General features: G+C 40.0%; 7 protein-coding genes across 11 annotated transcripts; 5 read left to right on the plus strand and 2 right to left on the minus strand.

The window, feature by feature from the left end:
• Positions 1-3,269: 3,269 nt before the first annotated feature.
• Positions 3,270-17,016, plus strand: si:ch211-119o8.4 (somatostatin receptor type 5). Its single transcript, XM_051953218.1, has 2 exons — positions 3,270-7,088; positions 8,350-17,016. The coding sequence occupies exons 1-2, from the start codon at positions 6,682-6,684 to the stop codon at positions 9,074-9,076; spliced, it is 1,134 nt and encodes a 377-aa protein (XP_051809178.1). The 5' UTR covers positions 3,270-6,681; the 3' UTR covers positions 9,077-17,016.
• A 200-nt stretch (positions 17,017-17,216) lies between these two features.
• rem2 (RAS (RAD and GEM)-like GTP binding 2) lies at positions 17,217-48,012 on the plus strand. The gene is made up of 5 exons (XM_022205119.2): positions 17,217-17,833; positions 20,739-21,075; positions 24,375-24,448; positions 35,200-35,377; positions 46,420-48,012. Exons 1-5 carry the CDS (start codon positions 17,822-17,824, stop codon positions 46,746-46,748), a joined length of 930 nt encoding a protein of 309 aa, XP_022060811.1. The 5' UTR covers positions 17,217-17,821; the 3' UTR covers positions 46,749-48,012.
• An 8,865-nt stretch (positions 48,013-56,877) lies between these two features.
• On the minus strand, positions 56,878-70,105 carry LOC110958533 (nucleolar protein 9). The gene is made up of 12 exons (XM_022205117.2): positions 70,025-70,105; positions 69,157-69,446; positions 68,127-68,363; positions 67,830-68,042; positions 64,603-64,710; positions 60,245-60,386; positions 59,961-60,153; positions 59,735-59,875; positions 59,481-59,600; positions 59,125-59,337; positions 58,906-59,011; positions 56,878-57,102 (listed from the first exon to the last, which is right to left on the minus strand). Exons 2-12 carry the CDS (start codon positions 69,383-69,385, stop codon positions 56,948-56,950), a joined length of 1,857 nt encoding a protein of 618 aa, XP_022060809.2. The 5' UTR covers positions 69,386-69,446; positions 70,025-70,105; the 3' UTR covers positions 56,878-56,947.
• On the plus strand, positions 70,106-102,870 carry tgm1l1 (transglutaminase 1 like 1). Of its 4 annotated transcripts, XM_051953490.1 has the most exons (17): positions 70,106-70,310; positions 70,694-70,754; positions 70,843-71,833; positions 72,904-72,995; positions 84,978-85,240; positions 85,329-85,520; positions 90,489-90,740; positions 95,398-95,516; positions 96,558-96,665; positions 96,828-97,005; positions 97,612-97,750; positions 98,835-99,027; positions 99,392-99,545; positions 99,834-100,118; positions 101,231-101,391; positions 101,516-101,652; positions 101,747-102,870. In XM_051953490.1, exons 5-17 carry the CDS (start codon positions 84,979-84,981, stop codon positions 101,889-101,891), a joined length of 2,325 nt encoding a protein of 774 aa, XP_051809450.1. In that variant the 5' UTR covers positions 70,106-70,310; positions 70,694-70,754; positions 70,843-71,833; positions 72,904-72,995; position 84,978; the 3' UTR covers positions 101,892-102,870. The 4 variants fall into 4 exon arrangements, with proteins under 4 accessions (XP_051809450.1, XP_051809449.1, XP_051809448.1 ...); XM_051953489.1 differs by having other exon boundaries at positions 70,106-70,324; positions 70,843-72,995; XM_051953488.1 differs by having other exon boundaries at positions 70,843-72,995.
• Positions 102,871-108,038: 5,168 nt separating this feature from the next.
• abhd4 (abhydrolase domain containing 4, N-acyl phospholipase B) lies at positions 108,039-114,118 on the minus strand. Its single transcript, XM_022205114.2, has 8 exons — positions 113,931-114,118; positions 112,850-112,935; positions 112,641-112,745; positions 112,226-112,514; positions 110,257-110,444; positions 110,062-110,173; positions 109,782-109,968; positions 108,039-108,615 (listed from the first exon to the last, which is right to left on the minus strand). The coding sequence occupies exons 1-8, from the start codon at positions 114,035-114,037 to the stop codon at positions 108,526-108,528; spliced, it is 1,164 nt and encodes a 387-aa protein (XP_022060806.1). The 5' UTR covers positions 114,038-114,118; the 3' UTR covers positions 108,039-108,525.
• Positions 114,119-114,449: 331 nt separating this feature from the next.
• On the plus strand, positions 114,450-118,530 carry dad1 (defender against cell death 1). The gene is made up of 3 exons (XM_022205115.2): positions 114,450-114,767; positions 117,416-117,589; positions 118,317-118,530. The coding sequence occupies exons 1-2, from the start codon at positions 114,557-114,559 to the stop codon at positions 117,544-117,546; spliced, it is 342 nt and encodes a 113-aa protein (XP_022060807.1). The 5' UTR covers positions 114,450-114,556; the 3' UTR covers positions 117,547-117,589; positions 118,317-118,530.
• Positions 118,531-125,489: 6,959 nt separating this feature from the next.
• pigr (polymeric immunoglobulin receptor) lies at positions 125,490-129,504 on the plus strand. 2 transcript variants are annotated; one of them, XM_022205110.2, is made up of 8 exons: positions 125,490-125,654; positions 126,258-126,587; positions 126,678-126,759; positions 126,966-127,189; positions 128,387-128,483; positions 128,562-128,650; positions 128,969-129,018; positions 129,117-129,504. In XM_022205110.2, the coding sequence occupies exons 1-8, from the start codon at positions 125,606-125,608 to the stop codon at positions 129,192-129,194; spliced, it is 999 nt and encodes a 332-aa protein (XP_022060802.1). In that variant the 5' UTR covers positions 125,490-125,605; the 3' UTR covers positions 129,195-129,504. The 2 variants fall into 2 exon arrangements, with proteins under 2 accessions (XP_022060802.1, XP_022060803.1); XM_022205111.2 differs by having other exon boundaries at positions 128,390-128,483.
• Positions 129,505-144,179: the final 14,675 nt, after the last annotated feature.

A 144,179-nucleotide genomic window follows, 5' to 3' on the forward strand; every position in this document is an offset into this window, starting at 1 on the left:
CAGCTCCCGTAAAGAGAAGCCAAAACCTCTCAATTGCTCCCAGGTGGCTGGCTGTTAGTTTAGGGAGAAGCAGAGCATGAATTTTAAACGTCACTGTCGCAGTTGATCGTGGTTATTTAACTGAGGGAAGCCAAAATCGAGATTGAGATTAAAATTAGATTAATTGTGCAGAGTGAGCAATAAAAAGTTACCAGCTCGACATCAGCAAGGTAAAGGTAACCTGAGGAGTTTGTCACTGCTAGTAGTACTGTGAAGCAGCTAATGGAGCAGCTAATTGAGCTAACTGGGTGGCTCCCAATGGCAACAAAGCTCCATCAATATAATGATCTATAAAAGTTGACAGGATGGAGGCATTATTGCTCTTTTTGTCACAATGTTTTTAATTTTTCAGCTAGAAAACTTTGGTTTATGTGTTTGCTACTGATTTTCATGAATGTTTTACTCACTGAGTTTAGGATCCAGTCTCTATGATACAGTATACAATAGAAATGAGCACACCCCTGTGCAATATCACTAAAATGTCAAATGATTCCAACTTGTGTTACCTCAGTTGAACCGTGTAGTATTTGTTCTGTCTTTCTTTAGAAACTCTGGTGTGACTTGGCAGTGTGCTTTGGATCAAGATCATGCTGGAATATTCTTTTACTGACAGTCTTCTGCAGACTGGGAGCCAGCCTTCAGATAGTATTTTGGTATAGCCACAGGATTGAACAAAAGTAAAAATGTCATCGCACTCCCACCTCCGTGCTTCACTGTCAGGACTATTCATTCACTGTGGGAGCCCTGGACAGGTTCTTATCCACCATGCTGGACCCCATTAAGCCAAAAAATGTCTTTCTTTTATCTGACCAAAGAATATGTTGCCAATATTCATCAAGGTTCTCGCCATGTTCTTTAGTAAAGTTATTCATGATGTCCATAGACATACATAGGTCCAAAACTGAGAGCATTCTGGTATTCACTGGTCATTTTATAACCATGTTTGTGCACTTTGATTGGAACAAGCTCTTAATTTTGTTCCAGTAATCACAGGTTCTCCTACTTTTATTATTGCTTTTAATATTTTCAGTATAATCTTTCTAATTTTTTGATGGTTCATAAGAGAATACTCTAACTTGTCAGCCTAGAAATAATACCATTTTCATGAACTCATACCATTTCAAAACACTTGACATTTGATGATATTGCACAGGGGTGTACTCACTTCCGTGGTGTACTGAACGTCTGTACAGGATTGGCACCAAGAAATGCATATTGCTGCATTAGCTAGTAACTAAACTAGTAAACATGTACATAATTCAGGAGACGCATTAGGATGTGCATTCATCATGTTTGTTCAAGCACAGGGATGGACATGATGCATTTTGGTGTCTAACACTGAATATGAATATAGCAGAGAAATTCCCCAGGGTTCCTTTAACATGAATACGTTAGCATTTAGGTCACAGCAGTGTTGGGATCTGGCTCTGTGAGTTAGTGTTGTTGGGACTTGCCTGCACTGATTTGCTCCCATCAGTGAAACTAGGCGCCGACATGGCAAAAACCTGGGTCACAGTCGATCTTCCGAATGCCTTCCAAAGGTGCTGGGTGAAGTTGATGTCAGGGATCAGTTATTTTCATGCTAAAACAAGACAGAACCTCAGCCAAACTGTGCAGATTGTACTGTCTATAATTTTCTTTCTGCTGTTATTGCAAGAGGAAGCCAAACCTAAATCATGAAATACACAGAGGTGACACTGAATGTGTTCATTATCTCATTGATTTAGGCAGCGGATCACTTGTTTAATACTTTTGCTCATTATCCTGACACCTTATGGGAGAGTGTTAAAATGCGAGTGTGTGTGTTCTTGTACTTGCTACATGGTGAGTACCATTTTCTGCATTTAACTATCAAAGTGAGGACATTTTGGCCGGTCCTCACTTTGAAACAGCCATGTTTGAGGGTGAAGACTTGTTTTTAGAGAACAGGTATGAATTGAGGTTTGGTTAGGGTTAGGGTAAGGATTAAGTTTAGGCAATCAGTTGTGATGGTTAAGGTTAGGGTAAGGCTCTAGGAAATGCATTACGCCTATGGATGTCCTCACTAAGATAGAAGTACAAATGTGTGTGTTTGTAGGTGTGTGTGTGTGTGTGTGTGTGTGTGTGTGTGTGTGTGTGTGTGTGTGTGTGTGTGTGTGTGTGTGTGTGTGTGTGTGTGTGTGTGTGTGTGTGTGTGTGTGTGTGTGTGTGTGTGTGTGCATGGCTAAAGGACAGCATGGGAAGTCAAGAGGTGGGAGTGGATGTAGGGACTAACGCAGGTGTGTGCCCTCACTTTCTGCTCTTTATACAGCACATCAGCCGATGCTGAGCGGAGGGCTTTTTCCCAGGAGCAGGTCACCGTTCACAGTAAGTGAGGCGCATACATTTAACATCCTCTTTGTGTTTCCCTCTGGCTCTGACCCGCTTTTCAGAACTCTGCATTTTCTTTTAAGTTCCACCTTCAATCCACACCTGGGTCAGAGAGTCGCTGCACTAAATTCTTGGTTTCTCCTTTGACCCACTTGGGGTTTGACTTTGCTGAGGTACTCTGCTAGTATTTTCTGATATTTACATTACAATTACCACTGTGTCTACAATAGTTTAAAGGGGAACTTCGGTTTTTTTCAACCACTCACATGTATGAAATGACATATGAAAACAGACCCCAGGTTGAAAAAAAAACAAAGTTCCCCTTTAAGGGTCAGTGTGTTCAGTCACTAACTTCCCAATTATTGCTCTAGCAGTGTAGCACTATATTTATTTAATTTGCATTTAAATGCTATTTGTGATTGGTATTGGACCACATCTAAGAGTACCAATAAATCAAATATAGTGCTTTTGGAATTCAATTTCATGCTTTTTATGAATAAAACCGTTGGTGCTGAAAGGATAATTAGATTACCTGGTCCACAAAGAACATTGTGCCTCTAAACATTTGCATAATATACAGAGGGATTTGTTCTGTGCTATTGTTACACCAAAATATTTCAGCTTCTCATCTTGCAGAAGCTCCTAAAAATCTCGATCCATATTCCCACAGAATAGCATCATACAGCAACACCAATCATACATACTATAACATAAAAAAGGATATATTTTTTATTTCAGTTTCATAACCAAGCTGTTCTGCATATCATTTACACAATGATTACAATCAGTATACTGCAGTTGTAAGCTGTGTTTCCCTTTGCTTTCTGAAATAGGAATTGTTGAATTAGAAAAAAGTTATGTGTAACAACATAATTTGATAATATTTTGTAATAGTTTTTTGTAGCTTGAGGTGGTTTTTGACTTTTTTCAGAACAAGTTAATGCACATACTGAGAGATGGAAACACCTTTTGTGAATAAGTTCTGACTTGGCTAACATTTAACTCACTTGACTGATGAGCTGTTTCTGCTTCTTTTGTTGTCTTAATCTCCGGAAGGCATGAAACATGACTAATACTAGCTGAGGATCAAGAATAATTCTAATTTTTTTGACTGAAAACAATTTCTGAAGACATCTCTTCATTTTCTCTTGCAGATTAACAAAGTTTTGTTTCTTCTTCAACTTTGAAGATAGATAGACGACGACACGATGTGGCCTAGTTTATTCATTTGTTTTGTTTCAAATTTGCTTGGCATCTATGTGAAACAAAGCTATATCAACTAATGTTACAATAGTTGTGGCGGTAATAGTGACATGAGTGAATAGCTTCTTAGCCTAGCTACTGAGCTTAGCAGGTACTATAATGGTCTTCTGGACTTAAAAGCGGACATCTTTGAGGAGGGCAACCCAGATTATCACGGTTTTTCTAGTCCAGGAGCATGTCAAACTACAGTGGCTGGAAGTCTGCCCACAGCTAACAACCTGGTTTATTGAAGCAGTGCGGAGATGCTGTGAAGTGAGAAGAAAGTCAGATCAGTCCACATAAAAATGCCCAAAACAGTAAACAGTTCCACTGCACATTCTTACCCATGTTTTGCTTTTTCCTCTGAAATCCTACTGCCTGGATTGATTGATTTTCATGCTACAGATGAATGTAAATCAATACTGTGACCGAGGAGTGAAAGTGGTTTCACTGAAAATAGCCTGGAGCCAGTCACAATTTCAAAATCAGTTCAGCCTGAGGTCAATGTGTCTAAAATTAAACCCAATTAGTTTAGCCTTGTGTTGCGTATTTCTCTGTACTTCCCATCACTTCTCTGTTCTTGGTTGTCTCTCATCTGTTATGTTGCATTCTTTCCTTTTTATCCCCTTCCCACTATTCCTGCTTTTCACTCTACGTTTGGTTGCTGGTGCACTAATAAAACCACAGGGGCAAGAAAAATATAAATAATGCTATAATGTGTGAAGTAAAATTTAGTAAGGCTAGAAGCAGAGCACTAATTTATGACTGTATTCAGCATAAACAGTTTCTAGCGAGCGCTGACTGTGTTCAAAAACACCAACTAAGCTGGCTCGCTTGACCTTTTTGCTTTGCGTGTAAAGCTCACATTATCACCCACCCCCAAAGATGAAATTTGGACAGGGATGTTAAGTTTGAGTGAGATCCTGCTTGAAAGGGACAGATGGATGAAGGAATGAACAAACGTTTGTTCATTTGTTCGTCCATCTGTCCCTCACACACATATTATCATGGACACAGTTGATCAGATTATGACAGAAGTGGGAGTAATGATGCATCCCACCACCACATTCTGGCATTTTTTAGATTACATTGACAATGTCACAATTAATGGTTAAAGAGCATATCTGTGGAGCTGCTGAGAAACAGACACAGTTTTCATTAAAATGAGTATTGTGCTTTGCTAAACTTGCAACTGTTTCCTAAAAGTAGGACCAGAAAAACCACCAGAAACCACGTGGGCAGTGTTTAACTAGACTGCTATGCACCATAAAACATCAAATTTGAGACTTTGAGTCTTTGTATAACCTTTAATTTCTGCATTTTTAGACACTTTACACACAATTTATTTCATTTTTGCCTGTAGTTATGGAGTCTGAAAATGATTCTGGAACCACTGGATTTAGATTACTTATCTAACGTACATATTTCACCCTCTTTACACAATGTCACACCTGTTTTAATATCTGCTAATGCTAATGGAACCACATACTGCAGCTGCTCTTTACTTGAAGCATTCACTGGTGACACCTGTGTTTTACTGTGGAGAGGGTACACAGACATTTCCGCTCATTTGCTTTCTTTTAGAGACTGAGATTATCATACACCTGCACATTATGTAGCTACAGAGCTGATTCACCTAGCTTGGCAAAAACACTGGAAGATTTGGGAGCTGGCTAACCAGCTAGCCTGTTCAAAGATGAATAATAAACCAACAAACACCCTCCAGCTGGGCGATCAGAGGACATTTTTAATATTTCCATATCGGTATTTAATCATGCTGAGGTAAAGTGGTCTCGTTTTACACAGTCACAGTTTTAATCATGTAAGGTAACAAATCCAGGAATATCACATTTACCTTCCCAAACAGTGTGTAATATTGAGCAACTGGGTTACTATTATTTGTCTTGTGTCTGAGAATATGAATTACCAGAGTTTGACACATCCTGATTATGATCAAAACTGGGATCAGTCTAATAACTGGAATGGTGAGTAACTGAGTAAGAAATTGCACAATTGATGCCAGTCAAGAATTTTATTCAGAGAAGACTCCTAGCTCCCAGTGTGTTTAAAGAGCTTTTAATTTAATCTGTCTTCAAAGTGTTGTGGTTTTCTTCAGGATGCACCGGTGGGGCAAAGGAGAAAAGCTGAATCGATTCACGAGGTCACCCTCTGCTCAAATATATTGTTGTATTCCTGTTTATGTGTCTGGTGTTGAAAGATCGAGGCAAATGTTTGTTTTTTTGCTCATATCCTGATGTAAAATCGATTATTCAGAGAGCCTTTTCCAAATGTCACTGTGTATATATCCGAGTCATCTCCTTAACAGTGAGTAAGTGGCTTGTTTACTTGTGGGGATAAGAGGTTTGTTTACTTGCACAGTTCCACTCTGGACAACTGCCTGCTCTTTACCGAAGACCGCACTTTTTTTTTTTTTTTTATGTCTCCTTTCCACAACTAGTTTTTAGTGTGTTGTTTATGCCCCTGGGAACAAATAAGCCTCCTTCCTCTGTCTGTGCGATGCGTCTGTCTGTGCCAGTCGAGGTGAGCTGTCGTGATGCAGGAGACCTGCTGATGTCACTCTGAGTGTTTGTTGCTTAAGTCTCCTGAGAGACAGACCATCTCGAATGAATCATCAGGCTTGACAGTCACTGGAAGGGCCTGGTGAGCTCCGAATTGCAAGTGAATCAGAGGTAACTATTATAGACATGAATAAAACATAGGAGGAGGTAGCTGATTATTTAAATGAGCTTTCAAAATCATCATTACTCTGCGTGCCTCTCTAAATTCCTGATTTTGCCTACCTTGTGCTCACAGTTGTTGGCAGTTCTTCACCTCTAAATATCCTTTTCCTCATTACTCCTTTGCTTTTTCATCATCTCTGTCCTGTCTCATCTCATTTGTAATTTTTCACACTGTTCCTTGGCCTTTCCAATCTCAACCTGTTTCAGAATCTTCGTGCTCCATCTCCTCTTTCGTTCCTCTATTTGTTCAGCTGTCCTTCTCGTGACTTTTGCCACAGTGATATCTTGTTCTGTCAGATTTGCTGCAGCCATGCCCGCCATCGTCAACCTCCTCTTCAACGTGGTCTCCACCAACACCACCATCTCCTTCACCGTGGTGCTGCCGATGGTCAGCCTGGTCTCTCTCCTGGTGGGGGTCGGAGGTCACCTCCTGCTGTGGCTGGTGCTGGTGAGGAACCCCCGCAGTCGCTCCAAGCCGAGCTCCGTCCTCCTCCTCAACCTCAGCCTGGCCGACCTGGGCGCCCTGCTCACGCTGCCATGTGTGCTTCTGAGCGCTAGTTTCCAGAACTGGCAGCTCGGCGGTGCGACCTGCGTCCTCCTGGGATTCATGACTTCAGTGACGGTGGGAGTGGAGATCTTCAGCCTGGCGGCGCTGTCGGTGTTGAGGTATCGCATCGTTGCACCACGGACAAGGCCACCTACTACTCTGACACAAGTGTGAGTATCATCTTGCAAGTGGAGGTGGGTTTGTGAAAGTAAAAAAACCTTTATGTAATTAGATGATTTTTTTTTAAAATTATTATCATTAGACAATCCAGGTAAAATCCCTTAGAGTGTTAATGCCCCTGCAAGGGATATCTTTTTTATATTGCCTCTAGACCTCTAATCAAACTCATTTGAGTTCAGGGGTCACATTCAGCCCAATTTGATCACAAGTTGGCCGGAACAGTAAAATCAGAAGATAATAACCTATAAATCACCATAACTCCAAATTTTCCTTTGTTTTAGTGCAGAAAAGATACGTTCTGAAAAATTTCACATTTAAGAAATTAGAACTAGAAGTTTGTGCTGGGTTGAGTTTCAGTTCAACCGCTGGGTCAGTGTTGGGTGGGTGGAATGAGTAGGCAAAATGTGATCTAAATTTCGTTTTCTCATTTAGACTTTCTGTGGAAATGTGCCCGCAGCTCAAAATTTATGGCTGCATGGACAGTCTGCATAGCAACTATGCTACAAGGGCAAAAGTGCAAATGTTTGGCAGTAGTGTGCATGCACAGAATACTTACTGCACAAAGAGTCCTCCAAGCCAAATCTCACAAACTAGAAAAGAAGTAAAATAACAAAACGACTATGCATCTGTCGTGTGGATCCACATGGAATTAGAATCAAAGCTTTACACTCTCTGATAAACCAGCCTCAACATCAAGTTCAACTGAAAATAAGCAACAAGGACGTGAAATGTTGCTTCACATCTCCTGCATTCATTCATTTTTACTTAAGAAAACTTTTATTTCTTTCATGAGAGCACCTAAAAGCTCCACAAACGTCTGGCACAAATGGTATGAAGAATGTATGTGGGCAACATGGTGGAGCTAAACACTCTGATATTTCACTCTGGAAGTAGTGGAGAACAATACAGAGCTAAAAGGAGAGCGTCTATTGGAATTGTACTCATTGGGTGATAAGACACAACCTCAGATGGATGCTGATGTTTCTCTGAGTGTGCTAGATGATGTGAAAATATTTCATTATTTTTGTTGCTCACATGTTAGTAGTATTTTTAGATTTAGTGATTGATTCTGCTAAAGTAAAGGCGCCTTCAGATGCATATAGACACTGGAAATTAGCCATATGCTACAAATTCAACATAAACACAAGTCTTATGAATCTGGAGTTGAGTTGATGTCAATCTTTCCCAGCAGACTTGTGTATATAGTCTTACACCATAAATAAACATATTCTCTGACTCCTTTTCCCACAGGTTATATGTTGTTGTAGCCATTTGGCTGGTCTCATTAACCATGGCGTTACCAAAGGTCACCTACGTCCACTTTGATGGCGGTTGCACATGGTCAGTCGGCCAAGATGAGTGGTTGTTCTTCCTGGTTCCTGCCTTCCTTGTTTACTACGTGGCCCCTCTCCTCTGCATCGCCATCAACTGTGGCCTGATCATCTCCCACCTCCACCGCTGCAGGGGAACACTGGCTGCGGACAGACGCAACAAGAAAGCTACCGCCCTGCTCATTGGTTCAACACTGGTTTTTGCAGTTAGCTGGTTGCCGTACTATGCGGTCGAGTTTGTCAATGTCATGTCTCCTTATATTAGCTCAGCAGCTTCTCCCATTAACAGATTTGGAGGTAAGCTGCCTTCTACTTCCTCTCCATTGTATTCGTCAGCCACCACGCCGGAGTCAAGCAAGCAAACACCAACGAGTGTGTCCCTGCTGTGGGAAGTGGCATCCTTGACGGCCATTTTGTTGGTGTGTCTAGCACCGTGCTGGAACCCACCACTGTACTTCCTGTTGTCACGTCCGGCTGTGCGTCAGCTCCGGGCTCTTCTGCCTTCTTTCCTTCAAGAGCATTTGGGTAAAAAACCAGCACAGCGCTGGCAGATCGCTCCTGCTCCTCCCCCCCAACACCTGCCAATCGCTCAACCTCCAGCAGAGTCACTTACTCACCAAACCCCGACACACAGACTGACTCAGTAAAGATTCACACAGCTGTGCTCACTCATACGCTCCCATGAGATTACTGTTCATATTTACCTTCCCAAGAAACACTGTAAATATATGATTCACGACATGGCTCGCATTACATGCTATCATGGTTGTTTAGATGCTTCTGTGGTCATAGTCGCATCCTTTTTGCTCTTGTAATGCATATAAAGAGGCTCCTGGCAACAGTGTGAGAAGCTCTCAAATAGATGGCAGTGTATCATAAACAGAATGTGCTGTGTGCCATAAAAAACACAAGATTTAGATTCCTCATCCCAGTGCCAGAGCCACAAAGCAACTTACTGTTCTGGCAATGAGGAGCTTGCAGAGGAGGAGAGCTGGAAAACTGATATGATTAAAAAGAAAATGTTACAGCCACATAAAGCAGTTTCTGTTTATATCTCTTCGTCATATACAAATTCAGGTCAGTGAACTTAAAGAAATGTGTTTAAGAGCTCCCACATGGGACCTCAACTTGCAGTCTTAACAGCCTTTTTCAGGGACTGAAGGACATCTGGTGAGCCCACACTGACTGACATAACATCCAAGCAAATATAAAGCAAAATCTCAGTGGAGTTTCTAAATAGGTATTTAAAAAAGCATCTGATAAGTATGACGTATAGGATGTGCACATTATGAGAAGAGCTGTGCTGTGTTTTTGGAAGCGGCCACAGGACATCATCTGGTAGATTAAGAAAAGAAAATGCAATCCCATCACCCCACTGCTAAGCTGTCTGACAGAGCAAAAACACAGGGGACACAGTGTGCCATGCCTGGAAAGCTCCCTGTAAAGCTCAGTAGCAGCATTGTCTAAATTCAATGTCATCTCTATAACCTTATGAAAAGACGCCTCCTTGACTTATGAGAACCTTTAACGGAAGCTGACTTGTTTTTGTTCTGAACTTGAATGCAGAGAAGTGCTTATTTAACAGGGATTTGACACAAAGGATCACATCAGAGGATGAATGCGTGGAAAAAATTACATCTTAACAAGTGGAGCCCATCTGCATCCGGAGTGGTTTAATATCACAATGTAAAGGGCATGTCGAGTACTTGCCATGGTCAGGGGCTTTGTTTGACAAATTGGCTGAGGGAGAGTAATTGGATTTTTTTTTGTTGTCAGGCCATTCAGTTTGAGATATGTAGAGCAGTGGTGTGACTTCATTTGGAAGTTGGAATCAGTTGAGCTGCCCTGAAATATTATATAATGGGGGTGTTTTGCAGCCAAGAAAAGAATAATGGAGAGGGATGAATTAATATTTGAATGTGAAAAGCAACAGGACAACATTTGGGGGTTTTGTTAATTTGCCCTTTTGTGGAGCATTAGCGGAGAAGAGCATTATCGCCCCCATATTTGTCTGCTACATTTGAAGCTACACCAGCTAGGTGAGCATACAGATTAGAAACGGTAAAACAAAAGGGTCTGCACTGTCTGAAGGTAATAAATCCACTTACCAGCACCTCTTATAATTAAGATCTCATATCTATTTGAGTCCATATAAAAGCCAGTGTTATATTATTGACAGGTTGTGATTTTATGGGCTTACGTGTGACCCTGCTAGCTACTCCTTTTTCCTTTACCTGTTCTGAATGATTAGCAGAAATGATCTTTTTTAACAACCAGATACATCCCAGTGAGGTTTACAATCTCCTACTGAAGGAAATCCTGAGCAGGATGAAGTTTTAGACAGGACAATACAATATTGAACCCACAAAACAATCAATAGTAAAAACCTAAACTCCCTCTCCAGTAGTTGATTGAATCATCTTTGTGTTATCAAAGTTACATCTGTAGGTTTTTTTCCAGTGGAAATAATCCTCTCATGCCTTGAAATGGCTTAAATGTAATTCTACATCCTGCCTTTCTCACCACTCACGGCAGTCCAAGCACCAACTCAGTTACAACCCAGCTTAAAGACTGTGTAAATACTTTACAAAACATAATAGCTAGTTGTAATATTATAGTCATTCAACCATGCATTTTCAAACCAGAATCCAATTTTGAAGAACAGTAATAGTTGACAGGATTGGTCCTTTAGGTTTGTTCCATCTGAAACCTGGTGGTTAGCACTTTCGTCTTGCAGCAAGAAGATCCCCGGTTCAAATCCCGGCCTGGGATCTTTCTGCATGGAGTTTGCATGTTCTCCCTGTGCATGCGTGGGTTTTCTCCGGGCACTCCGGCTTCCTCCCACAGTCCAAAAATATGCTGAGGTGAATTGATCACTCTAAATTGTCCGAAGGTGTGAATGTGAGTGTGATTGTTTGTCTATATATGTAGCCCTGTGACAGACTGGTGACCTGTCTAGGGTGTCCCCTGCCTTTGCCCGAGTCAGCTGGGATAGGCTCTAGCACCCCCCGCGACCCTAGTGAGGATAAAGCGGTGTATAGAGAATGGATGGATGGATGGACGTGTACACTGCAATTTCAAAGTGGAAACACCAGCAAACTGGCATTGATTGAGTATCTCACTGATGGTATACCTTCCAAGATAGAAAAACACCACATGGACATGTTACCAAGGTTTAGAACTTCTTCATCAGCTCAAATGTTGTGTCATGTTTTTTATAGGCTCCACTTTTTCACTTCAGTTGAGACACTGCCCTAAAACCTTCTACCAACTACACACGAGTGCAATCAAATAGAATTTTCCTCAGTAATATTCATTTATAACACTTGTCACTGGATGAGTAAAAATAATTCAGTTCCAGGTGTCTCATTATCTCAATCTGCAGGTGGCAGACGTGTGATGATGATAAACACGTATAATATCTCAGCTCCTGCGGGTGTCCTCACCAGTCCGGTCATAAATCCTGCCTTGGTTACCTCTTGACCTTCTGACATCGCCCCGATTGGAAGGCTGAATCTTCAAATAGCAGACCACAGCGTTGCCGTTAGCGGGGACCAGGCATTTGTTGTCGATACCGTCTTGGTGGCTAATGAAAGCACTTATCTCTGTCATCTGTCTGCGCTGTGATCCTCTCATGCAGCGTGAGGCACTAGCGAGCCCTGATGCCCTGATGAGACTTAATTAAGTCTGCAGATTAGCGAAAGCTTAAAATATAAGTCAGGCTCAGTGGGCCCACAGAGAGGATCGTTGCCATTTCCATTCAGAGCGTTTATTGAAGCCCAGACGTGTCTGGAGGCCTGATGTACTCCTAATAAACACTGTGAGCCCAAACGGTGAGGAAAATGGGCCCCAAAGTGAAGCTGATAAGATTAATAATCGGGATTCGGGAGATAGTTATTAGAAGAGAAGGGACTTCTCATTGTCTGGAAGGGTGTTTAGAAGAGGTACTGATTCTGTGTGTGACAGTAAGACCGCACACTAAATACCTAATGGCCTTAAAAGCATGTCAGGTCATTGAGCACTGTTTAAATCCCACAGGGGGGTGCTGTTAAATGCAAAGTTGTGGTCACATAGTTATTCACAAATCTGCCTTTAGCCAGGACATTCACATAGCATGACTGATGCTCTGCAATACACCTGCAACCATACGAACTGAAAATAATGGAAAGAAGTTTTAGAGCACGTTTATTATGAATTCATTCATTTGACACCAACTTTGTTGTTTTGTCAGAAACAAATTCAATGCACTTCAAAGGAAAAAAAACAACTAGAGTTTCTTTGTTGCTTTTGTTTTGAATGGCTTTGAATAAAGTGAATTAATTTTATGTTTGCGTCAATGAGATAAACTAAACCACTGAACTCGTCATTTGTAAATTTGGGGATTTTTACATGCTTGCTGGTGTGTTGCAGCATTATGTTTCCTTTCATCATTGCTCTTGTACATTTAAACACATTTACACTGTAACTATCCCTGTGCTATGAAGCAGATTTTGGCTTTATCGAGTTAACTTCAGGTCTGACTTTCACTTCTTACCAGTGCATATCACCACGGCAGCTCATGCTGAAATCCTAACCTGCTCTGGTTTAACATTGAATGTATCATCGCCTTCTGACCAATCAGTTCTCCTAGAAAAATGTCATCAGCATTCCTCAAAGATTGCATAGATGAAGAGCGATATATCCCAAAACTAGAAACTGATTAAAACACTAAAGCCTTACATCCTATATGTTGACCTCATAATATTTGCATTGAGCCTACTAATCAGTTTGAATGATGTTTTTATAATTGTTTTTTGCTTGTTCCCAACAACTCCAAGGTTACAGCTGAAAGAATGAAGCTGTCTGACTCGCCATAAGAGCGAGACTGAATGTGAGATCACTGAATTCATGCTCCACGTGACCAGGAAATATGTTTTATATTTAATACTTGATTATTTAAACATTAAACAATTGGTCTTTTTTGTGAGTAGCATAAAAGGACTGCATTTGTAATCTTGTGATGCATAATAATAAGTTAAATAATAAATCCATGCCTCTGAAGGTTGCAAAGATAAAAGACTTCCGATTTGCATCACCGACTGTTTGAGTTTGAGTTCTTGTATGTTGAGCACAGAAGTGGCAATCTGGAGAAAAAAGATGGAGCAGAAAGTTCTTTTTTTTCTTTTCTGCTTTATCATATACTGGAGGAAAGGGAACTAACCCAACATTTACTATTAACATATTATCTTCCCTCGCTAAAGCTCCACTTGCAAAGTCCACCATATTCTCAAAAATCCAACCGATACGCAGTGAATCTTGGGATTGGTTGGGCCGAAAATGTTATAAACACAACACTGACATAATATTACACTTTAAGTCAGTATGGAAAACCTGTTTGCAACTTTATACATCTAGCAACTATAGAGCAATATTATCATTCTTGTGTTGTGTTTCTGGCCACTTGATGGATTTAGGTACAATATTGTCTTTCTGCTTTTCCTTCAGTTTGGTCTCCACCAAGGTGTGGCCCCTCAGCGGCTAAATGTACTGAAGAGGTCCAAAAAATCTTTCTTTTTTTTAAAGCAGGTACTGTATATCCTGGAAAGCCTGACCAGGATGAAGTTTCAGACAGGACAACATAATATTGAACACGCAAAACAATCAATAGTAAAAACCTAAAATCTCTCTCTAGTAGTTGATTAAATCATCTTTGTGATATCAAAGTTACATCTATAGAATTTCTTTCAGTGGAAATATTGCTCTCATGCCTTGAAATGTTAAAACTCCACATCTTTGCTTTGCGTCTTTCTTTGTTTCCATATTTCTCACCACTCATTTCAGTCCAAGCACACCAACTCACCTTTAAGACAGCTTCAAGACTGGAAAAATACTTAACATAATAGTACGTTGTAATATTAGAATAATTGGATCCTTCTTCTGCATTTAAAGGTACCTTCAAAGTATGACCACCTTTGTCACCCCGCTGTAACGCCTTTCACACAGAATGCTGCTACAGCTCTGAAACTCGGTCTTTTCAGCGCCACAAGAGAAACTAACCTACGTGGCTAAATGAAGCATCTTCGTTGTTAAGGTGTTCGCTTCAATCTGAGAGCTTGTTTCTGCTCGACAAGTTGTGGTGACGTAGTTCTGAAAACTCTACCTCTTTTGGTCTGAGTTTTGTGACTCCCCTCAGGCAGTGTGCTGAAGCCAGCAATACAAATCCTGTTTTCAATTGTGGGTTTTTGAAATAGCAAGAGAAGGATTTGCCTGAAGCTGATACATGAGTGTTAGTTGAGCTGGAGCGTTTTCTGTCTGAAAATATAAAATTAGGCTCTTTAAATAGTGTTTTGTCTCCTCTCAGGGAATACTTGCTTTTAGCTACTTAATAATCCACTTCTGTACGTTTAGCTAGATGCTAACCCTTTTCAATCTGCCATGTGATTAAAAGGCAACTCACTGAACACACACTGTTAGAAAAAAAGTTTTTACGATTAAATTCATGTTTTTCTGTTCATTATGGTGATGTCTTTACAAATTCCATAGTAATTTATTATGGAAACAGTTACTTCTTAATAAAAAATGACTGGATATCACTAAAATGTCAAGTAAATAACGTCAGAATTTCATAATAAAATGGAAAATGCAAAATAACAAATTGCATCTGTGTCCAAGAAATCACTTTCAACTAAGTTTCCCATTACAAAAACACCTCTGAAGTAAATGTATTAATTCCAGATCACAGTTTTACGACAATATTTTTATAAATAACTTTACATTTCAATTTTACTCAAATTGTATATATAATATTTGAGAAGAATCTCTCTTAAAATGCCATGTGGTGTTTGGTTATAGGCGGCCATGTTGATTTTCAGCCTGAAAACAGCAACAATGTCAACAATGACACCTCCCAACTATGTTCCAAAAAGTTCTGCAATTATATCTTGACCCGATAGCAAATATCCACACTGCAGCTGCCTGAGAGCTGGAATAATGCCAGGGAACCAGGCTTCTTGACATTACTGCCAAGTGTTCGCTGCTACTGGCCTGAAAGTTGGAACTCCAATCTTCCTCTCACTGGAAGCGAGGAATGAGTGGAGCACTTTCATTCAGGCTGGATTCATTTTAAATTCAGGAGAATAAATATGATTCAGGTCAGCTTCCAAATGGCAATGAGACCAGACATCAACGTCTGCATGCTTAACACAGGATGTCACAGAGTAATAATGGGGATTTTTAACATGCATGGCAGGAGGCAAAAGACTTACTGATGAGGACTTTTGAATGAGAATGAAAAGGGGAGATATGAAGAGTTAGCATCAGAAGGCATTAAAGTGAGCCGTGTTTAATGAGAGCGCAGACATAACCTTGACTTGGAGGCTGACATCATTATAAACGTTAAGACTTGATTTAAAAGCAGCTGCAACAACATGCTTGTTTGTTTTTATGTATCTGAGGAGCTTTAGCGACCTTCAGTCTGGAATCCTTACACAACCCTATAAAATGTTTTTTCTTCTATATACCGCTTTCAGTGTCCTCTGCGGCTCATTGCAGTCACTGCGAGCGGTAAACTTGGATTGACACGTGACCGAAAAAAGGCTCAACTCAGGGACAGAATGTGACAGTCAGACATGACGTGTAATGCTGATTGTGTTTCTCATGTTTGACAGATGTGACATGAGACTGAGGTATTGTCAGACCAAGAGGGGGTTTGGAAATAAATCGAAGCAATGAATTTTCCAGTGAGGTAAATTTACAGTCACAATGTGTTCCGTTGGCATTGGAACTCCCCTCCCTGGAAACTACTCTGCAGGGAAGGATGGAGGGAGGTTATTGCTTTTCAATTCAAGGTTACCTGCTATTGTTTTTGCTGGGGGGATTTAGCATGTGGTCCTGTGATTGACTGGTGACCTGTCCAGGGTGCTCACCGCCTCTCACCCGGTGTCACCGGGGGATAAGCTTTAGGTCTTGGACTGTAGGAGGAAGTCATGTTGGCACAGGAGGAAAAATACAATCCACACAGAATGGCCTCAGTCAATCAGCAAGTTTAAACCTACACTGTAGAAAATCTTTAGTTTTCATAGTAATTTTTGAAGAGTTTGCCAGTTTTGTTACATTATACATAATAAATAAGTAAATTTTTTTGGGGAAAGAAATGATAAATTGGGTGTTACCCATTAACCCTGTAAAACTCACAGTTGCAGAAATACATCAGTTCAATTTAAATATATATATATATATATATATATGTTTGTGTGTGTGTATGTATATGTGTATGTATGTATGTATATATATATATATATATATGTTTTGTAAGGGTAACCCTAACCCTTGTAAAAGTCCCGCAATTATATATGGAGCCATACAATTTTACTAAATTTAAATCAGTCAGAAGGTCTTTTTTAGATCATTTTAGAGTTTCTACAGATGTTTAATCTTTTTTATTCTACTTATGTTTTCTGGCACCCCTTCTTTTACAGTGTAGGTTCATCTGTGAGGCATCCATTACATCAATACCACCTCTCGGTCCACACAATAAACTTCCCGTCATGTGTAAAATTGATGCAATGCTCCTTTAAATCCTAAATAAACTCATCAGCTGATCTCCTTCTCTGCAAATAGGGCGAAAACATCGTTTTTTCTATCATTTTGAAAGCTGCTTCACATTATTTGTCTAAGGTGGAGTCCTCACTGTTAAACCTCTTTTCTCTGTGCAAACATTCATTGTCTCTCTGCCTCCCTCTGGCGGCCACAAGGACGGCTGCTCCAGCCTCCATCCAGGATGAAACGCACTGGAGAGAAGTCCAAACCTGGTGTTTAACCAAAGGCGCGATTGGAGGAACCTGCGCGTCTGGTTTGATATTTATACTGGAGAGGAAGGAGGTTCAGGGCTTCACCTCCTTCTCCTCATCCCTCCCTTCCTCCACCTCCAATCCAACCCACTGGAAGATCACTCCATCCTACTCGGTCAAGGACGCGCCCCCAACACACACTTAGCAGAGAGAGAGAGGGAGGGGGATGCAGGTATTAACTGGAGGTGGGGAAGGAGGCGCAGTGACTGCTGGCCGCTGGGACTCCAAAGGGACAGGAGAGGATGTGTGGTGGTGCCGATAGCTTCCTTCTTCCTCTGAGAAGTCGCCTGATATTCCAAGCGGAGGTTCAGCCTGTCCATCCACATCCATCCTACTACTACTACTAGCACCAGTTTTTCGCCTCTCCTTCCCAGTGGGCAGAAAAAGGGGGATTTTTACGCGCCGGAGTGGGGGAGAACAACAACATGTCAAATAGATCGTGGTGCGTCTCTTTTGTGCGCCGTGCGTTGCCGCCTTTGTGAGAGTGATGCCTGGTCTGCAGCCAGCACAGATGACTTGAAGCACACAGCACTTGTTCCACAAAGAGAAGATTCATTGATAACCATGGCTGACCAGGTAAGGCGACTGATATTTTCCACCTCCAGTCTGTGCGCTCTGCACAATAGCCGAGGCAGACCAAACACACCTGGTAGGCTCTGATCTTTTTTTTTTCTGCTGCACACTTTGGTTTCTCCCAGTTACACTGTCTACATGTGGCAATCCAATGTAGAATATGAAGCATTTGTTGCTCCCTAATGGTTTTTTAGTTGTTAATCTCATTATCGCATGGACTTCCAGTGCGCCTCAGCTACTTTTACGCATTTTTTATGTGCTTTGTAACATTTTTAATCCCTATTTGTTAGATTATCTGTCATAATTTCTGACCCCCAATAGGTGTGACATGGTTCAAGCTTTGCTGCTGGGCATCCTTGTGAATGATTAGCCAGCTGGTCGCTTCTTGGATCTCTCATTTATCTCCATGTAATTCCACAGACACTGTTTGGAGTGAAAAGTCCAGCAGACGGAGCTCAGAGTTAGCAGCCTGCAGAGGCTGAAGCAGCAGGAGTGTCACTGTGTAAATGGGGTTGTAAAGATGAAAGAATGAAAACACTGCCTGTAGTATGAATTTTGTATTGTGCGCTGTTGTTTGGCCCAGTTTCTCCACAGCCTGGCGGGAGAAGCAGATTAACCCCTGACACACAGCTCAGCCTGCGGTCACAGGCTGCGGGCTCTGCGTGTGCAGCTCTTCTGAGCGCGGCGCACAATAAATGCAGCCTAATTGATTTGTTCGTTCAATTAACCTAATACCTGACTGAGGTGTGCGTGGGTGCGCGTGTGATAGAGTGTGTGTAACCAGCTACACAACTGTCACCAGCAGCCACACCTTGATTACCCATTAGCAACAACAACAGTACTACTGTACACAAACAGATCAGCCTACACAACATGTTATATGCTCCTAACCTTTACTATTGTATACTATGCAACTTTACACTACACAACAGGGTATTGTGACATTGTATATAACAGTAAACTCTAATATTGCACTGCTATATACTGTATTATACTATACTATACCATATCAATGTATATATATTGTATAAAACACTACACTGTTATATATCATACAGTAGTATACACGACACATTGTTATTTTGCCTACCAACCTATACTACTATACTATACTATACATACTAGATATACTACTTACTTGTATCACACCTTACTATATATAGACTAAATGACAATAAACTGCATTATATTGTGTAGTATACATAACACACTTTTATATAGCCTACTTTACTATAATACTATATTATGCTATGCTATGCTATGCTATGCTATACAACAACATGCTACACATGATAATGCTATATATTAGCCTGTATTCTGCTATACCATACACAATAATACACTGCACAACATGACATGGGTATATACTATATTAGACAGTAGTATACACAACACACTGTTATACATTCTACTAACCAGTACTATACTAACCAGTACTATACTATACTATACTATACTATACTATACTATACTATACTACATGATGCAATAACCTGTTTTATATCCTGTGTCATATGCCATATACAGTAATACATTACACAACAGTGCACTGTAATATGGTCTACTAACCTATACTGTACATGCTATAACACTGTATTCTGCTATACATTATGCAGTATATAATGTATGAGGCAGTAAACACCTCACTAAACTTTACTCTGCTTTTTATTCTGCACTACATTTACATTTAATGCTATGAAGCGCACTATACAATACAATGCTGTGCAATACATATATTTCTCTACTATTATTCGACTGCATATTTACAGTATGTAATGCTGCTAATGCTATGCTAAGTTAAGGAGGCAGAATTTAAAGGAAGCTGTGAAAGCTCAAACTCATACAACTCTTCATGAAGCAAAGGTCCCAGTTCATTAAGTACACCGGTGCAATCTAACAATGTAATCCAATCCGGTATGACATCGCCGGGGTAAACTAACCTAGTTTTTGATGACAGCCTCTGAATAAGAGGTGTGCAGCTCAGTGTAATTTGTGAGACTTTCCTCGATGGTGGTGCTGAACTGGATTATATTATATTCTAGTGTGCTGCAGTTATTGTGTCAATCCCCTTTAATTAAGTGCCAGTACTGTACTTAGCTGTGCCACAGGCAGACACCGAGTCACAGATGCCCAGCGGTGCTGCTGAAGCTAGATTAATTGCTGTATTAATATTGATGAGGGTCGTCCATGGTTGACCTGCTGAGGCTGCAGAACACACACACACACACACTATCACACACTTGCACACCAGGCTTACCCACGCTCACAGTTTTTACAGCTAAATTATTGTTCTGGGGGGAAAAAAACCTCAGCAGATATTCCCCTTTAGAAACAACTCAGGATTTAGATCAAGGCTTTATGTTTTTGACCTATATTCATGTGAAGTCATGCTGATGTACACAACATACAGAGTGGAGCCACCTGACTACACTTATTACACACGGTCATTCCACACAGATGGAGTCTTTTTCCCCTGTCCCTTGTGTTTCCTTCTCTATATAAATACCTCATCTTCTTTTTCTCTGGTCTCCACCTCAACCAGATGTCGTTCTGCATCTTTTTATACTATATTCTGTCTCTTCCTGTATCTTCCTCACATCCCCACCTTCCTCCAGTCTGCATCCTTATCAGCATATTTCTCACTGCCATTCATTTGTCTCACCTTCATTGTTAACACCTCCCACTTCTTTACACACAGTGGAATCACCTTTCCCCTCACTCTCCAGCGATAATGCCGACTAGAAAAGGCAGCGTTACAGGTAGATCTGCAGCCTGTTTGGAACTTTAAAACGATTTCAAAGCCAGGAATAAAACAGCCGCCAGCAGCTCCATGTGTCGTCACGCCTTGTGGCCCTTTTCTAGACTTACACATAAGTCTCTCTTTTTATCCGTCTCAATTTCATTCCAGTACAGTATGTTTCTCACCACGGCGCCCCCCCTGCGGCGAGGGAGCACGCCCCTGCCTGTCAAGCACCAGCTGCGACGGGAAGAGGCCGTATCCGAGGACTGTGATTGGATCCCGGGCCTGGAGGAACCTACCACGTTGCCTATCAGTGACACAGCGGTGCCTGGAGATGAGTCCTTCAGCCAGTCGGCGGTTGCCCAGCCAGCTTACCAAAGCCATGGTGGGGCGCTGAGGATAGTGCTGCTGGGACAGAATGGCGTGGGCAAGTCATCATTGGCCTTATCTCTGGCCGGGCAGTCGGACAGATCCCTCTCTATAGACTCGGAGACGCAAGCATGTGGTAAAGGCCTGGACAGGGATTGATGGAGTGTGTTTTTGTGTGTATGTGCAGCTGTGTTAGGAATGTAAACTTTTTGTCAATGTTGCTTCAAGGCTTCCTTTTACCAGATGAGGTAGCTTGGCATAACTAACAATATCGTATAAAGGTACATGTTCAGTAGATCCAGCAATTTCCAACATCCCATTCACTGTCTATGTGAAACGCACCGCATTGCATGCCAGTCTGGTTGTGGTGTGTTTTGAGCTGCGATCCGGTGCGTCTCCCTGGAGCAGGCCACTCGCATTTGCATAAAGTAGACTAGACTTCTACTTTATGCACATTTGATGCGCCTTGCGGAGGTTCGACGCACCACGAAACTTCAGTCAACTGGTGAACTAAAACGAGGACAGATTTAGCTAGGTTATTTCTAACAGGTTATTTCTCGCCTAAAATGCTTTCAGAAATACTTTTTGCTGAACTGTTTTCGTAATAAAGAGAACAGCTCCCGAGTCGATCCGTTTGTCCAATCAGGCGCTGGCAAGATAGTTTGAGAAGAAGGTCGGCAGGAGTTGAACACTGGCTACTGTCCTCAAGTACATGCCCACCAAGTGCGTAATTTTCAGATGTGATGCGTTTACACGCAGGAAAAATGCATCTAGCGGACACGTAGCATAAGTCTTGACCTTAATATCTAAATTAGACAGTTGAATTTGCATTCATTGTGATACTGCAGGGTCCTGACTGCAATACTTAAACTACTCAGATGAACTTACATAATAAATAATACTATGGGGTCTTAACCTGCTCTGGCTCAACAGCTGTTGTTTTAAATGTGGTGCATAAATAACAGTAACCTGACTTGACTCGACCTTTAGAAAAGCTTATTTCAGAAACTTACTCTGGAGATAAATTTGTGAAAGACCAGTGTATCCTTTCCTCATCCAGCCTGAAAATCAGTTCACCCAAACACAGATTTAGACATTAAAGGTCCCATATTGTGTCCCCTTTCAGCAAGTTAATCAAAGTCTCACAGGTCCTCACAGTTTATTTTTAAGTTATTCGGCTTTATGAAACCAAGTTTACTCGTAAATGGGCTGTTTTGTTCTACAAACCAATGAGCTGCTGCCGTTCCTGCCTCCTTCAGGAAGAAAACTCTGTCAATCTATGTAGTTAGTCAGATGTTATAAAGCCCCTGGGTTGAATTATTACTGGCTTGTAAAGCGAGGAGGCTTTACTGTGAATGTCTTCATATCTTAACAGTTTTTATTTTGCACGTCCAAGTTTACAACAACCACGAAACACAATAAAAATAGATTTTTCACCATTTGGGACCTTTAATGCATTTTTATGGAATCATCCTGGTTATTGCTAATTTGTTGTCTTGGCAACAGTTGAATGAGAAGATTGATAAACATGTAGCATGTTGGATGAGACTGATGGTCAATAAATAGTATGTTACTTTTGCTAGTGCATAAAGGCACAAGCAAAAGGCAAAAACTAGCTAGCTTGACTCTATACAAAGGCTTCGGTACAAAGCCAAAGTTAAGACCAATGATGTTTTCCTAGAGAGGTCTAAAAGTTTCCATTTTTTCCAGGTTTTATGCTTTAGTTATGTATTAAGCAGACAGAAATTAGTCAGACTGCTAGGGACCAATCAACAGCAGTGGTTTCTCCCTGTTTTTAGTGTTAATGCTAAGCTAAGTCAACCAGCTGCTAGCTGTAGATTAATATTTAATAGAAAGCCCTGTGCGCAGCCTGGATCTCCTCAGCTACCCAAAGGGTACATATGGCTATTGACTGTGTCCCTGAGGGTATATTTCTACTCTGGATTCATCTTGCATTATATTTGCTAAAGATGTTCTTGATTTTCTTTTCCCTCTCCTGTGGCCTCTGTCAGTCAGAAGCTCAATCTGTCACACAGCTCACCGGTGATAACCAGCTCTGCTCCTCAAGCCTTCAAGCAGCCGATCGATAAGTCAGTGCCACTAAGAGGCGACTGGTCTCCCTCATGCATAAAGTCAACTCGCCCCTGACTCAGGCCATACAGTATTCATTACTGCCCATGTTGTACACTGGGATTCATGCATCATAAATGGACAAAAAAAAGCACTTTCAACCGGGGAGGCTTGTACATGTTTCCACAATGCTGCTCTCATGCAGGGTGCTAAAATATTCCAGTGAAAATCACAAAGTATGAAAAAAAAAATACTCAACACCTATTTAATTAACATTTTTTGATAGTTTTGAACAGATGCTCCTGCATTGTATCAGCTGTGAGTGAAATAATACCTTACCGAACGATACGCACCTTCGCCAAGTAATTACTAGAAAACACCAGTTACTAGTTAACACCGGGGGATTTGGTGAGCTTATACCTTAAAATAGGTAACACGTTCATCATTGTGACTTTTGCAATCACATCTATGACTAAAACTGGGTTGTAATGACAGGTGGTATAGTTTGCAAGGGTGTGACTCACTTTTCAGTACATGGTTTATTTCTTGATACACCTACAAAGATTTTTTTTAACATATTCAGAAAGGAAATATGCAGTGATTGCACTGGTTAGTTTCTCCTTTTTCAAATGAGAATACATCAAAGAGAAACTCCATTCTCCCAAAAAGAAGATTGTTCTTTCTGCTAGCAAAATCCCATCCTGCAATTAATTGATCGCAGCAACAAGTCAGTCTGTGTTGTCCAAAAACCCATAAAGATGCATCAGATTTGCACAGGATGACACATTTATTATGATGAACTGTAGCATAACAGTCTCGTATGTATTCTCGCCGGTGCACTCCATATCAGTTAATCTGCTGCTGAAAATAGTCCCCCAATAAAGCTACGACTTAGTTCCATTTCACGTAATGCCCAGGAGATTTAAGAAATTAGTTTTAGCTTTTGAAAATGAAATTATATTTTGGTGACCCATTTTTAAAGATTTGCCTCTCAATAAGAATAAATGAGCTCAGAGCTGAGAGCCACGTATCAGGTAGGACTGACAGCTGGGCTAAAACATTTGGTTTTCTTTTCATTTTGACAATAACAAAAATATAGAATACCACCAGCCTTCAAATATGAAAATTTCATAACAAGAAAGTCCTCACAGACACGTCAGCTGGCCCTAAATAACCTCGGTTTATTTAAATTTTTCAGAGTAATCTTCACAGAAATTGATTTGAGGTTTCTGGAGCAGGTCAAGGACAGTTTTGAGACTTGAAATAACTTGTGAAGAATTCCCTTAAGCAAATTTTGTGACTTCACACATCACGTCGGCTGTATGTACTGTGTTGTTTTTGATGCTGGATGCTGTTTTTTTGCAGGTGAGGGCTACGAGTGCACAGTGACGGTGGATGACGAGGACAGCAAAGTCATCATTTTCGACAACTGGAAACAGGTGAGTTAGTGACTGACAGCTTTACACTCGTTTGTCTCGTACAGTTTTAACCCAATCCTTGTCCTTTCTCGCTCTGGTGACCTCCTTCTCTCCACGCCATCGCTCATATCCTCTCGATTTGAAATTGTCTGCCTGTACTTAGGAAATGGAAAAGGCCATTTGTTCAATTTCTGTGATGGGCAAATTATTTGTGTGTATTCGAGCGTAAAGAGAGTTTGTTCGTTCTTTTGCCTTTATTTGTGCACATTTGAGTTCTTGTGTGTGTGCGTGCATCCTACACTGAGGGGAATCCTGCGGGAGCAGCTGTGCTCTCTGTACTTGAGCTTTTTGAAGTTCTCTCATTTGGAAAAGTAGAAATCGCCTTCTTGTTAACTCTATTTGATTCAATTCAGATCTACAGCGAACAAGGAAATTTTGGCGAGGGCTAAAATTGCTGCCGCTGAGCATCATCAGTCAATTGTGCTGAGCAGTGTGAGGAAGTTAACACGACCCCGTGGCCTTGATTTTTGTAGCAGAAGGAAGTTGGGTTACAGCAGGCAGCAGCGGCAAACAGTAACAGCTTGTCAGAAAGCTTCTTGTGACACCGAGGCCATTATGCAAAATCAAAAAGCATGCCGTTATTAATGCCTTAACTAAGGCATATTAATAATGTGATGGAACAGCCGAGACTCTAATTAGTGTGGAGGGTGGATCATCCTATTCTAGACGTCCTCTGGGCTTTCTGAGGCTCTCCCCTTAAGGTTAAATTATTCACATGCAGCTCCATTTGACTCTGAGGAAAGCCTTCTCCCTTTCTCACCCCCAATTTTGTTGCCCTTTCTTCCTGCAGCTGTCATCATCTTCAAATCTCCCCCTGTCCCTTCACTCTCTCTTTTTTTTTTTTGTGCTCGCTCGCCTCATTCCACTGGTTAAATCTAGCTGAGAGTTAATTACATTTGTTATTCTGCGCGTGTTAATACAAGGCAGGGCATTAAGGCTGAAGCAGCAGACGCAGGCCAGCGGGAAGCTTGGAGTGACTCCATGTGTGTGGAGGGAGGGGCGGAGGGGACTGGACAGCGTTCCAATCGGCAATTCATGCTCCGTTTAATGTGCTGTTTTCACGGCAATGCGTGTAGATGAAAGACATATACTTACAAACTGTTACCTCACACAGTGTCACACACAGTCAGGTGCGGCGACAGATCTCATCCAGCTGCCTAACATGTGCCCTGGCCTTGAACTGACACAGTATTAACCGCCAGCACTCGCCGTCCCAAGAGGCCAGGCTTCTGCCCTTGTAGCGAGCACGTTCTTTATGGGGCAACGCAACCTACACCCAAGTTACCATAGCAACATGCACACACACACACACACACACACTCGCACATACAAGGCTGAATTAATCACTCACTCATGTATAAGATCATGCTAGAACAGTCAGCATCCAACACGGTGGCTGCTGGGATCCGTGCGTTCTCTGGCCCGGCCGATCAGCGCCGCAGCATTCCCTTGCAATGCAAACTGCCAGAAAAGATGAAAAACTGCTACATTCACACTCGACGACTGTTCCTTCGAGTGCTTCTTGGTTTGGCTCGGCTGACTGACACACGAAGGCCTAGATGGAGCTGTGATGTTCCCAACTGCACAGCGAGCAGGGAGCGGTGCACAACAAACCGCAAGGAGGGGCTTAGTGTAAGTGTAGAAACTTGTAAATATATGCAGGCTGTGCTGAGAAGGCCTGCATCGGCATGGTCCAACGTGTAAAACACACCAGCACACACATGCACAGAAGGCTGAGAGTCTGCTCAGCCAGACGCTGGGACGTTGTGAGTGTTGTTGACGTCATGGGGATAGGACGGTTTAAATAAGTCATTCCTGGGCCCAAAATAGAAACACTGGCACACTTGGCCTTGACCTAGCCGTCCCATGGCGTCCTGTGTCTTTACACTGACATTGGATTTTGTTGCAGTGCGTCTTAAAACAGCTCCAGCTGGGTTCTGTATGTAGGAGACGAAGTGGACCTCCTTACTTTATAACATTTTTGTCTCAGTGTCTGAATTTATTTCAAGCGGAAATCATTCTTGGAGTTTCCATTATTATTTGATAGTTTGAAATTAAAATATTTATTATGCACAACTGAAAGGTGCAGCCTCAGGCCTGGGAAAATGTAGGCCAGTGATGTGCCTGCACGTGCTTATGAGGATGCAGTGAGGAGAATTCGCTGCTTCCCCTTAAGGAACAGATCGTTTATTATGTTTAAGCAAGTCAGAGAAAAAGTCCAGGATGTAATTTGGGGCAAGATAATTGCTGCTTGACCACATTTCTTTGCTCGATTAGGAAGGCAGAGAAACATCATTTAACTTGCCGGTTCTTGGAACAGAGACAGATTTTGGCATTGAATCATCAGGGAAGGAACTCCCTGGACATTTCACTCTTTCCTGTTTTTGCTGTTCGGCAGTCTTGTGAGAGTCTTTCTGCACTATTTGCAGTTCCTTGTTTCTTGCCCTAATCCACATAAGCTATTATACTCTAGCAGTTTTGTTTATTTTAGTCTCCACTGGGACTCAATACTCCATTTATTTGTGTAAGAAAAACTCTGTGTGAACCAAAATCAAGTAAATGAAAGGCTCAGTTGAAATCTCAGCTCCTGCAGTGTATTTAAGGGGCAAACATGCACCATCACAACCCTATTACAGTTTTAAATTGAGTTTTGAAGATCAGGTGGATTGAAGATTGAACTACTACTAATATCCACTTACAGAAAACATTGATTAAAGAGCCAACTAATAAGTCTTTCTTAGACTAAATCAATGTATTAATTGCTGAAGGATAATATATACACAGTATAGTACAGTAATATCACAAACTTGACTAATACAATATAAAATGAGTCAAAACTCATTCTGTACAACTTTTTGCTGATGCTTCTCTGTTTTTCTACATGTTTTTGTTACTGTCCCTTTATATAGTCTTCTTCTTTTTGGCTCAATTCTGATTTATTTATACCAAGTCTCACTGTTCTTAAGGTGTCAAAGAAGATAATAGCACAAGCTCCAACACAAAACTTGGTTTAAAAGTCATTGTGTAATGATGATATATGTTTAATTAAAGTGACTTTTTAACATTCATGCTTCAGTGTTGACAGGCTTGTGATGTATAAGCAGTCAGAGGGTGCTGCATCAGAGCTCAAATAATATATTTTTAAATCAATTCATTTTTATTGGGGATCGGTTAAAAAAATTAACAATACTGATGAAATGAAATTTGCAGAATATCTGATTTCTAGAAGTAAAGTAATGGCCATATTTCAGAAATGAAACCTTTTTAAAGATGATCTTATAAATTCAGCCAACAGACAAACGATTTTGACAAACTGTCTCATAATAATAAAGTTTTCACTATAAAATGTCAGATAAAACCTGATAACTCTGAGGTTGCAAAATGTTTTTAATAACTATACTCTGTTGTATTCTGCAGGGAAATGCTCTTTTATCCTCCCACTGCCTCCCAGTGGAGGTTAGAGGTCAAACACAGAAGAGCATCCCCGAAATGAGCAGGGATTTAGGGATTTGCTAATGGACAGTTCAGCAGGGCGGAGGCTCCACATGCTGGCATATTAAATCTTGAATCTAGGTCATACGGGGGCACTCCCTTCTACCCCATCCTTTTGTGTACGTGGGGTGTGTGAGGTGGTTGGTAGACAAAGCACGCAACCGTCTGCATGGTGCAGCAGTCTGCATGGCGCTCTATGTCTGTGCTGTGATGTCAGCTGCATTCAGCAGCGATGTGGTCATTCATGGTCATCGGCTTACAGTGTTTATATACGTGTGTGTAGATGTGTGTTTGGTCCATCCAGTGCTAGCCAGATGGCCTCAGTAATATATTTCCTTAGGGAAGCATTGTCTCTTTGCAGCAGCAACTAAGTGAGAGAAAAAGAACAAACCCACCAGCTCAGCATTCTGTACACTAAGCTTCGTCATCCTATTATCAGATTTTGACTTAGCCGTAGAGCAAGGTGCTCTGTGTCGCCTCTTCTTTCTTAACTCCTCCCCCCTCATCCCTCCTTTCTCTGCCTTTTTTCATTCCCTTCATTCATCACCCTTGCATCGTTATTGATTCGCCTGCTCTTTCATTTTGTTCTGACAGCGAGTCAGACAGACAGATAGAACCCCAGCCAAAGAGGCAGATGTGTGCAAAGTGCATGTGTTTGCTTTTGATAAAGCCAAGTGGCAGCACCAGCGTCTATGTATTTATCTGTGCATGCGAGCTCAACCTGTTTGTGCAAGCAGGTGGGGATGTGTTTGACCTTTTGTTTTCCATGTAGAGGCCCTGAGCTGCTTTGCTCATGTATCTTGTTCTGCAAAGCAAATGACTTAGTTGCTAATAGACTGCAGTCGCCCAGGGTCTGCGTTCTGGGCGGTTGGGAGCGTGTTGCATAATGAGGAATGCATACGTGCACACACATGTTCACGCACTCTCTCGAAAAAAGGGCCAAAAGCTGTGTTTTTTTTTGCCTTTTTTCACAACTGGAAGGAATAATAGTTTAGAGTGCTGACAGAGCCACAACATGTTATGCAAATCATGTCTGATAAGTGATTCATTGTCCTCATTGTTAATGGTTGCTGATGTAGCACGTGGCTCCAGCAGGTGAGTGTTTTGTGGAGTGCATGCTAATGTATGTGTGTGCACACTTTAGTATAATATGCATAGTTTTTGCAATAAGCTGGTAAAATAAATGAACAGTCGGATCTGCAAGCTTAATGACGCTCTCATGAAAGTTGTATAAGATGGAAAATGGTATTTGTTGTCTTTTTAGATATGCTTGGGCAAGCAAACACTGGATCCTCTTTGAAACTGTGCCTACAGATAAACCACGAGGAAAATGAGCTTTTAAAATGTATTCAACAACAGTATCAACAGATGTAATATTCATCTGTAGAAAAGCTGAGCACACTCTTGGCTTTTAAAGATAATATTGCCTCCTTTGGCAGAAATAAATTATTTTGCACGACTTTCAACTTTGCTGAAATATTTCACAATTCTTGCAGGCAAAAATTCTCCAGCTGCAAGATGTTTAAGGCTTTTCTCGCATGTACTTTGATGAAACCGTTCGGTAATCCTCTGTTTCTTCTTTTTGGGCCATTCCTTGGTCTTTTTACTGTGTGCTTACAGTCTTCATCCAGCTGAAATGTCCACTGCCAATTCAACTTCAATATGCAGACCAGTGGTTTTACACTATCTTTAAACACTCTTTGATGTGATGCAGAATTCGTAGCTGGATTAATGACGGCATTTCCTCCACCATGCGTCACGGCTGGTTTGAAGTTCTTCTCCTGAAAAGATGTCTTTAATCTGCACCAACCATGTCTGCTGGTACTTTGGCCAAACGACTCTGTTTTCAATTCATCTGCCCAGAGCACATTATTCCAAAAGGTCTGTCCCCATGTTCATTGGCAGACTGTAAGTTTTGATATAATATTCTGTTTGGATAGCAAAGGATTTTTTTTCCTTTCACACCTCCCTCACAAGTCAAATATGTGCAATTTCTTACTGACTGTCGACAGCTCTTTGACACTAACAGTTAGAGAGTTACCTGCAGATACTGTAATGAGATTCTGAGTTGTTTGGAGTCTCTTTTTGCATAAGATATTCTGCTCTTGGACTAAATCTACTGGGGCAGCCAGTAATGGACAGATTGGCAGTCACTTGAAATCTACAGAACATTATTTGCCTTCCAGTGGAATGATTTAGTTGAATAACTTCCCTTAAATCCCTTGCCAGATTTAGAGAAACTTCAACCTTTTTTCTCTGAAGGTCTTAGAGCTCTTTAGATCTTGGAATGACGACACCAAAAACTCCAGTAGCAAAGAGAACAGCAAGGCCTAGATTTTAGAGGTTTAAAAAGGACACTCCACGAGAAGTTTCTTTCTGTTCTCACTGTTAAAAGAAGCGTTTGGTTGTCCAAATATGCAAAAAACAAAGCCAGTGTTTTCCATTAGATGTACTTAATTTTTTATGTGACTGTATATAATCTGCTGTTTTTCCACCCCAGCTTCACTGATAGCTTTAAAAACTTAATTTTCATCTTCTTTGGATCTGGATGTCATATCTGCTACAAGCCATGTGCACAATCTGCTAATCAAAAGTCATGTCTGTATATTGTACTGATAAAAATAGAGAGCTACAATCCTTGTTTTCTGTCAGTCTTTACTGGATGCGTTTTTCTTATCTGTGCCAGAAACAGGAAATGTGGAAAAATTAAGTCTCAGAAAGCCTGATTTGTGAGCCTTTTTCATTATTCAGAACAGGCAGGCCTATCTAATGGGTGATTTCTATTTTTTTTAAACATTGTATCCGTCATGGTGTATAAAGCCCTGAATGATTTCGCTATTTGAGATTGTTCATACAGACTGAAACGTATCCAACTCCGTTCATATTGGTATAAATATATATTGATGTTGCGTTTATGGTCTCAGTAAATCTAAGTTTCATGAAATTGGAGCTATCGGTTAGATAGCTCGCAATGCACGGTCATAAATGATGACCAACAACATGTGACATACAGTGGAGTCATTCCAGGATGTAGCCCAAAGCAAAAACCGCCCGACCAAAAATATGGCTATCATTTATTCATAATTTTAATACAGAGCCAGCATCGTAAGTGTAGCTTTGAATACAAATCAGGTTCCATTATTACAGTTGGGAATTTATAACTCTGCAATCCTAATGTGAGTGTGAGAATCTCAGCCTGAACGTTAAGAAAATTCACACTTAGCAAGCAAATATTCATATATACAGAATGACTGTTGAATATATAATTTTAAAGCCAACAGTATGATTTTGCACTTTAACAGCTTCCGTTTTTTAATCAGGATGTTTGAACTTTTGAAATAACATGCTTTTATACTGATTCAGTCTGCAGCATTTAGAATCCTAATAAAACTCGTTTGGGTTTGTGGGTCTGTCTGTTTGGATTTTGCCAATTTGCAAATGACAGTACAGAAAGTTATAGATTTACGCTTAAACTTACTGTCAAATAGAATAGGCTGCATAGTACAGCTTCTGTTCTACTGGGCAGGATTTCCGCTAAATGTCTGAACAGAAGCCTTCAGATTTTACTTAACTGCTTAGCCCGATGAGTCCTGTGTTATTTTGAGGTTTTCATTAATATTTCCCTAAACGCTCAATGAGTATTGTGTGTATTTGGAGTTTTTGGTGCTGCCTGGCTTTTGTGTTCGCTTGTGCATGGGAGGAGCAGCTATTGACAGATGGCCTGCTCTCCGTGAACAGAGAAGAGCCGCTCAATCGAGAGAAAAAGGCAGTGAGGGAAAGAGAGAGTTGGCAACTGTCCTGAGTTGCACTGCCTCTGTTTGATAGAGAGGCGTATTTACTTGGTCCCAGTTTTCCTCCCGGAGCGCTCCATCACGCTCCTAATCGATGTCCACTCGGCGTTTGTACTTCTTTGCCTACAAAGATTAGTGTCTCCTCCTCTCAGTTACTCTCTGTCTTGTTGTTCTCAATCTTCCTTCCTCCTCATCCGCCGATCAGACGGTGACAGGTGGCCATCGACTCCCTCCATCCCTCCCTCTCCTCTGCTTGTGTTTTCTCCGTCAAACACAATCGAGTGCCAAGGCTCTCCCCATGAATTTCCTGCTCCGGGGTCTGAGCCGATGATTCTTGGCCGGCATGAGACGCTGTGAATTTTTCAGGCGTCTGAAACTCTCTGGAGGGCAGGAATTTACCTCCAGGGCTGTGGATGTAGGGCAAGGGCATCCAGACAATATGCCGTCCAAGGCTAGCAGGCACATTCGGTTATCTGCTCGAAATAACATGTTTTTATATTGATTCAGTCACTAGCGTTTGTGGCTACAGAGTCCTAACACCACACTATTGGGTTTGGCAGGTCTGTAGGTTACGAGTTTTGCCATTTTATAAATAACACAGTAGAAAGTTATAGATTTAAGCTTAAAGCAGCTGTCAAACAAAATTCCCCTCAGTTTACAGAAATGGCAAGAGAAAAATCTCTAAACTGCAAACTGTTACATAAACTTTATTTTGTGGTGCTGCTCCACAAACACTGGGCAGAAAAACAATGGATTTTATTTAAAGATTGCAGTCACAGTTTGTGCTTTGCTTACAGAAAACAGCATTAGACGGTGCTTCTATGTAGGACTTGTAATTTTATAATGCAGTTTCGAGAATGTGACTGGCATTACGCTGTGGAGTCTGGTCTCCGGTTTCTGTCTTTAGGAGAAAAATAGTTTGTATTGATTGTGCCTGTTCAGCTTAAGATAAAATGTCTTTTGTATTAACCTCTTGAGCACAACAGGCAGACTGAAAATCTATCATTACACACTCATGCAAATGTGGGGAAATGCTGCAAAATGAAGGAAATTAAGCGAGGATTGAATTTGATTTAATGCATTGCTAATACAATTCATCGCAACATCAGAAATTGAAGCCCATATTTTTCAGTTTTTCAGTGAGAACAAGGTAATTTTAAAGAGCCCATGTTGAGTTTTTCCCCCCTTTCCTTTAGTGTTTTATCTTTTCTGTGCATGTAGCCCTCCAGGAATAAAGTGACAATACAAAGCTCAAGTCCATCCCAAAGCGAGTTCAATCACTGCTTCTTACCCGCCTGAAACACCTCGTTTTGAGTCCAGACTTTTTTCATTACTTACTTACATCACAATGTTTTGGGGGTTTTTTGTCTGCAAGTCTGCTCAAAAATGACACCAACCAACCATGGTGTCATTACTTAAGCTTCATGCAATTTTTTTCTTCTTTGTGACTGTGACCATCACCTGTCCTCATGGCAAATTAACCTATCATGTTTATTTCAAGTTGTTTCCTATATTATGCCATTGAGGGCTGTGCACACCCAAGTGAAACATAAAACAAACATCACAATGTAACACATTTGCAGAACGCCTGCAAAGATTGACTCTTGAGACACTTCTGCTAAGGCTACATCTGTATATTCACAGATCTGGGGCTAAAGTCAGAATTAATGTTACGTCACTTTTGTCAGGCTGGCCGACCAATAAGAGGAGGCTTGACTGTTCAGTAGAGGGCCTTTAAGGTGGAAGAGCTAAAACACAGCGGTTTTACACAGAGCATAAGCAGAACCACCGAAGCTGTGTACACCATGAGAAAAATAGTGTCTTTTTAAAAAGCATATCCAAATTTTCTGGTAGAACCAAAAAATCTAAATATAAACCTGCTCAGGTGCATAATATGGGCTCTTTAAAGTAGCATTTTTGGGCATACTCTATAAACACACAGACACTTTTTTTTACCATAAAGTTCTTGCAGCTACAAGCTAGCAAACATCTTATCAATAAAAAGCAAGATTTATAGTTATTTGGATTTGTGTATGTAGTTACTTGACAAATATTCACTTTACTATATCTGTGGCTAAATATTTCACCACGTTCTCTAGCTAGTTGCTAGCTTGTCTGTTTGCTGTTGGCTGCTGTTAGTTTACAGGTGCTCTTTTACGGAAAACTGCTACTGTTGCTGAGCACAAGGTCGATAAGAGCAGAATTTATTTATGAATTTATGACTCATAAAATGAAATAATTAGTGACAATATGCTGCAGAACCGGAAGAGGCTGCAAATACTTTTTGTCACTAGAAATGACCCAATTTACATTACACAAAAATAATTAGATTCCCTGTTAATTAAAACACATTGAGTAGCTTTAAAGTGCTGTAATCTTATTTGCTATCTTAGGTTCTGAAAGTGTTCCATCAAGTTCCTAACTTCTTCTTTTTGAAAAACAAAATTTCAGCCTGAAAGACAGACGTGGTGATTTTCTGGGGTTCTTCACCAGGAATGACACATCGCTCACGCTCACATATTGACATATTTTTCAGCGCAGCTTTAATGAATTCCTAATCCTCATGACCACGGGGTAAGACTTCAGTCCAAAATTGCATTGCATTTTTACTCTGCAGTGCACAACCACAGGGAATTCAATTCACTAAACCCTGAACCATATGGTATCTAATATCATTCAACACGTACAACATGGACAAGATATTATTTTGGGGCCGCGACAAATAATTAGGTCAACAAGTGATCAGCTGGGAAGGATTTGGCCACGAGTGCTCCCTGGATACGAACTCCTCAGCCGGCTTCCAGATTTTTGGTTTGATGTTTACTCTTCATTAAGGCTGAAGAGACACACAAGCAAACGTAGGCCTGCCAAAGAGAAAGTACAGAATGAGAAACCTTGCCATGACCTATTTTACACCCGTGATCCACCTTCAGTCCGATCCGATGTGCGGCTGAATGAATCAGGGAGCGAGGAAGGACAAAGATGGTCCCAGGCAGTTACAAGCTGCTGCTTCTGCTACAGCCACTCAGGCTAATTGAGCCTCTGTGACAGGAAACCCCGACGGGATGTTGATGGTCACTGTTAAGAGGGTCAGGAGATTCAAAGTGAAACGTGACTTGTGCACAGTCAAGTTGAGCAAAGCCTCCTCTGCATCCTCTCATGGGACAGTGATAGAATTTGCCTGCTTGGCTCAGATGGCTACGCACTGACATACAAACTTAAGAAGGAGTTTAAAAATGTTGTTCAAGGACAAATTCTCAATTTGCTGATAGCGTGCAAGAGATCTTGTAAGACGTGTTGTATGTAGCTACCCGACATTCCACACCTCCTCAGCTGTCACTAGATCTCTCCTATATGTATGCAAGCTAACCAAGACGCTGTTCTGTATAATGCATGTGTGTATATGTGATGTTTTTTGCAACCCCTCAGGACCTGTCCACTCTGCAGTGCGATGTGTGCATCCTGGTCTTCTCAGTGACTGACAGGCGAAGTTTCCACCGCACCGCCCAGCTCCGCCTCCTTCTCAGGGAGTCCCAGCCACAAACACCAATCATCCTGGTGGGCAACAAGAGTGACCTTGTGCGTTCCCGTGAAATCAGCTCAGAGGGTAGGTAGGAGGAGGGGGGACACCGGTCGGTAATGCAACCTGTCATTCACGCACGCAGCGGCTTGTAGAACCACTGGAGCTTTGAAATGGTCTCCATGCTGAAGCTGTGCACATGGGGATATACTGTAGTATGATGAATAACCGGTATTTCAAGCAGAGTAGTGTCTCTTTTGGCCTTTCCGACACCTCAGTATAAACATACATGCAAGGAGTAGATGAAACACAGCAGTCAGTAGCAGACATTAGCTTGTCCACACAACTACCTTGTTATTTAGCATGGTAATGTACCCCAACATTACCCCAAAAGTCAAGGTAACTTGTTCACACTAGATGTCTGTGTAGGTTCTCATTCATCCAGGTCATGGTTATCCAAAGTTGTTTAAATCAGTCCACTGGGCTTCTTCAGTTCTGAAGAAGCCTCTTGGATGAGAGGTGAAACTTCTTCAAGGAACTTTCTTAAACTCCAGTGGATTGATTTAAACAACTTTTGATTGTTCACACTAGCACTTTAGTTTTATAGATTTTTCCAACCAAAGAGCACAAGACATCTGAAAGTCTGTCCTGTTCTTGATACAGAGCCAAATTCATAACGTCACCAGTTTTTGAAACTCATTGCAATCTCTACCCTTATCAAATACAGATTATGGGACACTTCTGACTTTATCAGTCTTTTTAAATTACGCCATTCTGTCATTCACACATACCGTAGGTCACTTTCATGTCAATATGCCTCACATCTTTGCTCAGACATACTTATCCACAGTGACAGATATGACCACTGTACACATGCGATGTTTGTCGTAGATACAAGATTAGACATGAAGTCCCGCTCACGGCCCTTTACTGCATGTCTGCCAGCCACTCTTCTCCCTCCTTTCTTGTCTATCTAAAACTGCATCTATCACAAAAAGGTGAAAAAAGCCAAACGAATAACTAAAAAAAAAAGATGAGACATGAAGTGATCTATAATGTCTTACAATGCATTAATAATAAACAAAACACTTAATCTAAACTAGTAGCAATCTTTGCCATTAGATCCTGATCAATTCTGTCTCCATGTTGGGGATAATTTATACATTTTTAAGTAATTAAGGAAGTTACTTGTCAGTAAATGTGTGTAACATAACTATCGAAAGACTCCAACAAATAAGTTGGAGCACAAACTGAACTTCAGCTCCCGTTAAGGTTTTTTTCAATACCAGGGTTACATTTGCTATTGGTGAATCTAGTTAATCTGAAGTTCTCTCCTTTCATCGTGGTGAAGATTTATTTTTTGGGCATTTCAGTTTCTAATAGATGTGAAATTGTAGGCTAATGTGAATCAAAAAGGTGTTTTGTGATTTTGGCAGCAAACTGCATCTTCTGCTCTGTGATATTTTTGGAGAGATGCTGGTGCTGAAATGTGGAAAAAGCCATCCCCAAATCACTTCACACATCTCAAAGTACCGTCGCTTGCTTGTCTGTGCCTATCAGACAGAAAGTGAGACAGAAATGTGACCAGGTCCAACTTGGTGAGATTGCCGTCACACAAAATGGGCCTGGGTGCTCATTCAGACATGAAGCCGACATGTTTAGACATTCTCAGATTAACAGCAAGTCTTTTGCATTATTGAGCCTTTTTTTAGTGTCCTTTGTAGGTTTCTGAGAAGAAATCTGAATCAACTGCAGTGCAGAAGTTAGTTTTAGGCAACAATAATGTGTGAGCCCATAAAAAAGTGCAACTTTAATGAAATTTTCAAGTGTAGCTGTGTCATTAAATCACCCAAGCCTTCTTTTTAACATTTTTCCCATTTTTTCCCTGTAATCTTTCATTTGCTCCCTGTTGTCCTGCTGTTATAATTAATTATTATAGCATTGTGAGCCCACCACAAGCGCTCAGCTTTCTCAGTTTTGTCATGCTGTGATGTTTAGCCTTTGAAAGCTTATGATGAATGGTGTTGAAAACAATCACAAAACTATGTTAAATGAACTACAGCTGAACAATTGCAACTCAGCTACATCGCTTTCCACAAAGCTGCGATCATATAGACATATACAGTGTGCTGCACAATGTCCTGTTCATAATGAAATTGCCATGAAGATAGTGGCGGTTTAATTACATAAGAACTAAAGCAACTCCAGCAAGACTTGTTTGAGTTTCTTATAGACGAAGCTCCAGAACTGAAGAGTGCCTACAGATAAGAACATCTTTATAAATTGAAACGAGTCCAGTTGCCTTAATTTTACCACTTTATTAGCCTAATTAGCTAATGTAATCTGTAGGTGCTTGTTCTCATTGTTCTCAACGCTGATGGCTATCTCTGTTTGAAATCAATAACCAGTTGTTTCAGAAATGACAAAGAGTTGCTAATTAAGGCTGTCACTGTGCTGTCAAACTTCACCGCAGTTGACAGGCAGAGTGACAGTAAATAAGGAGGGCAGGGCTTAGCAAGAGGTTAGTTTGCATCTTCCCAGAAACAAGCAGTGAAGAGCAAACTCCACTTTCCGAGTGAATGATGCAAGGAATGAAACGCATCAGACAAATGTGAAAGCACTCTCATGTCTGTTTCTTTTTAATGCCTTCAAAGCAGCTCTCCAAATGGAAATTCTTAAACGGAAAATTTCTCGCAATGACAGACACCTGGTCGATACAATAGATAAAAATGTCTAAATGGCCAAAATGCAAATGTATGATTGTAGGCATCGACGCATTTCTCCTCGAGGACAATAGTAGTATGTTTTGCAGTATTACTCATCTGTTCCTTCTATTTACTCTCGGCTCTATCTTGGCTCCTCTGTCCCTGTTCCTTGCTATTTTACCATGAATCTTCCTCAAGGCCGACATCATCTCCATTAGAAGGGCTCTCGGGGGATCTATCTTTGATCAGCAAAATCAATTTCCTCACTGTTTACAATATCCAGGGATAAATGCTCTGTGGTAAACCCCTTGTGGGAAGAAAATACTGTCATGTGTTGTTGTTGCAAAAGGGATGGAAATGCACTCTGTTTGTAAAAGCTATGCGCCCCCCATAGCTTATATATTTTCCCACGCTGAATCACAGTGTGTGTAATTAGGCTTTCTGGCTGTGATGACTGCATAATGCAGATCTCCAAATTGACCAAATTGAGTGCAAATATAAAACAGAAAATCAATAAATAAATCAAACACAAAATGGATTTGTCATTTATTTCCCTCTTTAGCTCCACATGCAGACATTTATGACTAAAATACAGGAAACTGTCAACATTTATTGGCTTCTGTTTAAAAAAACAAAATGCAGCCTGTTTTGTTCTCCATGATGTACTGTAGCGCTGTTGCTAGCCGATCTAGCTCATTAAAAAAAGTAGGATTTCTAGCTTTGACAGAAAGTCTCAACAAATATAATATGGGTTGACATTCAGTTTGGTTTCTAACAGGATGAATCATGGTGACTTTAGTGATCCATGACCTTTATAGCAACAGCAGCAATTTTTATGTGCAATGTCTCATCAGCTGATGGAAGAACTGCAAAATAATTGTTACCCACAATTATGTGACATTTCACCAATTTAATTAAAAAGTTAAATTGACCCACACAAGAATGACAATTCCATTAGCCTCAGCGGCACTTTGTGCTAATGAGCAAACATTGGCAAGTTTGCAAATCACAAAACTTGGGATCAATTAGCATGTTAGCATTGCCTCGGTGAAAGCCAATTCATGTTTTCTGGGTTAATCAACCGTACATCTGACCAATTCTGCCATCCACCCCAGCTTCAGACAACTTCATGTGCAGCCCAAAACTTACAACCATGCAGACTTTCCACATCGCAAGTGCATGACCTGCACATGTGCCAGGAAAAGAAATGCTGCTCTAAAGAAATGTTTGTTAAAAGGAGAGGATGTGCCTGGAGATTCTCCATAATCCACACCTCTATAATTCAACATTTAAAGAGCTGTAATTAAAGTAGTAGCTGCAGGACTTGGGAGGTGCTTTGATTTGTAAATGCTTTACATTGACAGCACCCAAACACACTGGGAATGTTCTAAAATCTCCAGAAACCCTGTACCAGCTTCCGCCTATTGCAGTCGATACAATTCAGGAAAAAAGATATTAACATGGTGCTGCAGCCCAATCTGCAAGTGCTGCGAGATCTCATAAAAAATACCAAGTATGAATATGAAAGACAAATCAACCGACTGCAAAGACACCAACATGTACCTACCGTAGTGAGAACAAAAGTGTGTGCAGGTCCAGTTTCTGTTTTCAAAGTCTGCATCAGACACTGGACCTGCACACGCTTTTGTTCTCACTACAGTAGGTACATGCTGGTGTCTATGCAGTCGGTTGACTTGTCCAAAAAAAAAGGTTAATTCTAAATTGTCTGTAGGTGTGAATGTGAGAGTGTTTGATGTCTGTCTCTATGTGTAGTCCTGTGATAGACTGGAGACCAGACTGTCCCCTGCCTTTGCCGTAAATCAGCTGGTATAGACTCCAGCCCCCCGTGACCCAAATGAGGATTAATCAGCATATAGATAATGGATGGGTTATTACGACACATAAATTAATCGTCACTTAAAAAATTAAATGGCAAGTTTAATCCATGTGGGCCAAATAATATTAACCTAAATACATCCATACTTTGTGGATGTTTAATAAAAATTACCCTAATGAGGGATTATTTCAGAGGCTGCTTGGGTTTACGTAACGCTGAAGCAAACTTCTGGCAAAACAAATTCACTGAAGAAGAAACACAAAGTTCTGAACTGAATCCATTTAGTGAAGCTTAAAAATTCACTGCAGAGATCAGACCTCGGGCAAGTTGTAATTTTGCTGGACTTTACGGGTGAGTTTGTACGGACTCTGCCTGCCCGAACCACTACCTGAATTTCGTTGATGATTCAAATAGAAACTGTGAGCAGAGTAGGTGTAGCTGAAAGGAAGGAAAGAGCGACAGCCCAGTTTGACCTTGATTTGAATTTGTAAATGCGCTATGTGTGGCTTATGCTAAAAGTGTAAAACTTCTCTCCAATCTGCAATTTCAGTGTGTATTTATTCTGCAGATGTCTATCTACTGACTCCCTCTGTGTCCCTGTGCTCTTGCCGTTTCTTTTTTTTCTTTTGCCTTGTTTTCCAGATGGCACCTCTCTGTTCAGATTATCTCCCTCTTACAGGACCCTGCTGCACTCACTATCTTTATGTATGTTTGTACTCCCCATATGTGCACCACTGGCTGCATGTGAATAAACACATCAAACGCGCTAACAAGCACAGCCCTCATCTCTCCCCATCTCCTCACTGTCAGCGAGGCTGTTTCAAAGCGAGGGCTGTGATAAGAGGGACGAGAAGAGGAGGACTGACAACAGGGAAGGGCGAATGTATGAGAATGGTGCGTGAATGAATGAGGAACCTCGATTTGAGCAGATGTGTGAGACGCATTGTGCCAGTGTGTGGCTTTGAGTGTGTGTGTCGGTGGAGAGTGCAGCTTATTTTGCTGTCCTTGAAAGAACCACTCTAAGTTCTGAGACCCAAAGAATGAGGGCATGTTAGCAAAGGAAGCCTTTATAGCTGGTGTTACGCTGATATGCTGGCTTCACCATGCCGAGTTAATTTCGGTGTTCACAATTACTTTCCAGACATGGAAAACGGACTTCAAAAAATTTGGCCCCTGGACCAAAATGAGTTTGACACCCCTGCACTACGGAAACAGCACAACCATGACCAGAAAAACAGAGAACCCAAAAATGTCTTTTGTGCAGTATAGCAAAGTTATAATGCCATAAATCATAAAACAGAAAAAACTAAAGAAATTTCAGGAATTTCACATTGATGTAACACAGTTTTGTTCCATGACTGTTGGTCTGTCACAGCGGAGACAAACGCGACTTCTCGGTTGCACTGAGGAGGTTATTTTGTTTGTTTTACAGAATTTGGTGCAAAGGCTTTATTTTTGGAGAAATTTTAGGTGAGACGTGTAAAATGATCACACTTCTTGGTTTCGATTTCCTTCACTTTCCCTGTGGAACTGTACATCACATCTGATCCATCACAAAGACTCACACATGTGAAAGTTTGACCAAAATTTTTGTTTTAGCAGTTTCATTATCTGATAGATGGTGTGATTTTGCTGATTTTTTAAATGCCGTGTTTCATATCAAAGCAATAAATTAGCAAGATGTAGTGGTGCTGCTTTATGCTTTTCAAACTATTAGACAAAAATGTACTTGAAAAGTCAAAAACTCAAAATTTTTCATTCCAAACAGAAAGGAAACTTGACATCTTCACAAGCTTTCATCCATCAACTACTATAGCAAGCTGATACGATCATAGTGTTATGACTAAGTTTATTTGGGGGTATTCCTGCCCCCTAGTGGCCAAAATTTACTTAGTGCAGCTTTAATGTTATTTTTAGTACATGTTCATGCTAACAAAGTTTTAAATGATCAGCAGCAACTGGGTCTTTCAAGCAAGTTTTTGAATAATGTTGGTTAACAACACATACAGTTTTTAGTGTATTTCCAAAAAATGGAGAAAAAAAATCATAGATATGTACTTATTTCATTTAGGAAAGCGCATATTAAGAATTAGATTGACCAGCCGTATTAGAAAACTATTAAAATTTGTATAATCTTTATCCAGCTAACTGAAGTGTTTGGGCTAAATCCTAACAATCCTATTAATCCTACATTAATTTTGAATTGTAACTGGCTGTGATAAGATTAATGTTTTATTCAAGGTAGTTGTTTAGGACAAGTCAGGCCTTGCATGTGTTCCCCTCCGGCTTGAAATGACCGAGGTTGAGGCTAAGAGGAAGAACACAGTCAGCGGAGCCACAGTTTGGGATCTAATCTTGTTTGTTTTGCTTTGTTGTGCGATTTAAACAGAGGCAGCAAGTGTAAAATTTGTGCACATTGGCGCCTGCACATTGCTGTCAACTCAAGTCGGGTCACAGCTTTGGTGTTCACTTGATGATACAAGTGGAAGAAAGAGGCAGGGAGGGAGGGGGAGAGGTGAGGAATGAATAATAAGAGATGCCCATAGTCAGCATATTCTCCCTTCATGAGAAAAAAAAACAACAACCCAGAAGCACCGACGTGGTCAGCGATATGGAAATGCTCCATCCCTGTTCCCCGGGCGCCTGACAAGAACGTTCTCATGTTCTCCCCGGACAGACCACATGTATTCTTTCTGATATGTGAGTCTGACAGAGGAAGCTGGCTAGCATCCTCGTTAAAGAACCGGAGGCCTGGCTGAGAGTGCTGAAGCCATAAAGTCTATTTATGGCATGTACAGTGACACTTTTATTCTGCTATCTCTCACCTTCCCTCCTCTTGCTCCATCTCCCTCGCCATCCTCACCACACACAGCGATACACCCGCTGTCAGACCAGGAACATATTTATCATTTGCTCAATATGGCGGTGGTGTGGCCCTGCTCCTCAGGGCTTTGATTAATATGCACTCTGGCTCCGTTTGCTTAGTCGACATTCTTTCTGTCGGTGTCCGACCATCTCCGCCCGTCTCCTTCCTCTCCCGCTGCATGCTCATTTCATCTGCCATCTTGCCTGTCATCTCCTTTCAGCGTCTCATTCTGTGACTCACCGGTTTCTTCCGATTCGTCTTATTGCCTCACGAACTTCGCTTTCTGTCTCCATCTTTCTCCATCATTTGCTTCTTTTCCTCCTGTCAGCACACAGGTGGAGATCGTATTCCTCATCTCCTCTGCTCTTCTTTTTGCTTCGCCCTCCCTCTCCAATTCAATTTCCCAAACACTCTTTTAGCAGGTTATTCAATCAGCTGTCATAGGTATTAGGATAAGTCCTGTTGATCTGGTTTGGGATTTGCCTTGTTTCCTCCCCAGCCTTACCTCACCCACTATTAGGTGACTGTGCGCTGGGTCGACAGCTGCTGTGCGACTAGATTATTACACCCAGATCAAATCTCTACTCCTGTTTTTTATTTATTTATTTTTTAATACCTTTTGTACCACTGCTGTATGTACACTCTGCATCATTCATGCTGTGTAAATACAGCCACACAAAAACCAGACCAACAGGTTACGTTTCAATAATCATAATTCAGAATATTAACAAGGATTTAACTAGATGTAATGAGGCATGGGTATTAAACAGATTTAGCTCCATGACAACAGAGCAAACTCCATGCACTGTTTAAAAAAACACGCGGATGAAAGCTATGACAAATAGAGGACCATGAGATGTGATACCTGACCATATAGGGAGATGTTATTTAACAACCTGGGTCTCTTTTCTACAGATTTTTCAGCAAAAATTGTGATGATTATCTATTAACTTTTGCCAGAGCTTTCAACCACATCCCATGATCTTTTTTAATCTTTTAATCTGTTGTCTTGGAGAGATCTAGGGTAAAATTCAAGTTCCAGAGCCAGCAGCAGTCACCAGATTTATCTTTATGACAAAAAAGCAAAGCTTTAAAAAAACCTTCATTTGAAAACTCCAGAAAAAGTCGTGGACCTTAAATTGAGATTATCAAATCTAATCCTCACGGATAAGATCTCTTTTCCTTTATTTGTTTTTTTTTTTTTTGCAGATAACATAGGTTTATATATGCAGATGTGACATCCCAGCTTGACAACCTGAAAAGTATACTGATGTGAATATTTTAATCTAAAATGCAGCACACATTCACAATCAACAATATATTTATTTTTATGCTCCACTTCGTCTCAGAAAAAGCTGTAATTATTCGCTTTCTTTCATCTGCCATGTTTCTTGTTCAAAAATAAGAGCTAACAGTAATGGGCAATTAATGTAGAAACGACAACCTCTCACTATTGAAGCTTCCAACTACTTATCTCTGTAATTTGCTTTACTTTTGTGCTGTGTTTTGCTCCCATTGAGAGTCGACAATTTGAGTTATCAGTATTTTATTATTACTGTGCTCTCGAAATCATTTTTCAGGACCAATACTCAAAAAAAGAATTATTTATGAAACCCTCGTATCGTTTGTCTGCAACCGTTTCCTGCCGCAGTCACTTGCTGTTATTCAAGTTAATGCTGTATATGTTTTTTTTTTATAGAGTTATTATGAATACCAGTAATAAGCTTTTTAAAAAACCTTTTCAGCACACAGCTGCTCCAATGCTCTCAGTTCCTGGAGTGGAGTAAAAACTGAAATACATTTGGAAGCAAAAATGTTTGAGCTGACGGTGAAGCCGGTTTATTGGAGAACGATCCGTATCTGACCGCTTCCCTTATCATCCAGGCTTGTTTGACCAGAGACCAACAGGCGCTTTTAGCTGAGATACTGAGCCTTGTCAACAAACCGCTCAGTCACCTGTCCTTATCCAGGAGAGTCACATTGAGATCGAAAACCATTTGAGCTGCAGCCAAGAGATTTCAGCTTATGCAATTCAGCTAATGGCAACACTTTAACCCCATCCTGCCATCGCCGTCTCCCTCTGCGCTTTTAGAACCACTTGTGACAAGTCATAAATATGAAAAATACAGAATGTATTACTCGGAGCTGTACAGTCTAGTTAACATTCATTAGTTTTGCTAAAAACATTGAATCTATTTTTTTGTATTATTGAAATAGAGATGAAATTGCCAACATCTATAATACTGAAATCTTGGCAGAAAACTGGATTAAATATACATCTTGCAGCAAAAGCATAAACATCCAGCAGTGTAGGTAGTTTCTGCACTGCTGTATTCAGAAAATGTTTATATTTTTGAGCCAGTAAAACATTTCTGATTCAAGCTCCACTTAAAAGCCTTTTCCAGACCTTTCGGTTGCATCCCACCAGACAGGTTTCCGCTGCAGGAACTTATAGGGCAGGTGCAAAGTTGGGCAAACATTTACAGGAACAGCCTTGTCATTGGACCTTTTAGACCTTGTTTCCACAGGATCTAACAGTTTCGACCACAGTGTGAACTCAGAATGCACCAAATACACCAAAGAAAAATAGTTACTGCACAACAACGTCAGTTCTATGAGGAAATAGAACCATATAGGGTTTGTTTTGATAACTTAAATGATTAAGTATATATTGACGATGGGGATGTTTGAGAGGAGGAGACTGTTATTCAGTGAGAACATCACTAGGGAAGAAGAATGGGCATTGCTGCCTTTTCCAAGTTTAACCAGTCATCATTTGTTTTCTCTGAGATTAACCGATCAGACCTGCACCACTCAGAGGCACTTTTATCTCGACCAAAAGTGGCTCTAAATACAGTTTGACAGGGATGTTTGCACAAAAGTTGGTGATGCCCTGGAGTTGGATCTGTTTACATGCAATGCCAGTAACTAAGCATGATTTCATGCTTTGTAAGGACTTTTCTAGTTTTCAGTTTCGTTAAACGTGGCAGTGGCGCTTTGACAGAACAATCCTAACTCAAGGTCCACTTGGTATTTTCTCCGGGGCGTAACACTATGAGCTTCACCAGTGAATGGAGGTTACTCAGAGGCCAATGCGATGACTAATGAGCAAGCTGAAGAACATGTGATATAAAAGCTCTGGGTAAAGCTAGAAGATGGATGTTTTTCATCAAACTACATTTTCCAAGGTCAAGAAATAACATGATGTTCATTCCTCATAAGAAAAACTGAGTATTATGAAAAAATATTTAGCTTGAAAACCAATCAAGGCCTATGGTGTTGTGGTACCGTCTGTAGTACGTCACAATTCTTTGAGGAAAAGCCTTTCCTCTCTTTATGTCTGTTTCCCTTCCACTGTCGAAGCTTTCGAGCACGATCTCATAGCACAATAAACAGAGAGGAGAGTCACCTCCCTGCATAGTGAGATGCTGCGAACTGACTCAGTTTGTCACAACGTGGTGTGAAAAGAGTGACAAACACTTAAGAGGCTAATGGAGTCTCCCAAACGGCAGCGAGCAAGCTCTTGATGCCGAGGTATTATCTTTTGGTGACAGACATCACACTGCAGCTGGGTCGTTTGCAAGCTGCTTTCGTGATCCGTAAATTTCAAACTGCTGCCTTTAATTGTCGTCTGCAGCTGCCACCGTGTGAAGCCTGAGTTATTTAAAATGAGCTCCATGCCAACACGATACTAAAATAAATGTCACCTCTTTTCCTTCAGAGGCCCAGTCCAGCGCCATGATGTTCGACTGCATCTACCTGGAGCTCTCAGCCTCCTTAGACCACGGCACCAACGAGCTGCTGGAGGCGGCAGTTCGGACTGCAAGGGGAGACTGTGTGGGCCCCGGGTGGACGGACGGAGACCCCGGATCGGGCCGCAGGGAGAGCCTGACGAGTCGGGCCAAGCGCTTCCTGGCTGGGCTGGTACCGAGGTCGTACGGCCGAGACAGGGAGCGGGATCGGGGTCGCTACAGGGAGATGAGCCGCCACCGGGGCAGCAAGATCCTCCGGCAGAAGTCCCGCTCCTGTCACGACCTGAGTGCACTGTGACCCACCTGCACTTACCTACCACACGAGGCAAAGAAACACACTCCATATTAACACAAACACACCAGATTGAAAGATATGGGGGCGGGAAGGGCGGGGGGAGGTGCAGAGAAGTGGAATTGATGGAACACGATGGAGGAGACTCATTCCGGCTGGGAAAATTAGAGGGATGGAAGTGGAGAGAAGCAGCTGTGGCAGAAAAAGGTCACGGCAAGAGGAAAAGATGAATAGATAGACCAGACATCAGCCTGAATCATGGCATTGAATCTGCCAGAGAAACCAATTTTCAGTGAGTGAGGGAGAAAAAAAGCAGAGTAACGGAGGAGGAGGCAGGCTTGATTTGCCGCTCCGGCTTGGGTGAATCAGCGAGCAGTCATTACCTGATGAGAGCAGGAGGGAGAAAATTAGCAGGAGTCTCATCAAGATGCTGATTTGATGCTTAATGTGGCTAAATGAGAAGGAGGTCGGGGTCACAAATAAACACACACCCAAGTAGCACGCACTGATAACGTAGAGAATGATAGCAGTCTAACGTATACCTGTAATAGACCCTGTTTTATAGCATGCAGAGTAGACGATCTAAGACATGACCCTTTAGGTTTTTTAAGCTACATGACCCTGGATTTACTGTACCTCAGTGGCCAATAGCTAATGCACAATCTAGCTGGTGTCTCTAGCATCTCAAAAGCAAGACTATTTATTTATGAAATCGCTCCCTTCTCTGCGCATCTTTGGCCATAGTTTACACACTGCATCTACCGTTTGTGTCCGACTTTGATGATACCACTAATGGGATATGCTCATCTGTGACTTTTATACAAGGTTTAAGCATCAGCACCCAAGCCATATTTTTGCTGAACGCACCTCGAGCGATCAGCACAAAGAACCCTTTACCGTAGGATGTGAAGATAAGGATTAAAAACGGCTATGAAGACGTTAGCAGGGCTGACCACAATGAACTCAGTTGCAGCTGAGTCACTGAACAGTGGGATGCTGCTCTTGAAGCGAAGGACAAACCAGAGAAAACCTAATCTACCTGTGGCTGTTTGATGTTTTCTATTTCCCCCCTTTCTCTTTACTCACTGGCATTCATATGTGTGTTTAGACTGAATTCTGTGGGGGCTGGCCACACAGAGAACGTTCTGGAAACGTTGTTCGGATATCTCGTCAAGTGTGCCGACGTCACTGACACATCCTCACTTGTTTGTCACCGTCTACTGAGCACTCTTGTCTTTACCACTGAGAATAAATATGTTTTTGTTTGACATCCTTTGAGTGTTTTGTCATTTTTTTTGGCGACAGCATTATGAAAATGAGCGTCTCGTTGCCGCAGTTAACCGCGGTGAAGGATAACGTGACAGATGAGTCACAGGTCCTCTGGACAGACTGAGACGGCATCTCAGGACACTCGTCCCATTAGGACCAAGTGGCAACAATATGCAACGTCAACAGTCTGCGGCTGTAACAGAATCGCAGGTTGAAAATAGACTGTATCCCGGGCACCTATGAACCAAGACAAAGCAATCTGAGCTGTCCTGACTTCAAGATGTATAGAACACCTTTCAGAGACGCGATGAATTACCTGCTTAATGATGAGAGTGCAGAATGAGAATGCGTGTTCAGCAGATTCTTTGTCTTAGTCTTCTATAGCAGCGGTTCCAGGCATTATCTTAGCCTGTACCTTGATGGAGAAATTAGTACACCTTTTGTGACAGATACGCTCTACTGTCATTTGTCACTCCTTCATTTCATTTCCCACATTTGTCCACAATTCTTTTATCTTTTGTCATTTGTTACTGTCTGTCAGACCTCCCTCTGACCCTTTGTTGGTGCACCATCGCTCTGACCCACTCTCTGACCATCCCTATAAAATGTGGATTCGTTCTGGGTCGGCTTACCTTCACAGACACACGCTCTGTCTTGGTAAGCCAACCGTATGCCAGAATACCAATAAACACCCCACTGCAGCAAACTTTGCAGGACGAAGAGTGAAACTTCTTCAGCAACCCTCACACTACTTTACAGATTACCTCAAGTAGTAGTACCTGAGTTACTTGGAAATGATTTTGAACTGGATGTTATTTACAGAGTATTACTGTTGTTAATAATTTTCATTTGGATATTGCTACAACTATTTTACAAACACTCGAACTGTAAATATTAATTCAGTTTGGTTAAGTTTGCATGTATACTACTGTTAGACAAACTGAAGCACACTTTTAGTTTTGCTCTTAGCTTATGTAAAATGCATTTATATTACACCAGATATGTCCACATATTTTTGTTTATTTGACATTAGTTAACAAAATAAGTCACCTCAATGCGCTTCACACAGTGTTGTTTCCATAGCTCATGATTTAGCCATTTATTCAATGCTTAAACTATTTTAACCATGTCCATTACTTCTAACGAACTATGTTGGCATTCGCAGTAGTCACTTTTGCCTAACAATTAGAGTTTTAACCACTCGGCTTTTGTTTTATGTAGTATTCTTTACTTTCAGCCAATTGTTTAGACTCAAGCTCTAAATAATTAGAATTTATATAGTACTAATTCCAAATTAAAGTCATTTCAGGGCACTTCACAGGACTGAACTATTTGTTTATCCATGAGAAATAATTTGAGATATTTTCCAATTGTATTCAGTCAACTATTGTACCAATGTCCATTAATTTTAGCTATTGAACTAGATGTCCTTTTTTTTTTTTAGCTATTTTTGAGCTCATCTGTAGCTTTCAGAATTTAACCATGTCCATCACTTCGGGCTTACCATTTCAACACTTTCAGTATTCACTTTTGGCTAACAATTTCAATTTTAAGCATTTAGACAATATTTTAGCTAGATATCCATTTACTTTAAGCATTTGTTTAAGTGCTTATAAACAGCTACCAATTTCAAAACATGAGTCATTAGTTTTAGGTCCGTAATCCGTGTATATTTTGGCAATTGGGTTTTCCGTTCTGAAACGGGTCATGAAAAACAAAAAACGAGTGGTTATTTTATTTTCGTTTTAAAATGCAAAAATTAAAATTGAAATACACGGCGTTTTTCCTTTTCATGATCAAAAAGGGATATATTTTAATAATGCTTTGATTTTCATTTTATATTTACAATAACAAGAAAATAAAATCAGTAAGAGACAGAAACGAAAAAAAGGTCTTTTTTATTTTTTATTTTCTGAGACCGGAAGGGGTCATCAGCAAGTGTGGAGCCAAACAGAGTACGGTACATAGACTGTATATAATTTTTATTCGATAGTTTTCATGGTCATAATGAGAGATCAGGTGGCCGATCTTAAAATAAATCAATATTGAATTTTTTATAGAGCGTTAAAGTTTTGCGAAGCCAGGGGGCGGGGCTACTTGATTGACAGTCCGGTCTGGAATAAAATACACATTAAAGAGGATTTTACTGCTGCAAGCCAACGCCTGAAGAACAAACTAAAGCAACGGAACCAAACCCAGTTCAGTGAAGAGAAGCAGAGGAAATGTTTGACTGCAGACGTAAAGCAGGAAGACACTGAGCTGCTCAGGTGTTCTTGATGACACCAAGCAGCCACCTGGACAGCCAATAGGAACACAGCTTACTGGAAGTCCAGAGAGCTGGCTTAGTGAAGTAAATTTAGTTTAAAGTTGAAGCAGAAGGTTAACAAAGAAAGTTGAAAACCACCTTCTGATACCTGAAATCTCTGGGTTTTCGTACATAGAACGCCTGAACATGTCAAACTGGTTTCACAGTAGAACCATCACTGTAAAAACGTCATAGTATGGTGTGTTGCTCAAAAAAACATTACGATTACTAGGGTCGCTGAGGAGCGACACAAAAACAGGACAAACGCTGGTTTCCAGGGGCTTAGGAGGCTATTTATTTGAAAGAGTAAGTTTACAACAACACAGCATGTGAGCAGAAAAATCACAAATCGTGTCTTTAGTTCAGCTGTAAATAGTTTTTGTCTTTTTTTTATTGACCAAACTTTTCAGGAAGTAGATGAAGAATAATTAAAGCTCTCATGTACTGGAACTGAGGTGCTGCCTGTGCTTTTCTAGTACGATAGGTCAAAAGGTCTACAAAACAGACCACCAGTGCACTGATGCTGGCGAGCAACATTTATTCTGAGAGAAATACGACATGCATTGCACAAGAAGGACTTGGATGGAGCAGCAGAGCAAGCTCATTGTGTCTCTTGTGTGTAAATAAGCTAAAATCAACTTGGCTCCTTTTGAAACAAGTCTGGCCAATTTTAGATGGTCAATCAAATTGTGGAGTGTAAATTAGAGTGGGTGAGCCTTTTGCTTCATACCTGCAGTCTAGTCTAAAAACAAAACACCGTTGGGATCTTTGGGGTATTGCCTTTTTCCTCCAAAGAAAAACACAGCTAAAAATAACAAGTTGTTGGCTGAAATAGCCTAGTTCCAAAAATAATATAATCCACAATGCTTATTTTGGGATCTAACCTCTGAATTAAAGCCAAAAGTTGATCATTTTTGACACAGCTGACATAATTATTTACTGCACAATATGCTCGCACTGATCAGCCCAGCTGGTGATCTATCGGTTTGCCAGAAAAACTTGATAAGCGTGACACCAATTAAAGCATTTTTACTTCACCGGTTTCCAAAATACAGTCTGGCACAAATACCTATGAAGACATCTCTGTCAGCTTCACCTCCTTTCTGCTCCACCCTACTTTTAGCAGGTGTTGAGAAGCGCCTCGGGCTAAAACGCAAGAGCACAGCACCCTCAACCAATCGCATCACATCACATCAGATAGGTGCAGTTTCCAGGTTCTGACGCCGGTACAGTAACTATCTGGAGTGGATACATGGAAGGAGTCTCGAGAGGAAAGCAAGCAAAGAGACAGAGGGGTTGAGGAGAGAGAGAGAAACACAGAGAGAGAGATACGGGGTTGGAGAAATGCTTTGAGGAGTAATGGTTGCTTGGAGACTGTTGTCAAGGAGACGATGAGTCCTAGAGTCCTTTGGCATCTTAAATGTCCTATATTTATGTTGATTTTCAGAAAGAGGAGGTTTTTTGTTTGGTTTTACTCTTCTCATTTCCTCCCGGTAGGTGAACGAGACGTCGATTAACACACAGAGAAAAGGTGACTCTTCAAACTGGAATTTATGCACTGAGTCTGGCAGAATGGAAAATGACACAGAAATGATTTTATCACCCTAAAACAGGTCAGATAACTGTCAGATAATAGCACACGTTTGACAGCTACACAGAAGCCCTCGAGAAAAAAAAAGACGAGGGAACTGAGGACATGATAGAATTTGTTTCTGTGACACCCTATCAGTCTCAAATCGTGACAGATATCCTCCCTCTCTCCGTCTTTCCGTCGCTGACTCATTCTGTGGGCATTTACTGTGATTTTCTGGCAAAATAATACTTCTTGAGAGAAGGAAAGACAGAGGGAGCTTGAAAGACGAAAAGCCACCTACTGTGTGCCACTGAAAGCCTGTCGAACTTACTCCTCACTTTGCACCAAACAAAGACTTTTCAGTGAGCGCTGTGCATAACTGATGAGATGCATATTTTTGCTGAGGTGTGGGTGTAGGCTGGTAAGCAACGAGGTGATGTTGGTGGCTGGGGACGGAGCGGGGCATGTGGCGGCTGCAGAGACGACCACGCACTGGTGTGGCCAGACGCTGAGCGGCAGTGGAAGGAAGCGTCACTGATTCCCTCGGGAATCCATGTGATTTGTTTTCAAGGAGCAATGGCTCGTTGTAGCTAAAAGGTCATTGTTCCTCTGCTTTGTCTCATGAATGCACAGAGTCGATTACACATGCACAGAGCTATAATAACCCAACAACGAAAGGGAGCGAGAATGAGACAGCATAGTCTGAATATCACGCTCTGCATAATTAAAACTGTTTTGGTCAAAACCAGAAGACTACAGTGAAGCATGAGGCCGGCTGATTGTAGCAGCAGATTGAAGAAGAAGAAGAAGGCACAAATCACCCTCATTACGGGCTGATTTCTTCACACAGTGCTCCTCACGTTTCCAGTAATGCGGATTAATAGCAGGTCAAAAGGTGATGGGAAAGCCATGTGTTCTGCAAAATATGGCAAGACTATAACAAGATGCCATTATAAGATTAGTATTGATGTGCTGTGCAGTGCATCGAGTGAAATAAATGTCTTGGGAAAACACAACTGGACCAAGCAGACACCCGAAATTACATTTTTTAAAAGCGATGTTTTAGCAAAGAGTGGGTGTATTTACAGTTCTTGATTTTCTTTTTGATACAGAATGACAATTACATACAGATCAATAGCACTGGAGTTGCATCTGTGCACCGTGTATTTTGTGGTGTTGCATAACTGAAAGGGGCTCTGCTGCTATGCCCAGACTGTGTTCAAGTTCATTTATTCATACAGATTAATGATTGCTGAGGGTCCTCGCATAATCATCAGTGTTGGGAGTAATGCACGGCTGTAATTCCACTGCATTCCCTGCATGTCTTGTGTGCAGAAATGGTCCATTAATAGATAACAGCAGACAAACAGGTGTCGGCTAGTCATCGGTTTATCCTCGTTCTCCACCCTCCATCACTCTCTCCGTGGCTTCTGTGCAGATCTCCAGACACCTGAAAGTCCACTGCTGCCAGGTTCTGTCATACCTCCACCTGTGCACCTCTGGATGCCGGGTTCTCCTCTGGAGGGAGCGCCAGGGGTTCAGTGTCATACTTCACAGTTGTCTACTCTCACGCTGTGTCAAAACAACATTAAAGTAATACTAATTTCAAAGTAGCATGTCTTTCCTTTGAAACTATTTACTTTTATATGCAGTAATTGGTGAAGGAGTTAATCTGTGTTTGAGAGAAGTAACTAATTACTGGTTTTCAGTAACACGCCCACCGTGGACATCAGGAACACCAAGTTCAAGTTAAAATGGGGTGTTGAAACCAGGAGAAATGAATTAATCGTACAGGTAAATTTCAGCTGTAACACAGTAAAATACTGGTGACCACAGCTGCCAGTATTTACTCTAATTATCAGGGAAATTTGCTACAGTGCATACATTTACAGTCAGTTTAACAGGCATGGATGAAGACAGAAAAGTAGTAGTAGTAGTCCTCTATTGTAGCATTCTGGTTAGTGATAAAACCAGTAAATAGATCATTTTTGGGTATCACAAATTTTCATTGGAAACATGCTAACAAAGTGTAATAAAGGAGTAGATTTTCACCAAACTGCATCTTTAAAACACTTTGAAAATTATTATTATATACATCAAACAACCCTCTTTGCTTTTAGAGGTACAGTTGTTTGATCCAAATGGATAAAATGTGTCTAAACACTCACAAACTTCAAAAAGTGCTCAGGCTTTAAAAGAAATGGAACAGCACACACACTGGGTAACGCATCCTGCACTGGATCTGTGAAAAAGGCCCTTTTGATCTTTCTATGAGCATGAACATACTGTGCAAACTTCAAGGCAATCTGGCCTTTGGATTAAGAAAAATATGTGCACAGTTGGCAATTTGGCTTTCTGTTCTGAAAGAGGAAAGATCAGAGGGGTCACCAAAAAACAAGACTCTTCTTCTGGAGACTTCAGCATCTGACAGAGATTTTTCTAAGACTTCAAGCACCGCAAATGAATCTTAATGATGTTTTCTTGGTTGTACCGATTCATTAAATATTGCTCAGTAGCAAACCAACTGATGGTCCAGTCCCAGTCTGGTGATGATTGGTTCTCATTACTGAGTGAAGACAGGAAATAGAGACACTTCTGTGGTTTGATTAAATGGAACACATTAACTCATGCTTTTTGGTGTCTGTATTTTGATGTTAATGCCCTGTACTACAAGATATAATAAGATTAAATGCCTTTATTTCAGTGTTGTAAAAACAACAAAGTATATTTACTCAAATACACTTAATAATAATAATACATTTTATTTGGAAGCGCCTTTCACAACACCCAAGGTCACTTTACAGAGGATAAAAACACAGTAAAATAAATAAAACAAAACAATCAAACAAAAGTAACACAACAGTTAAAAGAAATAATCAAATTACAATGAATATTCGGATTTAAACAGATGAGTTTTGAGTCTTGACTTGAACTGGGGTAAAGAAACGATGTTGTACTTTACTTGAGTACTTGCATGTTTTTCCACTTTATAGTACTTTATACTGCTCTATATTCAGTTGATATGGTGAACTAGTCATTGCTTTGCATACTTAGATTCATGATACAATCTATAATCATCAAAAAGCCCTGCAGTGCCTTACTGTTAGATTATGATCACATTTTATTAATCCCCAAAGGACATTTACAGACTACCTGGCAAATAAACGACATAAAGCAGTTAAAGCACGTTTCCCAGCTGCAACATTAAAATGATAAACATTAACGCAGCAGAAATTATAATCTATTGATATACTACACACTATATTGTAATTTCCCATTCTGCATAACAAGTATTTTAATGTTTGGTACTTTAACTATGTATTTGTTACGTTACTTCTGTGCTTTATTTCCCTCAGTAATAACTAGAATGCAGGACAGCTGCTTGGAATAAACCATTTTCTACACAGTGGTCTTTAATACTTGAACCACAGGGGAAAATTTGGGGTTTTTAGTCAACACTGCAAAAGTAACTTTGTGAAGAAAAAAAATCAATATAAAAATGCTTCTTAATCTCTTAAGACTCAAGCTTTGGTTGGGCTTGCATTTTAGATTTCTTCTAATTATTTGGGATAAGGAGTAATCAATAAATATGATTACTGGATTATTATCCAATATTTAGATACTAGATAATATCTAAAATCTGATGATGTTTATTATGTTTGTATTACATTAATACTAAATGCATATTCATATTATTAGTAATAGTAGTATTATTAACAATATGCTTCTTTCTTTAATGATGTCTCCAGACAGCGCCCTCATAATTATGGCACCCCTGGTTAAGATGTGTTCTTTAGCTTCTAATAAACTCAGTTTTTTCTAAATAATATAGGATCATAATGGAAAAAAAGAGGAAAATCCAACCTTTAATTCAAGTGCATTTAGTCAGTGGAGAAAAAAAAATCACACATTAAGAAGTAATTATTTTACATCAAATCATGTGTGCCACAATTATTAGCACTCCTGATGTTAATATTTTGTACAACCCCCTTTTGCCAACAAAACAGCACCTAATCTTCTTCTATAATACAATTTTCAGTGTGAGAGTATGCTTCTGCAATAAAAATTGAATTTATTTTAAGTCTTTCAACACGTCTTAACCAGGGGGGCCAATAATTATGGAGGATGCTGTATGTGGAGGCCAGGTCCTAGGAACTTAAAAGAGCATTTCAGTGACAGATATTCTTCCACCACTGCTTTACTTCACAAGACAGATGAAAAGCACCAGAACTGGACCCCTGGAGGTAACCTCACAAGGAGGTCCACACATCCAGCCTGCCAGTAGAACAGACAGTGTCGGGGTGTGGTGCTCTTTGTTGTTGTTCCCCCACACTGAAGACAAGTATTGTCTTGCATTGTGGCTTCTCACTCTCCTGTGCTCCTTCTCCACAGAGAGACACCTGCCAAACCAAAGCTTTCCTTCTTCAAATCCATTTATAATCAATGAACGTGTCTCCAAGCCTCCAAGCCTGCGACAAAAGCAGCTCACTGCTGAGCTGCACAACGATTTTCCAAGAGACTGAATTTGTTGTGTTTCCGTTCAGGAATTGCGAGGCAGCATCACGTTCGCTCACAGGAACTGAAGAATTGATTATAGCTTGAAAGACACTCGGATAATTTTCAGACTCCTAAAGATGAGCTCTTTTCTGAAATGTCTAAAATCGAGCACAACTGCTTTTACATATTTGACAGAAGCCTAATTACTGTTAGTTTTAATGCGATTGTTGTTCATTGATACCTAGAGAGGAAAAACACTGAAAATAAGACTCAAATTATCAAATGTAATGTCAGCAGTGAGTTTTGGGTCAATGTTTCAATGACTGTTCTGTTCACACTATTGAGGACTACTCAATAATAGCCACAGCCTCTGAATAAATGCTCCTCCAGTGTCCCCTGCAGGTCAGACTGCTTCTTACATTCAGTAGTAGAAACATCTTCAGAGCTAAATAGTCTTTAGAAAAGCTTAAAATGAGCACACGATTAGGGAATCATTTCAGACCTTTTTTATTCAGTTACAGTGAAAAAAAATCTCTAAAGGATTACACAAATATGTACTTTTCATTCAAGAATGTCACTGAAAAGCTTCCTCTTCTTGGACTCGCCGGTCTGTATTTCCTGCCAGTGGGCTCTTCTGTGTGCAAAGTGAGTGAGGGCGAATTTGGCCCACACATGTCGAGCAAACTGATCCGACCTCAGCTGGCTTTCACTTGGAACTGGAAAAGGAAGAGAGACAGGAATGGAGGAGAGTCATGAATAGGGAAGAGAGGAAGAGGAAATGAGTTTTGTACAAATGTGAGTGAAAGCTTCTGTCAGCAGAGCTTTTCAGACGCTGAATAGAAACATTTCTGGCTCCATCCGTCTGTTAAAGTGACGGAATTCTGTCACACAGTCATAGATCACTTTTATGTTATTGTTCTTCGTGGATCCATTCAGACAAACACACCACAGTGATGAAGAGAGCCATGGTAAACATGGGATTTGACACATTATTTGTCTTCTGTATGACTTTTAAATCTTGACTCCGTATGTGGCAGCTCACCTTTCTAAATTGAAGAATAGCACAGCCTTACTTGCCGTTAGATCCTTTCTCCATGTCAGGGATAAATTATAATTAGTAGCTATTAAGTAAACTCTGAGGAAAGACTCCTACAAACAGTTGGAAGCAACAAACTGAACTCCAACTCCTGTTAACTCCTTGTCAAAACCTGGATTCATTCTGTATAGATGAGTCTGACTACTCTGTAACAGTCTGTCATCACCACTGTTCACTGTTATGTTTACAGACATTTCTGTTTGTAATGAATGTGAAACTGTAAGGCAAGGGGAATGGGAAAAGGTGTTTTGTGATTTTGGTCACAAACGGAGTCTTCTGCTCTGTGATTCTTCGGAAATGTGGAAAAAAACCTTCACTCATTTGATTTACACAACGTGAAGAATATCAAGTTCAAGTTTACTTTATCGTCTCCCATGGGAGAAACAGAACACAATAAAGCAGAACACATACTATTAGGAATGCATAATAAATACATGACATATAAATAAGTTAAGACAAGTTAAAATAATATAAGAACAAACTAAAATACACACATTCCCCCATACATACACCCCCTGTCAAAAGTTTTAGGACACTTTCTCATTCAAATAAAGTAGAACCTGTCCTACAACTTTTGACAGGGGGTGTATCTACCAAATTTGGTACATCAGGCTGAACAAAAAAGTCAGTGACAGCCACATTCCAAACCCAACAGGAAGTGAGCTACTTTGCGTTGAATGTCAGATTTTGCCCATTTTTCAGTTTTTCTAGAGTGAACTCCTCCTAGGGGGAAACTCCAATTCACCTCAAATTTGACCAGTACATACAGGAGGCCTTAATGATCCAAAGTTATTAAAATCTTTTTCCAAAGTCAAAGGGCGTGTCAGTGGCGGCCTGTGGAATTTTGATCCTTCGCCATGAAATTTCAAATGCTGTGTAAATGCCCTGAACATGCTCCAATCTGCCTGAAACTTTACATGTATGATCAGAGTCCTGCCCTGATCACATCCATATGATGAAATACACCCCCTGTCAAACATTGTAGGACAGGTTCTACTTTATTTGAATGAGACAGTGTCCTAAAACTTTTGACAGGGGGTGTACATGTCGCACAACCCCAATTACCTCCCTCTGCTCGCTGCACCTAGTCGCTCAATGACTTTACTGAGACGGGGATAAAAGAGTTTTTAAATGGTTGAGCCTGCACAGCGGGACTGTACCTCCTGCCTGAATTCAACAGCTCGTACTCTGTGAACAGGACATGGGATGAATCAGCAATGTGCGCATATCTGATTTATGAACTTTTGCGTGCTGATCTGGATGCGACCCCCTGCAGCTCAGACTTGTGTCGTATTGAATCGACAGTGATAAGAAACGTTACCAAGTCCAGCCTTGTAAGAGTGAGCTCATTCAGACGTGATCCCAACACAGTGGCATCAGATTAACAGAAAACAGTGAAGTGTCTGAAAGCTGCTAGCAGTACCTAGTTCCTGTGCGATGCTTTGCCTCTGACTGACTGAAGCGCTGTTCCACACAGCTTCAAGCACCCGACTGCCCACCCGGGAACAGGCCATTTGGACGTACTGACCCTGGGAGGACAAGAAACGTGACGAGGCAAGAGAACCGTGATTAATCTTACACGTATGGCATCATTTTTTAAAATTCTGTAAATACAACAAATAAATGAAATGATCACATGTACCTCCAGCCTCCTGAGGATTTTGCCCCTGCCCTTGTCGCTGGATGTGGTGATGAGGGCCTGGAGGACGTGGCTGCCTGCAGGGTCGGAGGCCAGCGTGAGGAGGTCAGCGGGGGTCAGAGTTCGGAGGCTGCTGAGGAGGAGTGAACGCTCCTTGAACTTAGCCAGCGCCTGGACCAGCCGGGAGCCGTGATAACAGATGGAGGTCAGCGGGACCTACAAACAAACAAGAAGACCGGAACACTGACTCAACACCAGCTCAGTGGTATTCAGAGGGTGATTTAAGAGGGCTAATTCAAGAGGACTGCAATTAAAAGCCAGCCACAAATGATTTGGTTCGACTTCCCTCAGCTGTTTACCTCTGTCTGTATGTTGCCCTCTGCTGTTTCAGAGTGGTAGTACACCTCATAGGTGAGCAGGGACATAAAGAGAGGGAGGCAGTTGACGTGTCGGGAGCCAGGCTCGGCGCAGTGGAAAGCCTGGGAGGCGACAAATCAGCAGGGCTTTATCCACCAATCAAGCATAAAGTAGTCGTCGTGCACCATCAATTCCAGGCAGAAAGGAGGAGGAGGTGCTGTACTGATTTAAGACACAACAACTCTTTGAGACTTACACTGAGGAGGCACTGCATCATCTCGTTCTGTCTCTCTTCACTTTCTGCACAGCTTTCTGCCAGCTGGACGATCACACCCATGTGACCCGCAGCCAAGATGGCCTCCACGCCCTGGACCAGCTCGTCAAACAGCCTCAGGAACTGTGGAGAAGAGGAACCATGAAGGGAGTCACAAGCAGCTACAAAGTAATGCATCCCATCTGCTTGACCAAAAGGTGTGACCTACCAGTTTGCATTTGGCTGAGGCTGCGGTGAACCTCTGAATGGGGAAGTTGGCGATGGGATGGAGGGCGAGGTCCACCAGCTGACCCTTGAGGTGGCTCTTGTAGAGGTCACGGAGAAGAGACTTGGGGGACAGCCGAATAATGGTCTCTATGAGGTGACTGGAGGCCTGGTCCTTCAGAAAGACCAGAAGTGGACTGCAGGGAAAAGCAAAAAACAACAAAGCCTTCACGTAACAAACAGTTCAGCGAACTTAAAAATGTATTTCGGAGAACCACTTCCTCTTACCTAACTCCAGGAGCGGCGTTGCGACTCGTCAGATACTCCATGATGCGTTTGAGGAGCTGTTTGCAGAGTTTGGGTCGCTTTCTGTTGCACACAGTCAGCATGGTCTGAAACACTGCGCTAGCGACGGCGTCTGTCACACTCACTAGAAGGAAAGGAGATGCGTTTTGAGATTTCTTGCCAGCTTAAAGGCGCCCTATGGCAAGCAAAATAAAAGCTGTGTGTACATCCAGGGTTTAATACTAAAACACACTCCCTGCATTCCAAAATCACATACATTGTACTTCAAGTACATACTGCAGCTGCCTCAACAAAGTACTGTTGCATGCTGTATGCAAAGAACTGAGACATACTACTTCAACATAATATTGTGTCTTTATAATCCGCCTTTACTGCCATGATGCCAGTTAGTAATGCGGCTTCTATGCCACTGTGATGGGTTAACAGTTAATTTTGCTGAAAATACTGCAACCCAGAAAGGACAGAAGATGTCTGAACCAATCGAGTCGATACATGGAATGCTGCTCTGGCATATAATAGGAGTAATTGGAGTCTCAGTCCAAAAATCCCATTGCTAAGCCCCTTAATGTCCCACAGCATGGTATGAATGGTTGTGAAACTGAGTGAGGAATGATCTCTGGACTGCATTAGAAGTACCGGACAAGTGGTATCTAAGACACCCTTACTTTGGAGTGAGAATAAATATCCGACCTTCCCATAAGTCAGTTAGAACAGAGAAATCCTCTTTGATGAATGTGTAACATCTTCAACAACCAAATAAAAGTGCTGTTGCCTTCTATGGGATCACAGAATCAGTACAGAGCAAGACTGAAGACATCAAAACTGTCAAACAACATGAGTGGAATTATGTAGTAATTATATCAGTTTTACTCAAACCAAAATTAGTTCGAAATGTTTCTTCTTCTCTTAAGCAAACGCCTTTTGCTTTGATAATAACTTTGTACTCTCTCTATTCTGTCAAGCAGCTTCATGAGGTCGACACCTGCAGCTTTACCGTTTTTGAAGGAGGTCCTACATGTGCTTATATTTGTTAGCCAGACTGCACAGGTTCATGAGATGTTGTGGGCAAAGGAACACATTGGTGAGCACCATTGTTTAGGTTCACAGGCTGAAGCAGGACAGTTGGTTGGTGTTGTATTTGTATCGTTGTTTTGCAAAAAACTAATAAAAATATGTTGTCCTGAGGGGGAAAAACACGTTTGGGTGGACTGAGCTCCCTAGAAAGGCTTGAATTAATGGATTACTGTTGTGCTGAAAAACTAGTAACGGTCCCCATGGAGATTAAATCAGGATGTTGGGAATAGCAGTCCCTTGAATTCCGCATCATCATTTCTTCTCTATGCCTCACAGTGGTAATCAGTCACAGAGAATCCACCCTTTCACCTTCTCCAAGGCTCACAAAGACATACCAGCTGGAGCTGAGAAAGTCACATTTTTACTCTCTAAAGTCCAGATTTCCACTAGGGCTGGACACAAATATCCAAATATTTGGTCATTGTGGTGGTATCTAAATATGAATTTTGAGATCGGAACACTTGGATTTCATCTCACTCCCCCCCTTTCGGTTTGTAAACGGAAGACAAAATGCCGAAGACGTAGAAATCCATGCTGATGCTAGTGCTGTCAGAGCTTACTGAACACACTGCCTTTGCTTTCTGGCCCCTTCTCCTTACAGAAATTGCTATTTGGACCAGCCCTAATTTCACTGGTCTAACGTCCATTCCTTGTGTTTCTTGAGCTGAGCAATTTCCTTCAGCTTGGTCTCCCTCAGCAGTGTTCTTTTTTGGCAGCAGTTCAACCATGAAGCCTTGATTCACACAGTCTCCTCTAAACAGTTGATGTTAAGACGTGTTGTGATGTGATTTCTGAGGCTGTGAGCTCTAATGAACTTCTCTGCAGCAGGGGGAACTCTTCATCTTTCTTTCGCAGGGTGGTCCTCATGGGAGGCAGTTTTATCATCGCATTTGATTTTGCTTTTTTTGACTGAACTTGAACAAACTGTCAAAGTTTTTGAAAACTCTCCAGACTGACTGACCTTCACGTCTCAAAGTACTGATGGACTGTCAGTTCTCTTTACTTCGCTGAGGGGTTCCTGCCGTAATGAGCATTCATGCAGAGGTCAAATGGGGCTGTTCGCTGTTTGCCAACACTACTGAATGTCTCAAACACATTTAGAAGGCTGGAAACTCAACTAGTTCACTTGTTAAATATAAAGAAAAGTCTTTGAATGAGCAGGTGTGTCCAAAGTTTTGGCTGATGCTGTGTGTCCTCTAATTTTGTGCGGTGATAATTGGACAGATATTTCAGTTCAGACTGACATTCTTCAAATAATTACTAACCCAAAGCATAAAACTAAAGTTGCACTATAAACCCCATACTTAAAATGTATTTACTCTCTCATTTTAATTGAATTTGTTTCATAATGCTTCGAAAACTTGATTTAATGGCTTTTGCTGTGCCAGATTCCACCACTTCCCCTCAGATTAATGGTCTGCTAAAGCCTATAGTTTAAATCTGGGCTGGCGAAGTTAATAAATGGATAGACTGTGGACAAAATGATGTTTATTTCTGCCAGGAGAGCACTGCTAAAAGGTTTCTCTGCACCATCTGTACTTGCCGCGACTTAATTTATCAACTATTTCATTTTGTTTTAGTATTAAAACTGCAAGGTTGGATTTATCATTTAAATTACAAACACCGTCGAGAGAGCATTTCATTCACAGAAGCTGCTCTCGGGAACTTTCTCTGTGATTCTCTGCTGAGTTCTCACTTTTAAACAGGCTTAAAGAGATTTCAAATTCCTGCAAAAATGTCAGAGCAGTCAGGAGAGCACAAGAGGAGGAAGACACCCCTGACATCTGACAGGAATGAGAACTAGAAAGAAGATGGATAAAGCGAAATCCTGAAATAATGGCACCAAAGCCCCCGTTCAGACAAGCATTCCTTTCAGCTAATCTGACAGCATTTGAATGTGTTGGCTTTAGATCTGAATAAGCACCCTGGTAACTTATCCACAACAGTCACGATGGCAATCTCACTAGAATGGACCTAATGACGTGTCCGTACGGCTTTGAGCACGGCTAAACTCTGAAGTGCATGCAGTCACATGACAGATAGGCACACACATAATATGTACTTTGAGTTCTGTGAAGCAATGTGGGGAAGGCTTTTAACGCATCGCAGCACCAATATTGGAGCAAAAATAGCACAGGGAACTAAAGAGACAGTTTGCTGGCAAAATCACAGAACACATTTCTCATCCTACAACTGCCATGATGACGGACACGAGCCAGGACATCAGATTATGAGACTCATCAATAAAAAATGGAATCTGTATTTTTGACAAATGTTGACTGAGGCAAAGTTTGAGTTTGTTGCTTTCAATTGTTTGTTGTTATTGAGTTTATTTAAGGTGGTAGTCTACCCTAATTTCTTAAACAACTTATTTTGTTATAATTTCTAAACAATGCAACCAATCAACACAAAACTTGGCACAAAGAAAGATGGATTTTGTAGAAGCATTTTACATTTAGCTAAAGTCTGCCACATTTTAGAGTTTCCATGGTAGCAACAGATTTGGCGAGATACAAAAAATCTTGTGGAACAAATATCTTCAGAAGGAAAATAGCTCTCAACACCAAATCTGGTGTGCTGACTCCTTATGTTATTATGTATGTTTTAAGTAGACATCTTTTCCTATTTTTGTATACCTGAATGATAACCATGAAAAGAGTCCTTTTTTTCTATTTGAGGATAAATATTAGATGAAGTAAAAATATGTCTACTTAAAACATACATAGGGTGAAATTTTGGGTGAAATTTTGAATTTCAAAGTATTTCGATGACTGCCCTTTAAAGGGTTAATCTGATTTTAGTATTTTCGGAAATCTCCTTGGTTGTTTTCTTTGCTTGATGCAGGCCAATAATTTGACCCTGCTGAGACAGATTAACATCCTTTCCATGACCACAGCATATGTCTTCCAACATGGTTGTTTAAGAAATGAGAAGCTCCTCACTGCATCAGCTATGGGGGGTTAAAGAGGGTTGAAGAAGTTGTTTCAGCTGAAACATATTCATCACTGCAGTAATTATCCAAAGGAGGTTCTTACCTATTTGCTTAGTTGAATCCAGGTGGCGATTTTTTTTTTTTTTTTTTTTGGCCAGGCAGTGTATTGAGAAATACATTCAAAGTGTCTACATGACAACAGCAATCAATTGAAGACAGAATATAAGCAGCAGCATATATGAACCCCTTTGTGCTGACACTGCCGATAAAAGCTGATCTACATTCAGAAAACTTAGAAGGATGACCTGCTGGGGTTTGACGAGAGATGACTCACGGTTAACGTTGTCCATCAAGGTCTCTGTGAGGTTTTTCAGCTCATACCAAAACGAGGTGGGAATCTCAAAGTCTGTCAGCTGAGGAGCAGCGTTGCGTTCCTTTGTACCTGGTTAAAAACAAGAATATCAAAAGAGAAAAGATGGCATGAATACAGGCTCAAAGTGAACATGCCTCTTGGTGCAGAAGTCCTGACACAGCCGAACAGTAGCAGCACTGACAAACCCGACAGATCAAAGGCTTTATTTCCATCCTGTATTTCTTGAAGAAAATCAGACCACTGTGAAAAAATCCTGAACTTTCAACGGTGAACAGCCACTCAGAATGCTTTATCTCTGCCTGTCTGGTAAGTGTCAGCTACTGGCAATACTGCTCATGGAGTTAATCAAATGTTACAATAGTTAGCAGCCAACTGAATCAATGTGCGTCGAAACTTGTAGTCAGAGCCAAAACTGAGTCAGTTCTGAGCACATAAACAATAAACAGACGTTATGATGGTCATTCATGGATTCGTGACTTTATCTTTGGGTCTACTAGGTACATGTTTGCAAGCTTTATTGTTTAAAAAAACCTTACTTTTCTGTTTATTTCTGAACAGTACATTGCCATTTGTAAGCCCTCCTGAAAACATTCAGATATTTCAGAGCAGGGATGTCAAACTCATTTTGGTCCAGGGGCCGCATACGACCTAATTTCATCTTAAAGGGGCCGGACCAGTAAACTTACAGCATAATTACCGAGAAGTAACAATAAGTCTAAGTTTATGCGACGTTTGAGTGCAAAGGAGAACAAGTATGATAGAAAAATCTTTACATGTAATGAACTGTCCTTTTAAAAATTATATTAGAAACAACCAGAGATTAAAGTTAGTGCTATTTCAACAACACTATGACTCAGTTTAACATTTATTTGTGTGCATTGTGCATCAGAACTGATCATGGTGATTGTACAATGGCACAACATATTTAGTCACAGGTATGTGTAACTTAAAAACATAGTCCTGGAATTTAAAAAAAACATCAAACTTATCAAGATATAGAAATTTTTTGAAGTCCGTTTTCCGCATCTGGAAAGTAATTGTGAACACCTAAATTAACTCTGGATGGTAAAGCCAGTATATATCAGCGTAACGACAGCTATAAAGGCTTCCTTTGCTAACATGCCCTCATTCTGTGGGTCTAAGAACTCAGAGCAGCTTCACTTTGTGTTTTCTCTCTGGTGAAAAACATCTGCTGAGATGTCAGATTCTTCTTTCACTCTTCTACTTTCTGTAGCTTCTGGTCTGCATGCAGGTTTTTCAGCTTGTCCTGATGTTTTGTCTCAAAGTGCCATCTTAGATTCAATTCCTTAATTACAGCCACATTAGCTCCACAAATAAGACACACGGCTTCACCGGCAATGTCAACATACATAAACTCAGCCTCCCATCGCTTTGAAAGGCTCTGTTTTCAGAATCAACTTTTCTTTTCGTCTTTGTTAAGGGCTAGCTTTGACGTTACAACAGGGTTGCAGACAATAACAGACGCCTGACTTAAATGACGCGGAAATGTTCCCAGCTAACCTATCATTCGGCAAGGCAGCTGCACTATGGGATCTGTAGTTTGTGTGTTATCAGTGCTTCATATCGTCGGGCCATTAATAACAATAATAATAAATCAATGTAAAATGATCCTGCGGGCCGTATATAACTGTATTACTTGCCGGATATGGCCCGCAGGCCTTGAGTTTGACATGTGTTTTAGAGCAACTCTAGTGGGGAAATAGTGGTGGACTGCGAGGAAGCTTCTCATTCTTTGTTTGAGGACCAAACCAGCCGCTAGACAGGTGACATGCAAATGTGTTACATGGTGATGTAAACAGAAGTAATAAAAGAAAAGCCTGTACTTCAAACAATGTGTTTCAGGTCGGTAAAGAGCAGAGTTTCTGCAGGAGAGAATAACCCCCCTTTGGCGTGGACTTTGAGTTTTGTAAGTTTGCAGATCCAAATGGCATCCAGTAGTTCCTCAAAGAGAACACTTTGACTCATTTGATTCCCATCTATATGATAATGTAAGGTCTGGACATTAATGACTTATGCCGCGAACTGGTGCTCTATAAATAAAACAGAATTGAACTATGCTGAAAACGTTACATCTCTCTGTTTGAATTTCAGTTTCTTCCTGCTGGTTTTCATTCTCTCTGTGATCTCTACTTTCCTGTCCAAACCTGCGCATTCACTATTTTATGTCACCATGCATCCCTGGCCGCTGTTCATGAAATATGACTTCAAAATGGTCAGTCTGTTTTTGAATACAAAGCAAAGTCCACCTCCTCCCTATTCGTCCATTCTTTTCTAGAATATTCAGACTTTCAACTGAAAGTTGCTTTTACTGGCTCTACTCCATCACCAGTGTCCAAATTTGAGACCATTTTCATCTGAGTCGATGCCAGGGATCAATCCAGATGGGTTTTCCAAGGTCAATAACCAATATGAGCGGCCGATATGCAATAAATGTGATGTTTCAACAGCATGTCATACCAGAAAACCTGTAATTCACAACCAGCCTTCTTCATTAATAAGGATGACTATAAATGAAAATGTAAAATGTAAATAGAAGTGATTAAATTAGGACACTCTCCTCTGTTTATGTAGAATCCACTGAGTTTGTTTTCTGCAGTTATGTCTGTTGTTCTCCTGTTCTCCTAATCTTTCACTGTTCTGTCACTTTTGATAGATAGACTAACGTCCAGATAACGCATTATTAACCACTGTTTTCCAGACTCTGTTTCAGGGTAATCAGTGGCTGCCTTCTAACTTAGCCGCTAGCTGCGAGAAGCTAATTTCCTGGTTTGTAGCAACAGCTTGTTTTTTCTTGCCTCGTTTTTGCAGTCTCTGCTTGAGAGACATTTCTGAGAAAACAGAGTTACTACAGACAGAGAGAGGTGGCTGAATCAGGCCTGAAGTAGCGCGTTTCATTTATCAATAATCAGCCAATTAAAATAACAATACCAATAATGGGGAAAATGCCAAATATCGATAATGGGTCAGGCCGACAATCTGTCTATCCCTAGTCTAAGCTAAAAAAAGCTGCTTCACATCACTGGAATCTAATGCCCAAAAACTGCCTTTATGTTGCTAAATGGGTAAATTCTTTTGCTTCTAATCGATCCCTCCTTATTAAAGTGGAAATAGGCCAAACAACAGTAAGTATGCTGAATTGGAAAACCACTATGTTTCTGTGTGTTCACCTGGACGAGCCTCAGTTCGCGGTGGTCCCAGACAGCCTGCCAGCACATGTAGAAGTGTTCGGACCACGTGCGAGCCGTGAGCGTGTTTGATGAATTCTGCACAGTTGTCTCTCACAATCTGACTTAAAGACAACACCTGGGCCTCCAACGTGCCACAGCTCTCCTCCTCCTCTTCTTCTTCTGTGGTAGCAGATGGATCTTTCTGTGATGATTCTGAAGATTAACAAGACACACAGAGTTAAATCTGAGCAGGGCTTGTTTTGAGTGAAAAGCAAACTAACACTCAGACATACTCACCTGTCCACCTGGATATCTGTCTGACTCCACTCTCCACCACATGACCTCCACACCGGTCACAACAAACCGTCTTAAACTCCGAGCCCGATTCTCCACCCAGTTCCGCCAACACCTCGCCCACCTGGTCGGGGCTGGACAGCGGAAGCAGCCGCTGCAGAGTGATGCTTCCTGTCCGGTCCATCGCCACCAGAGTCGCTTTGCCCTTAACTTCTGTGAGGACATTCTCCACAAACATTTCTGTGGAAGACATTAGGAGAGCATCAACAGAGATGACAGCAGCTGAAGTTCCAAACAGAAGTGTAATGGAGTTGGACACACTTACGCAGCATAACCTGTCTGTTATATTTTAGGTAAATGATGCAATAATTCTGCAATATGTGAAATAATGTCACACCAGTATGTGATGACAAAAAGATGAGGGATGGTTGCATTTGACTCAGCACTATGGAAGCTCATTTAAACTAACATTTTAAATGTGGAAGCTGTCAGCGGAAGCAAAAGTCACCGACTCAAGCATGACTGAAATATGAGACAGTCTAACAACAGCTCATCTTCCCAAACAATGGACTAATGGAAAAGGTAGAGTTCGATATTTTTTTGACACCGATATTGCTATTTTTAGATTGTAAACATTATTTAAATGGAAAATTATGATTATTTTTTGAGCATATAACCCCTAATGGAGCTGTTATCTCCTGGACAGATTTGTGGTCACACTACTTACTGATGCTGGAGCAACCAAATGATAAATGACTCCACATTTTTTGATAAAATAGTTGCTGGTTCATTCTATATCACTGATCTGACTGTTTCAACTCTATTCTAGACTGACATTAACTTCAACCAGACAAATTAGGAGCACAGTTCCCAGTCTTCACCACCAATATGATTTTCTTTTTCTTATCATGCAGTCCAAAAGCCCAGATTTTTGTTCTAATACATATTAAAATGTTCTCCTGAACATTCTCAACTTTTTTTTACTTGCAGTCCTGTCCTCTACTTAGATCTCCAGAAAAACAATTCTTCTCACCTCTTTCTTCATTGTCTTCAAAGCCTTCGCTCAGTCTTTCTCCAACTCTGCGGAAATAGCCCACACTGAGGGCATCCAGGCGCTTCTTGCCTCCATCTCCTTGGCTCTTGTTTCCTTCCTCACCTCCCTTCCTCTTCCTCTCTCCTCTTCCTCCTCCATCTTCACCCTGGTGCTTCCTCTTCTTTCCTCCAGCTTTCTGCAGCTTCCTTTCCTCCGTTTTTGCCAGCATGTTTTGAAGTTTAAAACATGTGAGTCACAGGCAGGATGTGTTGTTCACTTTGATCTTTTGTCTGAAACAGGAATGAGATGCAGATAATCATTCAGATTTTAATTGAATCACTAACCAGCACGTTTTTATCAGCAGTGTAATAAATACTATCAGTGACACTGAAAATAAGAGGTTGAAGTTAGAGAAACCCATACTGCTGTTATTAATACGTTGTAATAAATAAAAAAGGTAACACATATGCACATCCCTTCCTCGTGGTCTTGTTAAACATTAGATGAGCTCAGATTGAAAATTGTATGTACATAAGGGATGTTTATCTGTTTGGTGAGATAGATGCATGCCGAATTTACTTCTGGCAACTAATGACTACGAATATGTCGAAAACCGTGGTCTACAATGTCAATATGGTCCCGACAAGCGATGACAAATTAAATAAGTATATTTCTTACATGAAGTTCGGCTAAAAGACACACATGCTGTAAGTTAAGGAGGCTAACTTCTCATTTTATCTCGATAATTATCGACATAGATAGACGCTGTCTGGCATAGAACAGTTTAATGAGACTTTCAGCATATTTCGCACTATTTATGAATTGATAAACAAGGGAATTACGGATAGCAACAGACTGTTTAACTCACGTGAAATGTGTTCACCAGGCAGAGGCGGTGTGTTGCTGACGCGTCGTGATGACGTCAAATTGATGCGCGCCTTCTCAGAAGTTGATCAGAAACTGGACAGACCGTAGAAAACAGAACATTTGACATAAAATAAAAGTCTCACCTTTCTTTACATGGCTAGCAGGCATAGTCAAGTTCACACCTGGCTCATTTATATCGTCCTGCTGTTTTGTACTGATTGGTTAGCCTGATTTAACTTCGTTTTCTCTTTTACACTCGGACCCAGGCAACCGTGTGGCCAATCCAGGTAAGAACAGGAAGGTAAGAAGAGCAGGTAACAGTGGTAATGGGAAGTTATTTTGGCACGGCTCCTAAAGAAGTACCGTCTCTTTCGGCTCCCAGATGACTCCTGATTTAGTATTATTTGTAGCCTCATATTTTAGTCTAAACTGGCAGATATGAATGATTTGTGCATTGATTAACCCTTAAGCATTCATTGTTTCTATGAGAAGCCTCATAATTGCCTTATTTTGTGCATTTGTTCTGTTAAAAAAGCAGGCATTCTTACTTTTGTTTGATATTTTAATCAAACCTTTTTTTGCACAAAAAACAAATGAACAAAGCACAAACCCACGGAACAGAACCTGAACCAAACTTTGTGTTCAAACAGTATAAATGTCCTCTGTGCAGGTTGGCAATCAGAAAAATCAGATGTCTCAGCTTGGATGGGCTGATACCATTTCTTCTTTTGGTGAGTATATGCCCTATTTTTTGAGAAGATTCTCAGATGGAGCAGAAGTTGCCACAAAATACATTCTATCCTCCATCACCTTCACCAGGTGGGGGAAGACTGGGCCTTGGCCTGCCACCAGCTCAATGGGTCATTTGCTCGTTGGATGAGGGGCTCCTCAAGATATGACCTCACCTCCATTACAGCATCAGCTGTAGGATTTCTTGCTGGCAGCAGCAAGAAATTAGAGTATCTCCATGATATTGAGCTGTGTTTTTACTTGTGATAGCAAAACATTAATTTGCATTGTTGTAAGTGCTGATTACTTTTCACTTCATAGTATTTTGCTTGCCTTGTCTTATTTTTAGTACTTGTCAGGTTAGCTGCTCAACCTACCAAGCTGTTTTTAGTGCTGCAGACTGGTGTCGGCCTCCAGTTGCAGGAGTAGCTGAAGTGGGCAGTTTGGTTTGTGGTGCTATGATTTAAGGCTTGCTGTGGTAGTTTTGGTGTTTTCTGTTGGAAATTCAGTTTATTCTTAGCACTATTCTTAATCTCAGTGCGTTGCCTTGCTGAATGATCCACCAATCCCCTGCAGTAGAACCATGCAATTTTTAATTCTGTATTGGCATTTTGGCCCACTCTCGCTTTGCTTCTTTGATAAAGTTACCTGTTATTTTTATATTGAGAAAAGTCAGATGTCACATGCCTCCTTTTAAATATTTGCCAGTATGCTCTGCTTTGGCTGACCTGTTCAGACGATTGTATTCATTTATTTAAACTCAATTTGCCTGTGATTCTTGTCATTCCCTCCATGCATTTATATGTGCTATTGCATTTTTTTTTTATCAACCTTACCTTCTCTGTCTGATAGTTTGTGCTTTGTCCTTTCTGTCTCTGTACCTCTCTGCAGGTATATCAGGCTCTGAAGCTGCACAAGTCTGATCTGTGGTCACTGGTGTCACCAATCTGTCCAGTGTTTGTGATCTCTTGCTTGTTGTCTGTTTGTTTATCCTTGCTTTCTCTTTTTCTCTCCGTCCTTTATCCTCACCCCAGCAGGTCGAGCCACATATCCACTGTCCCTGAGCGTGGCTTTGCTGAAGGTTTGTTCCTGTTGAAAGAGAGCTCTTCATCCTCACCGTCACATCTATAATGCTCATGTGAAATCTTGGGATCTATTGGATTTTCCATATATAGTTTTGTAGGTCTTAATTTAAAGTTTTAGATTAGTCTGGTAATTTTTTTATAGTGTATATAATACTGTCGGTTCCTAACCTTAATATTTCAGTCAGGTTTATTGTATTAGATAATATTGTAGTGTTGTTGGTGTAATGTTTAAATTGCTTAGGTTAATTCATGTAACTTTGCATTTTATAATATTGAAATTACTCAGTTAAATTCATATAATATTGCAGGGTTTTATCCTGAATACTTAAAGTCGTTGGATAAATTTGCAACGCCAGTCTTACTTCTCTGCTGGAAACCACTTTAACTCAATGTCAGCTGTTTTAACGTGCTGTATAATTAACAGTGACGTGGTTCTGACTGGTTGAATGTGTGAAGTACAGGCTACACAAAAGGGGAAGTTGTTCAAAGCCACTAAATTACAACCAACAATGTCATTCTTGGTTGAAACCAGCAGATGGCAGCATGGTTCCTTCGCTGGTGGAATGATTCATGACTGAGAATCGCCTCTCTGTGGGTGTAGGGATGTAGACTTGAGGCATGTGAATCAGTCAGAAAGAAACAGAAGCTGTAGCATCAACTTTAACACAGATGATTTGTAACTTAATCACAGCTTTTTGACGTCAGAGACCTTATACCTCCCCCACCCACAAGGCAGAAGAACCTTGGTGGGTTCTACTTGCATATTAAGTACAGAATAGACTTTTTTTTTTCAATTCATAAGCCCACTGAAGGCCATCAGCACCTGTTTTATTCATATTTTGAATGAATGAATGCACGATACATTCAAAGAGAAGGAAAAGCTTGCGTTGTAACCTTGCAGAATGAAAACGCTTTATTAAATATTACGTTTTATATAGAGATAGATGGATATATCTGTCTCTTTTGGTTCTATTCTCTCAGGTAGAATAGTTGCATCCTACTGCTATTTTTGTATGTCGAGGCCTTTTTGTATATGCTGTCTTCCTACTTATGTTTGTTTTCACAGCCTGATAGTTTTATTGGTGGAGTCGCACCAGTGGAGGACGACACATTCCTGCTCTTTAGGAAATACAGCAATGTAAAAATACCCCGTTACAGGTAAAAGTCCTGCATGGAAAAAGCCCACTTCAGTAAAAGTACGTAAGCTAATGCTTACGTGCAGTAGTCTGTAGTTAAAAGTATTAAAGTCAAAGTAGTAGCTTGGTGCCTCTGACTGATTCATTCTGTATGACATCATTAGATTATTAAGAATGCAGCATGTTGCTGCATGTGGAGCTATTTTGAACTAATTTATATACAGTTCTATATATACGTCCAGCTTGTTGGGTGTTTAATGGGGAAAATATGAAGCTCTAATACGCAAATCTTTTTTTCAGTTTTTGGGTGTTTTCTTTCATCTTTGTTTTTCAGTGAGACATCTGACCATTTAAAGGTTTACGGAAATTAACTCATGTAAGGAGTTTAGAGAAAACAATCATTTTACAGCTCAGACATCTGGAATGTGATCCAGACGTCACACTGCTTTTTTGTAAAACATCAATAAAGGCTGGAATCCACTGGTTTCATCCTCAACAGAGTGCTGTATTTTATCAGCTCGTTATATTATCGACTACATATAAACGTCATCATAAAAGTAACTGAAAGTGTCGAATAAATGTAGTGGCATAGAAACAATAGTTCCCTCTGAAATGTAGTGGAGGAGCACAAAATGATAATATTCAAATAAAGCGCTAGTTCCTCTAATTTGTGTGTAAGTAAAATACTTGAATAAATGCACTTTGTTATTTTCCACCACTGGATCACATCCAATTCCATTTACAGCTTCTGAAATCAAAGCAACCCCTATGAAAGAGGTCATAGGTGCTTCTCAGTGCAGATTGTCATGACGACATCAATGTGCTTCCATTGAAAAGTGACATCCCCTTGGCAACAGTATGTGTTTGGGCATGCGGTTCAATGAATCAGAGGTGAGGCAACAGGAGATGTCATATTTAATCAGAAATTTGGAAACGCATAATACGTAATAGTTTCCACAGGTAAATGCCTGGAGCAGAAAAGAGTGAAATATTCCTAACAACCATCTGTACACAGTTAACAGTGAGGTGTATCTATGTCAAACTGATTGATTAGATCTACAAAAAGGGGGAGATGGAAGGAAAAAAAGAAGCGGATGATATAAGTTTTCAGCGATGCTATGTGGCTCTGCTGTAGAGGTGACATTGTCAGCTGGTAAGTTTACTAACACGCATAAATATTGAACAATTAAGTGACAGATTGACACAGACTTTTATAGAAGTGTTCATGTTGCCCAGAGGATGAATCCTTAAGACTTTGCTGACCCATTAACTTTTCCTTGAAGCTATCGTTTATGTTTTTTAGTGCAACATCTCGACAGTTATTGTATTTTCTTCAAATGTGGTCCAGACATCCACGTCCGCCAACATCAGGTCCAAGTGTCCTCATGCATAAAGACTGACCCCAGTTGTTCTTTGTGTTTAGTTCTTGGAGCAGTTCCTGAGCAGTTTTTGAGGTGTGTCAGGGCGCGCTGACCTGTTTGAAGGAATGGTATGCGTCAAAGTGACATCCACATGAATGCCAGGACTCCAGCTTTCCCCTCAGAGCATTGCATTGTAACGAGATGATAAACATCATTCTCTTCGCCTGTCAGTGGTTTTAACAGTGTGGCAATTCAGTGTATAAATGCAGACTATTTACCGTCTTTGTTTCTTCCCACTGTACACAGCTGAATCCAGCACCAGTGTCAAGTCTGTGTTATTGCTATAGACTCGAACAATATTACAAATTGCACATTTGCCTGACGTGACATTACAATCTGTACAGTATACAAGAGCAGAGAGGCAGAGCTTCGGAGAAATTGTTTGTTCACCACCAAGGCTCCTGTTGGCTTTGTCTGTTTGTGTTCATCTCCAGAGCAACTGCAGCAGCGCATGAATCAGCCCCCGGCTCTGCAAACTGTGAATGAGCTCTGCAATTGCACCATTGTAAAACACACACAACTCTTGATGTCACAGACTGAACATTGTTATGACTCCTATGAATCAGAGCTGAAGCAAAAATCCGAATGTTTAATCCTTCACTCCCACCACTTGTTCAAATGAACATTTCTTTACGTGAGAGATGATAATAAAACTTCCCTTTTTGCCACAAGCCATAATTCATTTTTGTGAAATAGGGTGGATGGAATGCTTTAACTTCTGATAGTTCAATTGCTTCTGGAAACAAACACTGCATTAGTTATTGACTGGTATTAACAAATCTGGTATTAAAAGATTTGTGCTGGGAAATGTTTCTTCAGTGTGAGATGGGAAGTTACACCCATCTGCTATGGGTAGAGCTAAAGCTTGAAATAAATCTGTGTACCAGCACCTCTATAGCATGCTAACTAGTACATTGTACCTTGTTACTTTAATCTGTGACAAAAAAAAACAAAACGCAAAACAACAGCATAAAAGGATTAAGCATAGCTATTTAATGTAATATTTTTTTTATTTTTGGCTAACTACTTTCCCTGTTTCCAGGCTTTATGTTAAACTTGCTTATTCTAGCCAACAAACAGCGTGTCTGTCTATTAGATTTGAAGTTACATCCAGTAGCTTAGCTTAGCATGAAGATTGGAAGGAGCTAGCCTTTTCATAAGAAACAAATCTTTCTACCAGCACACCGACTGACAAAAAACTAATTAGAAAAAAAAGACTTATGTCCTGCTCTCAGTCTTTATGCTAAGCCAAGCTATTTCTAGTAAGAAGGGAGGGTGTGACAGCTAACCTTTCCAAATGTAATACATTTGTACTTGCTGCTTTTGTACAAAAAAAAAATTAGAAATATAACAACTTGCATTTTTTTTTTGGCCAACAGTTTCCCTATGTTCTTAGTCTTTATGCTAAGCTGGCAATCAGTCAGTCTGTCTATTAAATGTGAAGCTACTATACACTGTATTAGAAAATAATAAAAAATTAAAAACAAAACTGCTGTTCCATTAAATATGAAGCTACAAACAGGAGACGTTAGCCTGACCTACCATTACCACTGTCTGGAAGAATGATAAAACAGCTAACCTTTTCAAATGAAAAAAAAAACATCTTCTCTTGTCTTATTTATGAGAAAAAAAATCTAAACAAAAGTGAATAATAAAAAGTTAAGCTGTGTTTTCGTGGTGACAAATCTTGTTTCATTATTATTTCTTTCTAGCCAACATAATGATTGATAGCTTAGCCTAGCAAGATGGGAGCACGGGGGAACTGGTAGCCTCTCCAAAACAGACAAACAAAAAAATAAATGTAAAAAACAAAAATCCACCTTCTGGCACCACTTCATATTTCTAATTAACAGATTTTAGCTTCTAAGTTAAATTGTACAAAAATGTGGTTTTATTGTGGTGGATCATTTCTGATGAGCTATTTCCCCATCTTCCTAGAAAGTTTAGCTGTTTTTATTGAATGCCTTTTAATTCAATATTAATTTTAAAAAATACCTTAACAAATATGATGATAAAATTAAACAGCCTGTCTCTCCATTGCATAGGAAGTTACAGCTGAAGACTAAATCTTTGCATAAACTCTGAAAACCTGGGGCAAACTGAAAACTAAAAACAGCTGAACCCTGATTTCCTGTTTCTCTAACTGTCTATTTCTACCGATCAAAATTCAAAATGTTCATTAGTTACCCATGTCAGTGAGTATATTATCTTTTAACCTTTGAATGAGATGATATTTCACACAGAAAACCGTGTGGCACTGAATTCCTGATGCATCAGAGGCATACAGAATGTGTATTCATTTTCCCCCCTTTTGTTCATATGGAAGATATAGTATGAGTTCTATGCACAGTGGCTTTGTTGTGCTTGCCCGAGCCTCATAGATAAGCATAAAGGTCAGTGGAACTTGGTCATTATTTAACAGAGACATGTCAATACAGCACGTACCAGAAATATTCTCACTGACACTCCTGCACTCAGAAACAATCCTACTGTACTGTATGTTTGCGGAGATAAAAATCTGCATTCCTACCACTTGTTTTAACACACAATGAACTTCAGCTATTTTTTTCTTACAATATATTTCACTGCTCATTCTTGGTCTAGTTTTTGAAAACCCATAGTGCACTTTTCATCCAAATCCTAATGTGTCTCCTACAGTCAGGAAGTTTCTGTTGGCCCGCTGCTGGCTGTTTGGTTTCCCACGTACAGTGTGAGAGCCAGGACCCGATCCCATCTGTTATAGTCAGATATTCAGCGAACCCGAATCACCTTTATGTTTCCTCTCACGCCCACCGCTCTGCAGAAGCCGCAAACGTTGTCCGTGCCATTTATCATGCCAGCGTCAAGCCAGCAGCATCAACAATAAGACTGGTAAATGGTCTGCATTTTTCAAAATACAAATAGTCCTGACAAAAATCTAATGTATGGCTCTGAGCAACAATTCTCATAAAAAAAATTTTAGCAAATGATACTGTGGCTAAATTTATGAATCAATTCCTCAAGGCTGTCTTATTAATTCATGGGCTTTGTTTCAAAGTAGGCCATTTTCGATGCAGACCTTTGTAATGGTGGGGAAAGTACAGGTGTAAGTAATAACAGCTCTGTTCCTTTATTGTGTAAGCCATTACAGGCTCATTTGAATACCCGACAGCGATTCTTGGTCAGTGATTGAAAACTCAAATGAATTATTGATTCGCAGTAAACCCTGGGACAAAATATGAAACTCATATTCTTCACATAGTCAAAGAGGTGTTTGTGCCTGATGCTACTTTTGGTGGTATCCTTTTTTGTCGCTGCTAGTGTGTTTTCTGTTGATTTTTTTCCAGCCTACTTGTGTTTTCTCCAACTCTGACCCAGACTACTTGACCCCCCCATCCCCTGTTGTGCAGCAGAAGATAATGTGGTATTAAATCCAACACCACCAGAATAAACAATAGTTTCTTCTCCCAGTTTGACAGACTGTGGATTTCAGGCACTCAGGGCATAAAATACACCAGCACATACAAAACAAATGTGGTCGGTAATGTAGTCGGCTCTCGTCATTGTATTTGCATACCATGTTGTATACTACGGGGTTTTTTTAGCCACGCTAGTAACTCTCTTGATGGGAAATTCAGTCCACAGCTTTGCGCTAGACGGAAATATCTCACAAACAACTGGATGGATAGCTGTAAAAAATTGCACAGACAATCATGACCCCCAGAGCATGAGACCTATGACCCAGCTTTTCCTTTAGGCCACAATGAGCACGCATGTTCACTTTCACAGATTTCACTGCAATGAAATGTAGTAAAATTCATGATCTACCAGAGGATGTATCCTCATTCTGGTGATTCCTTTGACTTTTACAGCTTTGGGAGAAATATCTTACAGTAATTACACGGTCTTCAGTCAAATTTTACAAAGTTATTCAGTCCAATGACTTTGGCTATCTTTCAACTTTTCATTTAGTGTGTCCAGTTCTTGGGTTTATGACCTGCAGAACTAGCCCACTTATATTCCTTTCAGCCTATCAGGTGTCCTTTGTGTTTAGTTCTGATTAGCAAAATGTTAACACACTAAACTAAGGTGGTGAACATGGTAAAGATACCCAGTAATCATTAGCACTGTAAACAGTTCAGGATGTTGATATTAGCATTTCACAAAGCACCTCTGTGCTCAGGTACCGCTTCAGAAAGCAGCTGGCGTGGCCGTTGTTGTAGATGTTTCATCTAAATCCCAGCTGCTATTGCATAATCAGTGCTGATTAACAGAGGAAAGCAGGGATTGATACGCATCAAGACTTCAGATTTCCTGGATCATCATCATCACTGATCATATCTGACTTCATTGTGGCCACCTGCCAAACCACAATGTTGTTGGCGCAATTTAGTCATCTAGACGGTTTGCTGTCATTGGTTGTTGGCACTTTGGATTACCTGGAATCTATGAGAAACATCACCTGTCAGACAAAACATTGCATCATCTTTTATTCTTGCTGACTACACATTTTGGACTAAAAGAAACAATACGCAAAACCAAATGTTTTCCAGTAATTTCAAATCTTCCTTCCGTGTTATCAGGTGATTTAATAACGAATTTGAATAAAGATGAATTTTCAACCTTGTTAACACATCCATATGATGTTATTTCTATACTAGAAGACACATCATGAGTGAAATAAGCACTCAACCCAATGATGGTTTCCACCTTGAAACTGCAGTGTACCAATGACAGTTTCAAAAACTCTTACCTAACAAACCTCGGGAATCAATCTCGTCAACTTATCAACAAGTAGGGTGGGACTCTGTTCTTATTCTTCTTCAGAAATGGTTGTGAGTTCATAATGTTTGTTTACTCCAGCTGGATCTCTAATTTGTTCCTTCCTTTCTTTCTTCTAAATATGCTACACAGAGATGAGTCTTTTGGAGTTTAATCAGATCTTAATCTTCAGATAGGGTCTTACTGGGTCATAGATCAGAGTAGGTTTGTAATCAGAGATATTGCTGTCGACTAACCAAGAGAAGGGAACTGAAAAGGGAAGTAAAATGTCTTGTAATGGAAAGGTTCCAGCAATGTTGACAATATGGGGATTTCCAGCATCATCCATTCTGGTCAAACTAGGGTTTTTGGGGTTATTTCGGTCTTACTTGAGTAATTACGTCAGGCTTTATGTTACAAATACATCAGAAGCATTTTGAAATTTCTGTTACACATTACCTCTGACATACTGGTTTTATTGGGTGAGTAGACGTGGAGTCACTTTACAGATCCAATCATGAAGCCCTTCTCTTTCCCCACTCCTCTATCTGCCTGCTTACATTTCAGTAGAAGAAGCAGAATTGAGAATTGCGTAACACACTTTCTCTCCTCACTCTTCCTCTATCCACATGTGTGCGTCGGCGCGCGCGCGCGCTACTCACCATTAATCATACGCATACGTGCGCTCTAGGGCGCAGTGCGCACCCAAACCTCGCTTCTAGTAACGGGACCTTCTGGTGAGAGTGGGGGAACTGTCACAGGGTGGAGCTGGGTGGGCCGAGCTGTGAGGAAGAGGGGTGTGTACCAGCTTAAAGTAGCGTGCAGCACATTCCAGTACCAGGCTTATAAGTGTTCTGATCTAAGAGCGGAGCGATTGGAAAGAAACGAAGAAAGTTTCCAAAAGTTTTAAGAGCTGAGGGATAATTACTCAGGAAGACACAGAGCTTTCACCGCTGATCTGAAGAAGAAGCCACAGGGAGAAAGTAAGATCCTCTTCCACTTTTTTTGTTGTAGGGGAAATGTTAAGTATGAACTTCAAATTGTGCGCTCTTGAGCTAACGGTTTTCTCTGTCTCTACTGCAGCTAAAGTTCTGCAGGATCATTCTGTGAGATGTCAAATGAAAGAAAAATGCGTTGGGCTATAGTACTTTTGCAAAAAGACAATATATTTTGTCTGTGGATCCCCAGTCATCCAGGTGACTGTGATCCAAGAGGCTTCGGTAAAAGCAACTGGACTCCTTTAAGGTGCTGCAAGAATATAAAAGACAACTCCAGTTGCTTATCATAATATATCAAATACTCTACAATCTGCTCTTCTTCCACACATCAGTTTTTTTTATTATGCTTTCAACACCTTCCTATCTCTTATCTTGCATCTCTCTTTGAAGTTTTTTGTTATTACATGCAGCATAAATCCAATTAGTTCCTTCACCTGGTTTGTTTACAAGAAGAAGAAAAAAGCCTCCTCATCCCTCTAAACTCCAAGAAATTGTTTGTTGTTTAAAACATTTTCCATTTTCAGTTAAAAACACACCTAATTAGTTCAGGTATTTCCATGCCTTCAGCCTTATTGGTTGTTGTCCAACCAGCTGCAGCTTTTCCCTCTTCTTCTCTCAGAGAACCAGAGGGTTTGCATTGTGTAGGATTTAAATAATTTCTTGTCTGTTTATTTTGTGTTGGCATTTCAGGGATTTACTGTGAACGTCAATGTTTTTTAAAATGTTATTTACTCATCAATTCATTTTACATGACTCCCGCATCACCAGGCACACAATCCGGGGTCTTTTTAACGCTCGTGTTGTTGTTTGGGAACAGTTGAGTTTGAAAGACTTCCCTGAGGAAAATTTTCTTGCTGAAGATAGTCTTTTCATGAACTCTCGAGACAGCAAGGAGATCTCAATTGAAGATCTTTTTGAGATCACCTCAGTCTGATTTATTGCTCCTAACACCCCCTTAAGAGCAAAATTGAGATAATGTGAGACTGAGATTTTGAGACTTGTAGGAGAAATGTAAGTCATAGATGAGATCTCATCGTCGCATCTCAGTTGCGATAATGACTTTGGGACAAAGGTAAAGCAAAGCTGAGATTAAGATGGAAGGATTGAAATGGAAGAAATAAGAACCAACTGAGAGCAAACTGCAGCCTCATTTATTTAATACAACAAAATTAACAGTGAACTGTAACAATGATAGCTTAACATTCTTTTTATGGAGATAGCTAAAAGACAAAGTCTACGCAATGACACCTGCAACAGTCATCGAATTGAGAGCAACCACTGAACGTGAATGCACGCAAATACCAAGGGAATTGTTTCATGATGTGTGCTCTTCCATCGCTTCGCGTTGTCGGCAGTGTCTGGACCAGAACAGACATCAGTTTGAGAACAGGCATACCAGCCATGCCAACACAAAGTGACGGAAAAGAAGTGCAAAAAGGGCTGCAGAGGGAGAGAGGGCGCCGCACAATGGAGGAAATGATACAATTGAGATAGGCCGAGAGAGAAAAAGATGAAGAACACTTCATTTCAAGCTTGGCTGATGCTTGTATTAGAGCCATTTAAGTTTGTGCATTAAAGCGTGAGGAAAGAGCAAGGCTGCCAAAAAATTAGGCCTGTGGAAATGGCTTTTCATGGTTTTAGGGGGTTGAGAGGATGACTCTAATTGGGCAATTTTTGGCCACCTAGGTGCAGCAGAGAGATAATGGTGCTGTTTTTAAAAAGCCTGTCAAGACACAAATTATTAACAAAACAGCCAGAAAGTCATTTGTTCAGTTGATATATTTGGAAAGACTCCATAACTGCTATGCTTTTTGGCCAGTTATAACCTTTGTGTGTCTTTTATTTTATCGCCCCAAACATTTAGACACTCATTGTCATTGAGTTAGGAGAAAAATGTAGTTAAAGTCTGTCAACAGAAAGTGGTGTCTTCTGTCATGACTTTTATGTTATCTCAACCTGCATGTTCATTCCTCTTTTTTTTTTCAGTGAAGTTAGAGGGCCAGAGAGTGTTTTTTCAGTTTCTAGGCGGAGACCATACAGCAAAAAAAAAAAAAAAAAAAAAAAAAAATGATTTGGTCCATTGTGTCTGTCACAATTATTATGAATGCTTCTGCCAAATATTGGAAGGATTTGGAAACCACTGAAGGGAGGGGAAGGTCCTCTGACCAGCAGATGAACTCAGGAAGTCACAGGGTTGAACAATCAGAAGTGAACAGAATGTCACGCCAACACACACATGGTGCACATTTGCGTTTTTTCTTTCATATGGATTTTGAAGGTTTGATGTGAGGCGCCCTTCGCTCCTTCCCCCCTCTTACTCAGCTGTTGCCCGCTCTCTGAACTCAACCTCATAACTTTGCTATCATTGCCTTTTCCCCTAAATCAATACACTTAACTTGTTTGTTATACGTCCTCAATACAAATATTTAACCTGAAAAATCAATAGTAACGCAGCTACATGAACTGGAGACGTTCACAGCTGTTTATCTACATGAAATATCCAATAACATTTCTGAAATGGCACCTAGAATCACCTGTCCAATCCTACCTTTGTGCGGCTAAAGTATAGCTAAAAATGGCTTTGTAAATTAAAATGCTAAACTGTAACAAAAGATGTGCAGAGATTGTCAAATTTTAGCTCATAACATGAACTAAAAATTATTTATCTTTTTTTTTATTTAAAAGTATATCATAAATGTCAACCTATATGGTGCTTTACTGTCCACAAAAGTAGTGCAATCTTTGAAGGATCAAGACATGCTAACAGAGATAGCATCAGGGTTTTTTTGCGCAAAAGGTATAACATGCTGTTTTTAGAGTGGAAGCATTAGATTTAGCTGCTGTATTTGTGACTGTTTTTATGTAGCAGTCCTTAAAAAAGAACTTTGTTACCCTAAAATCACATTTAGTCACAATATATATAATACTATGCTATAATAATCATGCTAATACCTTTCGCCCCTGCAACTTGCTTACTTTTTGTGTGCAACATGTAGCTTTAGCATTTGTCTTTAGTGTGTATAAGTCACTAGTCAAGACCTTCTCACACAAAGGCCATTTTAAACTTTGAAACTGGAACAGAATTGAAAATATTAAATAAAGAGTTGGAGATGTAACTTTGAACAAACTCACAATGAATCGGAATGATTTTGCTAGCCAGCTTCAACTAATACAATCTACAGTTGATTTGTTTTTTCCTTTATTATGTCTTAATTATACTCTCTTGCAGATGTACACATCTGCAGACACAAGTTGTGCATAGTTGTTTTATTATTTATTATGTATCAGATCTAAACGAGTGCATTTAATTTATCAATAATCCAGTCTATCAAGATGATAGGGATACCAGTCGAGCCCTATCATAGACTAAGTCTTTCCAAAAATGTTTCTGTAAACTTTATTGTTGTTGTGCTACAATGGAAAACCTGACAGGACTAGCAAGAGCTCTAAGGGGATGGGGAATGTTTGTAAAAATTAGAGTAATCGCTCTATAAACCGAGCATCTCATATACACTTAACAACGCTGTATTTCTCCTGACTATGTACATTACTGCAGCTCATTATGGTTCATGGGTGTTTTACAAGAGCTAACAAAACGTCATTGGTCCTTTTAATGGCTGGGTAAATTAGATTTATTTTTGCATGCAGCGCCACAGCCTCATGTGGCTTCTTATGTTTTGATGAGGAGAAGATGCAGATGGTAAGAAGAAAGAGGGGGGTAGGAGTACAGCTCTTCTCTTTCAGCTTTCATTCTGGTAAACACTTTTCCCCAGTGTTATCATTTGGTGTGCGACATTTGACCCTGACTTTGAAATGTTAGGATGTCCAGAAGGATAGCCTTAGCCCCGGTGTTACAAATGATCCAATTCCTCTGTGATTATCGGTGCAGTGTATGAGGGCGGGGATGTGACAGTGTGATAAATGTTCATATAATGGACAGTACTGTCCATTTACACCCACAGTGTATGTGCACATTAAGAGACATCTTAAGCTGCACTGCTCTCTAGCAGCTGGGGTACATAAAGTCTATGGGTGCAGCAGATGGAATCCAGCTGCTTGTAGAAGTCATGTTAGATCACACAGGGAGTGTTTCCCGACAAGGACCACTGGCTAAATACCCCAAATGCTTTGGGAAAACTTGGCCAGTGAGCAAGCTTCAAGTGAGGAATGTGGTAATTGTGGGAAAAAGTGCAAAAAAAGTGTAATTGTGGTTTTATGATGGAGAGATGAAAGTAAAAGAGAACTGCAAAGATGTTTGGTTAATCACACTGTTATGAATACAATGTCTGGGTGGAACGAAATGTACCGTTGTTGCACTCTGCTTCTGCAATGACCTCTAATCATTTACTGCTTGTCTGGTTGTGTCAGCAATTTTCTGATCAAGTGCCAGCTAATTCTCTATCAAAGATTTCAATCTAAACAGTACACAAGAGTCATACTTTCTTGCTGTAACACCACCTGGTACACATATAAACCATATGTGTACTAATAATAATAGTCTAAAGTATGAAAGTTAGAGAATAGTGCCAAATGTCAACATCAATTCCCTGAGCCCAAAGTAGCTTTTTTGTCTGATCAACAGCCCCAAACCCAAACATATTCAGTTGAACTCAATTTAAGACAAATGATAGCAGCACATTCTTACATATAAGAAGTTGGAACTGATTTCTTTTCACATTGTTGCTTAAGAAATTGCTAATCAATTAGTCTACATCAATTATCATCCAGCTGTCATTATTTTACATTATATTTTTACTGTAATTGTCAAGTGACCCTTTGCATTGGTCACATTTTCAACCAAAATTTCAGTCCTGAAAATTACATTTTTTAAAATGTGTCTTCCAGAATGCCAGGCGAGCGATTAACAGTAAGAGGCACGTCCGACATCGGGCGTTTCCCTGGAGCGGCGCCACCCACCAGGGTGGAACTGACCATCCACCATCAGGGCGAGAAGAAGCAAGAGGAGGGAGGCTGTCGACGTTGGTTCAGGAAGATGTGTCCGTGCTGCTGTAAGCGCCAGAACAGCACCTCCTATGATGTTACAGATAAGGTGGAATTTACCAAACCCCCTACCCCGGCCCCGGTCATAATGGAAAAGGAGTCTGATGGTAATTGCTTTTTACATGACAACTCTAAAAGAAAATATGACATTTGGTAGCAGCAGGAAAGTCACATTCTTACGTTTGAAATTCTCAGAAACAAAGCTGTCAGTGTGTTCGGTGGATCTTCTGAGCTCCAAGACGGGTCAGAACCGACAGGAGCATCACACTGACCTGTATCACGGAGATGACCTCATCATCCGCAGAGGACAGACCTTCCAGATGGAGCTGGAGTTGAACAGGCCCTTTAACGCTGACACTGACAAGCTGCATCTGGACATGAAAACAGGTATGAGTCTGATGGACTTTCCAATCAAAATATAAAGAAAAACGTATAATGCAAAATAAAAAAGACGGAGGCCAGTTTTGTCCCACATCCACTGACCAGTTTGCTGTGCAAAAAAATGGGATTTGAACAGAGATTGCTGAGTGGCTGAACCCATGAGAACAAACAGAAAGCATAGTTTGTGCAGAAAGTGTGAAAGAAGTTAAAGCAAGCTAAAAGTAATGAATAAACAGTTGAAATGAAGCTGCTAAAATGATCACAGAAGTGGAGAAATTACATTACAAACAGCAGGTAAATGGTTAGTTGGCAGAAAGTAGGTAAACAGTTACAGTAGTTGGCTAAAACTAACCAGTAAACAACTGAAACAACATGCTGAAAGCAAATGAAAAACGAAGAATCTAGCTAGCTAAAAGTAGGTAGTTAAAATAGCTTAAATCAACAGATGAACATCCAAGATATCAAGATTAAAATATTAACAGCTGTATTAGTTAGCTAAAAGTAGATAAACAGAAAATGTCGCCGTAAGTGGGTAAACAGTTTAAAACGAAGGTAAAAGTAGATAAACTGCTCATATTGCTATTTAAAGGTGGATAAATATTTGAAATAGTTGGCTAAAACCAACCGATAAACAGTTAAAATAGCTAAATTAGCTACAGGTGAAAGTTTAGCCATTGAAACAGGTAAATAAAAGTAAACTAAACTAAACCATTGAAAGAGATTGCTATAAGCAGATAAACATCTTAAATACCAAAGAAAAAGTAGATAAGCAGTTGAAATAGTTGGTTAAAGGTTGACAAACAGTTGAAATAGTTAGCTAAAACCAACAGTTTAACATTTGAAAAAGCTAAATAGTTAAAATAGTTACCGAAAAGTAAACTCAGTTATGATAGCTTGTTGAAGTTTTAGGTTTGGAAACTTAAAAAAAAAAAACTGTTACTATTCTGGTTTTTGAAAACCAACCAACCAACCAACTAAGAATTGGAAGAAATTATAGCACACCCAAATGGCATCAACTCAGCAATCACAAGGTAGCCATGCCATAAAACATACATTGTTGTCTATTTTTCTCTAAATGGGACCTTATTTTACCCAATAAACATCATTCTGTATCGATGAAATGTTGAAACTAGTGACTGAGACCATAAATCCATTAGGAAAATGTTTAATGAGGTAATAAAGTAAGAAGTGGGGTCATTTTCTTACAGACTTCTATAAAATTGGACTCGTTTTTACAACGAAACCTGCTGATATTGATTAGAAAGATTGCAAGTTCAGGTTACCTTCTTATTAACCACGCCTGACGTACGTCAGCTGGGTTACTTCATTCGCTTCGGTATCTGGCTGGGTAAGTATGTATGTGGGTGGGTATGTCCGGTCAGATAACAAGCACTGAATCTTGACAGAAGAAGGTTGAGCCAGCTTAGGTAAGCTTGAATTGCTTTATTTTTGTTTTTGTGTTGGGGGTCGTTGAGTGCTTAGCACTGGAGTTTCAGTTTCTCTCTGCAACAACAGGTGAGGGCAGTTCACGCGGGTCACACCCTCTGTTGATTGCCCAAGTGAAACCAGACAGGGGCGGGATTTCACTATAAGCCTAGCTTATAAGAGAGCAAAATCTGCAACTTCAGTAAACAAGCACTGAATCTTGACAGAAGAAGGTTGAGCCAGCTTAGGTAAGCTTGAATTGCTTTATTTTAGTTTTTGTGTTGGGGGTCGTTGAGTGCTTAGCACTGGAGTTTCAGTTTTTCTCTGCAACAACAGGTGAGGGCAGCTGACGCGGGTCACACCCTCTGTTGATTGCCCAAGTGAAACCAGACAGGAACGGTTTAGCTGGGCGCATTCCAGTGAAGTTTGAAACAGCTGTGACTCTGTCAGGTACTTCACGGCACAGACTGCGCTTGACCGTCAGCGAAAGCGTCAGCCCACATAGTGCGAAGACCACATAGGGTTAAGACCTGCGAGTCTACCTGCGCGAGTCCACCGAGCAAGGACACCGAACACCGGCCACCGCTAAGGTCTGTCTGTCACAGTCTAATGCACAATGTGTCTCACACGCATGCCAGTCATTGTCGGCAACCGGAAAAGACGCGTAGTCCTCCGCAAACGCAATCCACACAACCTGTCCGTTCTCTCTGAAAGTGGTCCCAGCCCACACTCGGTTACCTTTGGTCTTTGGAACTGTCAATCCGCAGTTAATAAGACAGAATTCATCAGTTCACTGATGAAACTCTCAGACATTCAGGTCCTAGCCCTGACTGAGACATGGATCCACCCAGAAAACTCAGCCACACCAGCTGCACTCTTTACGCCCGCTACGCTAAGCCACACCCCTCACTCTACTGGACGAGGATTGGCTGGCAATTCTTCTGCAACTTGATGGCAACACCTTTGACCAATTGCACTTGAAGCACTTTTTGCACTTACTACAGGTTTTTCCTTATGTCTGAATTCTTGCTTGTGTTGTACGTCGCTTTGGATAAAAGTGTCTGCTAAATGAAATTGTAGAATTGTAGAATTGTAGATATCTCTGCAAGTGCTGAAGTCAGGATAATCAAACTTGGCACTGAAGATCAGTCTAAGGTCCCCTGCTCAGTTGTGGAGTTAGAGGTCAGCAGATCAAGTAGGAACGGATATACGTAGGATGATCAAAATTGATACAGAGTATCATGCATGGGCGTGGTTCTGCCCTCTACTGGGGGCTTGTCTAGTTGGCTTCATTTTTCAGATCTGGAAGCTACATTCATCTTTTATATGCAGTCTGTGGTTAAATAATGCAAGAAATGCTGGGAAATTCTGCTCTAGAGCCACATTTTGCAACTCTTTTCTCAGTATTAGTGCTGCTACTCACCATGTGTGAACTTATTATGTGTTTAATCAATAGAGTTCCCCTTTAATGGGGCGGCATGGCTCAGTGGGTAGAGTGGCCGTCTTGCAACCGAAGGGTTGCCGGTTTGATCCTCGCCCCGTCGTGTTCGAGGTGTCCCTGAGCAAGACACCTAACCCCGAATTGCTCCTGATGGGGTTGTGGTTAGCGCCTTGCATGGCAGCTTCCGCCATCAGTGTGTGAATGTGTGTGTGTGTGAATGGGTGAATGTGATGTATCATGTAAAGCGCTTTGGGTACCTTGCAGGTATAGTAAAGCGCTATATAAATACAGACCATTTACCATTTAACCAAAAATATCTGCATGTGAAAACACAAGGAAAACAAAGTTCTGATGGCTCAAAAGCATGGGAAACAGGGTCAAAATACAACACATAGTAGTATGTTTAAATCGAGCAGCAGTCCAACCACAGCTACACCGCAAGTTTTGGATTCCACCCAGCAGCCCACGGTGTTAACAGTCCTCAGACCTCAGGACACCAGACACCTCCCTCTGGTATTTACAGGCCTCATACTACTCACTTGGGAATAAATGGCCATTACATCACCATGCAGGACTGAGTTTGCTGTCACCTGCTGCTGAGATAGTTGTATAGTAGCAGGGAAAGAGAAAAACAAACTGACATTCAACAGACTCTGATTACCATCACTTTTACTGATGCACTTGCAGGAAAAGGATTTTAAGTGGTGCACAAAAAGCAGGGATTTGCATCATTGTAGCTTTCTGAACTGTTATTTTGCTCAACAAGGAAGCTGAATAAATATTTCAAGCCTATTTTAAATAAGGACAAAATTGTTGCGGCAGAAAAGAAGACAGTGTTTTTCATTGATTTCCCATTGAACAAGCACTAAGAGGTGAGAGAGGAAGGGTGGGGAGTGCCGAAAGCAGGCAGATGGAGAACAATGGTTTCACGGTAAACCCATACTCGCTTGAGAAAATGGCAGCCCAGCAGGGTGTCGCAAAGCAAACAGCTCAGAGGAAAGCATCCAATAAGTTTTTAATCTAGCTAGTGGGTTGGAATGAATTCAACACAGCCATTTTTCTTGAAAGGGGCAGTTTGTTTATGTCTTTTAGGTGTTTTTTGTAAAATATCAAGTGACAAAAAGGGATAACGAGGCAGCTTGTCCTAAGAAAATGTGCATGTGCTTTGCTTTCTGCAGGAATGTGTGTGTTGTGCTGTGTTGGAGGTTCTCCACCCTCAGAATTTTGTTTACTCAGAGAAACTATGTACAGCTGGGGAAAGGCTGTGATACATGTGTGGTTAACAGTTCTGTATGGTTGTCATCCACAGGAACTTGAATGATTACTGTGCCTTGAATACGTTTACTTTGTTTCCAACTACATCCAATACAAGCAACGGAGTTTCTCCTTTGATTTTATCCAAACTGTCCGGTCAGATCATGATCAGAAATACAAGAGAAATTAAATGCACTTTGTAAAGCTGCACAACTTGAACTATCACTTACACATAAAGCAAAAAAAACAAAACAAAAAACAATTGTTCAAATTTATGTGTGCACAGAAATGTGTAAGATTATGCACAAATACTGAGATTCCATACACATGCACACTGTTATTTTTCTTTTTTCAAATTAAAGAAAAATGTTGCTAATTTGCCGACAACGAGATTTTTATAGCTTCAATAAATTCATTATTTTTCAAATTCAGTGTTTGCTTATGAATTTAAGGATTGTCTGGTTCACAGCACTACACTTTAACTAAATGCAACTGAGTTAGATGAGAAGAACGATACGATTAAGACATCTAGAGGACTTGTTTGTTTGCAAACTTCATGCTTCTCAGTTTAATTGTATAATCAAGCAACAGATATAAGACTAATACACCTTATTATAGAGCTCTATGTAAGAAAGTCAATATGTGTTTGTTCCAAAATATTTTACTGAGTAGATATCAGCACATAAATTCAGCATCTTGTACAGCTCCACCTAAAAACACGACATGATATATATATTGGAATGCATCAGTCTTTTATTTATGAAAACTTGCTTAGTGTGTCCTTTATTATGACTTTACAAGTCTACCCTGATGTAACACCGAATAATAACTTCATTAACACTCGTCTGGTGTAGGTTCCCTGCCGATGGTGTCCAAAGGCACCCATGCCATCATTCCACTGGTGGAACATCTGGAAGATCTACGCTGGGAGGCCAAGATCGTACAGGAAAACGGCAACAAAGTCAAGCTGTCCGTCAACTCTCCAAGCACCGCTGTGGTCGGGCTGTACGGACTCTCTGTGACAACTTCCTCTCTGAAGGGCGAGGACGCGACAACTCACAACTCCAGCAAGAACATCGTCATGCTCTTCAACCCTTGGTGTGAAGGTAAACTGGCAGCGGGCGGGAAGAGGGATTGCATGGTTGGAGGGCAGGAATGTAGAAGATAGGAAGGAAAGAAGACGAACCATAGGTGATAAGAGAAGAAAAATGAAGGCAGCAGAGATGGGCGGCATTACATAAGATGTCTGGAATGAATTACTATCTGGATTAATATTTGATTGGAGGCAGAATATCTCAAAATGTCAATATTGTTTTGGGAGAAAAACGGTCTGGTGCAGCTCAGGTTCCAGCGAAGACGTTCCTGGAACATAGCTGCTATGTAACAAAGATCATTCTCTCAGTCTGATAGCAAATACTTGTGCAAAACAGATGTCTGTTTAGCCATTTAATCTTTGAGAGGAATCCTGATATAACGTTACACATGAGTGAGACAGGCCAGCTCAGTCCATGGGTGTGTTGCTGTCCGTCAAATAGCTTCAGTGTGACTGTGTGTAACTATGAGCATTATATAACTCCGCTGGCTGTGATTCAAGACTTCTGGCACACTTGGTTAGACCACTTAAGCACTACTTTCAGCCACTCAGACCAAAACAGTTTGTGTTTTGGATGAAACCAACCAACAGCTGCTTTATTTAAGAAATGTTTTTACATACATATTTAATTTGTAGAGTTTCTTTATGCTAGTACTGCATGAGGAAACAAATGCCAACAAGAAATTTAAAAAAAATCTCTATACAACATAGTAAGGGCTTTTAGAAAAAAAGATGCTACAATTACAGAAAACTGAACCAAATGCAGCACACATACAAATTAAATCAAGCTGCAAATAAGTAACATACGCTCTGCAAACAGCACAGACTACAACGAACATCTTTCCAGGGGCACATCAGTGTGATGACATGTTTGCTGTTGCCTCGGAGACCTGGGAATCTCCTGTCAATAGCTGTACCCGTTTAATTAAAATAATCTTTACAAGCATAGTTTAATTTGGCAAAATCATGTCATTAGAACATTTAAATTAACTAACAAACAGAAAACTCACATTTTGGCTCATTATTTCCAACACCAGAAGTCACCATGGCAGCAACTGAAGTGTCCGGGCCATGTCTTTGATTTTTAAAGCCGCAGCTGGAAGAATTTCTACTAGTCTGTGCTGTTTGCAGCATTTCTGTAGTTTGCTTTTCATTTTAATCATGTCTTTTTCTGTTGCATAAAATGTCATTGTCATACTGTCATCTTAACAGAAGTCAGTCATCATTTGATGCCTTATAATCCTCTTAAAGATGTCATTGTCTCAATCATAATGTACCAGTCCCTGAAGTGACTAACATGTTGGCTAACTCTTGTCCATTTAGACACCCAGCAAAGCAAAATAGACATTTCTTTGGAGGAGTGTTTCTGGCAGCCTGTCAAATCTGAGTCCAGAATTCACTCGTTTTAGTTCTGGAGGTTTTACACCGCAATAGAGCTCACACAGACGTCAAATTCAGCCAATTTACTTATTGAATGTCCTAGGTAGGACTAATTTGTCATGAATTCAGAGTAAATTAAATTTTTCTAACTTTACGGCTTCACCCGTCACTCCTACAGAATAATTTGACAGCTTTAAAGTGCATTTTATCTTTGAAAGAGTAGCGATAAAGATTGTAAGAATAACAGCACAGTGCATGCAGAGCTAATAAGGCAGATTTCAGTACTTCTGTGAGCTCATCAGACAGACTGACTCAAGTTTCTGTGAGAAAATAAAAAAATTTACCAGTGTTCAGACGTTTTCACGTAATGCGCTCCACAGTGCTGCAGGAAAACCACTACAAGTTATCCTCCAAGTGCTACTGGTTGCCATGGAAACATGGCTTTTATTTTACTAACTTGCAGTCTGAGACAAGAATTCTGACAGTCTTATCACTGGAAATGCAGCAATTAATCGATTAGTTGTCAACCCTTCTATTAATTGCCATCTAATTTGCTAATCAATCCAAATCTGTCCAAATTCTCTGGTTCCAGCTCTTTAAATTTGAATATTATCTGGTTTCTTCACTTCTCTGTGATTACGGTTGTCTTTGAGTTGTGGACATAACAAGACATGTAAGGCCGGACATCATCTTTAGCTGTGGGAAACACTAATTGACATTTTTCAGTGACATTTTAAAGACCAAACAACAAATTGATTAATCGAGAAAATCATCAACATCCTGATAAACAATGAAAATAATTGTTACCAACATATGAGCATTAAACATCTTTGTGAGACTTAGTCTATAAATGCTCCTTTAAATGCTGCTAAACGATGAATTGCACTCAACAACGAATAAGCTGATAAGAGCAATTACCAAGTGATTTAACTTCTTTTAAATCACTTGTTTAAACCCACTTTTATAGACTTGTATGGGAGGTTTACTTTTAGCTTTAATTAGTTTTAGTGTTTTATTCTATATTATGTCCTGTTTGTTGTTGTTGATGTTCTCTCTTGTTTTACTTTGCTTTTAACTGCCTGGTTCTTTGGTGTGATATCGTCTCTCTAATTCTTAAATTCTCTTTTTTTTCCACTTTTAATTTTAACCCTCAGTCTTGTTCTTTAATGTTCAAAATGCCTCATCCCCTTGGGTTGGCTGTGGCTCAGGTGGAAGAGTGGCCTGTCCAATGATCGAAGGGTCAGCAGTTTGATTCCCACTCTGACCTAGTCATGTGCTGTTGTGTCCTTGGGCATGACACCTTGCCTCCAGTGCTGCTCTCACACTGGTGTGTGGTGGTTGTAGGGACAGATTGGCAGCTGAGTGAATGAATAATGGATCCATTGTGAAGTGCTTTGAGTACCCAGAAAAGTGCAATATAAATCTAATCTATTATTATTGTTTGAGTTATCAAGCTAATTATTCATTTAATTTATTGTCATTTTTATCGACTACTCTGACTTGTCTCCTGTAGCTTGCTTAATTGTCTCTGTTTGCATGTTTTAACTGTCAAAGCACTTTGTGAACGCTGTTCTTTCGGGTGCCATATATATGAAGTTATTATTATGAACTAAAACAGCAAAGTGTGGTCCATGAAGCCGCAAATAATTAGCAAAAAGATGCTAAAGCACTCCATAGAGCGAAGAGAAATTGCAGTATTGGATAATACTAATCAGGAGATTGGTGCTATGAGCTATGCCTCTTTGCATACACTTAGTTATTTGATCCATTAGTACCTTATGTAATATCATTTAAAGCAGCTTTAACCACCAAGACCAAGCTCCTTGTGCTTGAACCTGCACACAGGAGCAAATTAAAAACTCTGGTGGTCTTATTTCATAGTTATTTGTAAAGTAAACCAAGCTCAGTCTGATTTTTTTTCGTCATGCATGCTTATTATTCTTCTATTCGGTCAAGAAAGCATTAGGAAATGAGGTCTATTGTTTATTCACCTGAGTTTTGCAAATTTTCCACACAGGATATTTGACAGAAAGAAGCGTATTTGCAGCACAGCCAAATAAAAAACAGTGGGTTGGGATTTGATAAGAAAGACTGTCTGTCTTTCATTATGGGTTTGCTGCTCTTGGCTGCGTGCCCAATCTCCTTTTCCCTCTTTCAATCTCTTCTTCCCGAGACCAATCTCTCCCTCATGCTCATAAAAGTCAAAATCCTACAATTACTGTATAAAATGCCACGGGGCGAGTTCTGCGTAATCCTTGCAGCTGGTGACAACCTGTCCTTTCCCTTTGCTTTTACTGCCTCTGTCTTTATTTCCTCCTGTTTTTTTGCCTCTCCCACCCAGCTTTGCTCTTTCTCTGCTTTTGTTATCTGCTGACCCGAGCCTCACTCCATCGCTCTGTTCTCCGGCCTCCTCCTCCTCCTTCGTATCCTCCTGTGTGTGTCTGCTTCTTCCCACATTCCAGAAATTTTCAGTAAGAAGTGAAAACTACAATTATCACAGCTGCCAGATACTGTCAGCTTCATCTCCCTCTGCTTTCTCCTTATAAAATCAAGACACTGTTATGCTTCACCCTCCCAAGCAGAACTGCCCCTCTTTCTCTCACAGTTGTCCCCCCTCGACTGTGTTAAATCTTTTCCTTCCACTTGCTTTTTCTCATGTCTATCGTGAATATCTTTATATTTTTTAGCTGCTTTTTTTTTTAGCTGCTTTCTCTTTTATTTTTCTTTGTCATGCCCCTTTTTCTCCACCCACCAGTAATTGTGACGGCAATGTCAACAGATAAAAGGGACGGAAAAAAGATATACGCAGATTTGTAAAGCTCATGTGAGGGGTGCACGCCCAAGTCTGTGGTGCTGATGTCACTCAAAACAGGCTGTTTCCCATAAATGAGTGTGGGCCCCACTGCAAGGTCCATGGAATCATTGTGTTTCTTAACCATTTCCTGACCTTTGGGACCCATTCTCAGAATATATGAAGAGAAATCACATTCTTCAGTGGTTAAGTCACTAAAGAGTTGCATAAAACAGAGATTCAAGGTCATTTTCACAGGCAGGAAGGAAGCCGAAATCCTAACGGGTCTATTTTATTCAAAGTAATCTCATAGTTGTAGACAGAAAGGTTTCCTTGCATTCCCTGTCGAGGTTGGTTTAATTGGACTAAATTTTTAAAGATTGCTGCAGTTGTATGTAAAAGAAAGCCAGTGGCAGGATGAGAACCTGTACTTTTGAAACTTTATTGTGTAATGCCCAATAAAGGTGAACTGATATAATTAGTTTCACGTGTTTTTCAGAGGACAGTGTGTTCCTGGATGACGAGGAGGAGAGGAAGGAGTATGTGCTGAATGACACTGGGAGGCTTTACTATGGCACGGAGAAGCAAATCGGATCCCGAACATGGAACTTTGGGCAGGTATGGGCAGTGCTTATGTTGCTGAAAGATCATTACAGCATCATAAGACTTTGGCACTCAGCCTGTTTGCTCTACCTTAAGGACAGAAATCCTTAAATCTGGTTCCCAAATTCTGTAGTTTTATGATATGTTTATACAGCCAGAAAAGTGTGCACAGTTTGGCACTATTTCCAGGATTGATACACAACTGGTGGACCAGTGAGGACTTCCAGCAGCAGGATGGTGTTTGTGGGACTGACACAAGAAAAGAACAGTTCCCAGGGTTTTTCCTGGCTCAGAATGGGCCTTTGGGGATAGCACATGACAGTAAACATTATCTGTTCACAAACAGTAAAGACAATGGGTTTATTACCTTATTTGGCAGAAATCTGCATTTTCCTGTTATTAAGTCTGACAAAGATGTTTGTTATGCTTCACCAAACAAAACCCCAGTCTACAAAACTGGTTAAATTTTTCTTAATTCTAATTTCTTATCGTTTTGGCGCTCGTCATTTTCCTTTGCCTCTGGCTAAACCTCTTAGGGTCGTGCCAAAAATTCCTCTATGCAGGAAAAGCTCTGGTTCCAGGGCAACATTTGTGTTTTTGTTTGTTTCTGGGGAGACAATGGAGCTCTGAGTTTTGGCACAAAGAAGTAAAATATATCAGGCTTTAGGAATAGGATCAGCTTAATGATGGTTTTGGTACTTGAAGCTTAAAAATGCAGAGTATTACCAGAAATATGCTGTAACTGTGAAGCTTATTGTCCCGTTTTGCTGCAAACAGATTAGATAATGATACTTAAAACTCCGCTACACTTTATTCATCCTGTGAAGTCCAACTTACTCAGACTAAACAACTCATTTGCAGGCATAATGTGCTATAATTTAGGTATTAATACCCCTACATTCTCATGGAGCATAGCCAAGCTTAGGTTTGTCGTGTTTTTTCTTTTATCTTTGAACTTAGAATCGCTACTTCCCCCTGACTGATTCTGTTGGCAAGACATGCTTTTAAATTTGGCAGTATTTTCATAATGTTATGTAATGTCTTTCTTCATTGTAGTTCCATGAGGGCATCCTGGAAGCATGTCTGTTTATCCTGGAGAAGAGTGACATGCCGCCTTCCGGTCAAGGAGATCCTGTCAATGTGGTTCGAGTCGTATCTGCCATGGTGAGCTAACATACAGCACAGAAAGAATTATAATTTAGAATATTGTGCCGATGAGTGCAGACAGACCCCTGAATGCTTTTATTTGATTTGTTTTGGTAACTAATCTCCTAAATTTCAAGTAAAAATACTGATTTAATGACCGTGCCACCATGCTCTTTTCAGATAAATGCTCAGGATGACTTAGGCGTTCTGGTAGGGAACTGGTCAGGAGATTACTCTGATGGAGTCTCTCCTGCGGCGTGGAGCAGCAGCGTGGAGATTCTGAGGAAATACCACTCCACCAATGGAACGCCTGTGTCATATGGGCAGTGCTGGGTCTTCTCTGGGGTCACTACAACAGGTGAGCATGAGAAAAAAGTAAAACATTTGATGGTGTGAGCGGAAAAGAAGGGTGTGTTTATGGAGATAGGTTGAACCTTAGTGGGGGGTGGAAAGCTTGGAGTCTTGTATTGGGAGTGTACTGCATGTTTGTGTGCACATGAAAACGCACACAAGACACCCAAGATGGTTGTGTTCACTCCAATGTTCAGCTAGCGTTCCACAAATGTTTGCGATCTTGGCTTTCTGTCTCTCAGGCCCTTTTCATTAGCCCTTGCTGGAACTGTGTAACAGAACACTTCATTCATTGTGCATGCATGCGAGGACCCTCACATGATAGCGAGCTGACCTTAGCACATAGTGTTGCCAATGGTAGCAAGCCATAGCTCACATAAACCCGAAATACCACGCATTGACATTTCTGCCATTTCTACTTTTGTCACAGATACAGCCACATGTGCCGCTTTCATTCAGCCAGAATAATTTTTTAAAAAGTTCCACGCAAATGTCACTGCCATGTAGAAATGTAGGAAGCACCACCATCTGCAAATTCAATTCAATTCAGTCATTTAATGACCTCGTAAAATTCAGCTTTAACTCATTTATATCGTTCTTTCTCTGTTTTCAGTGCTACGGTGTCTTGGCATACCCGCCCGCAGTGTGACCAACTTCCAGTCTGCTCATGACACGGATGTTTCCCTCACTACAGATGTGTATTTTGATGTGAATATGGAGCCGATTGACCACCTCAATAGTGACTCTGTGTGGTAAGACATGGAGCTTTACATGCCTGAGACACCCTGCTTCTATAATCTCCTGCTGCTAAATGTATACCTCAGGAATGTACCATATATTTAGATGTGCTCCAAAAGTAGTCTCCTCTCACTTGAAACCCCAGAGGTGTCATGCACTTTCAATTATCTGCAGAGCCACTAAAATTGCAGAGGCTAATCTGGTATCTATGTTCCGCATGGCAATACTGGTGACCTTAGGATCCCTTGAATATTCTGGGTGCCATCTTTCATTCCTGACATTTTTATACCTTTCATTTCTAAATGCAGTGCAGTCGGTTGTTGTGATGTGGCTAAAGGTAGCTAAGTTAGCCGTCCTGATTATTAGCCAAAAAAATATCCTAGTAAAATTTATAACTGTGTAAATTCAAACCAATCTGTGGTTTTGTATTAAAAAATGTTCCCACGCTTGATACTAGTTAATTGACTTTGCACACATTCATTTTATGAATTTGTTCATTCTGCACAAATCTGAAATGAAGGTACACTGTAAATCAAGAATGTAAAAAAGGGTAATACTGTCCTGATTTATTTCAATAATTTTATTTAAAAAAAAAAACGTTTCTAGGCATAAGTTTACACAAGATCAAGTGCATATTATTTTTAGTGAATTGAAGGATATTTACATGTGTAAAAACAATAAAATTATCTCTTGACAAAGGCTAGATAAGAGGATTGATACTACTGTCAAAGCTGGAGATGGTTAGCTTAGCTTAGCATAAATACTAGAAGCAAAGTGTTGGAACAGCTAGCTAGCTCCCTTTGAAGTTTACAAAATCCAGCCACAGGCAACTCTGAAGTTTCCTTAAGAACAGCTTAAATCTTGTACTAAACTGAAGTGTAGGAATATGGACGGAGTCAAGCTAGCTGTATCAAGTCACAGGCTTAATGCTAAGCTAAGCAAACTAACCAACTGCTGCCTGGAATTTCATAATGAAATGACAGACACAAGAGTGGTATCAATCCTCTCGACCAAAGATGATTGATGTTATTTATTTCTCCTGTTGGTGGTCATTATGTTGTGGCTGATTGGTGTTTGTCAACCCTTATCTACCTTCAGGAATTTCCACGTGTGGAACGACTGCTGGATGGCCAGACCAGACCTGCCTCCTGGCAACGGAGGCTGGCAGGCTGTTGACTCCACACCACAGGAGACCAGCCAGGGCACCTTCCGCTGTGGGCCCGCCTCTGTCAACGCCATCCGCACCGGCCAGGTCTACCTCAAACATGACACGCCTTTTGTTTTTGCTGAGGTGAGTGCCAGATGTGAGCTGGAGTTTGTAGAGACATTTTCATTTTCTCAAGGTTCTTTTTCATGAACTGACAAACTAAAGAAAATCCCATTAAGTCGCACCTATTTAGAGTTTACGTACATTTATTAGATATAATAAATTGCTTCTATCTAGGATCATCAATTATCGATATTTTCCTTGATTCCTTGATCCTTTGCAAACCAAAAACCAAGAATTGTGAGTGGAATTTAATAGCTTTCCCAATGTACCAAAATAAATAACTGTGAGACATACTTCATTTCAACCTCATCATCAGTATGAGAAGCAAACCGCTCATAAACTCTGATGTTTGAGCTGATTGTGTTTGTTGGCTTTCTCTTGGCAGGTCAACAGTGATAAGATCTACTGGCAGAGGAACCTGGATGGCACCTTCAGTCAAATCCACAGCGAGAAGAAAGCTGTTGGTCACTGCATCAGCACCAAAGCAGTGGGCTCTGATGAGCGAGCAGACATCACACACCTGTACAAACATCAAGAAGGTACTGAAATGCTTATTTTACTTGACTAATTGCAGTTTGTACCAGACTGAATTATTTCTACACTACCTGGAAGAATCTTGAGCAGAAATCATTATCTCAGTGTGCATAGATCATTTTGCTGGTTCCCCTCATCCAACCCCACAATCTCTACTTCGCTTTATTAGAACATGCATTTTTGTTTGCTTTATTTGGAAGCCCCATGAGGTATATCTCATGTATCTTTCAATAAATCCTAAAATCTCAGACAGAATGACGAGCGTTCACTCTCTCCTCCTGCTTCTCCACCAGGTTCGGAAGAGGAACGCATCGCAGTCGAGACCGCTAGTCGCTATGGCACCAAGCCAGACGTCTACTCCACCCCGATGGCAGAGGATGTGTCTGTGGAGGTGAAGATGGAGGGCGAGGGGCCCAGAATGGGTGCTGACGCCCAGCTGAGCATTTTGGTGAAGAACATGAGCTCACAGCCTCGTCGGACGACTCTGCACAGCCAGGTGGCCGTCATGTACTACACTGGTGTGCTGAGGAATGCCATCAAGAAGGAGCAGATACCTGTGGATCTTTTGCCCAATGAAGGTAGGAATTTCATGAAGGTTTAAGGCTGCTACAGTACATATATTTTTGACTAGGGGTGGTTTAAATAGTAATCTCTGTGTGTAAGAAACTGCTGATTGATAAATTTGCTTCTTCTGGGAGTTTTACCATCTTGTCTCCCTTTGTTTTGGTCTGTTCTCATTGCAAGTAGCTGGTGGATACAGTGGCGCATTGATCAAACCGCTAAAGAGCCCAATGTTTATCTTAAGAGGATTCATTATGTAGTAATGTTACATCATGCGTTTATAAATGACATGCATAAGTGCAATGTTTAAAGCTTATTTCTGCTTCTCCCGCATGACGACTGCAGGTTTAACAAAACAAAGCAAAACAAAAAAAAACACAGTTGCACAACACAATTACAGGATGATGCTAAGTGATACGATGGAAAGTCATAGTAGCATATTAAGCCTTTAAGACTAGGCGTGACTGTGGGCGTGTTTCCTTTTAGAACTGGATGCGACATGAACACATTTTATGAGATCATCATTTACAGGGCACGTGACTGATTAAATGAACCATGTTGTATTTAGCTTGAAAGGGAGAAGTATGCAAATTTTTCATCTGGTGTTTAAGAGATCTACACACATACTATGCATATAGTCTTAATGGGTTTAGTCAAGGAAATAAGCTTATTACGCAGCAATTTGAAAAAAAATGGTGTAGCAGTAAAACTAAAATCCTTTAACTGCTCATGACTTTAACTTTGTATTTTTAAGGAGAAGAACATGTTTCAAAATTGATGTTAATGCTTTAATGCTTTGCTAGTACACGAATGTGATCATGTTGCCAGGAGCATTTCGATGTTACAATCAAGTGGATTTTTTTTCTCATATGTAGATATGTAGATTAAGGTAGAACCAGGCCAGCTGTTTCCTTCTGTTTTTATCCTCATGCTAAGCTACGCTAGGCTAACCAGCTACCATCTACACTACATAGACAAAAGAATGATGTAGAACTTCCTTCCTAACTGGCAGCTTAACAGCAAATAAGTGTATTTCCCAAAATGTCGACGTATGCCTTTAATAAAATGTAGAAGTACAGCATTCTCAAATAAAATTACCACCTGCCGCATTTCTTTTTTCTCCATACAGAGAAGACCATTGAGTGGGTTCTGCCGTACCAGCAGTACCAGAACCAGCTGGTGGATCAGGCAGCCCTGATGCTGACTCTGTCTGGAAGAGTCAATGAGACCCAGCAAGTGCTGGCCAACCAGACATCCTTCAGGCTCCGGACACCAGACCTCAACATCACGGTAGCATTTTAATTAGAAGTGACCTGTTTTCTCATGTATTAGAGAGCATATTTATTTCCCATTTGCCGTGTCAAACCTTGGCTGAGTTTAGTTTGTCCTTTTTCTTACATGTTTTTTCTTGCAGCCTGTTGGAGAAGCTATTGTTGGTAAGGAAATGGCTGCCAAGATAACCTTCACCAACCCCCTACCACGTACACTGAAAGGAGTGGTGTTCAGAGTGGAGGGCCTGGGCCTTCAGAAGGGCCATGAAGTGGTTGTCGGGTAAAAACACTCCCCCTTTTTTTCTGCCTCTTTATCTCACCCTCCCACATGTTCTTCTCCAGGCTAACATTTCACTCTTCCCTGTCTCTCTCAGTGATGTTGGCGGTCACTCCACAGTGACACTGACTGAGCACTTCATCCCAACCCAGCCCGGACCCAGGAAGCTGGTGGCGTCTCTCGACTGTAAACAGCTCACACAAGTACACGGGGTGGCTGACATTGTTGTTGTTGAACAATAAGAGGGAGCCACAAGGTTCAGCCTCTTCCACTTTATTTTTTTCCCTTATAGAATATAAACAGAGCCTCTAATTATATGAAGTGTGCGAAATTCCTGTATCTTAAACTGACCTGTTTATTTTGTATTGCATCAAAAAAAATGAATTTTGATATTCTAAAACTATGAATAGTCAATTAACAACTGTAGCACTAGCAGTATTATTGTTTTTATGTTTTACTTTAAGTAATATAAATTCACATTTCTGCCTAGCTGTGGTGAAGTATGCAGAAGGATTTAACACATGCACAGCAGACAAAGGGCTTCACATGCTGCTCTGACACTAAAGCATTTCAAGACACTGAACAACACGTGGATTTGCAGAAAGTTTTGGATCATATAAATACTGTATTGTTCATATATCTTGTCATAATGTGAAAAGTATTTTTAGACAAAATGAACCTCACGTGGCTTAAATGAAGGGAGGGTACTGTGAAATGTTTGGAAGGGAAAAGGTGTTGAATAGGAATTGATATTTTGAAGAAAAAAAGCAGGTGGTGGGGTAAGGTCTAATTTTTTTCTTTATTTTATATTTTGGCTTAAAAACTTTACAACTATTGCTCAAAATTCCATCAAACAGAAACGTGGCTGAAAGACTATTTTCGCTAAAATCCAATTTTGTGGTGCCTCTTTTATTTTGAAAGCAATACATCAGCAGCCAAAAAATTGAAATCTACATTAGCAGACACAATGCACAATGTCGCTCTGCACTTTATGTGTGTATACTTACACTGACATCAGCTTTACAGTACATTGCAGTAAAGCGACATTGTCAAACAGAGAGCACGGTGGCCTTAATACATGTGAGATTTACCTGGTTCTAGTCTGGTGCTAACTTCAGCACTCAATGTGAAGGAAACTATGTTAATATCATCAAACTATTTATCAACCTATAATATTTTTTGTATCGTCTGTGTTGTATTAAAACCCACACTGAAACGATGTCTCCTGAGTCACTTTCCACTTCATACATGACCAAACTAGCCTTTTTTGGTTGGACGTGAGGGAGGATGAAATTCTGTCATTGGAGCTTTAAAGTGTAACTGTCCATGTGTGCAGTCGAACCATTTTTACCACACATTTACAAAAACGTGTGGGAATTGTGGACGGCTTATTTCATAATGACTAATTTCAGCTTTGCAAGTTGAGGCAGCTGGCACGCCTTCGCTGTGCTGCATCGTTCAGGATGACTGATGTCTTTACAGGTACTTAAAGCTGACTGTGCAAAAGCAGTGGCTGCGATATTGTGTAATTTTATGTGGAATTATTGCACTCTTTGCTGCACTGATTGAACAACTCCAGTCACTATCTCGCTGTCGCATGAAGGTTTAAGAAAATCTGTGATGAGTTCATAAAGGAACAGATAATCATTACTGACATAATGTATTCCTTGCTGTCCTAAATCATAGTGCATTTCCTAAATGTACAGCTTCACTGACATCAACACTGTGACTTATCAGATAATCCAAAGGTAAATTTTAAGGTTTATCGAGTCAATAAATGTTTCTCAATGCATGAAATTAGACTTAATCCTTCAGTTTCCTCCAGCCTGTTGCCTAAGGAAGACACGGTTTGATGCTTTTAAGTTATCTTTCTGGCTCATGCTTTGTCTGTACATACTTTTCTATTCCTCGTGTCAGATTTTTCTTCTTGTTTAGTAGATCTAAATATTCCCTTCAGCACTGACAGAGAGCTATAAAACAAAATGACAGAAAGATATGATATCCTGAGGCTGGAGCAGAGCCAGGAAGGATGGAATGTAACTAAAGTGGTGTTGGGAAGTTTGCCAGCCGTTTAGTATTTTCTATATTTCTGCATAAATATAACCTGAAACATCGTTAGAGTTTCACATAAGTTCTAAAAGTAGATTATAACATGTATTTTAAAGAAATGGGAAAAAACTATTGAGCTTAGTCCTTTATTTATTGAGTAAATGATCCAATATGTTATCAGTGAGTGGTGAAAGCATATCAGCCTGTGGTTTCTGTGACTACTGTGAATTCCTTTGTGCAGCAATAACTGCAGCTAAACATTTTTGGTAACTACCGATCAGTCCTGAAGATTTGTTTGGAATTGAACCTATTTCTTCATGCAGATGAGCTTCAACTCATGGATCTGTTGTGGTGGACTCGATGTTGATATCCCTTCTTGCATACATGAGACACCTGAGACTCTGTGGGGTGGTCAAGTGAGTGAGAACATCCTCTGGGTTATCAAATGGGCGCCTGTTGAGCATGTTCGTTTTTTGAGATACCAGACAGACAACTTCTCTCAGTTAAAGTTGTTTATTCTGCAATGCTAAGTAGCTTGATATCAAGGACTGTTACTGTTCAGAGGACGATAGTTAATGAAGGTGTTAATCTGAAGGCATCTTCCCTGTAATGGATCAAGTTAACAGTATACAGAGTCTTTTCATGGAATGTGCAACAATCTTTTTGGTCAAAAACTGTTGGAGAGGAACCACGTTGAACTCAGCCCTCTCATAGGTGCACAGGCATGTCCTTAGCCTCTGAGTACATGATCCCTCCAATCAGAAGATCCCGGATACTGTCAATTAGATCCTCCCCATTATGATTCATATGTATCTGTCTGTAGGCTACTGTTACCTTCTCCATTAACTGCTGACTTCTGTCTCAGTCATATATCGTCACCGCTTCTAGATGACGCCACAGACTGTACAATAAAGATGGACATAGCGCCTGGCTCCAAAAAGGAAGCCTACATTGCATTGTCAAAAACTTGCAATATCACATCTTCCGCCAGGTCTGGCTCCAAAAAGCTGTGGCTCCATAGACCCCAATTCATCATGGGAAAAACTAAAATTTGATAGACTGCTTTTCTACAGCTCAGGATTTTGTTTTCATGAGCTGTTATGGTCAAAACAACAGATCAGGTCGCCGATCTTAAAATAAATCAATACTCAATTTTATATAGTTTTTCGGAGCCAGGGGGCGGGGCTACTTGATTGACAGTCTGGTCTGGAATGATTGACAGATCCTAAGGAGGAGGCAGCTGAGACGCTCATTTACCATAAACTCTCTTCTCGTTTGGATTTACTCTGATATGATCATTGTTTGTTTATTTATCTATCGGTGAAGTAGCAGAACATTTTTCACAGACAGTTTTTTCGCCTGTTGGCTTGTTTTAACCAGTTTTCTACCTTCAGCAGATTCTACCAGCAGACACTGAAAGACTCTGACAGTTCGGTAAGTGTTTATTTTCTTATCGGTGCCGGTTTTACTGCGCTTTATATGCAACTTTAGTGTCAGATATAATGTGTGCCATGCACTTCAGATGTTGGTGGAGTTTATTCCTGTGTGTACTGACCAGAGAAGAAAGTTAGCATCTGGTAAATATTAGCTTTAATGTTAGCAATGCTAACCGAGCTAGCTGCTCAGTAATTACATAGGTTTAGCTCGACTTTTGGAAGCTACCGTTATTAGCAGCAGCGCCGGTAAACAGCAGAAGCCCATAAATGTGGGTGGGACAGAGAGTCCTGGGCTCTCAGTCAGTCTGACTAATCACTGCTCTCTGGTCCGCCCTCCGAGAATCCTTATTTCGTCTCATCCAAGATGTCAACCAGGAAGTATCAAAATCTGGGCTTCATTTTTTTCAGTGCAGAAACCAACGGGTGACGTCACGGGTGCTACGTCCATCTTTATATACAGTCTATGGTTGCCGCACCATCCAGTCATCAATATTTTATCAGTTCTTAAACACAGCAGCTTTTGTTCTAACAAGAAATCTTTAGGACATGAAGTGGCTTTCAGTACTGAATGAGTGTGTGAGAACGTGCAGTGTGTGTGTATGTGTGTCAGCAATGAGTGTGTTGTGAGTGGAAGCTACTGCAGTTTGCCCTCTGTTAACCTGGCAAACTCCATATATCTCAGCTTGCTGCACTCATAGGTCTCCTCTAACGAGCTCTCCCAGTTCACTGTGAGCTCGATGATGTAGATGAGCCTAAGTGAATCTGACCATAGCACCAGCTCTGGTCACAGGTTGGTGGATGCGATCTCAGGTGGGAAGCAACGGTCCAGGTCTACCAGCATCCTTAAATCGCAAGCCTCTCTAAACTGCCCAGGATCTGGTCTTGCAGTGGCTCGACCCTCACGGACAAATGTTGCTTCTTGCCATAGGGTTGGCGTTGGTGGAAGGGCGTTAACACTCATCTGCTGCGTTTCAAGCACTAGTGCCAGACGCTTTAGCATCTGGTTTTGCCGCCAGACGTAACGGCCTTGAGCGAGGCTGGTCTTGCAGCCCACTAAAATGTGTTTGAGTGTAGCTGGAGTCGGGCAGAGTGAGCATCTATAAGGGTCTTCACCATACCTTTGGCTGAGATTCTTGGGTGATGGTAGGACATCATAGGCCGCCTTGATGGTGAAGCTTGCTCTAAACATCTCCATATCCCACAGCTCTTGCCAATGCCATCAAATGTTGTTGAGTTCCCTCACATGAACTTCAGGTCCTTCCACAATATTTCTGCTGAATTCATTATCATTGATCATTCCAAAACATTAACTTGATCTCCTACAACCATTCTTTGTTAGAATCTTGCCCCATGACCCACTTCCTCTCTAGATTCAGTTCACAGATAGATCTCCTGAAAGAATTCATTGTTCCATGATTGATGCTGTAACGGGCCCCAGTCACAGCATTACTGCCACGTTGTTTCACAGACGGGATCAGATTCTTGTGCTGGAAAACAGATGTAAAATGTAAAATGTTCAGAGTTGTTCCCCATCATTCTACTAAACATTTTCCAATATTGTTCTGCTTTGTCCACGCGATCCTTAACAACTAATGCTCTTTTTGAATAGATGTGGCTTTCTTCGTGCTACCCTGCCATGCACGCTATTGTTGTTCAGTGTTCTCCTGATTATGCATATTAACGCTAATCAATATGACAGAGGTTTTTAGTTGTTTAGAAGTTACTCCGGGTTCCTTTATGTACTCACAAACAAAAACATGCTTTGTTCTTAGAGTGATCTCATCTGATGGATCCATGTTCTTTAAATTAAACAAGGCGCCCACTCACACCTGATTGTCATTAATTGATTGAAAACACACGACTCCATTTAACCTTCAGGTTCACAGCTAATCCTACACGTTAGAATTCTTTTGTCACTAAGAGATAGAGAATACAATATCGGATCCTTTTCCGTCAAATAATAATCAATTTAAATTTTTTGCCTTACTCCTTTTTTTTTTATAGGGTTATGGTTAGCACCACTATAAGTTTACCTACTGAAGTTCTGTATTTAGGTACAATACTGATATAACTAAAATGCATCACAACAGGCAAATACATAATTATTTTGATGCACTAATCAATTTTGAGATATTTTGCTTCCATGTCTTCTTTTGGACGAGTAGGCCGAAACCATCCAAAATTCACATTTAGGTATTTATCTTGCTCTACAGCACATATCTTTAAGCACAGCTTTCTCAGGAGTTTTCACTCCCACTCTGAGCCAGAAATCTCCACTGCAGAGGCATCAAACGCTTCAGTTTTATTTCCATCTATATTCTGAAGGTTTTTACAGATGAGTTTGTTCATATATTATTCACAGGCTGATTTATATGCCTAAAAACATAGCAAAAATGGCTTTTTTTTCTTGGCTGCTAACCGCATTTTCTTATGAGGGAGTAAAAAGAGACGTTCAAAATCCAAGCTGGAAAAATCTTTGACAACTAATGCGTCAAATATAATAAAATGCAAATGAGGGCATTTCAAGAAACATAGCACCTCATCTGCACATTTAAACATTGGATTTTTAAAAAATCTTGTAATGCAAAAAAGAAATAAAGTCTTAGCTGCTGTTATAAATTCTGGAAATTCTATGGTCATATTTGTAAAAAAAAATGATCATATTCACCTATTGTCTTCTCATAAATGCCACATATTATACTTTTTACTCCACTAGGACTTTGCTAGTTTACACTACAGCTCAAATCTCAAAAACAGGGTAAATACTGTATGTTCTGAGTGTGTTTAGTATGCTATTACCACTTCATTTTGCTGCTACAACAACACAAACCTACTTTGCATACATTTCCACCATCCACTTGTTACTGACCTCTACTGGCGGGGCCATAAAGTGCATCACACGACTACTTTGACAAATATCTTTTAATCATCTTCAAGGTACAAAATACAGACACGTTTGACACAGTGGGGAAAAAGACGATAAAAATCGTCAAAGGAACAATATGCCAGGCACATGTTAAAGTGCTCAGTGATAAACAAACCCAGTGCAATCAGAAAGATGTCGTTATTCCACTTTGAGGTTAAAAATATCACAATGCAACGTACTTTAGCACTGGACTGAGTGGTTCAGTTATTGCTCTGTATGAACATTTGTCAAATAAATGCAATCATGTGTATAAATAAATTTATTCGTAATATTAAATACATAGAAATTATAGGAGTAGCTTGTTACAATTCTGAACGGGATAACATTCAAACTCGTGATATCTAGATATGCCCCAAAGGAAAAAAAAATAAAAAAATCATCCAGCATGCTTCACATGCAAAAAATGCTGAAACCACCACGATGAGTCTTCTATGTACATTCAGCCCCTGAAGACTCTGAACACGGTCAGTTAACGGTTTTACATATATTTTCGACCACTTTGTTGAATTGTTCTGGTTGATCAGCATAGACGTGGTGAGAAGCTTGATTTATCAGCTGCAGAGAAGAAAAGAGAAGGAAAAAAAGACAGTGAATAATTATATACAGCCTTAACCCTGCAAAACTGAAGTATAGAATAAATAAATACAAACATAATACGTAAAACCCAAGGATAGAAAAAATTTTGTATAAAAAAAATAGCAAAAACTATATATATATGTATATATATATATATATATATATATATATATATATATATATATATATAGTTTAGATCGAGTTTTACAGGGTTAACTGAATCAAATATTAATAAAACTACACTAATTAAAAGCTGGAATGCACATTTTAGATTCATAATTGGGTTACATCTCTCCCCTGGCTTGCTTTCTTTATTATTAAATGTCTGGGTCAATCCGCATTAATTCACTGAATGCCGCACCATCTTCAATTTGACGGATTGTTTTTAATTAAAAGTTGTGAATAGTGATTGAGTTGACTATGTGTAAAATCTGGGGTCACATACGTTTTTGAGTTATGTCTGTGAAGCAAATTTCAAAGTGCTTAAACTTGAGTAATACCGTAGCTGGAGTCCTAAAGTTTAATAGGCTCATTGATATGTACATCTGGTCTTTGATGGTACAACCCTGCTTAGATAGAATGATTCAAGCCCGTTACATGATGGTGTCAATTTGGTCAAAGTAATCTCCTTGTTGTTCTTCAATTCTGATTTTCCACCATCCATAAAACCTTTATTTTTCAACCTAGGAAACTGATTTTGTTTCATTTTTTCTTCTGTGATTGGCATAAATAGGAGCTTTAAAAATGTAGAATATGGTGCCAGTCAGAAACAAATACTAAAATTACATGATTTGCATTTATGGCAAAAATTAAGGCAATCATTGAGCAGGTTTGACAGATTACATGACTCCAATAGTGTCCAAACTGGAATATTTATATCATATTGTTACTTGGTTGAAATTAAAATCATGGTTTTCCAACTTAGTGCTTGAAATAATCTGATGAATTGCAGAACCATTAGCAATCACAGGTGTATGTCAGAAATATATATTTTACTTGTGTTTGATTTCTGTACCAAGGTCTCTTTTAATTCAACATGAGCTTGTTAGGAAAGACTTGGTCACATAGAAACACTGTGCGAGGAAAGTTGGTATTATTGCTACTGGTAAAGTGAGATGGAATGGCTCATCTATGTGTAAACTCACCAGCACTCTGGTGTTGGCCTGACCCCGAATCTCTGCCACTCTGTTCCCAGATGAGCTGTCCACCCAGGACTGTGCTCCATACAGCATGGTGACGGGAATGGAGGGGGACAGCTGATCGACACGCTCCAGCATCGGATTCTTAGCCCAACCCAGAGAGGCGGCCATGGCCCGGAAGCCCACCTCTCCACTGGGAGGAAGAACACAAAGAGAGGAGTGTAATAAGTGAGTACATCGCTACAACAAAAGGATTCAAGGACACACATTTTTTTTTCTGACATACCTTGGGGTTTGTGCATTACAGTGGTATATGTACTCCGTCATGGTGTCATCATCAAACAGATCTTCAAATTTCCTCTTGAAATCAGGACGGAATCTGTTCACCAACCCCGGACCTGAATCAGCGGCACATTGTGAGTCGACGGCGGATCACTACATGTGCTGCTGCGTAACAGTGAATGGATATTTACACTCTTACCCCATGGACCTGCTGCTCTGATCACAGCCAGCGGGTTGAAGAGCGAAACTACCGATATAATAGGTTTCAACCAGCGGGGAGGAACTGGCCTCTTCGCCTGACCCTGATCATCCTGGTCCTGAGTCTGGGGATGTGTCTTGGGTCGCTCAGGGAAACCCCAGGGATCTACCAGGATGAGGTGCGACACTCTGCAAAAAGGTACCACAGAGAACAGTGAGGTGCACTGCTGTCTTTATTTACACTTCCACTAGGAAGTGCTAAGTGGATTTTACCATCAACACCCCATTACACCAACAGTGGGTTGAAAGGCATCGTAGATTTAAAAAAAAAAAAAAAAAGAAGCATAAATTACACCATTTTTCAGAGCCAGAAACTGTAAAATCGGAAACTTCAACTGTCTTTGAACTAATAATTTGTGATATAGTGAGGAAAACGAACTATATTTCAACTTAAAATTATTAGATTTCATCAAAATCACTTTTTCTGCAGCTCATTGAAAAAAAAATGTCAAAAATAAACTATTTTTCACCAGATTCTGTTAAAAAAAAAAAAAAAAAAAACTAGCACAGAACAAAAAATTCTGTGCTCTATGTTGCATCCAAGAAACTGTCAGTGGCTCACTGGCAACTAGAAGTCAGGCGACAAAAATTTAGGATCTATTCAGCTGAACTGTTACAGAGAGACAGGTATGGATACAAATTAAAGATATTTAGAGGACAATAAAACATATTCTATCAATAATTTAAATTCAACACAGCTCAAAAACTGTATACAGAGGAGCAAGTTGTTGGGGGATACAGTTCCCATGGTGAAATATTGTGTTTGTAGAACCCAGAAAAATATAAATAATTACATATTCAGAACATGTGAAGCCACTATTTTTGCACTTTCAAATTTTTTGGAAAATAAATCAAATATAATTAACTTTTTATATATATTTTATACCTTATTCCAACTTTTTTACACGACACAGGTTCCGTAAAGGGGCAAGAATTTATATTTACTAGTTTTCTTGTTGAGGAACAAAATCTGAAGATACAGAATGAGAAAATCTGATACTTTGTGATTCTAATCTTACTATGTTTCAGTGCAAAGACAACTTTAAAGCAACAATAATTGATTTTTCTCCCCCTTCAGGGGAAGTGGAATAATCTGTAAACACCAGCTGCTACAGTGAACATGCATGGTAGAATTTGTGTTCTTATGCATCCATCAAGCATCAGCTTGTTACCTCAAACAGCTGCCTGTAGAGAGCTGAAAACAAAGCCAGGCTGAATCAAAACAGTAAAGTTTCAGGGCCATTAAACCAAAATAATAGGCTGTGAAGCTGAAGGAAAACTGCAGAGATGGGTGATCTGTCACAACAAGAGCCCCCTTTCACATTACAAACAGTAATCTGATTCATTGTTAATAGAAAAATATATCTTTCAGTGCAGCTTTAAGTTTAATTTCATGGTGCACGTTTGAGAGAAATGCTTGTTTGTTTTCTGTTTTTTCTGTTTTTACTTGACAATAGATGAAAATATTGATGCTACTCTGATATCTGTGTAGCAATATAAAGCTACATCCAGTCAAGTGTTAACTTAGCTGGTCTGAAGGTAACAAAAGCTACTTACTAGCAGATCTAAAGTTGAGTAATTGACAATTTGTATTTGTTTGCTTCATTGTTTTCCAGCGGTTTTTGTGCCAAGCTAAGCCAGCTGGCTGCTGCCGTTAAGTCCATATTTAGCATGTACAGGTCAGAGCATTTCTAATTCTCAGCAAAAAAGCCAGTAAGTGTCAAATTATCCCTTTAATAGCATGGCAACTTTGTTAATGTTAAGCCTACTGACAACAGAGTTTTTGATTCAAAAACATTTTCTGCCTTTACTTGTGTTTTTCCATAGAATGAGACGCACTAAAGTCTTTTATCCTCAAAGGTAAACCAAATCACAGCAGCAAATTTCACACATTTCACCAGCATTATTACCTAGAAGGGTACTGAATAGCATAGGAAGTTGCCAGGTATCCCCCCAGACTGTGTCCCAACAGAATCATGTTCTCCAGACCGACAGACTGCCTCCACTGCTCAATGGAGTCGATGAACTGCTCCTCTGCCTTGACGGCATCGGAGGAGAAAACAGGCCTGGAGCTCCTGCCAAAGCCCAACAGGTCGAAGGCATGGACAGGCCGCGACCGACTCAGGGCGTCCAGGTTCCTGATCCACAGTCCTACCCCTCCTCCAAAGCCGTGGACCATCACAAGAGGAGTCTTAGGTGCTGAAGGAAAAACAGGAAGTTATGTCATCAGTATCACTAATGCATTCTTTACGGCTTTGTGGGATTAAACCAGTCACCTCCCTTTAAACAAACAAAGACTAGCATAAGGGTGGTAGAACACAACACCTTCTTCTGCAGGTTTGTGAATTGTCTTGTTGGTGACAGTCAGGGTCCATATTCGGTCTTGGCTTTGTAGGGTCACAAACCTGGCCCACAGGTCATTCTGAATGCCTGTTGGGACCAGACAGTGAGGAGTAACAGTTAGGATTAGCATATTTAGAAGCCAAATTTATTTAATATTAGTTCCCACCAAACATATATGAACACATCCTTACAGGCGAGAATCCTGGACTCTGCTGTCTTCAAAAGAGACATTGAGGTTGGACGCCAGGAAGGCCGCCAGTTGCAGACTGAATTTGACCTAAAAGAAGCAAGATGGAATGAAAATCATGTAAAGAATGAAGCGATCGTAGATAGCAGAGGAAATGTTTAGCAAATGGAGAATGGACAAGCAGATTGTTCTGGCACAGACCCAAGGTGAAAGCCAGTGTTATCATTATTTGCATGGTGTGTACGTGAAGGCTACACGGGCAGGAGTCATGTTTCAGAGCAGGCCAACATCGCTGTTGGTTATCCTGGTGAACTTCTGCCTCCTTTAAATCATCATTACGTAACAATACAACAGGTGTGTTTTAATGGTGGCATCAGCGACGCCCATCTTTATGACAGAATGTTGATTCTATACTAAAGTAATCTGAGATAAAGTGGGCACATCCACTCCTTCCAGTCTGACTGAAGGTAGAAACAAACTGATCTCACATTCCTAACTCCACCATCACCCTGAGGCCTTTCACCTGCTCCCCAATTAACAAGTCATGTCGGTTTTTGCTGAGTCATTTGTGTGAGTGCCACTCAAAGTAGCTCTTCTCTTTTGCCAATGACAGCTATAAAGGAAGTGTTTGTCGTGAGTGTCAGATGAAGAAAATCTTATTCAATCCCTGTTAAAAATATTATGTCAGTCCTGTGGTTCCTGCTTACTTCTCAGTATTGTATGTAACCTGACACTCGCATACAGGAAGTTACATACAGTAAGTGGTAGACTAAATTTATAGTCATTTTATTGCATCTCGGTTCTATTTCTGTCACATCAGCGAAGCAGAAATCAATTATGTAGTGCATTAGTATGAAGTCACATCTCTAAAATGCCCCCAAATAAGTTTTATTCTTATAAGTGCAGTTACATAGTGCGATAACATCTACATTTAAGTCCAAACACGCCATAAAATGGATGACATAGCACTATCCTTTAAGTTCAACACAGAGTTCAATAAATCTCTTAACACATGAAGTGTTTAATAGTTTAGCTACCGTGTGATGTTAGCAGCTTGTTTTCAGATCTGCAGGTAAGTTACTCACTGTGTTTCACCGTCGGTCTGCATGGGAGCTGTGGTTGCAGCAGGTTCCATTGGTTGGCATAGTCCGGTTACTATAGTCAAATAAAGTACGATGAACCACACGTTCATCCGTGTATGCTTTGAAAACACATCAGACTGCTATATGCTAATTTATAATGTTTTGTAACTCGTTTACTCAAACGTCAGCTGGGCAAACACAAAGATCCTCTCTGCTGCGAGATGCATCGCCACAACACAGAAAACTTCAGTCGAGTGCAAAGTGTGAAGAGACGTTTACTGTCAACAAAAATGAGAATTTCTTGCTTATTTTCAGTGTAATATTTTGCCGTTTACTCGTCACAAATCTTTTCATTACTTTTTCCTGATACATATATAATTTTGGGCTTACTTATGCTGCTGTACAAATAAACCGACAGAGCGAATCATCTTCTTCTCCTTACCACCTTTGTATCCGATGTGGGCGGTGCCAAGGCTCCCTTCTCTTTGCTCTTCGTTCCGATCTACTCGGAACCAATTGTCTGCAACACCACGTCCGCTTCCGGTTACTGAGGACACGTCACTGGTTTGACTGAGAAAGGGAAGCTGTGCAGAATTGTCGCGTTTTGACCACTTTAAACGGCAAAAAAGATGTCGAACTCAGTCATATCTGTTATTTCTCGGTTTCTGGAGGAGTACACCACCACGACGCCCAACAAGCTGAAGGTGGTGGACGCGTATTTGCTGTACATCTTGCTAACAGGAGCGCTGCAGTTCCTCTACTGTCTCCTCGTCGGCACCTTCCCATTCAATAGCTTTCTGTCGGGCTTCATCTCATGTGTGGGCTCCTTCATTCTCGCAGGTAAATATTTGTTCAGTTAAGTGTTAAAATGTAATGTTGGTGAATTGTTGAATGCGTCAATTGGTATTTTTTTTAGTCAGGCATCGGACTTGTGGCCCACGAGTGAACGCGCTTGCACAGACAAGTTAGCTAAGCATGCTAAACCACACAGCAGCTTCAGGTGTAATTATGCTACCACAAACCAAATAAACGTCATTTTTGACAATGAAATTGTTTACCCACGCCTTATTTGATTTCTAAAGTACACGGTTGTCCATAGCATGCTATGAGCTAAAAATGCTTTCAAAAACAGAAATAATATTTGTTTGTGTTCTATCATTTTACAAAATGCAAAGTGAGGAACAATAGAAAAACTTAAATCAAGTCCATATTCGGTGTTCCTACTCTATGCCTTAAATTCAGCATCAATTCTTATAGGCACACTTGCACAAAGTAAGGCACTTTGTAGGACTATGGTCAGGTGTATGGTCAGAATCGTTTTTAATGGCCAAGTATGTACACATCATTCAAGGTATTTGGTTTTGGCTGTTGGTGTCACCCTAGGATTATGGAAAGAGAATAATATAAAATAAAGAAACTATTGAAGGAACAGGGGAAAAACAGTAATAGAAATAAATTTAACACAATATATGCAGATATTTACAAGCTAAAAAGGAATATATAAACATAGTAGTGCAAAATGACAATTGCTCCATGATGATGCAGTGCAAAAAGCAGAGAATGCTGTTCATAGTGCAAAAAATAATGTACATATCCATTATTATATTGTACAGGTATGGAGGAATGGCTCAGCTGTTTATTGGGGTGATGGCAGTGGGGAAAAAAAGCTGTTCTTGTGTCTGGTGGTTTTATTGTACATGGCTGTGTAGCACCTGCAAGAGGGGAGGAGGTGAAAACACTTTATATCCAGAGAAAACTGTTTATATCCAGTGGTATGATCAACCACTTATACTGAACAGGTGCTAGTGATCATCAATTGCACATGTAATTTGAAACAGTCATTAACTGAATCAGAAACAGCTGTGTAGGATGCTTAAAACTGCTACCAAAGTGAGGCCGTTGAAGACAGTTTCATGTCACAGGTCATACATAAGGGCAGACTGAGCACAGCAACAAGTCACAGGGTACTTAAACTGCATCAGCAAGGTCTTTCAAAGCAGACTGGGGTTTCAAGATGTGCAGTTCAAGCTCTTTTGAAGACGCACAAAGAAAGATGATTATAGACGTGGTGGTTGGTCAAGGAAACTTACTGCAGCAGATGAAAAACATCAAGCTTATTTCCCTTTGAAAAGGCAACATGTCCAGCAGTGCCATCAGCTCAGAACTGGCAGAAACCAGTGGGACCCAGGTGCAAAAAAGTCTGGACTTGCAGCCAAAAAAGCCATACCGCTGACATGGAAACAAGGCTAAGCAACTTAGCTATGCACGAAAATGTAGAAACTGGGTTGCAGAAAAATGGCAATAGGTCTGATGAGTCAAAATTAGAATTATCTGGCTGTAGCAGAAGGCAGGCCGAAAGTCTGGAGAGCAGTACAATGAGTGTCTGCAAGCAACAGTGAAGCATGGTGGAGATTCCTTGCAGGTTTGGGGTGGCATTCCTGGAAATTAAGTTGGAGATTTGGTCAGGATTAATGGTGTCCTCAATGCTGAGAAGTACAAGCAGATACTTTTTCCATCATGGAATACCATCAGGAGGTGTATGATTGGCTCATAATGTATTCTGACCCCAAACCTACAGCCAATCTAATTAAGAACTATCTTCAGCGTAATTAAGAACAAGAAGTCCTGGAAGTGATGGTATTCCCCCCACAGAGTCCTGACCTCAACATCACTGAGTCTGTCTGGGATAACATGGAGACTAAAGGATTTGAGAAATCTGTGGTTCGTTCTCCAAGGTGTCTGGAACAACCTACCAGCCGAGTTCCTTCTAAAACTGTGTGCAGGTGTACCTAGAAGAATTGATGCTGCTTTGAAGGCAAAAGGTGGTCACCAAATATTGACTGGATTTAGATTTCCCTTCTGTTCATTGGCTGCATTTTGTTGTTTGATGAAAATAAGCTATTACTACATACATTTTTAAAAGCATTCATAGTTTGCGGCATTTTTTCTACACCTGCCTACAACTTTTGCACAGTACTGTATAACACGCACACAATGAAGTAGTTGGACCCATAGAATGCTATTAATACAACTCAAATAGAATTAAATAACAGCATTGTTTACTTTTTTCTTCTATCGACGAGTCAGTTATTGCACTGATCGTTCCAGTCATATTGTACAGTGCCTTTATTCCTCGTGATTTTTATTTTGAATTAAGTAATCAAACTTTGTCTCGATAAGTGCTTATGTGGATTTATAAAAGAAACACCATCACATTGATTGGTTTGAGTGCACAACTAACATCTGCTAACAGTGTAAACAGTTCAATCATGAATATTAAATATGATTTTTCTTTAGCTTTCGATTCAAGTAGAACCTGATGTCATCTGTTACTGTGTTGTATTCGTCAGTGTTTCTTTGTTTTCTTTTTAACTGTACAGCTGTTTGATTTTGTTATGAATTAATGGTAAACTGCAGTCCCAGCGCTTTTGTTTTATTTGTGGACTGAAGAACAAAACTGATCCTAAATCCTCTTTGTCTTTTTTTAGTGTGTCTTCGTATTCAGATCAACCCACAGAACAAAGGAGAGTTCCTGTCCATCTCCCCAGAGAGAGCCTTCGCTGACTTCCTGTTTGCTCACACAGTCCTGCATCTTGTTGTGATGAACTTCATTGGCTGAAAGAGACGTACATCAAACTCACATTGCCCCCCTTTCTCAGAAGGTGGCTGTTTTCTACATAAGTTCATCTTTATTAGAGAGTCTTTACAATGTCGGTTTTGTTTGGTCTCTGCAGTGGACTTCCAAGAGATAGATTGAAGGTCAGCAGTTAAACACTCTCAATGTCCAGCTCTCATTATTATTTTATGGTGTTAGTTAGCACTCTGGTTGTCTGCTTCATATTGTGTACAATCTCCTGAGTAGCCACAAGCATTTCTGATGTCCTACCAGAGCACTTTAAACCACAGAATCTGAATGTTTTTTAGTACTGGTGGTGTTGAGTGAACAGCAGTCAGTTCAAGGAATCCTTTAAATACAGTAAATGTCTGTGAATGTGAGAAACTCTAGAAACATTCAGCATACATCTGTTGTTTGTGGCTGAATGCAGAGTGAAGTCTGTCAGTGGACAATGAACAGAAACAGAGAAAATATGCTGTTGTCCTTCAGGTGCTCTTAGTCACATTACCTGTCCCTGCCAGTTCATCACTTTGTTCTCCATGGAACAGCTCCAGATAGTGCATGTGATAAGATGCTTCTCGAGGGAGGTCTGCATGATACCACATATTCCTTTTGCTTTAGTAGAAAACGGCGATATTGAATTTTTTGACTCGCCGGCAGCTCGGAAGGTCACACGGTATTGTTTTGTTGCTCTGTTGCTTCTGAATAACTACTTCCATAACCTCAATGTCACTAACCCAAGCACTGCTGTTGTTTTTTTTCTTTCCCCACAGATTACGACAAGAGAAGTTATTAAAATTCCCCTAAAAGACAAGAAGCTGCGAGTGTTTTTGTGCCATCGCACCATCCATGCTGAATTTAATGCATCTTGTCACATACGATGCAGTACAGTTTTCTTACTGACAAAATGGTCAAGTTTTTTATGTTGGAAATTTGTAAAGCATTCCCATTTTGCACTGGTTCAGAAATAAAACAACTGTAATGGTGGCCTTGTGAATACTGAAGCAGTTCTTGAAAGCAGCTAATGATTGCATCAACCTGGTACGACCCAGATATAGAAAAAAATTAGCAAAAAAGAATATGTACATATATCTAAAGAAAATTGCCATTTGCCTAGCTCTAGCCAAAACCCAAATGTAGAAGAAAAAAAGAGCAAAAATTTTACACATATGTCTGTGTGTATGTATATATAAATATATTAGAAAATAGTGTATTTAAATCTAGAAATTCTTGAAATATTTAAATAGAAATTATTTTCTATTTATATGTATATATAATACATTAGTTTCTCTCTCTCACTATGTGTAGGTAGATATATATATATATATATATATATATATATTTTTTTTTTTTTTTTTTTTTTTTTCCATTTGCCCCATTTTGCTTGTTACAATTTTTAAAGGGTGGCTTGTAAGAAAAATCTAAAATCCAAGTGGTTGTGAAAAAAAACTCCATTGCTAGAAAGTTAAGTACATCATCCAGAGTTGTGTATTTGCATTTTATCTATTTAACGCTACAGTCAGGACTGTTTTTTGTTCCTCATGCTCAAAGCTTTATCGCACTGAATATTATATAAAGCCAGACGAGCCCTCAGTAGAGGGCAGAACCACGCCCTCTACTGGCGAAAACCCTGTCCTCCCTATACAAGTGATGCGATATGTATCAATTTTGATCATCATACGCATCTCCCTTCCTAATTGATCTGCTGACCTGTAACTCCACAACTGAGCAGGGGACCTTAGACTGATCTTCAGTGCCAAGTTTGATTATCCTGACTTTAGCACTTGCAGAGATATCGGAACGGACATTGCCACATACATACATACATACATACTTACCCAGCCAGCCAGATACCGCACCGAATGCAGTAACCCCGCTGACGTTCGTCAGGCGTGGTTAATAACAAATGGCACATTAAGCACCAAGCCTCTGCTTTCATTTGAGGAGGTGTCGATAATAATGTGGGAGATGCAACCCTTTTACCACGTAAACCTAATCCACACAAACAGAGGTATTTTTTAAAATGAGTTTTTTTTTCTCCTTTGTTCTCAAAGTCTCTGTCCAAATGAAAATGCAAAAGCACAACTGAATGCCCCTGAAGCTGTGTTGGCCAACAGAGGCAGCCTGAGAAAAAGCTATTATCAGTTCCAGAGTACCAACAATGGCACATCAAGGACAGAGGAGAACATGCGTGGACTGATTGTGACACCTCTGTTCCTCAATAAAAGTGGAAGAGTAACTGTATATTTACATTTAGAAACATTCATAAAAGCCATGTTATCAAGGTTAGCTCGAGCACTGCTTTGGTCATGTCCACTATTGCACAAAACTGCCTCATGCAAACAAAGGAGATGACAGCGCTAACAAAGTTTCCATTTGATTTGAAATTGCATTTGAGTGTGGACAGAAAGTCAAAAAGCATAGACAAAAGCTATGATTTGAACAATATACTTGTGGACAAGCCGGAAGGTTCGATGTTCAGATGCATTTTAAATCAGACAAATCATTTATTATTCAGTTGTAAATCCTTTGCAGTCGTTGACACCAGCAGACACTATACAGGTCAATATATAATTGTGTGACTTTTTGTAACATAGCTGACAGGTATCATAGTTGATATTTTTGCTGTTGTCAGGCCTAAAATCAACATGGCCGCCTATAATCAAACACCACATGGCATTTTCAAGAGAAAGATTCTTCTAAATATTATATATACAATTCAGTAAAATTGACGTTTATTTATATAGCTATAGTAGTAAACCCGTTGACATGCCATAAATCCACGCTTGACTCACACACAATTTTACATTAAATAACTCAGAAAGCCTTGGAGCCTTGGAGTCTTGCCAGTCTTTTCTTCAGGAGGAAATGACATCATGTGGAGCAGGTCATGTGATCTGGAATTAACACACTTCCTTGAGAGGTGTTTTTGGAATGGATAACTTAGTTGAAAGTGTTATTAAATTTGGACGGTTATTTCGTTGACATTTTTGTGATATCCAGTCATTTGTTATTAATAAGTGATTGTTTCCGTAGTAAATAGTTATGGAATTTGTAAAGACACGATCATGATGAACATAAAAAACAGTAGCTTTTTTACTTTTAATAAAAATGTATGCAAGATATATCCCATGGATTTCAAAAGTCCCTCACTTATATATAGACCCATATCTTCCCTGCTCATGCTATCACACCTTTACTGCAGACACCTTCTGCTCTTGCCCGTTGTATTGGAAGCTCTCAGCCTTTAGACTTCAGCACATGGAATGCAGCCAAGTGTGCAATTACTTTCAAACCTTTCCGGACACTATGTATTCATAGGGCTGCATTTCCACCACAGTTCTTTCAATATTGATACAAAAGTGTGTAAATTAAAGCTGAGTCTTGGCACTTTAATGTGATTTTCATTCTTGTTTTTCAAACCAAATGTGCTGAAGTGCAGAACCTGCAAAGCGAAAAATGTGTCAATATTAAAGTCTGGATTGCATTTTACAATTAAATTCTACATTATGGGGCAAGTGTAGTATTTTATTTTTGCAACTCTGCATTTATCTGACAGCAAAACATAGTCGGCGAATGAAAAACACGACAACCCAACAGAATCCTAAGTATTTAAAATTAGCTCCACTTGAACAAGCTGCTTCAATAATACTACAACAACAACTAGTTCTGGCATGAATGATTGTGCATAATGAAAACTGCATTATGTACATTTTGAATGCAGGCCTCTTTTTCTGTAAACCACACACTGCACCGTATTATTTTTTTAAGTTGAAGACTACAAGCTGAACTGGCATTTCCCTACTGCCCTATTGCTGCTAAAGGAGGACAAACCTAGAACATTACTCCCCAGAGGAAAAAGAGGGTTTGCTCCTATTACTTGTTCTGGAGGAAGTGATTGAGTCAAACACATTCCTTCTGAAATTGCTTTAAACTGTGCTGAGCCGGTGCTGGCTTAGATTTGTCACAGAATGCTCCGACCCGAGGCTACATTTCTGCTGGTTTGGTCTTGTGGTGTGAATGCGTGGGATAGTATGAACTTAAAAATGAAACTACCTTGCATGCAGAGATGAAAAATAGGCTGAATTAAGTCTGACATCTCACATTTCTCCTGGAAAGGTCAGATCTCTTTGTGTGCTCATTTAATAGGAAGCAAAGTCCATGTGCGAGACTCCGCATGCTGATGTTAAATGTGATTATCATCATGCTGCTCGTTACATTACTCTTCCTGGGCACAGGGTTGGTTAAGGTAACTGGAGGATACACAGGTGAATAACTCTGGAAATACCACAAAAGTTCTACATTTGAAACAGTATTTAATTATGTAGGTATTATCAACAACATTTGGGTCAATATATAATTGAGGAACTTTTGAAGTCCATGGAATAGATTTTGCATACATTTTTACTAAAAATGAAAGAAGTAATGTGTTTTCTGTTTATTATGACCATATCTTTCCAAATTCTATAATTATTTATTATGGAAACAATCACTTATTAATAACAAATGACTGGATATCACTAAAATGTCAACGAAATAACCATCCAAAATTAATAACCACCTTCTAATTAGATAAACAATAAAATGAGCTTATTCAAAAATATTTTGATTGTGTTCTTTTTATTAAGTTGAGATAATCATCACATATATTTCTTTATTGGCAATATATCAATTTTAAAATGGAAAATAACAAATTGTATCATGTCTGAGAAATCACTTTCAACTAAGTTACCCATTACAAAAACATCCCTCGAGGAAGTGTGTTGATTCCAGATCACATGACCTGCTCCACATGATGTCATTTCCTCCTGAAGAAAAGGCTGACAAGACTCCGTGTGTGGATTTATGGCATGTCAACAAGTTTACTACTATATTTTGATAAATAACTTTCAATTTGATTCAATTGTATATATAATATTTAGAAGAATCTTTCCGTAAAAATGCCACGTGGTGTTTGGTTATAGACTGCCATGTTGATTTTAGGCCTGAAAACATAAAAAATGTCAACTATGATACCTGTCAGCTATGTTACAAGAAGTCCCGCAATTATATATTGACCCATTTAGTTTAAAGCTTAAAAGCTGGAGTAGCCCCCTTTCAGGCAAAATAGCTTAGTAATGGTGTTTTCTTGTCATATTATTACTGGTACACTTCCATTTTATTCTTTTTCAGTATTTTTTAAATTACAATAAATGAGTAAATATACTGTTTAAGACGACTACATTAACTGTCAGTATTTTGAACTATAGTCTGCTGAAAAAAAAAACACGGGTGTTACTGCTAAGTAATGAAAAATATGTAACATAAGAATCCCAATAATAAAAACAAACATTAGGAGGCATTATGGCACCATTTTCTCTTGAACCATATGGAAGCAAGGTTGCTTAACATTACAAATGTGAAAGCATTTTTAGAGAAGTTTTCTGTAATGAACTGAATACTTACCAAGTAGCAGCGGTATTTTAGAGCTTTATTACCAGCTCACTGTCTGCACTGAGAAGACAAGAGCAAAGCTATAAAGTCACACTCTGTCTTATAGATAAGTCTCTCTTTCATATGGCATTAGCGTTTAATAGCTAAACGGGATGTGTATTGCACATATCTGTATTTCAATTCTTCACAGTCAACAGAATATTTCTGATATTCGCAATGTTATTATCCACAGCTGTCATTTAAATATCCACATCATCATTGTGGCAATATAAATGATGCCACCTTTGCTATTATGGAGCTTCTCATTACAGACACTGAGAGTTCACCCGCAGAAATCTGCAAGGTGAATTGCAGATATCTGTAGCTGAAATATGACTAGTCGTAATTCGGATATCCACTGTGTAATTCAGAATAATCATAATTCTAGTTTAAGTTTTAATTCCCCTCATTTCAGTATATCTACATAGTCCTTTATAGTTACATTAAATTCAGTTTGAACCAGTTAGAACTAGATATGTTTATCAGAATGATGTCGTGGATATCTCAGGGTGGAATTCTGCCTAATCAAATCATATTTACAGATACCTCAGATTAGACCTGACTAGGGGAAAGGACATTGCAGATATTACGTCAGAATAAATCAGTATCCGATGGCAAGTCTTGCACAACAGGAAATTATACAACAATTCCGTCAATAATGACCTTTGAGATAACTGCAGCAATTATTTTGACTGTATATCTGGAATTAAACTTCTGATTAGTCGCAGTGTAATTACGATGAGTCAGTGTGGCACTGCTGATAGTCAAATTCAACTGAATAGTAAAACGGATTGCCATATTCTCATATTCCTCCCAGCAGATTAAATATATGAGGGTCAGCATCTCTGGATTTTGCCTAACTGTTGCATAGAACATTTTTCACTGACAAGGCAGCCTGTCAGTCCACTGAGCTATTTGTGTGGGTCCATCTTCCTTTCATCCCCTCTGGAACGTCTGATTTACACCTGCAACGGAGACAGGATAAGGCCTCATGTTCACTCTAAGGCCTCAGGGTCAAACGGCAGCGAATGAGAAACAAACCTTTACGAGACAGAGCACATGGTTAATATATAGCACATGTAAAAGAATGCTTTACCCAGTGTCAGCTGGAAAGTACCGTTTCAAGATGGTAAAGCTAGTAAGATATTCTATCACACAGCTTTTGAAGATGTTTCCGACCCTGACATTTTAATCAGGTTCACTTGCTCTGAGAATCAGGAGGAAAGTTCACCAAATAAAATGTTTCATATCTCTCATAGCAGTGACTAATATGTAAACCAGTCTTTCACGATGCTGAGAGGAATGTAAGGATGCAGGGATATGACAAGGAGCTCCACTGGCTTCTGAACTGCTTTTGGAAATGTTAAGTTTCGATTCTCCGATGTGCCTGAGCTGTCAAGAGGGTAAAAAAGTTCACTTTCATTTCCGAGATCTGTCTCAATCTTTCCAGGAAATGGATGACCGTGAAAGGCTGTGTGGCAACAGCAACAAAAGAAAAAGGGACTTTGGGGACATCCTTCACGGAGCAAATTGAGAGGACTGGAATAATTGTTGGTTAATTCAGTGGCTGAGGGGGTTGTGTGCAGAAGCCTAATCCGACAAATGAAGACTGGACCGAATCCAAAGTTTTCAGGCATCAAAATCAAACAATTTAACTGCAGACTGCCAAATGAATTCTCTGCAGCCGTGAAGGGAAGGGGACTTAGAATGTGATTGCTTGGGGAGAAAAGGTTATTAAAAATGGCTAAGACTAAGTATGACACGTCTCAACTGACGAGCCACAAGGTTTTAGGAGCAGTTTAACATTTTGGTAAACAAACTTGTGTGCTCTCATGTGCAGACTGCGACAAAAGATTGAGGTAATTAGCTTAGCATAGTATGAGATCTGTGCAAAAGCCAAATTGTGTAAATGTAAACTTGTGGTTTCTTTATGTGACCCTGTAAATGTTAATTAATTAGTGAGCCTCAATGATGCCTTAGTGATGCATTATCTTTGGACTGACACAGGTTGTGTGTTCATGCTAAGCTAACTGGCTGCTAGCTGTAGATTCCTTCATTACCATACAGCTATGTGAGCTATCAATCTTCTCACCTCTTGGCAAGAGAGATAATAAATATATTTTTGTTAATGTTTACCTGTTCGTCTAAGATTTTATTTTCTTAAATTTCACAGAATTGATGAGATTTATTTAAAAAAAGAAAGTGTCTGAGAAAGTAAGAAAAATCCCTAAATAAGTTACAGAAATACAACTTGCACTGATTTTCACACATTTCCAATTTAACCCTTTCATGAGCAGAAAACCACAACAGGAGGAATGCTGTTTTTAAGTCATGCAAGTGAGACAAATATTTACACAAAGTCATAGAAAAATCATGGAATTTAACATCAGCTCCACAGTCTTGGCAGCTTGGCAGACGTTAACGGAAAATAACACATAATTAGAATCCAGTTGGCACTTACATGGTTAACATCTGGAACATCTGGATCCAACTCCTGATCACATGACCAAGAGGAATCAGACACTGCGGAACATAGAGCCTGTATTTGCACTGAGAAAAAAACTTTGCGTGGTAAACCTTAAGTTGAAACATGCTGCAGCTGTACATACTCACCCTCGGCTTGTTACCATGGATCCCAGGTAATAACTGTGACTACTGAGGTCATCTTATTACAAAAGTACAAAAGCCTTTGCAGTTGCGGATAATTGTTAAAAACAGGATGTTTAATGTTGGGCTGCAGCCTCCTTCCTTTGTTATTGTGCTTTTGGCAAATACTAGTGCTGTAATGTAAATGCTTTTTATGCTTCAATTCCCTTCGCTATTTTACTACTTTACTGTATTAATCCTTTGTTGAAAACAGACTAGAAAGGTTGTTAAAGCTGCCGCTTACTGCAGGAGCCGGAGAGAGCTTTTGTGTTTTTGTAAATCTTCCAAGCTTCTGTACTGTTTGCCCATTGGCAACAGCATGTTTGATGTTTATTTTGTCAAGCCTTCAAAAGCCTGTGTAACATAGAGGGATAATCCAATTTTGCAATACGAAGTATGGAGAGGGAAGTTGGGGTAGAAAAAGTGGATTGTAACAAAGGAAGCTGAAGCCATAAATGTGGCAGAAGTATTGCTTACGGCCGCTTTCACATTTGCAGATAAGAAGTGTCCTCTGTGAGTAACTGTGCTGTTCGGTTTGTTGCATGACGCAAAGTTCAAACTAGCTCCAACATTCAATCATCTCCACTTTCTATCAGCCTCCCTGTGCGTGGTAAAAACCGAGGAGGAGTTTGCAGTCCTAGAGGGTCAATCTCTCACCATCCCGTGTCATTACGAGCCCCAGTATGCCAGCCATGTAAAGTACTGGTGCCAGGGGAGAACCAAAGAATTCTGCACCACCTTAGCTCGAACCGATGACACCAGTTCGGACAAAGTGAGTATTTTCGATGACCCGACCCAGCAGGTGTTCACAGTGACCATGAAGAACCTGAAGGAGGGGGACTCGGGGTGGTACATATGCGGCGTGGAGATAGGCAACATGTGGAAGGCTGATGACATCACTTTCACCAACATCAAGGTCATTCATGGTGAGCAATCAGTGGATTCTGTACAGATATTTCTTTCTTGAACCGCAATTCAAAACAGATTTTCATGCATTTTCTTGATCATTTCTGCAGGTATGTCAGTCCCGCACAGCAGAGTGAGTGGGGAGGAGGGAAGCAGTGTCACAGTTGAATGCCTCTACAGCGAGAGATACAGGTGCCTGATTTTCATATTAAGCTTATTGTCAATGTGCCATTTTTCTAACTAGTCTATCACCAATAAACTTTAAAATTGTTTAAACAGACCCGATCTTACATCAATAAACTTTAGAAAAATGCTTATTTGTTTGAAATCTTCACATCAAGTCAGTGCTGGTGGACAGTCAGCAATTCCCTGACTCCCCTGTGACTGCCTGCCAACAGAGAAAGTGAGAAGAAGTGGTGTCGGAGCGGAGATTGGAGCTCCTGCCTGACAGGTTCTGGGGGGAGCAATGAAGACACTTCAGTGGCCATCAGCGATGACAGAACTGGGGCTTTCACTATAACCTTAAAGAAGCTGCAGATGAGAGATACTGGCTGGTACTTGTGCTCTGCAGGGCAGCAGCAGATAGCCGTGCATGTGCAGGTCACACCACGGACCACTACTGGTAGGCTGACAAAGACACTTCAATTTTATATACAGAGTACAAACTAAATGTTCTTTCATATCCATTTATTGCACTGAATGGGAATCTGGACAAGTTGGTTTGTCATTTCTGTTTCATTCCTTATTGAAACGGCACTAACCAAGATTTTTTTCAACGTTAAAGTGGCATTAATTGATTTAAAATATTAGTATTTTATTCAAAATTCAGTTTTTGGCCCCTGTTCACAAGCGAGTTGCTGCTTTTAGCCCTTTTCAGACCCGGGAAATTTAACATTTCCAACTCCATTCATCAGTTAAAGTAACAGGGCCTTTCAGACGCAGGTCACTTCGCATTCATGCTCCTCATGCCTTCTTTCAGACATACCTACCACAGTTAGGAACATGATTTGTCAAACACATAAGATTGGGAGATTGGACATTACCTCAAATTATGTGCAATGCATAATAATGAATTAAGAAACAATAGACTAAATCTAAACTAGTAGCAAGCATGTCAAACTGAGAGGCCATAGCGTGAGATTTACATCATTTCCATCATCTCAACCCTTTATTCTCTCTTGAAGCTGCATTATCTTCATTAAAAGATCTCATCAGTATGTAAATGTTTCATGATGGGATAAAATTCATCACTCAGAACAACTTATTCCTTTGCAGTGACCCTTCACCTCTAGAGACCAGTGAGTCCAAACCATATCAGCAAAATGTCTACAACAGCATAACAGATCCACGGCGTCCCCTCGCTGTAGAGGTCAAGGGTTGAGGTTTTTCCTTCAATTTGTCACCAGTCTGTATAATATCTGAGCAAAATTGTATGGCATTCCATCCAAGTAGAGATATTTCACCGGAAGATGGTGCACCAACGAACAAACACTCTGATCAATGTTGCCATCCCAACAGACTCGCTGTTTGAAACCCTCCCAAAGTCCTTAAAGTCTGTTTAAATAGCACATTTTAGGTACAAAACGCAAGAACAATTCAGTGACTGCATGGCCTTTTCTCAGTGTCATTTTGCAGCAGCTGAATGGAGAAGAAGCCGCTTTAAAGATCAATATGTGTTTGTGACAGATGGCGGGGGGTTCTCAGGTCTCCAGCTGTACAGGGTATCGATTGTTACAAGTCAGGAATATCAATGTTTTAAACCCTGCCGCAAAGAGTTTTTCTTCATCTTCAGCTCCATGTATAATATCTTTATCTTCAGCAGCAGTGTCCATAACCTCCCCACCTGCACCGCAGCAGTCTGTGCTGTACCTGCCTCCACCCAAAGCCATCGCTAAGGAGTCCTGGAGCAGCCACGGGTAAGAGTTTATTTAGGATGTATGTGTTCAGTTTAAATGCATGTTGAAGCTGTTTGAACTGCTTTGTGTCTGTTTCAGTCGCATGCTGGAGCCTATTTTGGTGTGTTCATCCCTGATGCTCCTTGTGGGTTTGGTTATTCTAGGAAGAAAGTTGTGGAAACTGCACAGTAAGGCGACGTCTAACTTCCTCAAATTTAAAATATATAATGTGTGCAATACAATGCCACCAATCCTCTAAAACGCGTGTCAAACTTGTTCTCCTTTGCACTAAAACATCAGATAAACTTAGACTTATTGTTACTTCTCGGTAATTATGCTATAAGTTTACTGGTCCGGCCCCTTTGAGATCAAATTAGGCCGTATGCGGCCCCTGGACCAAAATGAGTTTGACACCCCTGCTCTAAAACATAGAAAATACATCAGGCAAGATAAGATAACTTGCATCATTTTTTGTGGCTCAAATGTCCTCACTATCCATTTTCTAGAGGTGGATCCTGTGCTAAGACAAGTTAAGGACATTAAAGCGAGATTCAATGTAAGCCCTCCATTATCATATCTGTCACTGTTCTATTAGATCCTGTTCAAAAACACCATTATCATTAAAGACGTCATTTTTCTTCCTGTCTCCCGCAGGAGTATCCGGGGGATGTAGGTGACTTGCAAAGTACTACGGTTGTTTTCATTAACAAGGATTCCCAGGACGTATACTGAGATCAGTCTGAGCGGTGTTCATACTTACTCTCTGTTACTGAATGTAAATTTTGTGTCAGTTTACTGCACGGATCATGCGCTGTCTTCCCTGTATTTTCTCTGTAATACATGCTATCCCATGTGACATGTTAAGAGAGTTAAGTGTTTTGCTTGCTGCTTTCCATATACACAGTCCGCAGATCTCATTTAACTGAAACTGAAATTCCTCAAGATGAATTTGGCCTCTGTTCACTGTGGTTGGCAACTTGCAGTATATTTTTTTTTAGCTTGATACTAGTTTTAGACTGAATAAAATAACAACATAATTGTGTATATGAGTCATTGTTTCTTCGCCACATGCTCATTTATAAGAGGAAATTAAATCATAGCGCTTTATTTTACAGTGCCATAATTTCCTGATCAATAATTATGATTAATGGGAGAATTACAATGGCTGCCTTGCGGTTTGTGCCTCTGCCATTCAGTCAAGCAGCAATTTACATCAATTTCTCCTTCTGTTATTGAATTATGGTGTTGAAAAATGTCCAGGCAAGTGCTTTTGCAGAAAATTACAACATTACAATGAAGCTGGCTTTTGACCTTTGGATCGAAAATTTCAGCATTAAATCCAATTAGACATTTGTGTGAATTACTATTTTTTTTTGCACAATTAGTGTATGAATTCTTAATAATTGTGGGGCACACAGGGAAAATACTTAATGTTTCTGTGGTAAACTTACTAGCTAATCTCACACAGCGGATGATAGCATTAACTCCAACTTAATGCTGTAATTGCTAAATCAAAAGCTAACACAAGTGCGTAGCACGGCACGCAAACAAACCCGAAAGCTAAAAATCTTGAAAAGGTGAGCAGTTTCAATTTAAAGGAGCAGGTGCAATTTTTGAAGCTAGTATCAACTTCTATGAGAGTGATAAGTAGTTTTAGTTTTCTTAGAGGAAATAGATCGTCCGTTTTAACAAAACTCGGTTTGACATTTTAAAGACTTTCTTTTTGGTCTCTTAACCATTACGAACTGATGCTTGCCAGTATAGCTAAAGTCCTGTCCACATATCTACTAATTATATTTGAAGTTAATCAACAGGTAACACCAACCATGCTACTCTAGACTGCTGACTACCTCAGGTTTAAGGATAACATTAAAGATAAACATGATTTTTAGCAGTCTATCTGTTCCACACTGCTGCTTGTTGCTGCAAAGAAGTAAGTGCAAACTGAAGGAATTTTAGATGCAAGCTGGTAAATCTCATCTGCCTGTAGAGCCCTCGGGACTGACATGAGAGAGACAATTTCAGTTATTGTTGCTGTAGAACTACACTGCAGTGCTTATTTCATAACATAATAATGAAATGCCTAATTAACACATTAAGGCAGAGATGCAGTGGGACAGAAAACTTATGGGGAGAGAATGCAGATAATGTGAACATGACTGAGATGCACTTATGCTATGACAAAAGACAGACTAGATTGAAATGAGTTCACAAATTACCTGAGAGAAACAGGTCTACGTTTCATGCTTGAACTGTCTGTTCTCATTCTGAACTGAACTGGAAATTGAACAGACTAATGAGACACCTGAAAGCCAAGAGTTAGCTGGACCTTGAAAATGTTAATATTAATGTTTGGTTCACCTTCATTTGAAGACAAATCTGAATTTAAAGTGAGATGGTGTCGTGTGTCTGCACCCACGTCCCTCCCATGCCTTATGGATTGAGGTTTCTTCTGCAGTGCTTTTCCTTTTCAGTCCTTTGTGAGCTTTTGAGCATTTTCCTGACATTTAGTGTTTTTTCATGCACCACTTTAATTACTGTTTGTAATAGTCACATTTTCCACTTCAGAAAAAGCTTCAAGTTAAAGTACAATAGGTTAACATCACCACAGAGATTAAAATGACACGAGCCAATAACAACAAAACACTCCTTGCAATGCAGACTCCGTCTTTTTTTTAAAAATTGGCAACAGAACCCGTGTTTCTTATGGCCAGTTCTGCTGTTACTGGCAGGGCTTTTTGGGAAATGTAGAGCTCAACAGTTTTTATTGGATGAATTGTGTAAATATTGTCTGTCCTTAATTTATGAACAGAGTTTAAAATTCAAGACTCTTCTAAAAGTCAGAGTAAATGAGTCTTTGTTAAATATCTGTTTCAGTGAAAAAATCTAGTTTTTTTCATTGTTACCATGTTTGTATTTTAAATGCTGAAAGACACATCCTGTGGGAGCATTTACATGTACCAATGACAAACTAAAAAAAAAACACAGATTCTGACTTTATTCTGGGGTTCTAATGTGTAATAGACGTAAGGAAAATATTCCTTGGACGTTGGGGCTTTTTGAATCATTATTCACTTTTAGAATCGATTTTTGATTTGAACTTGTGTATTACAGCTTGTCATTGTATAGCACTGAATAATTTTTGCTGTTGGAACAGAGTTGTAGGTGAGCTGGTGTGCTTGAGCTGCAGTGAGTGGGGATGGATGGGTGTAGAAAAAGGCAGAGACCTCATAGAGCCATGCATTCAAAAGGTGGCCATACTGTAGAGCAAAGGTCACTAACTGGTGGACTGCAGTTTGGATCCGGACCTAGATACTGTCTTATACGGACCTGTAATCAGCTTTTCCAGTGTATACAGCATTGGTTAACAGCTTAGGAAACACACAGACCAATTATGTACAAATTCAGCCGTCCTTTGTGACACTACTCAGTCAATGAAGTCTCTGCATTGCAGGCGCTAAAGCTAAAGCTCTGTGTTCAGAAAACAGTTGAAAGGCGAAGGACAGAAAAAAAAGTGACACTGAGAGGAAAGTAGCCCTGCACATGCTGACCATGTTAGGCTCAGCAGCTTTCTCAACTGTGAACATAATTAAAACTAAATATCGTTCCCGACTCACCAATGAGCTCCAAATGTGTTTGAGAATGACCCTGACACCATTCAGACCACGATTCAGAATACTGGCAGGACAAGATGCAGATCAGTTCTCCCACTAAGCAGCAGGAATTTAAGTGGAGTGATATAAGACAGGCAAAAAATGTAAAAATGTTCAATAGTTAAACTTTTAATGCAGGAAGGGATCATTTTCATGAAACATATGAAACATGAAAACTTCATAAATATGTAGCTTTGATACATGGAGTCACATTTTTAGAGTTTCAATCAATGAAAGGATAATAATTTAATTGTGTGGCTTACTTTAGCCCAATATTATTATTAGCTGGTCACCTAATTAGGTTTTGACTGCTTTTTTTACAGTATATTCTCAGCCAGATTGCTTTGTAAAAGAGCTTACCAAGCCTAATAAACCTAGCATGGTTAAAAATCGGTAAAACAGAAACTTAGTTTAGAACAAGGGGTAAAGATAAGAAACCACTGCGTCATACATGAATGTGGGAATTGTCTGTTAAACATTTCTTTGTGTGTAAGCACTTCTATGACTGTAATTATTAAGTACATTGACCACCGCAGGGAAATAATTACATTCACATTACTATAGTAATGTTTAGGAATCGTCCTTGTCATCATGGATACTTAATTCCACGCTAGTTTGTAATAGGATTTGTCGTTTTTAATTAAGTTAAATATTTGCGGGCTCATCATGTGCTGTCATGAATAAATGAAGTAATGGCACCCCAGCAGCAAGATAAGTCAAAAAAATTCAGACAATAATAGAAATCTTAAGTGTTAAAAGACAGATAAAGTAGAGTAAAATGTATGAATAAGCAGAGAAATGAATAAAACAAAAAATATAATCAATTATGTAGAAACGAGACTAAAAGACGGACTTTGGGTCTGCTTTTAAAATAAAAACATTCTCTGCTGCCCTCAGGTCTCAATGAAGGCTGTTTCAGAGACGTGGGTCATATTGACAAAAGGATGCCTCACTGTGGGTGTTTATTCTGACTCTCGGCATGATTAAAAGGCTACTAGTTTATTCTGTAGTGTAGATACATGTGTATGTATAATGTATCATTGTCTGTTCTCCTCTCTGTAGCTCATTCTTTTCCGGCTGAGTTTCACCACTGTCTTGTCTCCTCAGCGTTACAGGGACTCCATCATTAATCTTAATGCGTTTGAAGTGGAATCAGTTCTGCCACTAGATGGAGGTCAACCCTGTATGAAATATGTTCTTTCCATTATGTATTGCTGGTGTCTGTGTGCAGTCTATTCATGCACAAAAAAATGTTCCTTTGTTTTCCTGACCACACGCATTCTGTAAGAAAAAAAAAAGTAGAAGAAAAAGCAGGAGGCTGTTGCTCATCCCCTCAGAGCTCTATACAGAAAAACACAGGATTACAGCGTCTAAACATTCATACATTGGTGATGTTTTCTTTATTTTTCAGTCTGAAACCATTCCAATTCCTACTGATGCCTATGTGAATTACAAATTACATTTCTGTAACAGTTCCCTTGAGTCTTGGCATTTGAGGGCATCAACAATCAATACATTTGTACTCACCTTGTGCGCAGCTGCTGCAGATAATAAGGCATCAGTGGGAAACATGGAGGGCCAGGCTGAAGGATGAGGCTCTTCTATGCTCTGTGAAAATTGGTAGGAGGGCCAGGCATTGCACGCGCATACATGGTCCCCATTAAATGCTGCACTGTTCTTGTTCATGCAGGCCCAAGTGGACAGGAGGATTAGGAGGCTTCTTAATGAGGATAAAAATAACTTAATGACTTTCAGAAACATGAAAGCCTGAGGTACACTGCTGTCCACAAACTGATAGAAAGCCTTTAAGAGCACTGCTTACACCACTAGAACTTACATTTGTTAGCATATTTTAAACCCCATCTCCTCTTCTTTTTTTAAACTGTGTCTTGGTTCAGGTTTTCTAAACAAGTCCACTGCGAGCTGCACAGAGAAAGGGGCATAATTTGCCTCAGTGTTTCTATAGTAACGGCAGATTAAAAACAAAACACACAATACAATGGTACCTTACCAGATCCCATTCAACCATCAGATCCAGCGTGACTTACCAGAGTGCTGCTGGCGCCCCTGAGAGAGTGTAGCGAGGCTGGAAATGAAGGACACAACCCGGCCCTGCCATGGTACAACACATCTGAACTCCCCCGAGTGCATCTCTATTAAGGATACAGCCTCCGAACACATTTTCCACTGTACTACCATTTATATTTCAGCCTGTTTGGTGACAAAAAACGGGTTACAGTTTTGTTTACTTTTTGTTTTTGCTTCAAGGTCCCTGTATACAGCCTTTGGGTGTGCAAACAATAGTGTAATATCCAAGGCTGGTTTGTTACGGTTAAGAGCAAAAAGCGGAGCACCTTGAAACCGAGATGAGCTTTATAAAGGATAATAACACCACAGACTCTGCCACCATAGTGGTATTCAGAATGAGCAAAAATATTTCCTGTATGAAAAGAAAAAACATTCCTCTCCAGTGTGCAGAAAACTGATATGAATATAATGATAAGAATAAAGCTCATATAAAGTTGAATCACATTCAAAAATTGTTTTCCCCTCCTTTTCCAGGACTGTGCATTTCTATGCTACTTAAAAAGGGGTAAAATTGTGGATTCCAGTACAGTTGCAGATACATTTATTAATAGTTTAAATCAGAAAATTAAAAAGAGATTACACACTCAAAGAGGACCTCAGATTGATCTCTGAGGAATGCCATAATACACTTAACAAAACACTAATATCTTTCAACTGCAGGAACTTGCAACAATCACAAAGTGACATGACATATTGTATATATGATAATTACAGGAATTGCATGGAATCAGCCACTTGAGCCTTTCTATTGTTGTGAAATATCAAACAGCTTTGACAGAGATGTTAACTCAGACTGCAACAAAATAAATAGTAGATACTGGACATGACTACAGAGAGGTGCACTACGACACAAGTATGACACAGCCGGGCTTCCTTTCATCTGCTTCTGTCAACAGTCTGCATATTTCCATCTTCGCACATCAACCACCTCCATCCCTTTCTCACTCCTGACAATGAGGAATATGTGACATTAAAGGTGTGCAATGCATTTATTTTACTGATTAACCCAACCGCTTCTTTTTAACTGGCCGCCACACTGTAGAGCTGTTAAACTTTAAACTTCATATATTTAAACATGATATTGTACTGAAATGCTTTTAGGTCTGACGTTGTCCCATAATGCAGGACATCACTTTAATTTTTGGCCGCATAAAAGTGAAAGTAATGGTACTGTTTGTATATTCCCTGTAATAAATAACAGTAGAATAATCCATTTTCTAATCTGTGCTCTATTAGCTGTGGTACCAGCAGGGTAAACGGATTTAACAGAAAACATCAAAACATATTTATGCATTTTCTGCATCAGCAGCTGAATACTTGTCGAGTTACCATGGCAACATGATGCACACATTGGGCCATACTGAAACTACACAGGTTCATTCAGTGGTTTTATTAATGTACACATCAACAGGTTTATCTGTATCGGTCATACGGAACCATCAGGAAATAGTTGGAAATCTCGGAACATAGACTGCTCCGGACCAGGTGAGCTCCACAGTTACCATGCTAATCTAGCCGGGTTAAAAGAACTCTGACTTCAGGCACAACATACCTCACTAACCCACTATTCTCGCTTCCCTCAGTTCTATAAGGAAACAGACTAATGAAAGATTGCTGTGTCAGACTAGAGTAAATGGTGAATTTAATGGTGCTGATGCCGATATTTGAGAGGAAAAGACTACAACATGCTGAGGACATTGAGAGGGCAGAAAATATGGCATGTTGTCTCAGAGTTTCACCAGTCACTACTCAACTTTTGTCTTCCTCAAGTTTACCCAATCAGCATTAAAGAAGGAGCTTTTCAGAGCTGTTCAGAAGTACGTACCCTGGAGGAAGAACACACACTGCAGCATTGGACCACTAAAAAAAAAATTGCGGCCAGCTTAACTTTGAATGGAAGCTGTCACGCCTGACGTGCAATGACAAGTACTGGGCATCAATTTGTAGCTTTATCTCACTGTCTTCCATTAAAAATGACTTTTGGACAGTTGCTTCCCCCCCCCCCCCCCCCCCCCCCCTTACAGTCTGCACAAACGATAACAATGTGCAATATAAACTATTCAAGAGACAATCAGTGAAAATATGGGAGATTTTGCTGGAATGCTGACAAGATTTTTCCATCTGGGGATGCCACAGTGGCACAATACTGCTGTACTTTAAACACTATGTACAACATTTATAAGCAAGGACATTCCAATAGTTTGAGAAATCTGAGATATCTCCAGGTTGTAAATAATTAAAAATAACTTTCAATTCAAACATCTAAAAGCCATCATAGGTAACGTACTATCCGGTGTGTTTGTACATTCTCAGCCATGGATACAGAACAATAGTCTGTCTTGATGGACAGTGGATGGAAATTGCCCATTTTATTTTCTAAAGACTGCGCATCGCACCTTTTTTTTTTTTTTCTTTGTCAAACCGGTACAATGCCGTCTCTTGGGGCTTAAAGTAAAAACAACAGTGTTCCAATTAGCTCTGACTGAGGATGTTTCGTAACCACAACAATGCGTCCCACAAGAGGCCCTATACAGTCTTAAACTTTATGTAACTATGCATTTGAGATCATAGCCTCCTCACACTAACATGGTGAAAAAGATGTAAGGCAAAACAGCACAAATTGCATAACATCATTGTTGATTCACATTCATGCGCCCACACTGCAAACATTTAGCAGATTTTCTTTGCATAAACATTCATTAATGTGAGAGGCATCTGACTGGTAACTAACAGGAATAATACTTACAACATATCTGCATTCTAATATACTATTAATACAATTACAATGCCTGACGGACATTTATTTCGGGTCCTTCTGACATATAATTGAGGTTAATTTGGTTTTTCTTTAATAGCTGCAGAACAGCTGCTTCCTAATGAAACAGTCATGGAAAATGCCAGAGGAAAACAGACTGTTTTGACAATTTCCTGATGGAGCTACATCAGGGTTGAGCTCCTGCAACAATGAGGATTGTGATTTTAAATGTCATTTGCCAGCATGGAGGAGCATTCCTGCAATGTGGTCCAACTGGGTCAAGAAGCATTGTGCTGTCATCGTCTGCAGAAAATGTACAGTGATAACAACTGGGTGCCGAGGGTAGGCGGAAGCCCATCGAGCATCTGACCTCCACTATCTCTACTTTGCAGAAAAGGGACAAAAACGACATTTACAATCTTAACTGTATCCCACAATTTGATGAAATTTGTGTATCTGTCCTCCAGCAAATGTGGAAAATAGATTCATTTTGGCAGACGTACAGTGTGCAGGAATTGAAATTAATTGAATAAAATACCATCGTTCAAAATGAGTTACGTATTCAGAGAGTGACAAAAACCTTTCATGAAAATGCCCTTGAATGCCACGATTCAGTTATCTGTAAAATGCTTATTGAACTTCAGAAATAATGAGAAACAACAGTCACTTCTGTCAGCTTCTGAGCCCGACTTTGACAACCATGATGTGCAGTCCTAACAGCGAGCTCGCTGATAAAGTCGGCTTTCGGAATCCTATCAAATATATATGAATGCCTGATATTGGTTATTTGCATATAAAAACCTTTCTGCTCCAGCAGGGCGACTCACTCGCTGAAGACTGTGAACAACTGACGGATGCTGCCTCTGCAAAGCGCTACCGAAACCCTCAAACTTCCTGCACTGCAAACTGTAAACTAATCAAGTCTGTACTTTAAAAAAAAAAAGTGTTAGTTTTTTTTTTTTTTTTTTACTAAAAATGCTTTGTCATAAGATTGAAGCTAAATAGGAGAGGAGTCTTGTGAGATAATTACCTTCCTCTGCTAGAGAGAAGATGCACGAGAAAATAGAAGCACACACAGGGATCAATATCTATTTCATGCTTCTATAGTACCATTGGCACTGTGCAGTTTATTGGTGCAACAACTCAATTTTGCCCTGCTCTGAGTGCTTAAGGGGATATTAAGGTGAGTTCGGTAATTTATAGGCTAATGATGGGCTTTATGTTACAGTCAGGGTAATTTTCAGCACCGACTTACCATGAGTGCAGCTCTGCCTCAGCAGGGGCCTAATCTTTTCTGGGACTGTTCACTTCCTGTAGTCCTCTGGGCTGCCATTGCAGATTTTTGTGCTTATTCTGAAACTGTTACTAGGTTTACAGTTTTCTTGTTCTGACAGATGTATTTGGAAAAAGCCTTTGATTTACTCACATTGTCCACGTTGCATTGCCTGTAGGCTTTGTTTCCTTGCAACCAAAGACAAATTGTGGTCATGCACCTTTGTTCTCAATGAAAACATGACCTTGACAGTGTGAATGTAAGAGCTTTTCCATGAGCAGCATTCCAGTAGCTAGCCAACAGTGCTCTAAAAGGTCTGTTGCTTTGTACTGGTTGTTGCCTGCAATCACAGCAAAACTGATGTGATTTATCGCAGCATATCGGACCTGTAATCGTCTCAAAGCTTGGACGAGGGTGTAAATACCACGATGTTGTCTTTAATTGCAAAATGAAGCACAAATGGTGATTCTGTGTATCAATGTAATTTTTAAAAAATGCTCTGTGCACCATTTGGGGAACTGGTATGGATTATACACCCCACTGTGAAAATCTGAGTGCCAGAAAATAGCCCAATTCAGTGATTCTTTACCAGTCGCACAGACCATCTAGAGGCTGTTGAGATATTTTAGCAGAAAACTGAAAACTCTGACCTGCAAAGTTCTGCAGAATTCATCAATGTCCGAAAATGCATTTTTAAAGACCATAAAATAGATGATATTTCAGTCTGGACCAAAGCAGTGAAAGATTTACATTACCACCTGCAAACCCACTAGTATAGCTGTGAAGTTAGTCTGTTTAAAATTGCATGACAGATTATTCAACCGTACCCCTTAAGCTGCAATATGTTTTTTCCTTTTCTCATTTTAATTGTTTAAGAATTTTTTGAACTAGCATTACAGAGCAAGACTAGAGTTTCTGGCAACCTGATGATATATATGCCCAGTATTAACTTTCCTTGACCTGGTCTCTGAAACATACAGTCCATACATAAGTAGCTAATATGAGAATAGAATAGAATATATACTTTATTGACCCTTAATAATAAAATTAATTTGTAACAGCAGTATGTTAACATAGACTACTGGGGGGAGGAAGAAGGGGCAAGCTTGAGACGATGAAGGTAGAAGTTTGGATTGGAGGAGGAAGATAGGAAGAGATGGTGGACCTGGTCTCTCCAGTCTCAGCGTGTGCGGTAGGAGGAATGGAATCAACAATGGTGATGATCACAGTGAACTCCCGTGGCAGATAGTATGATCTCAGACTAACTGTTAACAGTTCAATGTCCTGCTACAGATCTGTTCTTTGATGGAAACGTGTGCAGGGTTACACCATCTGTCATTCACAAGCAGAGCAAGTCCTCCACCTCTCCTCTTACCACACGCTGTGGCGTCCCGGTCTGCTCGTATAGTCCGGAAGCCTCTGACTCTGGTGTTAGTTAGTTTTACATCCAATCATGATCAATCAATGAATAGGCATTTTAGTGATATCCACAAATGTAGTCTCAACTAGTCATGAAAGTCATGAAATGAAGTTTTAAGTCCTCTTTGTCTGTGACTGAAATGAGTAAAAATCTGATCGATTCCAATGCTAAGACAGAGACCTTCAAAAAATCGTCTCAAGCCTGGTCTCAAAACCAAGACTGATCTGAAGTTGTACAAAACTACCTTTAGCTCTGTTTTAGGAATTTAGGGAATCTGGATGTCCCACAGTGCTTCACAAATAGTCTCAAACATTGCCGTTTTAATGTGTAGAGCTGGACAGGTATGGAGCAATAGGAGTGCCAAATCAAAATATAAATAAATAAATAAATAAATGTGGAAATATAAAGAGAAATAAATAATTAAATAAATAAATGTGGAAATATAAAGAGAAATAAATAATTAAATAAATAAATAAATGTGGAAATATAAAGAGAAATAAATAAATAAATAAATAAATGTGGAAATATAAAGAGAAATAAATAAATAAATAAATAAATAAAAAGGAAAATTTTGTCTTTGCTTTTACCTTTTCTGTTTTTTCCTTTTATTTATTTATTTATTTATTTCTCTTTATATTTCCACATTTATTTATTTAATTATTTATTTCTCTTTATATTTCCACATTTATTTATTTAATTATTTATTTATTTATTTCCCTTTATATTTCCTCAGTCCACCAAGAAAAGGAAAAATGCAAATCAGTTTGCTCTGGGCGGGGATTCTGAACACAGGAGTCCTGCCTGACCCCAGCTCCCAGCACGGCTGAAGTGAAGCCATGTCACCGTTGAGCTTCGGCTTATTCTGCCACTGATAAGAAAATAAACATTAATTTACCGAATTAGCTGCGTCCTTTCAGTGTCTGATGGCAGAATCAGCCGAAGTTCCACGGTGACACGGCTTCACTTCAGCCGTGATCGGAGCTGGCGTCAGGACAGAAACCTGTGTGCGGGTACGACTCCCCCCCTGAAAAGGAAGCCCCGCCCAGAGCAAACTGATTTGCATTTTTATATTTCATGGTGTCAGGCCATTATGAAATAACCACCAAGAAATAAAATGCAAATCAGTTTGCTTTCACTTGGTGGACTGAGCTGTCAATCAAATGGCTCTAGGCGGGGCTTCCTCATCGTTCCTGTTCACAGGCATATGAAGAGTAGACACGACACGCCCCTCTCAGCGACCTGTGATCAGGAACGACGAGGAAGCCCCGCCTAGAGCCATTTGATTGACAGCTCAGTCCACCAAGTGAAAGCAAACTGATTTGCATTTTATTTCTTGGTGGTTATTTCATAATGCCTGACACCATGAAATAGAAAAATGCAAATCAGTTTGCTCTGGGCGGGGCTTCCTTTTCAGGGTGGGGAGTCGTACCCGCACACAGGCTTCTTTCCTGACGCCAGCTCCGATCACGGCTGAAGTGAAGCCGTGTCACCGTGGAACTTCGGCTGATTCTGCCATCAGACACTGAAAGGAGGCTGCTAATTCGGTAAATTAATGTTTATTTTCTTATCAGTGGCAGAATAAGCCGAAGCTCAACGGTGACATGGCTTCACTTCAGCCGTGCTGGGAGCTGGGGTCAGGCAGGACTCCTGTGTTCAGAATCCCCGCCCAGAGCAAACTGATTTGCATTTTTCCTTTTCTTGGTGGACTGAGGAAATATAAAGGGAAATAAATAAATAAATAATTAAATAAATAAATGTGGAAATATAAAGAGAAATAAATAATTAAATAAATAAATGTGGAAATATAAAGAGAAATAAATAAATAAATAAATAAAAGGAAAAAACAGAAAAGGTAAAAGCAAAGACAAAATTTTCCTTTTTATTTATTTATTTATTTATTTATTTCTCTTTATATTTCCACATTTATTTATTTATTTATTTATTTATTTCTCTTTATATTTCCACATTTATTTATTTATTTATTTATTTCTCTTTATATTTCCACATTTATTTATTTATTTATTTATTTCTCTTTATATTTCCACATTTATTTATTTATTTATTTATTTATTTCTCTTTATATTTCCACATTTATTTATTTAATTATTTATTTATTTATATTTTGATTTGGCACTCCTATTGCTCCATAGACAGGCAGCCTTTATCAGGGTTTCTTTTTTCCCAAAACAGATAACTATTTCTTCTGCTGTAACAAATCTTTACCAAACCCAAACTGACTGCATTGCATTGGATGTGTTGATCAAATATAAGCAGTTTGTTTTGATTTAGGAGGACCAAAACAAGTGGAAAAGGAGATAATATAGGATTTAAAGTACAGAGGCATTAGGACATTTGTATTTTTTTGTCATGTGTTTTTGTTGCAGTTGTCCTGTGAAAACTTAGATTTATTAGTTTCAAGCTAATGCCTCAATATAATGATTAAATGAGAAAACTCTCCCAGTGGTGTTATAAGACCTTTTTAAATCAGTTCAAATTAGAAATAGATCATCTCAGTCTAAATGCGTATAATCCATCGAAACAGCTGTTATTCTTTGCAAAGATTCTCAAAAATGTCTTACTAAGAATGGCAGTATAGTACATGACTAAGTGCACCGAGCTTCCAATGACAAAGCAGTTGACTTTCTTGTTAACCTCTTAACATATGGATCCTGCTGGTGTTTTATGGCCCCTTTCTGTTGGTGGTCAGCTTTAGACTGAGTGCCGCAGAGGAAGGCAGCATCCCCGTTCAGTGTTCAGTAGCTCGATGCTTAGCAGCTATCAGAAGCGCTGCCAGGGGTCTGCAATCCCGTCCAGCATTTCACTCTATGACATCCGTCTGCCGGGGGATGATGGGAAGCAAGCAGCCACTGTGACGGTGAAGGATGAAGGACACACGCTGCTGGTGGAGTATCATTTACTTCAGTGTCACCGAGACAGCGACGGGTTTCTCATGCTTTATTCAGACTTCACTGAAAACGTTGGAGAGGAGACAGTTGAAATGAATTTAATTTAATTCAGTTTAATTAAACTCTTATGACCATTACGTTAAGACGGACATATGAGTGCTAAAATGAAACTAGAACTTCTGGGTTGTATTCAAGTGAGGAAACATCAAGAAAAATCACTAGTCGGCATTTATAACTTCACTGTTAAATAAACAATTGTATTGAATTCAGCTTAATTGAAACTTAATGACCAATACATTAAGCTGGTTATAGAGAGAGGGAAAATGAAACTGGAGCTCCTGGGTTGTATTTGACTGAGAGAACGTGCTGTCAAATCCCTCACTAACTTTGCTATTAAATAAACAATTGAACTGAATTCAGTTTAATTAATATTTTAGGACCACTGTGTTAAGCTTGATTCATAGAAAACAAAAAATAAAAGCAGAACTTCTGTGCTGTATTCAAATTAAAAAAAAAAGGCTTTGAAAATCCCTCACCGGTAGTTATAACGTCACCATTAAAAAAACAATTGAACTGAACTCAGACATTGTGTGTCTGGAAATAGAAAGACAAAAATTAAACTAGAATTTCTTTGCTGTATTCAAGTGAGAAAATGTTCTGAAAAATCCCTCACTGACATTTAGAACTTCACTACTAAATAAACAATTGAACTGAATTCAGTTTAATTAAAAGTTTAGGAGCATTATGTTAAGCTGGATATATAGAGAGCAAAAAACTTAAACCGGAACTTCTGCTCTGTATTCAAAAGACAGAAAGGCCATAACTTCGCTATTAAATAAACATATAACCTTAGAACAGAACCCTTTGTTAGCCAGAGACATTCATGAGCTAACCAGCTGGACTTCATAATAGCACTAGACAATATAGTATTGAGCGCTGGTGAGTTTCACAAGCTGGACAAAACCTAGTTTAAGTACAACAATGAAACTGCAGTCACAGTTTTTTTTAAGTGCAAGCAGTACTTTTTCTTTCCATGCTCACAATCTTTCTTTAAGGTTTCATTTTCACGTCTTAGAATGTGGTAAGTAATGCGTGATTTATTTTTACACAAAGACCAATGACAGAAGAGCAAGAAGAAATTCCATACAGTTACTGAAGCTGAAGGACCAGAGAATAACCCTGCATGTCATGACTTCAGCTTTATCAGACAAAACTGGTCTTACTGACAATGTTCCAAGTGTCGATCTGCACATCATAAAGGAAGCAACAGCTTATGGCACTTTTTCACTACCACCATCTTGGCTCAACTCTACTCAGTTTGTGAGGTTTTCAATGAGGACATAGTACCTGGAATCTAGGTACTGTTTTAGTTCCTACTCGGCCGGAGTTCCAAGCGAGCAGAGTCGAGCTGATAGTGTGATGTCTACAGAATGCAGGCCACTCATTGGACAGGGAGGCCTGTACCATGGACGAATTAAGAGGTCAAGACTTTTCTGTCTTTGGTGGACCACAGAATACAGAGGGAGCTGGACGGTGCGACTCACAATGAGAAAGTATATCAGGAGGTTGGCAAGCAGATGGTCTGATGAAGTGTAAACTAAGTTACAAATCAAGACCAGAGT

This window comes from Acanthochromis polyacanthus, chromosome 9 (genome assembly GCF_021347895.1).
Source record: "Acanthochromis polyacanthus isolate Apoly-LR-REF ecotype Palm Island chromosome 9, KAUST_Apoly_ChrSc, whole genome shotgun sequence".
Taxonomy (NCBI): domain Eukaryota; kingdom Metazoa; phylum Chordata; class Actinopteri; family Pomacentridae; genus Acanthochromis; species Acanthochromis polyacanthus.

Bases quoted from the DNA above. Each gene is read 5' to 3' on its own strand.
- pigr (XM_022205110.2), top strand. From the start codon at position 125,606: ATGCTGCAGCTGTACATACTCACCCTCGGCTTGTTACCATGGATCCCA. The intron at 127,190-128,386 runs GTAGGCTGACAA...CTTTATCTTCAG, and splicing joins CACACCACGGACCACTACTG to CAGCAGTGTCCATAACCTCC. The intron at 128,484-128,561 runs GTAAGAGTTTAT...TGTCTGTTTCAG, and splicing joins GAGTCCTGGAGCAGCCACGG to TCGCATGCTGGAGCCTATTT.
- LOC110958533 (XM_022205117.2), bottom strand. From the start codon at position 69,385: ATGCTGGCAAAAACGGAGGAAAGGAAGCTGCAGAAAGCTGGAGGAAAG. The intron at 68,043-68,126 runs GTGAGTATGTCT...GTTAATCTTCAG, and splicing joins ACAGATATCCAGGTGGACAG to AATCATCACAGAAAGATCCA. The intron at 60,154-60,244 runs GTAAGAGGAAGT...TTTTCCCTGCAG, and splicing joins AACGCCGCTCCTGGAGTTAG to TCCACTTCTGGTCTTTCTGA.
- abhd4 (XM_022205114.2), bottom strand. From the start codon at position 114,037: ATGAACGTGTGGTTCATCGTACTTTATTTGACTATAGTAACCGGACTA. The intron at 112,936-113,930 runs GTGAGTAACTTA...TGCTTCTTTTAG, and splicing joins CAGACCGACGGTGAAACACA to GTCAAATTCAGTCTGCAACT. The intron at 109,969-110,061 runs GTATGTCAGAAA...TCTTCCTCCCAG, and splicing joins TGTAATGCACAAACCCCAAG to TGGAGAGGTGGGCTTCCGGG.
- tgm1l1 (XM_051953489.1), top strand. From the start codon at position 72,871: ATGCTGTCTTCCTACTTATGTTTGTTTTCACAGCCTGATAGTTTTATT. The intron at 85,241-85,328 runs GTAATTGCTTTT...TGAAATTCTCAG, and splicing joins AATGGAAAAGGAGTCTGATG to AAACAAAGCTGTCAGTGTGT. The intron at 90,741-95,397 runs GTAAACTGGCAG...CGTGTTTTTCAG, and splicing joins CTTCAACCCTTGGTGTGAAG to AGGACAGTGTGTTCCTGGAT.
- dad1 (XM_022205115.2), top strand. From the start codon at position 114,557: ATGTCGAACTCAGTCATATCTGTTATTTCTCGGTTTCTGGAGGAGTAC. The intron at 114,768-117,415 runs GTAAATATTTGT...GTCTTTTTTTAG, and splicing joins GGGCTCCTTCATTCTCGCAG to TGTGTCTTCGTATTCAGATC.
- rem2 (XM_022205119.2), top strand. The intron at 21,076-24,374 runs GTAAAGGCCTGG...GTTTTTTTGCAG, and splicing joins CTCGGAGACGCAAGCATGTG to GTGAGGGCTACGAGTGCACA. The intron at 24,449-35,199 runs GTGAGTTAGTGA...GCAACCCCTCAG, and splicing joins TTTTCGACAACTGGAAACAG to GACCTGTCCACTCTGCAGTG.
- si:ch211-119o8.4 (XM_051953218.1), top strand. From the start codon at position 6,682: ATGCCCGCCATCGTCAACCTCCTCTTCAACGTGGTCTCCACCAACACC. The intron at 7,089-8,349 runs GTGAGTATCATC...CTTTTCCCACAG, and splicing joins CCTACTACTCTGACACAAGT to GTTATATGTTGTTGTAGCCA.